Source organism: Heptranchias perlo, chromosome 37, assembly GCF_035084215.1.
Source record: "Heptranchias perlo isolate sHepPer1 chromosome 37, sHepPer1.hap1, whole genome shotgun sequence".
Lineage (NCBI taxonomy): Eukaryota > Metazoa > Chordata > Chondrichthyes > Hexanchiformes > Hexanchidae > Heptranchias > Heptranchias perlo.
In genome coordinates, this window is record NC_090361.1 from 1,693,377 (window position 1) to 1,815,272 (window position 121,896).

Below are 121,896 nucleotides of genomic sequence, written 5' to 3' on the forward strand. Positions count from 1 at the left end.
CCTCAGGGTAAACCAATGTTGCAGTGGGGTCCTGAAGCAAGTGTGGGGCCCCATATTTGCTTCAGGCATGGGTAAAGGACGCCTTTTGTTTATCCTTACCCAATATGGTGGGCGGTGCACTTCCTGCCTGCCATTTTGGGGCTTTAGGAGGTCGCATAGCACGTGAAAAATGGGCGCTACATAACTCAATTTTTAGGCCACTGTATGTTATATACCAGTACCTGGAACACACTGTGCATTGGCAGTGTAATTACCCACCCACCCATCAGAGGGAGCTCGAACCACATCTTAACTCCTAGCTGTGCTGCTGCCTGAAACAGACAACCAGGAATCTACAACATAACTGATTTCAAATAACAATCTCGGATATAGGTGAGGAAGGGACTGTTGTGCCATTGTGCCTGTGTAAACATTATTCTCTTATTGACTGAAGCTATAAACATAAACAATTTTTAGGGACAAGAATAGGCCATGAGGCCCAACAAACACATTCTTTGTTCATAGATGAACCCCTCCTACCCACCTTCTCACCATATTCCTCAACTCCATATACCCAGAAAGCATGTAACTGCATCTTGAACCCACTTATATCATCCAATCCAATGTTCTTCCCTGGTAACTTAGTCAGTAAATCAATTACCATTTGACTGAATAACCTCAGCTATGGTCTGAAGCTGGAATCCCATTGCCAGAACCTAATCCTGGGCACAAGGTAGGTACAATAGGCTCAGATGTACACTTAACGAGGGAGTGGGCACTCACCATGTATCCTCAAAATTTACTGCTGTTAAATTTTGCGCTGTTTGAGGAATAAGTCACAAAATAGACTTGAGAAGACAATACTATTAGGAATTACTGTAGGAGAGACAGAGAGTAGTAACAGCACCACTAATGGGTATTACTGTAGGAGTGTTGAAGAGTAACAACAGCTAAACGCTTGAGGCCAGGTGAAGGGGAAATCACAGCCGAGCCTTATCTTGTCCTAACCTGACATTCACAAACATGAACTTTCCAACACGGGTCAATTACTAGTGCAGGCACAGGAATCTGGCAGATTTTTCCCCTCCTGAACATAAGGACATCAAGAAACACAACTACCTTCCCACTGGCTAAGATCAGCTCCACAGAAAGGACCAGGGGTTGACGTGATGGGATTTTAATAGAAATGTTGAAGCAAAACGGAAGTTCAGTGTAACTCCTGAGGCAGCATTATTTATTATTTATTTCTGGCAACTTCTCTGCTTTGCAAAGTTTTTCATGGGTCATAAGAGTGGATTAGTGTTCAACACAGACCTTGAGGGAACATTGGTACAATGCCACTGTCAGCATGGGACATTCCATCGAAATTGAATCCATGTGATCTGTAGCAAATAGGTCAGCATTTTTATTCTTGTGCAAAGCAACATTCAGAAAATGTATTACCACCAACAAGATATAAAAATATTATAAATACAGTGTTGTGTTAGTGCGCAAATGAGAGAGCCTGTTTTATATTAGTTAATTCCATAGTGCCTTCTGTCTCTGTTCAGAAATGTTTTAAAAGTTAAAATTGTGTTCATCATAAATCAAGAAGCAGAAACTCAGGAAGGTTCAAAAAAAAAGTTGCCATGGTTCTTCCCCCCCCCCCGCCTCCACCCCAACCATATTTTTTTTATTCGTTCATGGGATGTGGGCGTCGCTGGCGAGGCCGGCGTTTATTGCCCATCCCTAATTGCCCTTGAGAAGGTGGTGGTGAGCCGCCTTCTTGAACCGCTGCAGTCCGTGTGGTGACGGTTCTCCCACTGTGCTGTTAGGAAGGGAGTTCCAGGATTTTGACCCAGCGACGATGAAGGAACGGCGATATATTTCCAAGTTGGGATGGTGTGTGACTTGGAGGGGAACGTGCAGGTGGTGTTGTTCCCATGTACCTGCTGCCCTTGTCCTTCTAGGTGGTAGAGGTCGCGGGTTTGGGAGGTGCTGTCGAAGAAGCCTTGGCGAGTTACTGCAGTGCATCCTGTGGATGGTACACACTGCAGCCACTGTGCGCCGATGGTGAAGGGAGTGAATGTTTAGGGTGTGGATGGGGTGCCAATCAAGCGGGCTGCTTTATCTTGGATGGTGTCGAGCTTCTTGAGTGTTGTTGGAGCTGCACTCATCCAGGCAAGTGGAGAGTATTCCATCACACTCTTGACCTGTGCCTTGTAGATGGTGGAAAGGCTTTGGGGAGTCAGGAGGTGAGTCACTTGTTGCAGGATACCCAGCCTCTGACCTGCTCTCATAGCCACAGTATTTATATGGCTGGTCCAGTTAAGTTTCTGGTCAATGGTGACCCCCAGGATGTTGATGGTGGGGGATTCGGCGATGGTAATGCCGTTGAATGTCAAGGGGAGATGGTTAGACTCTCTCTTGTTGGAGATGGTCATTGCCTGGCACTTGTCTTGTGCGAATGATACTTGCCATTTATCAGTCTTGGATGTTGTTGAGGACTTGCTGCATGCGGGCACAGTCTGCTTCATTATTTGAGGGGTTGCGAATGGAACTGAACACTGTGCAATCATCAGCGAACATCCCCACTTCTTACCTTATGACGGAGGGATGGTCATTGATGAAGCAGCTGAAGATGGTTGGGCCTGGGACACTGCCCTGAGGAACTCCTGCACCAATGTCCTCTGTGATGGACATGATTCCTCTGCCAGGAAGGTGGATGGGCAGCCTACACCCATATCTCTACCAACGTCTTTTTGATACCAACCAGCAGTAGGTGCAATGGGAATGTCCGTGGTCCTCTGCCAACTGACTGTATTTCCTGCCCCCTAGGTTGACCTTTGCACAACATTCCTGAACTTGAGATGTTAAGTGGGAAATTAGATGTACCATTCAATGAAGGAATGTGGCAGTACATCTGGTTACAGTAGAGTAGTATTCTTTCATTAAAATAGAATTAATTTAAAATTGATGAGAAAGAAACATACTGTAAGCACCTTGGGCTGTTTGCTATGTTAAAGCTGTTGTATGACTAAATTATGTGCTCGCAGGGAAATTCCAGCTGAATTTGAAGAACAGTATTTCACATGTTAATTTCAACAAGACTGCAATGTTGCAATATAGTGAATGGTGTAAGTCAGGATTGGTATTTGACTAATTTATAGCGCGTTCTCAGATCCTGATTACTCAGATTAAACACAAGGTCCTTTCACAATCTGTAATATTTCAATGTGGAATTTCCCATCTGAGAATTAAATGACTTGCACCACATTAGTACAGAAACCAGCTGTGCTTGATTGGCTAAATCCTGTAAAGTCATTCAGTGGTCAAGGAAAATAGGATTATTCATTTACCAGGAATTCATTGTTTTTCCTTCCAAGTGCACTGGTGGCTGATGCGCGAGCAACAACGTAATGTGCAGCACTCTGTGTGAGTGAGTGAGTTACTGGTGAGATTACAGCTTGGTTAGTGGAAATTCCCGCACTGTCAGTGCTTTCCTTCTTTGCTAAAAATAAACTTTCATCTAACTCTAAATCTGTCTGTATTCTCAGTATAGTAGGGGAATTCTATTACTCAGATTGTACTGTACCCCTGCAAATCGCAGGCCCGCTTTACTTTCACTTCTGTTAGCTGCTAATAGTCAGAGCTGTGTGCCTTTGACCTGCTCCTGGCCCTAGAACATTTTTTTTGCTAATTTTCTCCACTTCCCTCCTCCTCTCTTGAAGATGCCAACTCTCATTGGGGGTATCTTTTCATAGGTGCCAACTGTTCCCCCGGTGACCATGTGTGAGTCTAGACAGTGAGCATCAGCAGGTTGTGGGAACACCGCAGCCAAACCTGTTTCTGTTCTCACCTGGTGACCTAATGCTCACTAGATAGTGATCAGGAGTGGGCACACTGGCTGATTTTCCTCTCTCTATCCCAAGGGTGCTTCTACTGCTACCCCTGCTGAGGGGTACAAATTGGGGATCAAATCTAGGATCATTACAATTTAAATCAGTCCAAACATTATGAGGCCAGTCACACAATTCCTGTCAAACTGCAAAAGTCACTGGATGGGTTTGATGTGCTTCACTGGCTATCCAGTTGAAAGCTTTATGGTGTCTTCTGGGGGACGGTGGGGAATAAAGTGTGTGATGTCATTGCAAAGTCAAATAAATGACCTTGTAGGGTCCTCTGTATTCCTGGAATGGATGCATTCTCCAGATATTGAAAGAGCTAGCACAGCTGACCGTCATTCATCAAACTGCTAAAAACATTTGAGTAATAGTGAAGAACTGTGAGGTCTGTTCTGAAAATTGTGTCCAGTGAATGGGGTGGCTGGCTGGCCATATTTAAAGCATGCCACCATCTACCAGTCCCATTATTCGGACTTTTAATCTGGACACAGAGTCTCAGCACTAGACCAATGTCTTCTAATGCATCAAGTGAACCTCAGTCACTGGAAATAAAAATTGGGATAGATGTAAAATGGGCTGCCGACTTGCTATCACGCGTTTTCACTGGAGAGGTCAAGATCTAGTCCAGTGAATCCCAATAAAAGCAGAGAGTATTTCTCCCGTGGTCTAGTGAGTAAAGGCACTAATTGATGTAGCACTGAGCCATACAATTCCAGGTTGATCCCTGGACTGTATTGAGTTAACTGATTTCGGCTATGGGCAATACAACTAGCTTCATCGCTGCAATCAATGTTGCCCCTCCTGATCATTAAGCAGGACTCCTAATGGAAAATGCCATGTCGTCAAAATAAGGGTCGGCTGCAATGTCCTAATTCTCAAACATGCTTCTGAACTCACGGTCAAATCTTACACATGAATATGGCCAGTTGAGGAAAATACCAGAAGGCACCCGGTGCCTGTATCCGAGCAAGAGTCAGTGCCTTCAGGCAAGGAAGCAAGAAAAATTAGGGGGAGGACTGAGGAAACATAAATATTAGAGCAGCATTCACTGATGGACAGCTAATGTTGGCTTAGTTGAATGTGCCTGAGGAAGACACTTCCTCTGCTGTCTCTGTGAGGCACCTAATTTCATACGTCCTGGAACCTATTAGATATGCTTGAAGTCATCAGCAACAACTTAGCTGAAGTTTTCCGTATTCATTCTTGTGGCAAACATGGTCCCTAAAGGTAGCCTCCCATTGTTGGAGATAATCTCTTTCGTTCCTTGCTAAGAATCCTAGATGTTATGCTTTGATCATATAATCATAGAATAATACGGTACAGAAACAGGCTATTTGGGCAATCAAGTTTGATGTTAGACAACAGACACAGTTCCTGTTGCCACTGGGGCATTTAATAGACTGCTGAATCTTGAGGAAACTGCAAACATTTGTGTTGAAAGATGATACCGGCAACAAACAATTTGGCGTAGGACCAGAAGAACAGCGAACAATGGGGAGCAATTGAAATGTCAGATGAGAGATGTCCTTGTACAGTGCAGGAAGGGAAAGCAGGAAAGCCAGAGCCACATGTAGGATGTCATGACTTGACAAAATGTGAAATCAATTTAAAGGATCCTCTGTGCTTTTTCTCACCATCAACCCAAGATTATGCCTGCTGAACGTGGCAGATGCTGGAAGAGAAGCACTGACTCAGTAAGATGGAAGAGGGAGGTCGAAACACATGAATGCTGCACTTTGTACCAAAACCCATGGCCCTGAAATTCTGGAAATGCTGGGAGCAGGACCTCTGGCAGCTCATGGCCATTGATGTATACCCTGTCCCAAATGGCAGGGACAAGATCATTTCCATAATCGGGATGGGCTGCATCAGAGGTGCCTGCCCTGTTGTGTCAGTTGAAAATCAGAGGTTCACTCCAAATTGTGCCCCTTCCTACTGCGGGTGATCTGCCCATTCTGTGCCCTTCTTAGTCTCTGCAATTTTGGGCCCTACATATTCTTAAACAGTTTCAAAAGTGAGATCTTCAGAAAAAGCTGTTTTAAAACAGTTCAGAAATACCTTGATTTAAAACTACTGGTGTGAATTTTGGGGATTGTCGCTGGAGACTCCAGCCTGGACCTCCCTTCACCTGTCCTTAAACTTAGCTTAAACTGAATAATGTGAATTTTTCATATTTAACATCCATCCTTCTTACTTTCTCTTTCATTGGTTATCAGGAGTTGCATCATGTCAGTTTCTCTTGCTATTGTGAGGTGCCCCAATAAGCACGGATCCCATTCCCAGCACAGGTTGGCAGATTCAGTTGCAGCTGCCACCCCTCCCTTTTAAACCTGTGCCCCTGAAGGGACACAGAAGCCTAGAAACTCTGTTCACCATTTTGATGCGCCGGAAATCATGGGGTCAGCTCATTATAGTATTCACTGGCATGCTGGCTGTGTAAATTCAGCATGTTACGCCATAACTATGTAGAGGGGTTGGGGAACATGGGGAGGGGGGAGTCAGACCTAAGATGGGCCCTGACAGGTCATAGCAACAACAAAACTAAACTGCAGTGTGACGTCACTGGTGAGGCAGGGAGGTGGTTGCTGGTGAGGATCTCTTCTGTTTTCTTCTTTCTTAGGACTGTGGGCTCAGTAACTTATAGAATAAAACTAAATGTTTTTCAAAAAAACTAAATTTAATTTAATAAATTAAACAAGGCCATTAATTAGTTCAAACTAAAAATTATTTGATTGGCATTGTAGTGATCAATTAAATAAACAAAATAGTTATGACAGGGCAGGAGATGTGTTGCAGCTGCAATATGTGGGAGCTGCTGGACAGTTTTGTCCAGGGCGACTACATCTGCGGTAAGTGTCTGCAGCTCGAGGAACTCCGGCTCCAAGTTGAGGGGCTGGAGTCCGAGCTGCAGACATTGCGAGACATCAGGGAGGGAGAAAGTTACCTGGACACTTTGATCCAGGAGGCAGTCGTCCCCATTAGACTAAATACTGTAGAATTGGCCCGTGGTCAGGGACAGGAGGGAGTGACTGCGAGTGAGGCAGGTACGGGGAACCAGGAGGGAGCATTGCAGGAGCCTCAGCCTCTGCACTTGTCCAATCGATACGAGGCTCTTGCAGCCCTTGTGAACGAGTGCAGGGACTGCAGGGAGGATGAGCAAACTGGCCACGGCACCGTGGTTCAGGGGGCCATTCAAGTGGGGGGAGTAAAAAGGAATGTGGTTGTAGTAGGCGACAGTATAGTTAAAGGGATAGATACTGTTCTCTGCAGCCAAGAGCGAGAGTCTCAAAGGCTGTGATGCCCACCGGTGCCAGGGTTAAGGACATCTAGGAACATAGGAACAGGAGTAGGCCATTCAGCCCCTCGTGCCTGCTCCGCCATTTGATAAGATCATGGCTGATCTGTGATCTAACTCCATATACCCACCTTTGGCCCATATCTCTTAATACCTTTGGTTGCCAAAAAGCTATCTATCTCAGATTTAAATTTAGCAATTGAGCTAGTATCAATTGCCGTTTGCGGAAGAGAGTTCCAAACTTCTACCACCCTTTGTGTGTAGAAATGTTTTCTAATCTCGCTCCTGAAAGGTCTGGCTCTAATTTTTAGACTGTGCCCCCTACTCCTAAAATCCCCAACCAGCGGAAATAGTTTCTCTCTATCCACCCTTTCTGTTCCCCTTAATATCTTATAAACTTCGATCAGATCACCCCTTAACCTTCGAAACTCTAGAGAATACAACCCCAATTTGTGTAATCTCTCCTCGTAACTTAACCCTTGAAGTCCTGGTATCATTCTAGTAAACCTACGCTGCACTCCCTCCAAAGCCAATATGTCCTTCCGAAGGTGCGGTGCCCAGAACTGCTCACAGTACTCCAGGTGCGGTCTAACCAGGGTTTTGTATAGCTGCAGCATAACTTCTGCCCCCTTGTACTCTAGTCCTCTAGATATAAAGGCCAACATTCCATTAGCCTTCTTGATTATTTTCTGCACCTGTTCATGACACTTCAATGATCGATGTACCTGAACCCCTAAGTCCCTCTGGACATCAACTGTTTTTAACTTTTTACAATTTAGAAAGTACCCTGTTCTATCCTTTTTTGATCCAAAGTGGATGACCTCACATTTGTCTACATTGAATTCCATTTGCCATAGTTTTGCCCATTCACCTAATCTATCAATATCGCTTTGTAATTTTATGTTTTCATCTACACTGCTTACAATGCAACCAATCTTTGTGTCATCGGCAAACTTAGATATGAGACTTTCTATGCCTTCATCTAAGTCGTTAATAAATATTGTGAATAATTGAGGCCCCAAGACAGATCCCTGCAGGACTCCACTGGTCACATCCTGCCAATGTGAGTACCTACCCATTATCCCTACTCTCTGTCGCCTTTTGCTCAGCCAACTTCCTAACCAAGTCCGTACTTTTCCCTCGATTCCTTGGGCTTCTATCTTAGCTAACAGTCTTTTATGTGGGACCTTATCAAATGCCTTCTGGAAGTCCATATAAATAACATCCATTGACATTCCCCTGACCACTACTTTAGTCACCTCTTCAAAAAATTCAATCAGGTTTGTCAGGCACGACCTACCTTTCACAAATCCATGCTGGCTCTCTCTGATTAACTGAAAATTCTCGAGGTGTTCAGTCACCCTATCCTTAATTACAGACGCCAGCATTTTCCCCACAACAGACGTTCGGCTAACTGGTCTATAATTCCCCGGTTTCCCTCTCTCTCCTTTCTTAAAAAGGGCTGAAGAGAAACTTGGAGTGGGAGGAGGAGGATCCAGTTGTCGTGGTCCATGTGGGTACCAATGACATAGGTAGGACTAAGAAAGAGGTTCTGCTGAGAGAGTTTGAGCAGCTAGGGACTAAATTAAAAAGCAGAACCACAAAGGTGATAATCTCCGGATTATTACCTGAGCCACGAGCAAATTGGCACAGGGTAAATCAGATCAGAGAGATGAATGCGTGGCTCAAAGATTGGTGTGGGAGAAGTGGGTTTCGATTCATGGGGCACTGGCACCAGTACTGGGGAAAGAGGGAGCTGTTCCGTTGGGACGGGCTTCACCTGAACCGTGCTGGGACCAGTGTTCTGGCAAACCGAGTAACTAGGGCGGTAGAAAAGGCTTTAAACTAAATAGGGTGGGGGGGCGGAGGGCTCAGGTGGGGCGAAGTTTAGATTATAAAGAGAAAAGACAAGGAAGTAGTACAGGAAAGTGATGGGGGTAATGATAAACAGAGTGTGTCAGGAAGGGACAGAGCGTACAAACATAAGAGTGCACTAGCAAATGGGGCCGGGGTAGGAAAGAATGGTAAAAAGACAAAATTGAAGGTTCTTTATCTGAATGCGCGCAGCATTCGTAATAAGATAGATGAATTGACGGCACAAATAGAAACAAATGGGTATGATCTCGTGGCCATTACAGAGACGTGGTTGCAAGGTGACCAAGGTTGGGAGCTAAATATTCAGGGTTATTTAACATTTCGGAAGGATAGGAAAAAAGGTAAAGGTGGTGGGGTAGCTCTCTTAATAAAGGATGAAATTGGTTTAATAGTGAGAAATGATCTTGGCTCAGAAGATCAAGATGTCGAATCAATTTGGGTGGAGATAAGAAATAGCAAGGGAAAGAAATCACTGGTGGGAGTAGTATATAGTCCCCCTAACAGTAGCTACACTGTAGAGCAAAATATAAATCAGGGAATAAGGGGGGCTTGTAAAAAAGGTAATGCAATAATCATGGGTGATTTTAACTTTCATATAGATTGGATAAATCAAATTGGCAAAAATAGCCCTGAGGAGGAGTTCATAGAGTGTATTAGGGACTGTTTCTTAGACCAATACATCGGGGAACCAACCAGGGAACAGGCCATTTTGGATCTGGTAATGGGTAACGAAACAGGATTAATTAATGATCTCAAAGTAAAAAGGATCCCTTGGGAAGCAGTGATCATAACATGATAGAATTTCACATCCAGTTTGAGAGTGAGGATCTTGGGTCTGAAACTACTGTATTAAACGTAAATATGGGCAATTATAAAGGAATGAGGGCGGAATTGGCTAAAGTGGACTGGGTAAACTGATTAGATGGTATGATGGTGGATAAGCAGTGGCAAACATTTAAAAAGATATTTTATGACTCGCAACAAAAATATATCCCTGTTAGAAAGAAAGACTCCACAAAAAGGGTGAACCAACCATGGCTAACTAAGGAAGTCAAGGATGTTATCAGGTTAAAAGAAAAAGGATACAACATGGCAAAGATTACTGGTAAGCCCGAAGATTGGGAAAACTTTAAAAACCAGCAAAGGATGACTAAAAGAATAATAAAGAGGGAGAAAATAAATTATGAGAATAAACTAGCAAGAAATATAAAAACTGACAGTAAAAGCTTCTACAAGTATATAAAAAGAAAGAGGGTAGCTAAAGTAAACATTGGTCCCTTAGAGGATGAGACTGGGGAAATAATAATGGAAAACAAGGAAATGGCAGAGGAATTGAACAGATATTTTGTATCTATCTTCACAGTAGAATACACTAATAACATACCAATAATAGTAGAAAATCAAGGGGCAAAGGGGAGGGAGGAACTAAAAACAATCACTATCACTAGAGAAAAAGTACCAGGTAAACTAATGAAGGCTGACAAGTCCCCTGGACCTGATGGCTTGCATCTGAGGGTCTTAAAGGAAGTGGCTACAGAGATAGTGGATGCATTGGTTATAATCTTCCAGAATTCACTAGATTCTGGAAAGGTCCCAGCGGATTGGAAAACCACAAACGTAACACCCCTATTCAAGAAGGGAGTGAGACAGAAAGCAGGTAACTATAGACCAGTTAGCCTAACATCTGTCATTGGGAAAATGCTAGAATCCATTATTAAGGAAGTAGTAGCAGGACATTTGGAGACTCATAATACAATCAAGGAGAGTCAACATGGTTTTATGAAGGGGAAATAGTGTCTGACAAATTTATTAGAGTTCTTTGAGGAAGTAACGGGCAGGTGGATAAAGGGGAACCAATGGATGCAGTATATTTGGAGTTCCAAAAGGCATTCGATAAGGTGCCACATAAAAGATTACTGCACAAGATAAGATGTTGGGGGTAATATAGTGGCATGGATAGAGGATTGGCTAACTAACAGAAAACAAAGAGTCGGGATAAAAGGGTCATTTTCAAAATGGCAATCTGTAACTAGTGGGGTGCCGCAGGGCTCAGTGCTGGGGCCTCAACTATTTACAATATATATCAATGACTTGGATGAAGGAACAGAGTGTCTTGTGGCCAAATTTGCTGATGATACAAAGATAGGTGGAAAAGCAAGTTGCGATGAGGACACAAAGTGTCTGCAAAGGGATATTGACAGGTTAAGTGAATGGGCAAAAATTTGACAGATGGAATATAATGTGGGAAAATGTGAAGTCATCCACTTTGGGAGGAAAATTAAAAAAGCAAAATATTATTTGAATGGAGTAATACTACAAAATGCTGCGGTACAGAGGGATCTGGGTGTCCTCGTACATGAAACACAAAAAGTCAACACACAGGTGCAGCAGGTAATCTGGAAGGCAAACGGAATATTGGCCTTTATTTCTAGGGCAATAGAGTATAAAAGCAGAGAAGTCATGCCACAACTGTACAGGGTGCTGGTGAGACCACACCTGGAGTACTGCGTACAGTTCTGGTGCCCTTATTTAAGGAAGGACATACTTGCATTGGAGGCAGTTCAGAAAAGGTTCACTAGGTTGATTCCGGGTACTGAAGGGTTGTCTTATGAGGAAAGATTGAACAGGTTGGGTTTATACTCATTGGAGTTTAGAAGAATGAGAGGAGACCTTATTGAAACACACAAGATTCTGAGGGGACTCGATAGGGTAGATGCTGAGAGGATGTTACCCCTCATGGGGGAATCTAAAACTAGGGGGAAAAGTCTCAGAATAAGGGGTCACCCATTTAAGACGGAAATGAGGAGGAATTTCTTCTCCCAGAGGGTGGTGAATCTTTGGAATTCTTTACCCCAAAAAGCTGTGGAGGCTGAGTCATTGAATACATTCAGGGCTGAGTTAGACAAATTTTTGATCAGCGAGGGAGTCAAGGGATATGGGGAAAGGGCAGGAAAGTGGAGTTGAGGTAAAAATCAGATCAGCCATGATCTCATTGAATGGCGGAGCAGGCTCGAGGGGCCGAATGGCCTACTCCTGCTCCGAGCTGAGAGGAGCCGAGCCGAGCGGAGGGAGCGTCCGATAAAAGGCGGGATTTCAGAGCGCTGAGAACAGCTGAGAGGAGCCGAGCCGAGCGGAGGGAGCGTCCGATAAAAGGCGGGATTTCAGAGCGCTGAGAACAGCTGAGAGGAGCCGAGCCGAGCGGAGGGAGCGTCCGATAAAAGGCGGGATTTCAGAGCGCTGAGAACAGCTGAGAGGAGCCGAGCGGAGCGGAGGGAGCGTCCGATAAAAGGCGGGATTTCAGAGCGCTGAGAACAGCTGAGAGGAGCCGAGCCGAGCGGAGGGAGCGTCCGATAAAAGGCGGGATTTCAGAGCGCTGAGAACAGCTGAGAGGAGCCGAGTGGAGCGGAGGGAACGTCCGATAAAAGGCGGGATTTCAGAGCGCTGAGTGCAGCTGAGAGGAGCCGAGCCGAGCGGAGCTGCTGCCGAGTTCGAAGTGACGTCAGGAATCAGATCGGGACGCGACACAGGGGAGGCACCTGATTGGTGAGTAGGTTCAGGTGAGTATTTCTACTTATCGACAGTAACTGAAGTAAAAGGAAAGGGAAGGTCTGCAGGTCTTATAGGAAGTAGCGTTTATTTTTTAGTGAATCAAGGTCCCTAGTGTAGTTAACATTCTCTAAATTGAGAACAATTTAAAGGAGTAAACTCCTTAAAGGGAGTGGTAAGTAGTTTTTCTTTCCTTTTTTTTCTCTTGACATTGTAGTTGTTGTTGAGCTAACTTAAGGGTTAAGTCATGGCAGGAGATCCCAGGGCCGTGTCATGTTCCTCTTGTGGGATGTGGGAATTCAGGGCTCCTTCCTGTATCCCTGATTCCTTCACCTGCGGGAAGTGTGTCCAGCTGCAGCTATTGTTTGACCGCTTGACGGCTCTGGAGCTGCGGATGGACTCACTTTGGAGCATCCGCGATGCTGAGAAAGTCGTGGATAGCACGGTCAGTGAGTTGGTCACACCACAGATAAAAATTACTGAGGGAGATAGTGAATGGGTGACCAACAGACAGAGGAAGAGTAGGAAGGCAGTGCAGGGGTCCCCTGCGGTCATCTCCCTCCAAAACAGGTATACCGTTTTGGATACTGTTGGGGGAGATGGCTCACCAGGGGAAGGTGGCAGTGGCCAGGTTCATGGCACCGTGGCTGGCTCTGCTGCACAGGAGGGCAGGAAAAAGAGTGGCAGAGCTATAGTGATAGGGGACTCGATTGTAAGGGGAATAGACAGGCGTTTCTGCGGACGCAACCGAGACTCCAGGATGGTATGTTGCCTCCCTGGTGCAAGGGTCAAGGATGTCTCGGAGCGGCTGCAGGACATTCTGGAGGGGGAGGGTGAACAGCCAGTTGTCGTGGTGCATATAGGTACCAACGATATAGGTAAAAAACAGGATGAGGTCCTACAAGGTGAATTTAGGGAGTTAGGAGTTAAACTAAAGAGTAGGACCTCAAAGGTAGTAATCTCAGGATTGCTACCAGTGCCACGGGCAAGTCAGAGTAGGAATGACAGGATAGCTAAGATGAATACGTGGCTTGAGAGATGGTGCAAGAGGGAGGGATTCAAATTCCTGGGCCATTGGAACCGGTTCTGGGGGAGGTGGGACCAGTACAAATTGGACGGTCTGCATCTGGGCAGGACTGGAACCAATGTCCTAGGGGGAGTGTTTGCCAGTGCTGTTGGGGAGGGTTTAAACTAATGTGGCAAGGGGATGGGAACCGATGCAGGAAGTCAGTGGGAAATAAAATGGTGACAGAAACAAAAGGCAGTAAGGGAGAGTGTACAGAACATGACCGGACAGATGGTCTGAGAAAGCAGGGCAAAGACCAAGGGAAGTCTAGATTAAACTGCATTTATTTCAATGCAAGAAGTCTGATGGGCAAGGCAGATGAACTCAGGGCATGGATGGGTACATGGGACTGGGATGTTATAGCTATTACTGAAACATGGATAAGGGAGGGGCAGGACTGGCAGCTCAATGTTCCAGGGTACAGATGCTATAGGAAAGATAGAGCAGGAGGTAAGAGAGGAGGGGGAGTTGCGTTCTTGATTAGGGAGAACATCACGGCAGTAGTGAGAGGGGATATATCCGAGGGTTCGCCCACTGAGTCTATATGGGTAGAACTGAAAAATAAGAAGGGAGAGATCACTTTGATAGGATTGTACTACAGACCCCCAAATAGTCAACGGGAAATTGAGGAGCAAATATGTAAGGAGATTACAGACAGCTGCAAGAAAAATAGGGTGGTAATAGTAGGGGACTTTAACTTTCCCAACATTGACTGGGACAGCCATAGCATTAGGGGCTTGGATGGAGAGAAATTTGTTGAGTGTATTCAGGAGGAATTTCTCATTCAGTATGTGGATGGCCCGACTAGAGAGGGGGCAAAACTTGACCTCCTCTTGGGAAATAAGGAAGGGCAGGTGACAGAAGTGTTAGTGAGGGATCACTTTGGGACAAGTGATCATAATTCCATTAGTTTTAAGATAGCAATGGAGAATGATAGGTCTGGCCCAAAAGTTAAAATTCTAAATTGGGGAAAGGCCAATTTTGATGGTATTAGACAGGAACTTTCAGAAGTTGATTGGGAGAGTCTGTTGGCAGGCAAAGGGACGTCTGGTAAGTGGGAGGCTTTCAAAAGTGTGTTAACCAGGGTTCAGGGTAAGCACATTCCTTATAAAGTGAAGGGCAAGGCTGGTAGAAGTAGGGAACCTTGGATGACTCGGGAGATTGAGGCACTAGTCAAAAAGAAGAAGGAGGCATATGACATGCATAGGCAGCTGGGATCAAGTGGATCCCTTGAAGAGTATAGAGATTGCCGGAGTAGAGTTAAGAGAGAAATCAGGAGGGCAAAAAGGGGATATGAGATTGCTTTGGCAGATCAGGCAAAGGTGAATCCAAAGAGCTTCTACAAATACATAAAGGGCAAAAGGGTAACCAGGGAGAGAGTAGGGCCTCTTAAGGATCAACAAGGTCATCTATGTGCGGAACCACAAGAGATGGGTGAGATCCTGAATGAATATTTCACATCGGTATTTACGGTTGAGAAAAGCATGGATGTTAGGGAACTTGGGGAAATAAATAGTGATGTCTTGAGGAGTGTACATATTACAGAGAGGGAGGTGCTGGAAATCTTAACGCGCATCAAGGTAGATAAATCTCAGGGACCTGATGAAATGTATCCCAGGACGTTATGGGAGGTTAGGGAGGAAATTGCGGGTCCCCTAGCAGAGATATTTGAATCATCCACCGCTACAGGTGAGGTGCCTGAAGACTGGAGGGTAGCAAATGTTGTGCCTTTGTTTAAGAAGGGCAGCAGGGAAAAGCCTGGGAACTACAGACCAGTGAGCCTGACATCTGTAGTGGGTAAGTTGTTAGAGGGTATTCTGAGGGACAGGATCTACAGGCATTTGGAGAGGCAGGGACTAATTAGGAACAGTCAGCATGGTTTTGTGAGAGGAAAATCATGTCTCACGAATTTGATTGAGTTTTTTGAAGGGGTAACCAAGAAGATAGATGAGGGCTGTGCAGTAGACGTGGTCTACATGGACTTCAGCAAAGCATTTGACAAGGTACCACATGGTAGGTTGTTACATAAGGTTAAATCTCATGGGATCCAAGGTGAGGTAGCCAATTGGATACAAAATTGGATTGACGACAGAAGACAGAGGGTGGTTGTCGAGGGTTGTTTTTCAAACTGGATGCCTGTGTCCAGCGGTGTGCCTCAGGGATCGGTGCTGGGTCCGCTGTTATTTGTTATTTATATTAATGATTTGGATGAGAATTTAGGAGGCATGGTTAGTAAGTTTGCAGATGACACCAAGATTGGTGGCATTGTGGACAGTGAAGAAGGTTATCTGGGATTGCAACGGGATCTTGATCAATTGGGCCAGTGGGCCGATGAATGGCAGATGGAGTTTAATTTAGATAAATGTGAGGTGATGCATTTTGGTAGATCGAATCGGGCCAGGACCTACTCCGTTAATGGTAGGGCGTTGGGGAGAGTTATAGAACAAAGAGATCTAGGAGTACAGATTCATAGCTCCTTGAAAGTGGAGTCACAGGTGGATGGGGTGGTGAAGAAGGCATTCGGCATGCTTGGTTTCATTGGTCAGAACATTGAATGCAGGAGTTGGGATGTCTTGTTGAAGTTGTACAGGGCATTGGTGAGGCCACACTTGGAGTACTGTGTACAGTTCTGGTCACCCTATTATAGAAAGGATATTATTAAACTAGAAAGAGTGCAGAAAAGATTTACGAGGATGCTACCGGGACTTGATGGTTTGACTTATAGGGAGAGGTTAGACAGACTGGGACTTTTTTCCCTGGAGAGTAGGGGGTTTTGGGGTGATCTTATAGAAGTCTATAAAATAATGAGGGGCATAGATAAGGTCGATAGTCAAAATCTTTTCCCAAAGGTAGGGGAGTCTATAACGAGGGGGCATAGATTTAAGGTGAGAGGGGAGAGATACAAAAGGGTCCAGAGGGGCAATTTTTTCACTCAAAGGGTGGTGAGTGTCTGGAACGAGCTGCCAGAGGCAGTAGTAGAGGCGGGTACAATTTTGTCTTTTAAAAAGCATTTGGACAGTTACATGGGTAAGATGGGTATCGAGGGATATGGGCCAAGTGCAGGCAATTGGGACTAGCTTAGTGGTATAAACTGGGCGACATGGACATGTTGGGCCGAAGGGCCTGTTTCCATGTTGTAACTTCTATGATTCTATGATTCTATGATTCTATCTCTTATGGTCTTATGGTCTTATGGCACCATTGGGAAGAGGGGGTGGTGGATGTAAAATTAGCTGCTGCTTAAAGGGCCTAAGGCAACACTGGAGGAAAGAATTGATCTTGACAGCAAAAATGGCAGAGAAGCCTAAAAGAAGCATCTCCAACTTGAAGGAGGCAGATTTGGTTGTTCTGTTGGTGGAAATTCAAACCAGGAGAGATTGACTCATAGGGGTCGGGGGTAGGGGACCTGTGAAGTGAATCATTAGAACTTGTGGAGGGAGACTGCACTGGCAGTCAGTGCCACCTCTTTAATCTCTGGGACTCCTCAGCAGTGTAGGAAGAAGTTTAACAACCTCACCAGCACAGCCAAGGTAAGCTTCCTGTTCATTATGATCTTTCCCTGTAGTTCATTCATTGCCCTCAATGTTCTCTACATTGGCGGGAAATTTGGCTCGGACAGTCGTGCAAAGCGAATCAGCATCCTGCTTTTCACTCCTTCTGATTTTCCTTTTCATTGAAGTCAAAGGGCGGTGGGAGCAGGTTCAATAAAAACTTTCAAATGGGAATTGGATAAGTACTTGAAAAGAAAAAACTTGCAGAGCTGTGGGAAAAGAGCGGGGGAGGTGGAACTAATTGGATAGCTCTTTCAAAGAGCCAACACAGGCACAATGGGCTGAATGGCCTCCTTCTGTGCTGTACGATTCTATGATTCTATGGAAGTGTACAAATTTTCTCACTTCAAACCTGTTCATTATTTCAAATAAAAGATGCTTGTTTAGACAATGTGTTGATCAACCCAGATTATTTTTTAGTATCTGTCACAGGTTATCAAGACAGAAGCAATCTTTAATAAACCCAGTCTGCTCTTAGATCACCACTGAGCTAATGGCTTCGCTAATCTTTTGGTCTACACATTTAGCGGAATATGTAAATTTTGAATGCCAGGAAATCATTGTTAGTAGTTTAGGAAATGAAGCTCGCACAAAATTCCACACACTAGTCCTGACCCTATTAGTCTTTTTAGTGAAGACTGTAACTGCTAACAGAGATAAATGAATGCCAACATCCTCTTGTGGGCTTCTTTATTGTGTCCACATGTGTCACTCAATCAACTCGATCTTTAACACTCCCTCCAATGACCTTTATTTTTCTGAGCAAATCCTAATTATTACCAGACAGGAAATCTGCAACCTTTAACGACTTAATCTATAAAAGTCCAATGATTACAGAGTGAATGTGTTCACTTTTTAAAAAAATTCTCCTCTCTCCTGAAGCCCCTTACTCCTTACTATTTCATGGGCCTAAATTTTTACTTGGATCCGGGAAGACGGCTCCTGAAAGAGTTAGAATTCCTGACAGGAAACCTGGAAGTACGGAATTTCCGGACATCCTTATGATTTTAACGTAAGGGCGTCTTTTTTTTGTAGGTTTCCCGCCCGACAGCCAGCCTGATTGACAGGTGGGCCTCAGTTGGACGGGAGAAGAAGAAGGAAGTCGATAAGAGAAGGTAAGTCTTAGATGGGGGATCCAGGTCGGTCATGGGGGGGGGTTGGGGTCGGGGTTCATCAGGGGGTGGGGGTCATGATTCGTTGGGAGTCATCGGGAGTCGGGGGTCGGGTCTCATCGGGATCAGGAGTTATTGGGGGTCATCGGGAGGGTTGGGGTTGGGAGTCATTGGGGGTCGGGAGTCACGGGTGTCATTGGGGTTCAGGAGTCATCGGTGTCATCGAAGTCATCGGGGGATTGGGGTCAGGAGTCATCGGGAGTCATGGGGGGGGGGGTCAGAGACCGTGGTGGGGTCGTAGTTCGTAGAGGGGCCGTAGATCGTGGGGTGGTCGTAGATCATGGGGGTTCATAAATCGTGGAGGGGTTGTAGATCGTGGGGGGGGGGGGTCAGAGATCGTGGGGGGGTGGGGGTCGCTGCAGGTAAGTTTGTTGAGCCTGGGGGAAGCACCCCTGCTCCTCCAGACCCACAAGCTGTGCTATAAAGGCACTGCTGTTTCGGGCCTTCTCGCCTCCTCTCACATGCTGTGAAGTAGAATGCCCGGAAATCCCAGCCCCCAGGAGTTAAAAACAAAAAAGCTGTAAAAATGGAGGCCCGCAGCCTCCTTGAAAGCTTTCAGTGACCAACCCGCCTCCTAAGAGCGGATTAGTCGCTTGCCCCTCGTCCCGCCTCTGTTAAAACCGGAAATGGGCGAGTTGGGGGATGGATTTCGATTTTTAAAAGTTTTACTGCCACTCTGCCCCCAACCCACCCGTTTTTCCAAGATAAAATTTAGGCCATGATGTCAGTTGATTCCAATACCATGTCTAAGTGGCTATTCTTCATGTGGGAGCCTTGACAGTGTGTATCGGCAGGCTCTTCAATTGCAGAAAGCGTCACGGCCAAACCCAATCCTGTCTTCATTTGACATCCATACACAAACATTTCCAGCAGGGGCCATTGACTAGTGATGAAGAGTGGAATACCTGGCTGATATTCCCCTCCAGACCAGGAGCACAGTAGCCTTGTAGCACCCCTACTGCTGAGAACAACCAACTTGGGCAAAACAAGGACTGAACCTCAAATCTACCACTCACTGGATTAACTCTGAACCACCGAGGAGCTTCTTCCACTAGAACCGCCACAGGTTTTCTGCTGTGTGTGCACCCTATAGACCGTACATAGAATTACACAGAAATTACATCATGGAAACAGGCCGTTCAGCCCGACTACTGTTTATCCTCCACATGAGCAGTATCCCAATCCCATGTGCCTGTCTTGTCCCTATTGTTAATTGTATCCATGTGATTTATCTCATTTGTGTTAATTCAGTTGTATTCAGGTGGTGAGTATCAATAGCGAACTCTCTTGTATCCGTTTATAAGAGAGCTGATCTAGGGTACGGTGCGAGTGTAAATGTGGAGCTCTGTGAATAGAGGCTTGGAAGCAACTGAAGACCAGGCTCTAGAATTCTATCCTTCACCACCAGGCCATCCAATTTATAACTTTATCCTTTTATCCCCTTTTCCTTCAATCACCTATCTAACCTGTTCTTAAACGATGACAATGGTCCTTGCTTCAATCACTAACTTTGGTAGTGCAATCCATGGACTCACAGCAGTGTTCATTCTAATCCTGTCTTTACGCTAGTGCTGTGTTCCTGTCCTTCTCAAGTTTTCCTCACCTGTTCATAGTTCCAACTTCTTTTTCCCATTTTTCTAAAAAGTGTTTTTTATAAAAAGCATAATTTATAGGCAAGCCTCTCTCCTTCTTTAATTTCACCTATTAGTCAGCCAAAGGTCAGATCTTTCAGGGTTTCTCTGGCTGGGAGAGCTTACCTGAAGTGGCTCCAAGCAGCTCAAAAAGTTGACAGTTTTTAAGGGGATTTCTATGAGCATAGAAGGGTGGAATGATTTGCATAAAAAGTATTCCCCCTGTACATACCTCCCCCTTCGAATCTGACATTAATAGCACTGTTTCCAATTATTTTAATGTATCATGCATCACAGAGCACACACACAATAAGAAAATGAGGAATCAACCAATAAAGGAGCAGCATATTTGCCTGATCCCACTGGAATGAAAGTATTCGACACATTACCACCTTGGAGCACTCATTCTATCGTTCTTTAAAAACATCTCAATATGGCAACTAGTTGCTCCAAACACAAATTATACTCTCGGTCAATTTCCATGTCTCTGAACTTATAACAGACCACGATTTCCCTGTTAACTGCAGTTCTGTCTCCCCTCTCCCCTCGCCCCCCCCATTCACCCACCCACCAAGGCACATGTGGTTATGGCCATAGTCAGCTGTCTAACAAGATACACCTATTTAGGGCGGTAATTTCCTCGGAGCTGGTCCAGCTCCGTTGCCATAGCTTTGCCGGAAATTCCCGGCCTATATGATCCTTCCTTTTAATTCCTTTACAGGTTACTCTACTTAAATAGGGAATCTTTAAATCAGTAACTTTAATTAGTTGATCTTTAAAGAGCTGCAGCTCAAATTGTCTCTTTCCAGATGTGTTTAAAAGCATTGGACTCTGGTGAGGTGGAAATTGGACCCTGTTTTGCCTGGTATTCAGGCATAAAATGGAGAGAAAAATGGCCAATCTGGCAAGGTTATTCACTGCATACCAAGGACACTTGAAATACGTTCAACCCCATATTGGGTTGGGGGATATGCAGGCGTCCCTGGCGAGTGCCAAAGAACAGGTGTTAGTCTCCTTGCATAAGTTACTGAGGTTTCCTAATGCCTGTTTCAGGGCCCCTCTCCTAAATTGCTCAGTGCTGAGTGGAGTAGGCACTGAGCATGCTCCGTGTGGGCTTTGGTGTGGCCTAACCAGAGGCCGCCAACAAAAAGTTACGATTCTTTATATACTTATTTGCACGAGGAGCCGAGGGGACCACTTCTCTCCCGCGTGGCTCCACTACTGCGGGCCCCTGCCATGCTAGCCCCCCTCCCAGTCTCCCCCCCCCCAACCCCGAGGACTTACTTGAGGCTGCTGCCAGCCCAAATTAGAGGCCAGTACACCGGTGAGCTGCCTCTGGAGGTGCGACAGGAGCCTGGAGCTCACCAGAAATATGCTGATGAGGCCCGAGGTCCAATTTCGGGCTAGCCTCAGGCCTCAGGCTTCTGGTGCATGGCCATTTCAGGTCTGAAAACAAACCTTAATTAATTTCTAGGCCTGTGTTTGAACAGATGCACGTTAGCCTGTATTCAGACATTCCTGCTTCTTTAAAATTCAAAAACTTAATTAAATACATATTGAAACCAAACACTGAAATGGTCTTTAAATTCTCCCTCCATCCCCACAGAATGTAATTCTTTTTGTGATTTGAATTCTTGTTTGTCACAACACTACTCTGTAGCCTTTCACTGCCAAAAGAAACAGTCTGTTGCACGATTAGCAAACTACATTCATCATCCTTAATAGGAGGGCCTGGGATTTGTCAAGATATAACTATTACTTCAAACATGATTTGCATGTAATAAGTTGTTAAAACATGCCAAGGGCATGTAGTCATTTCTCGTAAGCTATCCCCCAATGAACAATAAATACCTTACGAGTACAAACATGCTAACTCATAATTCTAAAAAGTACAGGAACAGAAAAGACTACAGTCTATTTCCCCAAAACTAATACATCTAAATTACCCATTCCCTCAAATATCCAATTCTCCTTTAAATGTTCCCACATTCTCTGCCCCCACTGCCTCCCTGGGCACTCCATTCTGCATATTCACCACCCTCTGTGTAAATCTAAACTGTCTATGCGCTTTCTCTCTTCTAAGCTTCAGCTCATGTCTCCTATTTCCAGAGTTTATAACAACCTCACATATATTATTGGGAGTCACTTAGCAAAAATGTTTCTGGCCTTTGGGGGTCCAGGCCCTATCTCATTCCTGGTTCCTCAGATGGGTCTCACACACCATTCAACAGGCCATTCGCTTGGTTCCACTTGGCTTATCAGCCCACCATTCCTCCTCCAGGCTCGGTCTGAAGAAACACCCCTCCGCTGGCCACATGCCCTTTTAGATGTCAGCCGTGACTCAGTGGGTAGCACTCTCTCACCTCTGAGTCAGAGGGTTGTGGGCTCAAGTCCCATTCCAGAGACTCAAGCACAAAATCCAGGCTGACACTCCAGTGCAGTACTGCGAGAGTGCTGCACTGTCGGAGGTGCCGTCTTTTGAATGAGATGTTAAACTAAAGCCCTATCTGCTCTCTCAGGTGGATGTAAAGGATCTCACAGCACTATTGGAAGAAGAGCAGGGGAGTTCTCCCCGTGTCCTGGCCAATATTTATCCCTCAACCAACATCACTAAAAAAAAAACAGATTATCTGGTTATTATCACATTGCTTTGGGACTAGGCCCAGCAGCATTCAACTCTCCTCCACGTTTACCAAACTAGAGTGCGGATCCTCATACACACGGAGCACAGGCTAATAAAAGGAAATGTGGGAGAGGAAACAATTACTTTGTTTTCATTCCCACCAATATTTTTCATCTGGGTGTTTATTCTGTAATTAATAAGGGCTTTTTGTGTGCTGGTGGGTGTTAAGTTTTGAATGGGGGGTTTCCCAAACAAAAGGGGATCCCCTTGGTAACAGAGTTCTATTGAAATGTTATTGTTTCATGATGAAATGCAGTTGTATTCACAATTATTTACATGAAAAAAGATTAAAACATTCAGTTCGGAAATGGGTCAGGGCAAACTGGGAACCATTAACAGTTATAGAGTTTTGGTACCTGAGTATGTTTAAATGCGGGAATTGGGAATGTAAATTATCTGTGAATAATAAAATCACTTTATTAATGGATCTCCTGCAGTGCTACTTGTGGACTGAGCACAAAGCTCGTTATCTGAATGGTGGGGTCAGGACTGGGGCTGTTTGTGGTCGAGGGAGTAGGCTTGATCTGAGGCTTGGAGTGAGGGTGGGTCCTGGGCTCAAGTATGGGGTATGGGGAAAAGTAGGGGGACAGGGGGAATGGTGTGATGATGAGGCAGAGCTATGTGACTAGCAGGGCAGGTGAAAATTGAGGCTGTAGGTGGGGACGGGGCTCAGGATCAGGCTCCAGTTTGATTGGGGGTTCAGGATTGGGGAGTGCTGGGTTGGAAGTATTAACTGTATGTAAATATTGCAAGTTTGGGAGGAAGTTGATAATGAGGCTGTGGATCTGTCATGGTTGGGCTCGGGAGAGGTGGGTTCAGTGGAGGGTATGGGCCGAGGCTCAGGATGAGGATGGGACTTGTGCGGGTATGAAGGTGGGGTATTGCATGCGGTGGGCAGGAGGATGGGGGAGGGAGGCCTAGTTTGAGACTGTAGGGTGATTTGAGGGTATGGGGATTCAGATGCTGATGTGGTAGAGTCAGAGGCATGGTGTAAGGGGGTGTTTTGATGGTGTTTTTTTCTGATTGTGGGCCAGTGTGTTAGTCAGGGGCATTGCAGGGTGCTGAGGTAGAGTGGGAATGAAACTCCTAAATGGGAGCAGGGACATGCTTAGATTGGGACCATAAGATCAGCTAATTTGCTTAGCACTGGAGTACCCGCATCCACTTAGAACTCCTGGTTGTGGTCTGCAGCAGGCAGGGGAGGCCTGAGGCAAAGGCTGAGCTAGTGACATTGCTCCTGAAAACTGTGTAGTGCCAGACTCTGGACATTGGATGCTAATAAATGCACTTTCAGCAGTAATTTTATTTTAAAATTTCACTGACCTGAACAATAAGCATTTAAGTCAATTGTTTCTGTCTGAAATCTTTTTGTTGCTGGTTAATTCTTGCTTTGGAAGATGGGGCATGTAATAGCAACTGAAATTGTGTTTTTGTAGCCATCCTGTCCATTCCCATTCATTGGACAGTTGTATATAGTGGGAGTTGTGTATAGGAGCCCTGGCAGCAGCTTTGAAGTGCTAGATTGTATAAATGCAGAGATTAGACAAGCGTGTAAGAAAGGCATAGTGGTCTTAATGGGGGACTTTAACCTTCACATAGATTGGGAAAAGCAGACTAGCAACTGTCAGAAAGGTAGTGAATTTCTGGATTGTGTCCGGGATAGTTTTCTACAGCAGTATGTCCTAGAGGCAACAAGGGGGCAAGCCATACTAAATTTAGTAATGAGTAATGAACCAGATTTAGTTAACGGCTTAACTGTGCGTGAACATCTATCCAATAGTGATCATAACATGATCGAGTTCAATGTAGTGTTTGAAAGGGAAAAAAGTGAATCAGCTGCTAAGATTCTAGACTTGGGCAAGGCCGACTTCAATGGGATGAGACAGAGACTGTCCACAGTAAACTGGGCAAATCTGTTAATGGGTAAATCGACTGATGATCAGTGGGAAATGTTTAAAAAAACATTTAACGTGATACAGAATCGGTTTATACGCCTGAGGGGCAAGAACTCTACTTGCCAAAAAAAACAGCCATGGACAACTAAAGAGGTAAGGCACAGTATGAGAAATAAGGAAAGGGCATACAAAAAGGCAAAAAATGGCACAGAGCCTGGCGAATGGGAAAGATACAAAGATCAACAAAGGGTCACAAAACAGATAGTAAGAGCGACAAAAAGAGAGTATGAAAAGAAACTCACAAGGGATATCAAAACCAATACAAAGAACTTTTATAGTTATATTAGGAAAAAGAGGGTGGTCAGGAGCAGTGTTGGCCCCTTAAAAACTGAAAGTGGGGATATTGTCGTTGACAATGGGGAAATGGCGGACATATTGAACAATTACTTTGCGTCAGCATTTACAGTCAAAAAAGAGGATAGCATGCCGGATATCCCAAGAAAACTAATATTGAATCAGGGACAGGGACTCGATAAAATTAACATAAGTAAAGCAACAGTAATGAAGAAAATAATAACACTAAAGAGTGACAAATCCCCAGGACCAGATGGTTTCCATCCCAGGGTTTTAAAGGAAGTAGGTGAGCACATTGCAGATGCCCTAACTATAATCTTTCAAAGTTCTCTAGATTCAGGAACTGTCCCTCTAGATTGGAAAATTGCACATATCACTCCGCTTTTTAAGAAAGGAGAGAGAGGGAAACCGGGGAATTATAGACCAGTTAGCCGAACGTCTGTTGTGGGGAAAATGCTGGAGTCTATAATTAAGGATCGGGTGACTGAACACCTCGAGAATTTTCAGTTAATCAAAGAGAGCCAGCATGGATTTGTGAAAGGTAGGTCGTGCCTGACAAACCTGATTGAATTTTTTGAAGAGGTGACTAAAGTAGTGGTCAGGGGAATGTCAATGGATGTTATTGATATGGACTTCCAGAAGGCATTTGATAAGGTCCCACATAAGAGACTGTTAGCTAAGATAGAAGCCCATGGAATCGAAGGAAAAGTACGGACTTGGTTAGGAAGTTGGCTGAGCAAAAGGCGACAGAGAGTAGGGATAATGGGTAGGTACTCACATTGGCAGGATGTGACCAGTGGAGTCCCGCAGGGATCTGTCTTGGGGCCTCAATTATTCACAATATTTATTAATGACTTAGATGAAGGCATAGAAAGTCTCATATCAAAGTTTGCCGATGACACAAAGATTGGTGGCATTGTGAGCAGTGTAGATGAAAACATAAAATTACAAAGGGATATTGATAGATTAGGTCATGATGTGGAGATGCCGGTGATGGACTGGGGTTGACAATTGTAAACAATTTTACAACACCAAGTTATAGTCCAGCAATTTTATTTTAAATAAAATCTCCGAAATCTCCGAAAGCTTGTGAATTTAAAATAAAATTGCTGGACTATAACTTGGTGTTGTAAAATTGTTTACGATAGATTAGGTGAATGGGCAAAATTGTGGCAAATGGAATTCAATGTGGACAAATGTGAGGTCATCCACTTTGGATCAAAAAGGATAGAACAGGGTACTTTCTAAGTTGTAAAAAGTTAAAACCAGTGGATGTCCAAAGGGACTTTGGGGTACGGGTACATAGATCATTGAAGTGTCATGAACAGGTGCAGAAAATAATCAAGAAGGCAAATGGAATGTTGGCCTTTATATCTGGAGGACTAGAGTACAAGGGGGCAGAAGTTATGCTGCAGCTATACAAAACCCTGGTTAGACAGCACCTGGAGTACTGTGAGCAGTTCTGGGCACCGCACCTTCGGAAGGACATATTGGCCTTGGAGGGAGTGCAGCGTAGGTTTACTAGAATGATACCAGGACTTCAAGGGTTAAGTTATGAGGAGAGATTACACAAATTGGGGTTGTATTCTCTAGAGTTTCGAAGGTTAAGAATCATAGAATCATAGAAGTTTACAACATGGAAACAGGCCCTTCGGCCCAACATGTCCATGTCGCCCAGTTTATACCACTAAGCTAGTCCCAATTGCCTGCACTTGGCCCATATCCCTCTATACCCCTCTTACCCATGTAACTGTCCAAATGCTTCTTAAAAGACAAAATTGTACCCGCCTCTACTACTGCCTCTGGCAGCTTGTTCCAGACACTCACCACCCTTTGAGTGAAAAAATTGCCCCTCTGGACCCTTTTGTATCTCTCCCCTCTCACCTTAAATCTATGCCCACTCGTTATAGACTCCCCTACCTTTGGGAAAAGATTTTGACTATCTACCTTATCTATGCCCCTCATTATTTTATAGACTTCTATAAGATCACCCCGAAACCTCCTACTCTCCAGGGAAAAAAGTCTCAGTCTATCCAACCTCTCCCTATAAGTCAAACCATCAAGTCCCGGTAGCATCCCAGTAAATCTTTTCTGCACTCTTTCTAGTTTAATAATATCCTTTCCATAATAGGGTGACCAGAACTGTACACAGTATTCCAAGTGTGGCCTTACTAATGTCTGGTACAACTTCAACAAGACATCCCAACTCCTGTATTCAATGTTCTGACCAATGAAACCAAGCATGCTGAATGCCTTCTTCACCACCCTATCCACCTGTGACTCCACTTTCAAGGAGCTATGAACCTGTACTCCTTGATCTCTTTGTTCTATAACTCTCCCCAATGCCCTATCATTAACAGAGTAGGTCCTGGCCCGATTCGATCTACCAAAATGCATCACCTCACATTTATCTAAATTAAACTCCATCTGCCATTCATCGGCCCACTGGCCCAATTTATCAAGATCCCGTTGCAATCCTAGATAACCTTCTTCACTGTCCACAATGCCACCAATCTTGGTGTCATCTGCAAACTTACTAACCATGCCTCCTAAATTCTCATCCAAATCATTAATATAAATAACAAATAACAGCGGACCCAGCACCGATCCCTGAGGCACACCGCTGGTCACAGGCCTCCAGTTTGAAAAACAACCCTCTACAACCACCCTCTGTCTTCTGTCGTCAATCCAATTTTGTATCAAATTGGCTACCTCACCTTGGATCCCGTGAGATTTAAGCTTATGTAACAACCTACCATGCGGTACCTTGTCAAAGACTTTGCTGAAGTCCATGTAGACCACGTCTACTGCACAGCCCTCATCTATCTTCTTGGTTACCCCTTCAAAAAACTCAATCAAATTTGTGAGACATGATTTTCCTCTCACAAAACCATGCTGACTGTTCCTAATCAGTCCCCGCCTCTCCAAATGCCTGCAGATCCTGTCCCTCAGAATACCCTCTAACAACTTACCCACTACAGATGTCAGGCTCACCGGTCTGTAGTTCCCAGGCTTTTCCCTGCCGCCCTTCTTAAACAAAGGCACAACATTTGCTACCCTCCAATCTTCAGGCACCTCACCTGTTAAGGGGTGATCTGATCAAAGTTTATAAGATATTAAGGGGAAACGGATAGGGTGGATAGAGAGAAACTATTTCCGTTAGTTGGGGATTTTAGGAGTAGGGGGCACAGTCTAAAAATTAGAGCCAGACCTTTCAGGAGCGAGATTAGAAAACATTTCTACACACAAAGGGTGGTAGAAGTTTGGAACTCTCTTCTGCAAACGGCAATTGATACTAGCTCAATTGCTCAATTTAAATCTGAGATAGATAGCTTTTTGGCAACCAAAGGTATTAAGGGATATGGGCCAAAGGCAGTTCGATCACAGATCAGCCAAGATCTTATCAAATGGTGGAGCAGGCACGAGGGGCTGAATGGCCGACTCCTGTTCCTATGTTCATTGGACCTTTGTCAAATCTCCCAGCTCATTTATCCACAGCCCTCTTAACAAGATTGGTCTGACCAATCAGAAAGCTCAGACTTGAAACTGCATTTTGACACCACAATCACAAGAGACAAAAAAATTAGATAGATAGATCGATACAGATCGATAGATAGAGATAGATAGATAGATAGATAGAGATAGATAGATAGATAGATATAGATAGATAGATATAGATAGATAGATAGATAGATCGATACAGATCGATAGATAGAGATAGATAGATAGATAGATAGAGATAGATAGATAGATAGATAGATAGATATAGATAGATAGATCGATAGATAGATATAGATAGATAGATCGATAGATATAGATAGATAGATATAGATAGATAGATCGATAGATATAGATAGATAGATCGATAGATCGATAGACAGATCGATAGATAGATCGATAGACAGATAGACCGATAGATAGATCGATAGACAGATAGATCGATAGATAAGATGGATTAGATACGACAGACCAAAACAGCAATACGATTGTATTTATCTTTTGACAGCGTACAAGAAAAATCCACGGGAAAATGTTTAAAGATACACATTTAAGAATGTTTTATTAAAAGTCCAATCAGGAGTTGGAGGCTGGAAACTGCAGTTATGGTTCAGAAGTTGGAAGTGATTCGCTCTGCGGTGAAGGAGGTATCTGGAGGCCAACCGGAAAAAACATTCAAAAATGAGGGGTCCTTGTTTAAATCATCTTGGCTAATTGCTACATTCAACTGATTACACAATTGTTAAATTTCATACCCCTCCCTTAATCCTGTTTACCAATATGACATTTTGCCTTTGTTGATGTGGTTGAGGAAACAATTACCCTTGTTCAAAGACAAAGAAATGTTGTATTCCTGGTCCGCTGGTCTTTCACTTATCCGAGTACATTTGGTGGTTATGTGCAAACTACAAAGGGGATATTGACATGTGTCGACATCCTGCTTTTCAGCTGCTGTCCAAGTGGAAGAGGGTAGTTGACCAGGATCCAGGGCACATAAGGCACTGTCTGATACGATATTTAACAAACATTTTTGAAGGACATTTTGAAAACAACTCATTTTTGCCATGCTAGGAACCTTGATGTTTTCTATTCATTGATTCTGAAGGTCTGTCTCCAGAAACAACAGTTTGACCTTATGCTCAGCTTCATTTAGCAGTTCTCAACCATTATCCAAATGTCACGCGATTAACTGCATTGAGTAAATACAGTCAACAGACACACAACGTTTCTGTTCTGAAATATCAAAAGGTTGCAAAACCTTTTTGAGTTGTGAAAACTAGTCAAGTTTATGTTACTGTCGAATGTGTCCTGAAGTATGGAATCTGCTATTTCCCACTCACTAGAACCACAGCTTACATTCCCTCACCACACTGCAGGCACAGCTCTGATTCCAGACAGTCATTACATGCATTTGGAAAGCATGTGCACAGTAAATGTGAGGAGTGGTCACTGTATTATTGTAGGATGATGAAATAGTTATAGCAAAAGAAACAGAAGCAAACAAAATTCCAACAGTTTATAACATCCAGTCTCGATGGAGTCTATAGATGATGAACAGAGAGAAATTCACATCAATTAAGAAGAAAGTGTAAACAATTTTACAACACCAAGTTATAGTCCAACAAATTTATTTTAAATTCCACAAGCTTTCGGAGGCTTCCTCCTTCCTCAGGTGAACGGTGTGGAAATGGTGTGTGAATGGTGTGGAAATGGTGTGTGAATGGTGTGTGAATGGTGTGGAAATGGTGTGTGAATGGTGTGGAAATGGTGTGTGAATGGTGTGTGAATGGTGTGTGAATGGTGTGGAAATGGTGTGTGAATGGTGTGGAAATGGTGTGTGAATGGTGTGTGAATGGTGTGGAAATGGTGTGTGAATGGTGTGGAAATGGTGTGTGAATGGTGTGGAAATGGTTCCACACCATTCAGCTGAGGAAGGAGGAAGCCTCCGAAAGCTTGTGGAATTTAAAATAAATTTGTTGGACTATAACTTGGTGTTGTAAAATTGTTTACAATTGTCAACCCCAGTCCATCACCGGCATCTCCACATCATGAAGAAAGTGTACAGAACCATAGAAGCCAATTTGTGCACAGCAAGGTCCCACTAATAGAAGTGCAACTCAACATCTGAAAAACTGGTATCTTCCGGCCATCCCAGAAGAAGACAGTGGAACCAAGAGACAGAATCTGGGGGGGTAGATTCCAGACGGAATGGGGTTCCAGGTAAGAAGCACAGGTAAGAGGTGTCAGCCGTGGCTCAGTGGGTAGCCCTCTTGCCTCTGAGTTAGAAGGTTATGGGTTCGAGCCCTGCTTCAGAGACCTGAGCACGTAATCTAGGCTAACACTCCCAGTGCAGTGTTGAGGGAGCACTGTACTGTCAGAGGTGTCATCTTTCAGACGAGATGGTAAACTGAGGCCCCGCCTGACCTCTCAGGTGGAAGTGAAAGATTCCATGGCACAATTTCGAAGAAGAGCAGGGGAGTTTTTCCCTGGTGTCCTGGCCAATATTTATCCCTCAACCAATATCACAAGCAGATTATCTGGTTATTATCACATTTCTCTTTGTGGGATCTTGCTGTGCACAAATTGACTGTCATGTTTCCTACATTATAACAGTGACTACACTTCAAAAGTACCTCATTGGCTGTAAAATGCTTTAGGGTGTCCTGAAGTCATGAGTGGAACTATATAAATGCAAGTCTTTTTTTCTTTTACTCTGCAAACAAGATAAGATTATCTCTGAGATACATTCTTCACTGATAGTGAGGGGGAACTGGCTCCTCGGGACCTGCACAAAGCATCAACTGAGAGAAGAAGACCACACCAAATGAAAGCTCTGTTTCCTGAAAGACTGTCATGATCATAAGTAACAAAGCATGAGATAACTGCCTAGTGTATTTCAAACAGAACATTTATTTTAATTACAGAAAAACAAGGGGCGATTTTAACCCTACCTGCCCGTCCAAAACCGGGAGGGTGTGCAGTTAAAATCGGCCAGTAGACTTACACGCCAACATCCTGCACCATTCCCATCATCTTCTATTTTTACCTGCTCTTTTAAGCAGGCAGAGGGGATGCCTGCCTGAAGCTGGCGGGGTCCTTCTTTAAATTATGGTTTTTCCGCCAGAAAAAGACTGTGGGAAGAGGAGCCGGGGCCAGAGAAGTCCCAAACAGGTACATTTTTAAAACTTTTAAAAATCTTTCCTTGTGGGGCCAGGTGGAGAAGGAGTGCTCTTCTGAGCCCCGCAGCGAAAGTTTAGGCTTCCCGTGTGCTGGCCTCCCCTCCTTCCTAAATCCCCTCGCTGTGTCTTACCTCGTTGCCGAGTGACTGCTCCTTCGGTGCCACCCACTGGCCTCCAGCCGCCAGAAATTCCACTCCCGCCCGCCAGTTGCTCCTTCCCGTCCGTTTTAAGCAGGCAACTGACCAACGGTACGCAGATGAGGCCCAGGAGTTAAAATCGCCCAGGCCTCATGCTGCTGAGGTCCAGGGGGCTTGGCGCTCGCCTCACCCCCTGCCCTTCTGAATCCCGCTCCCAGTTAAAATTGGGATTTATTTGCATCCAAATTGTACACTTGCTACTCTTTTTTAGCACCATGCTTCTCCCTCGTGCCTAATCTCCTATCCTAGTGCTCCGTCTAAGGGCTCTCTTATAGTGCAAGAGATGGTTGCCTGCTCAGGCTGTACAAAAGGGTCGTGCGACTGAGGTGGCCCTGATGAACGGCAACAGGGTCCTGAGAAGGAGCCGCTGGAGGCTGCATCTGTGGAGGTTGCATCTGCTCCTGGGCAGCCTGGTCTCACCTCTCTAATGCAGACCACCATATGTTTTCTATCATACAATCAGAATTAACAAAAGCTTGCACGGGTGCGGGTACACTGGAATTTACGGTAATTCACAGTAATGGCCTTTTGATGGACAATAGAAAATAGCAGAAGTGATAGGTACAATCTAGGAACAACCTCAGCATGTTTAAATGTTAACAGGAAAGAGAAACAGGACAAAACATGGTTCTATGAAATAAATGCAGAACACTTATTTCAGCTCTCAGAATGATCTCAAACCCAGTCCATAATAAAGAAGGGTCTGAATACCAAACTGCAATGGATTTGAAGTCAGCAAGTTGAAACTGCCACTCATTGGCACAATTTTGGCATTCTTTCTCAGGAGGCCACTAAAAACAGGGAGTACTGTTAATGGCATTGAGTCCCATTCACAACCGTAGCACAAAAAGGCAGAGCAACTGGCATGAATTTGGTATTTGGTGGTATTATGGACATGAACCTCCATATAGTTCAGTTCTTTTCATTTCTGTTCGGTTCAGTTACTGGTCATTCATCTAATTGCTGCCTGTGGGATTTTTTTTATTCGTTCATGGGATGTGGGCGTCGCTGGCGAGGCCGGCATTTATTGCCCATCCCGAATTGCCTTTGAGAAGGTGGTGGTGAGCCGCCTTCTTGAACCGCTGCAGTCTATGTGGTGACGGTTCTCCCACAGTGCTGTTAGGAAGGGAGTTCCAGGATTTTGACCCAGCGACGACGAAGGAACGGCGATATATTTCCAAGTCGGGATGGTGAGAGACTTGGAGGGGAACGTGCAGGTGGTGTTGTTCCCATGTACCTGCTGCTCTTGTCCTTCTAGGTGGTAGAGGTCGCGGGTTTGGGAGGTGCTGTCGAAGAAGCCTTGGCGAGTTGCTGCAGTGCATCCTGTGGATGGTACACACCGCAGCCACTGTGCGCCGGTGGTGAAGGGAGTGAATGTTTAGGGTGGTGGATGGGGTGCCAATCAAGCGGGCTGCTTTGTCCTGGATGGTGTCGAGCTTCTTGAGTGTTGTTGGAGCTGCACTCATCCAGGCAAGAGGAGAGTATTCCATCACACTCCTGACTTGTGCCTTGTAGATGGTGGAAAGGCTTTGGGGAGTCAGGAGGTGAGTCACTCGCTGCAGAATACCCAGTCTATGACCTGCTCTTGTAGCCACAGTATTTATATGGCTGGTCCAGTTAGGTTTCTGGTCAATGGTGACCCACAGGATGGTGGGGGATTCGGTGATGGTAATGCCATTGAATGTCAAGGGGAGGTGGTTAGACTCTCTCTTGTTGGAGATGGTCATTGCCTGGCACTCGTCTGGCACGAATGTTACTTGCCACATAGCCCAAGCCTGGATGTTGCCCAGGTCTTGCTGCATGCAGGCTCGGACTGCTTCATTATTTGAGGGGTTGCGAATGGAACTGAACACTGTGCAATCATCAGCGAACATCCCCATTTCTGACCTTATGATGGAGGGAAGGTCATTGATGAAGCAGCTGAAGATGGTTGGGCCTAAGACACTGCCCAGAGGATCTCCTGCAGCAATGCCCTGGGGCTGAGATGATTGGCCTCCAACAACCACTACCATCTTCCTTTGTGCTAGGTATGACTCCAGCCACTGGAGAGTTTTCCCCCTGATTCCCATTGACTTAAATTTTACTGGGGCTCCTTGGTGCCACACTCGGTCAAATGCTGCCTTGATGTCAAGGGCAGTCACTCTCACCTCACCTCTGGAATTCAGCTCTTTTGTCCATGTTTGGACCAAGGCTGTAATGAGGTCTGGAGCCGAGTGGTCCTGGCGGAATCCAAACTGAGCATCAGTGAGCAGGTTATTGGTGAGTAAGTGCCGCTTGATAGCACTGTCGACGACATCTTCCATCACTTTGCTGATGATTGAGATTAGACTGATGGGGCGGTAATTGGCCGGATTAGATTTGTCCTGCATTTTGTGGACAGGACATACCTGGGCAATTTTCCACATTGTCGGGTAGATGCCAGTGTTGTAGCTGTACTGGAACAGTTTGGCTAGAGGCGCAGCTAGTTCTGGAGCACAAGTCTTCAGCACTACAGCCGGGATGTTGTCAGGGCCCATTGCCTTTGCTGTATCCAGTGCACTCAGCCGTTTCTTGATATCACGTGGGGTGAATCGAATTGGCTGAAGACTAGCTTCTGTGATGGTGGGGATATCGGGAGGAGGCCGAGATGGATCATCCACTCGGCACTTCTGGCTGAAGATGGTTGCAAACGCTTAAGCCTTGTCTTTTGCAATCACATGCTGGACTCCGCCATCATTGAGGATGGGGATGTTTGCAGAGCCTCCTCCTCCCGTTAGTTGTTTAATTGTCCAGCACCATTCGTGACTGGATGTGGCAGGACTGCAGAGCTTTGATCTGATCCGTTGGTTGTGGAATCGCTTAGCTCTGTCTATTGCATGTTTGCTTCTGTTGTTTAGCATGCATGTAGTCCTGAGTTGTAGCTTCACCAGGTTGGCACCTCATTTTTATGTACGCCTGGTGCTACTCCTGGCATGCTCTTCTACACTCCTCATTGAACCAGGGTTGATCCCCTGGCTTGTTGGTAATGATAGAGTGAGGAATATGCCGGGCCATGAGGTCACAGATTGTGCTGGAATACAATTCTGCTGCTGCTGATGGCCCACAGCGCCTCATGGATGCCCAGTTTTGAGCTGCTGGATCTGTTCTGAATCTATCCCATTTAGCACGGTGGTAGTGCCACACAACACATTGGATGGTGTCCTCAGTGCGAAGACGGGACTTCGTCTCCACAAGGACTGTGCGGTGGTCACTCCTGCCAATAATGTCATGGACAGATGCATTTGTGGCAGGTAGATTGTTGAGGACGAGGTCAAGTAAGTTTTTCCCTCATGTTGGTTCACTCACCACCTGCCGCAGGCCCAGTCTGGCAGCTATGTCCTTCAGGACTCGGCCAGCATCGGTCAGTAGTGGTGCTACCGAGCCACCCTTGGTGATGGACATTGAAGTCCCCACCCAGAGTATATTCTGTGCCCTTGCTATCCTCAGTGCTTCTCAACATGGAGGAGGACGGTGGTTCATCAGCTGAGAGGAGGGCAGTAGGTGGTAATCAGCAGGAGGTTTCCTTGCCCATGTTTGACCTGATGCCATGAGGTCCAGAGTCAATTTTGAGGACTCCCAGGGCCACCCCCTCCTGACTGTATATCACTGTACCGCAACCTCTAGTTGGTCTATCCTGCCGGTGGGACAGGACATACCCAGGGATGGTGATGGAAGAGTCTGGGACGTTGGCTGAAAGGTATGATTCTGTGAGCATGGCTATGTCAGGCTGTTGCTTGACTGGTCTGCGGGACAGCTCTCCCAATTTTAATTTTGGCACAAGTCCCCGGATGTTAGTGAGGAGGACTTTGCCGGGTCGACTAGGCTTGGTTTGCCTTTGTCGTGTCCGGTGCCTAGTGGTCCGTCTGGTTTTATTCTTATTATGAATTTTTTTAGCGAGATTTTACAACTGAGTGGCTTGCTCGGCCATTTCAGAGAATCAACCGCATTGCTGTGGGTCTGGAGTCACATGTAGGCCAGACCGGGTAAGGACGGCAGGTTTCCTTCCCTGAAGGACATTAGTGAACCAGATGGGTTTTTACAACAATCTGGTAGTTTCATGGCCACCATTACTGATACTAGTATTTTAATTCCAGATTTTATTTAATTAATTGAATTTAAATTCCCCAGCTGCCGTGGTAGTGATTTGAACTCATGACTCTGGATTATTAGTCTCAGCCTCTGGATTACTCGTCCAGTAACATAACCACTATGCTACCGTACCCGTCTCGCTGCGTGCAAATTGTGTGCAGATCCGTACGGATCTTGCTGTGTGCAAATTGGCTTCCACATTTGCCTACAAAATAACAGTGACTACACGTCAAAAAATAATTAATTGGCTATGAAGTGCTTTGGAAAGTCATGAGTATGTGAAATGCACTGTATAAATGCTGTTTTTTTTAATACTGCGCTGTGCAATTTTATGGAATTTAGGTGGACTGTGTAAGGAACTCCTGGTGCCTGGTTCTGGAGTGCTTCTCTGAAGTTTGGAGTATGAGCACATTGTCTATGCAACATAACAGGATAGGCACTCTGCAATAAATATGACACATACCACTCAACACTCTGGCTCCGGATGCAAATGGAAATGTGTTTCTATCCTCAGCATCAGATTGTAGTCCAATCTATATTTCTCTGACTGTTATGTGAAACAACAAAATTTCCTGTGAAGCTGTTACGGGTCCTTTCGTAAAATAAATATTAGCAAAACAGCTCTGCAGTATCCAGGAAAATGATTTCTTGTTTATCTTATAGTAAAAATTTTATTTAGGACAAATCCAATCTGGCCAATTACTACCCCATCAGTCTACTCTCAATCATTAGCAAAGTGATGGAAGGTGTCGTCGACAGTGTTATCAAGCGGCACTTACTCACCAATAACCTGCTCACTGATGCTCAGTTTGGGTTCCGTCAGGACCACTCAGCTCCAGACCTCATTACAGCCTTGGTCCAAACATGGACAAAAGAGCTGAATTCCAGAGGTGAGGTGAGAGTGACTGCCCTTGACATCATTTGACCAAGTGTGGCATCAAGGAGCCCTAGTAAAATTTAAGTCAATGGAAATCAAGGGGAAAACTAGGTATGGAGTCATACCTAGCATAAAGGAAGATGGTAGTGGGAGAACCTTCAGCACATGAACTGCAGCGGTTCAAGAAGGTGGCACACCACCACCTTTTCAAGGGCAATTAGGGATGGGCAATAAATGCTGGCCTTGCCAGTGACGCCCACATCCCATGAATGTTAAAAAAAAATTAGCAAATTACATTCTTTTTATTGCTGAACTGAACTCTGGTGACGATAGCTGTTTTTATATCTTGATTGAAGAGCTGAGTCCCTGATTGCAGGACAACGCGTCCATGCTAATAGTACTCCCACACTGTCAGTGGTATGCTGACTTCACCAGTTCAGCAATTTCAATATCCACCCTGTGCGTTTTCTTTGTGTTTAGGGAGTGTGTTGGCAGAAAACGAGTGAGGAATGAAGGGTGAAGCAACTGTTAAAGGGCTGCTGTTCAGCTTTCACGGAGCCTGACTGTTCTGTCACACTGCTGTGAACGTGATGTCTACAGCATGTGGGAGATCTGCCCCCTTCAATGAGGAGGGGCTGGATGTGTTGCTGGAAGGGGAGCTGCAGCGGAGGAAGGTGGCCATTTTTAGGGCTGATGGAACTCTGCCACCCAAGCTAATATGCAGCAAGAATAGCAAGAGGTAGTCATCCAATATCAACAGGTGGTCATCCGATATCTGATGGCAAGAGATGGTCATCGGATTGCAAGAGATGGTCACCCGATGGCAAGAGATGGTCATCTGATGGCAAGAGATGGTCATCTGATGGCAAGAGATGGTCACCCGATGGCAAGAGATGGTCTTCCGATGGCAAGAGATGGTCATCTGATGGTAAGAGATGGTCATCTGATGGTAAGAGATGGTCACCCGATGGCAAGAGATGGTCATCTGATGGCAAGAGATGGTCACCCAATGGCAAGAGATGGTCATCTGATTGCAAGAGATGGTCACCCGATGGCAAGAGATGGTCACCCGATGGCAAGAGATGGTCACCCGATGGCAAGAGATGGTCATCTGATGGTAAGAGATGGTCATCTGATGGTAAGAGATGGTCACCCGATGGCAAGAGATGGTCATCTGATGGTAAGAGATGGTCATCGGATGGCAAGAGATGGTCACCCGATGGCAAGAGATGGTCATCTGATGGTAAGAGATGGTCATCGGATGGCAAGAGATGGTCACCCGATGGCAAGAGATGGTCATCTGATGGCAAGAGATGGTCATCGGATGGCAAGAGATGGTCACCCGATGGCAAGAGATGGTCATCTGATGGCAAGAGATGGTCACCCGATGGCAAGAGATGGTCATCTGATGGTAAGAGATGGTCACCCGATGGCAAGAGATGGTCATCTGATGGCAAGAGATGGTCACCCGATGGCAAGAGATGGTCACCCGATGGCAAGAGATGGTCATCTGATGGCAAGAGGTGGTCACCCGATGGCAAAAGATGGTCATCTGAGGGAATGTAGTCTTTCATGTCCATAGCTCTTAGGACCAAATGCAAAAGAAGTACTCTGGACTGAGGAAGAGTGCCAAGGTATAGGTGACTAAAATGTGCCCATTTAAAGGAAAACAATGCCTGTATTATGCATTCATCAAACACTGAGCCTACAACATGGTGCCACATCAACAATGCAGTCTGGAAAGAATTGGTTCCATCTCTCATATATACCACATATCTCTTAAATACCATGTCTGAAAAGATACAATTTCAACTTATGGCTCCCAAATGGGAAGGCTTCCTCTAAATCACAGAACTGTTGCAAGTTTTGCCCAAGTCACGAAGGATCCTTTTGCATGCTCCATACTCCATGTCCATTCATTAAGGCATTACTTCCCAAACTGGGGAGTGCGCGATAGAGTTATTGGCGAGCATGAGGAGGATGGCCTGAGTTGGAACATTAGCCCAGAAATTGCTCATAAATTAACGGAGAGCTGAACAGTGCTCACTGTTATCTCAGGAAAAATGGAAGAGCAAGTTCCAGGGAGCGCACATGCGCAGTCAAACGCGGAAATCTGGTTATTGCTCTACATCACTCACTGATTCTCCGAAAGCTTTGTGGTAAAGAGATCTCGCCAGCTGGAATGAATGGACCAGTGCAAACTTGCTCTCCTGCCCAGCTGGAACAAACTAATCTTACCAGAAAAAAGGTACGCTGAGTTATATCAGGTCTAAACTAACTTTTAATGGTGTGGTAAGTATTAATGACTGTGAAACAACCTCTCTGGCACCAAAAATTAACTTTTAAAAATGTGGAATCTCATTCCTCCCGATATTAATTGTTGCTGGAAAAATTTTTTTAAAATTAATTTTTATTTTTTTACTTTTTCTTTCTGTCTCTTTTATCTCTGTCTTTTAATCTTACCCTCTCTTTATTTCGCTTTCTCTAACTGATTTTACGTAGAATTCACTGTTGCAGCTTTCACTTTCTGGTTCTGACTTGTCAAGGTTGCTTCAAGCTGATTGGTTGAGGGGGAAGCAAGCTCCTTTCCCCGCTCTCACAACTCATAGTAAAATGTCCCGAGGCGCTTCACAGGAGCGATTATCAAACAAAATCTGACACCGAGCCACATGAGGAGATATTAGGATAGGTGACCAAAAGCTTGGTCAAAGAGGTAAGTTTTAAGGAGCGTCTTAAAGAAGGAGAGAGGGGTAGAGAGGTGGAGAGGTTTAGTGTTTACAAACACTTTAAATTATATCATCTGATAAAAGCAAAGTGCGAAATCCACTTGCTGTGCTCCCTTCACCGATCATCACACCACAAGGGATCAATCAGTGAAATATGTACTCACAGCAAATGGTAATGCAAGAGAATTTAGAGCAGGGAAATACATTTAATGCAGGTGATAGTGTAACGTGAAACCAAATATTTTATTAATTTTAGACCAATATGGGCTCAATAATACTTTCTTATGTGAATATAAAATGGGGTAAAAGATGCAAACACTCTGGCAGTGCTTTTCATTTCAGGTACAATGAAATACTCTAAAAGCTTGATTTTATTCAGTGTGGAATAGTCAGTTTCGCCCAAGGTCTCATTTTTGTGCAATTCAGTTATAAACTTGTTGAAGCCTGGAAAGACACCCAGAGGGATTGGAAGGTGTTTGAAGTAAACTGATTTGTGGTTGAAACTCTCCAAAATCAAACCGAGATTCCACAAATTGTCCACTAGCAGCAAACAGGCTCATTGTACTTACTGTCGACAAGGCAACTTCATCCCACCACTAGACTGCAGACTTTGGACTCTCATAACACCTCCTCATTGGCCTCTGTCTATGACCAGGACATGTCTCTCCTAATCTCTGCCGTCCCTATGTAACCTGAATTCCATTTGCATGCACAATTTGGCTGCCATTCAGGACCATTACCACCAAGCCAGGGGATCAACCCTGGTTCAATGAAGAGTGTAGAAGAGCATGCCAGGAGCAGCACCGGGCGTACCGAAAAATGAGGTGCCAACCTAGTGAAGCTACAACTCAGGACTACATGCACGCTAAACAGTGGAAGCAACATGCTATAGACAGAGCTAAGCGATTCCACAACCAACGGATCAGATCAATGCTCTGCAGTCCTGCCACATCCAGTCGTGAATGGTGGTGGACAATTAAACAACTAACGGGAGGAGGAGGCTCTGTAAACATCCCCATCCTCAATGAGGGCGGAGTCCAGCACGCGAGTGCAAAAGACAAGGCTGAAGCGTTTGCAACCATCTTCAGCCAGAAGTGCCGAGTGGATGATCCATCTCAGCCTCCTCCCGATATCCCCACCATCACAGAAGCCAGTCTTCAGCCAATTCGATTCACTCCATGTGATATCAAGAAATGGCTGAGTGCACTGGATACAGCAAAGGCTATGGGCTCCGACAAGATCCCGGCTGTAGTGCTGAAGACTTGTGCTCCAGAACTAGCTGCTCATCTAGCCAAGCTGTTCCAGTACAGCTACAACACTGGCATCTACCCGACAATGTGGAAAATTGCTCAGGTATGTCCCGTCCACAAAAAGCAGGACAAATCTAATCCGGCCAAGTACTGCCCCATCAGTCTACTCTCAATCATCAGCAAAGTGATGGAAGGTGTCATCGACAGTGCTATCAAGTGGCACTTACTCACCAATAACCAGCTCACCGATGCTCAGTTTGGGTTCCGCCAGGACCACTCGGCTCCAGACCTCATTACAGCCTTGGTCCAAACATGGACAAAAGAGCTGAATTCCAGAAGTGAGGTGAGAGGGACTGCCCTTGATATCAAGGCAGCATTTCACCGAGTGTGGCACCAAGGAGCCCTAGTAAAATTGAAGTCATTGGGAATCAGGGGAAAACTCTCCAGTGGCTGGAGTCATACCTAGCACAAAGGAAGATGGTAGTGGTTGTTGGAGGCCAATCATCTTAGCCCAAGGGCATTGCTGCAGGAGTTCGTCTGGGCAGTGTCCTAGGCCCAACCATCTTCAGCTGCTTCATCAATGACCTTCCCTCCATCATAAGGTCAGAAATGGGGATGTTCGCTGATGATTGCACAGTGTTCAGTTCCATTCGCAACCCCTCAAATAATAAAGCAGTCCGAGCCCGCATGCAGCAAGACCTGGACAACATCCAGACTTGGGCTCATAAGTAACAAGTAACATTCGTGCCAGACAAGTGCCAGGCAATGACCATCTCCAACAAGAGAGAGTCTAACCACCTCCCCTTGACACTCAACGGCATTACCATCGCCGAATTCCCCACCATCAACATCCTGGGGGTCACCATTGACCAGAAACTTAACTGGACCAGCCATATAAATACTGTGGCTACAAGAGCAGGTCAGAGGCTGGGTATTCTGTGGCGAGTGACTCACCTCCTGACCCCCCAAAGCCTTTCCACCATCTACAAGGCACAAGTCAGGAGTGTGATGGAATACTCTCCACTTGCCTGGATGAGTGCAGCTCCAACAACACTCAAGAAGCTCAACACCATCCAGGACAAAGCAGCCTGCTTGATTGGCACCCCATCCATCACCCAAAACATTCACTCCCTTCACCACCGGCGCACAGTGGCTGTGGTGTGTACCATCCACGGGATGCACTGCAGCAACTTGCCAAGGCTTCTTCGATAGCAGCTCCCAAACCCGCGACCTCTACCACCTAGAAGGACAAGAGCAGCAGGCACATGGGAACAACACCACCTGCACGTTCCCCTCCAAGTCACACACCATCCCGACTTCGAAAGATATCGCCGTTCCTTCATCGTCGCTGGGTCAAAATCCTGGAACTCCCTTCCTGACAGCACTGTGGGAGAACCTTCACCACACGGACTGCAGCAGTTCAAGAAGGCGGCTCACCACCATCTTCGAGGGCAATTAGAGATGGGCAATAAATGCCGGCCTTGCCAGTGACGCCCACATCCCATGAACGAATAAAAAAAAATCTGAGCCCAATACTTCTATCTCTTTTTTTCTCTCGGGTCCTTCTCTCCTGTTTCCTCCACTTTCTGTCACCCAATCATGCTACCTTCCATTTTTTCCCTCTCAGGTCCTTTCCCCCCATCCCCCAATCTCCACCCAACAAACAAGGTAGGAGACAGTATTAAGCTAAAAGAAAAGGCTTACACAAATGCAAATAATAAAATATCCTCAGGGATAAAGGAAAATACTTAACAAATATGATTATTCTGTATTTTAACTGAGGAATTCTGATGTAAAGAAGAGTTTATGAACATCTACAGAGGCACTGAATTTTATCACCTTGCCTAAATTTGGCTTACAAGTAATTTTATTGAATTGCACGGATCTTTTAAATGAACACAAGTGTGAGACATTTTGAATTGGGAATGTTTTAAAAGAGTATCAAGAAAAATAATCCCTTTACTTTTAAATCAAAAGGAGTTAGCTAGAATGACAGAGAATGTAGGTCTTTTAAAATTCTGGATGAGGTCTGTTTAGCTCATTCTGTCCAGGAAGGAAACACATCCATCCATCACAGCCTCTAACTGGCAGCTGAGTGACTCCATTGCCCCACACAGCAATCTTGCTCACTAATGTGACGAAATTCTTCCTCACCTCACTGCTGAATTCTTTCCCCACATTGAACCCATACCCCTGGAGCCATTGTAATGGTTTACCTTGACGTTGTGAAACTATGAAATTCACTTCCAGGGTTAGTGGTTGAGGCAAAAACCATGTCAACATTCAAGATTAGATTGGGTGGGTGGATGAAGGAAGAAGGGATAAAGGGAAATGGGAACACGGTGGGTGAATGTGATTCGAAGTATTTGCTCCTGTGGAAGATCAAAGTGGACAGGGACAGGGATTACTGTAATTGGGCAGAATGGCCTGTTTCCTTGTAACTTCTATATATTTTCTTTTTCTACACCATTTAATACCTTAGACACTTCTATAAGGTACCCTCATTACCAAAGAAATATAAATGTTGGAGTTTGTGGAATTAGGGCAAAGAAGGAACGCTTGAGAACTTCAGACAGGATTGTTCGCAGTAGAATCATAGAATCATAGAAGTTTACAACATGGAAACAGGCCCTTCGGCCCAACATGTCCATGTCGCCCAGTTTACACCACTAAGCTAGTCCCAATTGCCTGCGCTTGGCCCATATCCCTCTATACCCATCTTACCCATGTAACTGTCCAAATGCTTTTTAAAAGACAAAATTGTACCCGCCTCTACTACTGCCTCTGGCAGCTCGTTCCAGACACTCACCACCCTTTGAGTGAAAAATTTGCCCCTCTGGATACTTTTGTATCTCTCCCCTCTCACCTTAAATCTATGTCCCCTTGTTATAGACTCCCCTACCTTTGGGAAAAGATTTTGACTACCTACCTTATCTATGCCCCTCATTATTTTACAGACTACCAGGAGGAAAAGCATCCAGCAGAGGAGACAGAGGGGCATTCTGGGAGAAGTCGGCTCAGTCACCCATCTCTTGTGGTTCCTTAAGAGGCCCTACTCTCTCCCTAGTTACTCTTTTGCCCTTTATGTATTTGTAGAAGCTCTTTGGATTCTCCTTTGCCTTATCTGCCAAAGCAATCTCATGTCCCCTTTTTGCCCTCCTGATTTCTCTCTTAACTCTACTCTGGCAATCTCTATACTCTTCAAGGGATCCACTTGATCCCAGCTGTCTATGCATGTCATATGCCTCCTTCTTCTTTCTGACTAGGGCCTCAATCTCCCGAGTCATCCAAGGTTCCCTACTTCTACCAGCCTTGCCCTTCACTTTATAAGGAATGTGCTTACCCTGAACCCTGGTTAACACACTTTTGAAAGCCTCCCACTTACCAGACGTCCCTTTGCCTGCCAACAGACTCTCCCAATCAACTTCTGAAAGTTCCTGTCTAATACCATCAAAATTGGCCTTTCCCCAATTTAGAATTTTAACTTTTGGGCCAGACCTATCATTCTCCATTGCTATCTTAAAACTAATGGAATTATGATCACTGGTCCCAAAGTGATCCCTCACTAACACTTCTGTCACCTGCCCTTCCTTATTTCCCAAGAGGAGGTCAAGTTTTGCCCCCTCTCTAGTCGGGCCATCCACATACTGAATGAGAAATTCCTCCTGAATACACTCAACAAATTTCTCTCCATCCAAGCCCCTAATGCTATGGCTATCCCAGTCAATGTTGGGAAAGTTAAAGTCCCCTACTATTACCACCCTATTTTTCTTGCAGCTGTCTGTAATCTCCTTACATATTTGCTCCTCAATTTCCCGTTGACTATTTGGGGGTCTGTAGTACAATCCTATCAAAGTGATCTCTCCCTTCTTATTTTTCAGTTCTACCCATATAGACTCAGTGGGCGAACCCTCGGATATATCCCCTCTCACTACTGCCATGATGTTCTCCCTAATCAAGAACGCAACTCCCCCTCCTCTCTTACCTCCTGCTCTATCTTTCCTATAGCATCTGTACCCTGGAACATTGAGCTTCCAGTCCTGCCCCTCCCTTAGCCATGTTTCAGTAATAGCTATAACATCCCAGTCCCATGTACCCATCCATGCCCTGAGTTCATCTGCCTTGCCCATCAGACTTCTTGCATTGAAATAAATGCAGTTTAATCTAGACTTCCCTTGGTCTTTGCCCTGCTTTCTCAGACCATCTGTCCGGTCATGTTTTGTACACTCTCCCTTACTGCCTTTTGTTTCTGTCACCACTTTACTTCCCACTGACTTCCTGCATTGGTTCCCATCCCCCTGCCACATTAGTTTAAACCCTCCCCCTAGGACATTGGTTCCAGTCCTGCCCAGATGCAGACCGTCCAATTTGTACTGGTCCCACCTCCCCCAGAACCGGTTCCAATGGCCCAGGAATTTGAATCCCTCCCTCTTGCACCATCTCTCAAGCCACGTATTCATCCTAGCTATCCTGTCATTCCTACTCTGACTAGCCCGTGGCACTGGTAGCAATCCTGAGATTACTACCTTTGAGGTCCTACTTTTTAGTTTAACTCCTAACTCCCTAAATTCAGCTTGTAGGACCTCATCCCGTTTTTTACCTATAACTGCTCCTCAACACCAGTTCTTCTGCTACCCACTGTTCAGTGGAGGTGACCCCTTAACCTCCTACTCTCCAGGGAAAAATGTCCCAGTCTATCTAACCTCTCCCTATAAGTCAAACCATCAAGTCCCGTTAGCATCCTAGTAAATCTTTTCTGCACTCTTTCTAGTTTAATAATATCCTTTCTATAATAGGGTGACCAGAACTGTACACAGTATTCCAAGTGTGGCCTAACTAATGTCTTGTACAACTTCAACAAGACATCCCAACTCCTGTATTCAATGTTCTGGCCAATGAAACCAAGCATGCTGAATGCCTTCTTCACCACCCTATCCACCTGTGACTCCACTTTCAAAGAGCTATGAACCTGTACTCCTAGATCTCTTTGTTCTATAACTCTCCCCAACACCCTACCATTAACAGAGTAGGTCCTGGCCAGATTCGATCTACCAAAATGCATCGCCTCACATTTATCTAAATTAAACTCCATCTGCCATTCATCGGCCCACTGGCCCAATTTATCAAGATCCCGTTGCAATCCTAGATAACCTTCTTCACTGTCCACAATGCCACCAATCTTGGTGTCATCTGCAAACTTACTAACCATGCCTCCTAAATTCTCATCCAAATCATTAATATAAAAAACAAATAACAGCGGACCCAGCACCGATCCCTGAGGCATACCGCTGGTCACAGGCCTCCAGTTTGAAAAACAACCCTCTACAACCACCCTCTATCTTCTGTCGTCAATCCAATTTTGTATCCAATTGGCTACCTCACCTTGGATCCCGTGAGATCTAACCTTATGTAACAACCTGCCATGCGGTACCTTGTCAAAGACTTTGCTAAAGTCCATGTAGACCACGTCTACTGCACAGCCCTCATCTATCTTCTTGGTTACCCCTTCAAAAAACTCAATCAAATTCGTGAGACATGATTTTCCTCTCACAAAACCATGCTGACTGTTCCTAATTAGTCCCTGCCTCTCCAAATGCCTGTAGATCCTGTCTCTCAGAATACCCTCTAACAACTTACCCACTACAGATGTCAGGCTCACCGGTCTGTAGTTCCCAGGCTTTTCCCTGCCGCCCTTCTTAAACAAAGGCACAACATTTGCTACCCTCCAATCTTCAGGCACCTCACCTGTAGCTGTCGATGATTCAAATATCTCTGCTAGGGGACCCGCAATTTCCTCCCTAACCTCCCATAACATCCTGGGATACATTTCATCAGGTCCCGGAGATTTATCTACCTTGATGCGCGTTAAGACTTCCAGCACCTCCCTCTCTGTAATATGTACACTCCTCAAGACATCACTATTTATTTCCCCAAGTTCCCTAACATCCATGCCTTTCTCAACCGTAAATACCGATGAGAAATATTCATTTAGGATCTCACCCATCTCTTGTGGTTCCGCACATAGATGACCTTGTTGATCCTTAAGAGGCCCTACTCTCTCCCTAGTTACTCTTTTGCCCTTTATGTAGTTGTAGAAGTTCTTTGTTCACAGCCCTGTAGGGCAATGTATGAAGTGTAAGATTGAAACATACAGACTGAGTGCATTGGGCTAGTTAAATTGCCCGCAGTCAGTTCGCTATTAACATGATTTTCTGCAGAATGAGTTTACTATCTTTCAGCTAGTTAGAAATAAATTAAAAATGTTGCATTCACATATGTAGCGCCCTGTATCTAAACTTGCCATAACTCTATCTTTTACTTGTTTTAAAGTTATGGCCAAAGCGGAAATGACTCAAAAAGATTACTGGCAGAACAGCGCCGTGTTCCATCTGCCAGTAAGGACAATGTAATCTGTCCCGGGACCTTTACAAATAGACGTATTTCATAGACCCTCCATTTAACGGATACTATTTAATCAGGTTTAAGCCAAGAGTGAAGACCTTTTAGGATTAGAAATCTGGACAAGCAATTTCTCTCAAGATTTTGTGCCTTTGAACTCTTAATTATGGATTTCAGACTCACTCCACGGTTTGGTTATATTTGCTTTTTCACCTTGTTTTTCACTGTAACAGGTAATTGCACGTTTATGTAGCGTTGATAAAGTATTCAATCTGTGGTTAAACGTTTGTGTGTGTTGCTATTGGGTTTGTTCCCATTTATACTGTACACCTGGTATCAGTTTAGTAGTTCCAGCACTGGTTGGCAGAGGTGACCTGGCATCCCTGGCAGTGTTTACTGGCGTGGGTTAACCGCAGCTGCACCTCCTGAAGCTCACTTAAACAACATTTTAAAAAAATCGAAACTTTGATTGTGTCTCTAATACCACCCGCTCTCCAACGATTGAAGATATCCGAGTGTCTCCTCAACTCTTCCCAATGATTAAAAATGTAACCCTAAGCTCTCCCTCGGTGTGGCATTCAATACTTTACCCCATCCTGCTCTAGACCTCGGGTGTTTTTTGTGAACAGCAATGTTCCTTTGGTTCGGGTCACGGGGAGCTGTATCGGTCTGGGTTTAAGTTGCTGTGTTTGCGGGCTGCAGAATGATATATATTTCCTATTTTCGCATCAGTGGCTCTGCCGCAGGGATGGGCAAGCCGGTTTTGGCAGTGTCAATGGTACATTAACTGTTTCATTGAGCACGTCGGTAGGATCAATCAAATGATTAACTTGGGAGATAATTAAAATGTAATCAATTTTAAATTTATTATTAAATAAACCAAACAAAATGGCAAAAGAACCAGAGGGGAGATGAAGAGAAATATTTTTACACAGTGAGTTGTGATGATCTGGAATGCGCTGCCTGAAAGGGCGGTGGAAGCAGATTCAATAATAACTTTCAAAAGGGAATTGGATAAATACTTGAAGGGGAAAAATAGGATAGCTCTTTCAGAAAGCCTGCACAGGCAGGTTGGGCTGAATGGCCGCCTCCTGTGCTGTATCATTCTATGATCTTTCATATGTTCCAATAACAGATGAACACAGTACCTTCTGACACTGTTCACCTCTTTGAAACCATTAAACAAAAGCAGTGACCTTTAAAGTATTTTATGCACAAATAATTTTTCTCTTCATTCATTTGTTGAATTGAGTACTTTTGTTTCAATAACATCAGATGTTGATTTTATGTTTACTGCCATTTCTTCAGAGACACTGAACAAAAGTGTTTCATCAATAGTGCTGTTGTTATTTTAAATATCTCAAGGGAGAATTTGTGCATCAATTTTTCTATTCCACAGTGAAAGGTACAGCTGAGGAATTTATTGTAAATGCTCCCAGTGCTAGCCTATAGATGTAAATCTCAATGTTAGCTATTTTATAATCTTCCAATTATATAATTGATCTCTTCAGATGCTATAATATTGTGTAATACACTGTTCTGGGTAAAATATATTTATCAGTCTACATTTGAATCTTAATTCATTATAAATTTATTTAGTAGCCCCCATTATAGCTGATATGATAATGTTCTGAATTACAGAAGAAGGAGGTTTTAAAAAAAAATCACTTAAGATTGTTATTATGGATGCTGATTTCCAGAGGCAATTTAAACTAAGAAAGTAACAAATAAAATTAATTCCAGCAAGAAATGGAAAGTGTGTTTTTAAATGGGAGTACACTCTAATATTGTGCCAGTCATAATTCTGCTTGGCTAAAAGCACTTTAGTCTAATGTGGCCCATTCACTAGTTGTGATACACTGCTCCCTGCTCTGAAAGGTTAGATGCCCCTGATCTAGGTTGACATTCCAGTACTGTACTGAAGGAGGGCTGCATTGTCTAAGAAGTTGTCATTTGGATGAGATGTTAAACTGAAGCACTGCCTGTGGGTCTGTAATGGGATGTTGTTTCTGGTCATCCTTTTATTAGACAATTTCAAATAATAGGAAATAACAAATTGGGAGCTTACTTGTTTCCTATGAAGTAACAGAGAGAATGAGAAATTGATGTAATTCCAAAACAGCATTGTGATAAATGAGAACTTTTGCATTGTGGCAAATGGAAGCTGAACTAGTTTTAAAAAACAGCAGTCTTGACCCTTGCCTGCAGCCAACACCGTTAACTAAGTAGAAACTGAATAAATGAAGCCCAGTTATTTTGGCTCCAACTGCTGCCTGTACCGGCAGACTCCAATTGCTGCATGTGCAGCAATGTAGCACATTGTCCAGCAGAACCCCTCCTGCTTCTCAGGCCTCTGCAACCAACTCACCTTCGCTCACAGTAGTTTGACCTCTGCCCTTGCTGGGGTGGACGAGATGCCTAATAAAGAGTGAGTAACTCATTTAAAAAAGGAGTGGGTAGAAATTGGATTGGAGATTACAGGGGTTGAGACTGAGTTGATTAAATATTACAATACATGTGCGGTTGGTTGAGGGGGTAGAGAGAGTGTTGGTGGATGGAATAGGGCAGGGTTACATGGTGGAGAAGAATTAACATTCTTGAATGTTGTTTCATCACCTTTGAGGAACAGGAAGTATTTATAAAAGAAAGAAAAGGCTTGCATTTACATACCGCCTTAACACATTGCAGAGCATGCCAAAGCTGGTCACATACAATTGGTTATTTTGAAGTGCAGTATCAGTTGTAATGCAGGCATTTGCAGCAGCTATTTTTTGCATAGCAAGATCTCACAAGCAAAAATGAGACCAATTAATTTGTTTTTGGTGGTGTTGGTTGAATGAGAACTGTTGGCCAGAACAAAGGGAGAAACCTCCTCTTTTTCAACTAAGGTCAAAGAACCTTTAACATCTGCCTGAAGCACAATAAAAGAATGATGCCTGATTAATGTCTCATCCAAAGGGCAGCACCTCCAACAGTACAGAACTCCCTCAGTACTGCATTGGATGGTCAGCTTGGATTATGTGCTCAAGCTGCAGGATTGGGACTTCACTCAACTTTCTGCAGAAATTTCACTCAGGAGATTAAGTGGATCATGCGGAGTCACATCTCCAACAGCAAAATGACACCTAGAACCTGCTGTGCTGCATGGATCAACAGATCTGGAAATTGCTGACCTGCATGGGCCAACAGATCTAGAACCTGCTGTGCTGCATGGATCAGCAGATCTGGAAATTGCTGACCTGCATGGGCCAACAGATCTAGAACCTGCTGTGCTGCATGGATCAGCAGATCTGGAAATTGCTGACCTGCATGGGCCAACAGATCTAAAAACTGCTGTGCTGCATGGATCAGCAGATCTGGAAATTGCTGACCAGCATGGGCCAACAGATCTAGAACCTGCTGTGCTGCATGGATCAACAGATCTGGAAATTGCTGACCTGCATGGGCCAACAGATCTAGAACCTGCTGTGCTACATGGATCAACAGATCTGGAAATTGCTGACCTGCATGGGCCAACAGATCTAGAACCTGCTGTGCTGCATGAATCAGCAGATCTGGAAATTGCTGACCTGCATGGGCCAACAGATCTAAAAACTGCTGTGCTGCATGGATCAGCAGATCTGGAAATTGCTGACCTGCATGGGCCAACAGATCTAGAACCTGCTGTGCTGCATGGATCAACAGATCTGGAAATTGCTGACCTGCATGGGCCAACAGATCTAGAACCTACTGTGCTGCATGGATCAACATGTTTGGAAATTGCTGACCTGCATGGGCCAACAGATCTAGAACTTGTTGTGCTGCATGGATCAACATGTTTGGAAACTGCTGACCTGCATGGGCCAACAGATCTAGAACCTGCTGTGTTGCATGGATCAACATGTTTGGAAACTGCTGTACTACATGGATCTAAGCTGACGCTTCAGTGAAGTACTGAGGGAGTGTTGCATAGTTGAAGGTGATGTCTTTCAGCTGAGACATTAAACTGAGGCCCGTCTGTCTGTTCAGGTGGATGTAAAAGATCCTGAGGTACTGTTCAAAGCAGAACAGGGGAGTTCCAGTGTCCCAGCCAACAGTTATCCCTCAGCCAACACCACTGAAATAGAATAACTGGTCATTTGTCTCATTACTGTTTGTGAGACCTTGATGTGTAAAAATTGGCTGCCACATTTGCTCATAACAGTGACTCCACTTCAAAAGTAATTAATTAGCTTTGGGATGTCCTGAGGACATGAAGGGGGCAATTTTCCTTTCGTTACTGCCCCAGTTGCACTCAAAAATTGTGTGATACCAGACAGAAAATAAAACAGCTGTTCATCCCAAATACTTACTGTTGTTTTTGCGGCTGGTCATATTTTCTGGGAGATACTAATATTAGCAACCAGAGATCCTGTCTGGAATAGGTGAGACTATCATGAGTCCATTGAAACAGGGATACAATGGCACCATTATAACGCCAAAGCTATTTTCCACCCTTTTCATGTGACTATCACCACTTGTTCCTCTCAAAATGAGAAAATTGAAGTGGGAATTGACCTGAGTAACTCTCATAAACCTCCAAGCACCCAGCTTAAGCTCACCTGAGAGAAGGTCAGATGACTGTGTCTCTGTCACAACTTGGCATGTGGCTCAGAGGGTAGGGAACACTAAAGAGTGAAGAAAACAATTAAAATGGGTGGAATATTACTAGTGGCAAGTAACATTCGCGCCAGATAAGGGCCAGGCAATGACCATCTCCAACAAGAGAGAGTCTAACCACCTCCCCTTGACATTCAACGGCATTACCATCGCCGAATCCCCCACCATCAACATCCTGGGGGTCACCATTGACCAGAAACGTAACTGGACCAGCCATATAAATACTGTGGCTACGAGAGCAGGTCAGAGGCTGGGTATTCTGCGGCGAGTGACTCACCTCCTGACTCCCCAAAGCCTTTCCACCATCTACAAGGCACAAGTCAGGAGTGTGATGGAATACTCTCCACTTGCCTGGATGAGTGCAGCTCCAACAACACTCAAGAAGCTCGACACCATCCAAGATAAAGCAGCCCGCTTGATTGGCACCCCATCCACCACCCTAAACATTCACTCCCTTCACCACCGGCGCACTGTGGCTGCAGTGTGTACCATCCACAGGATGCACTGCAGCAACTCGCCAAGGCTTCTTCGACAGCACCTCCCAAACCCGCGACCTCTACCACCTAGAAGGACAAGAGCAGCAGGCGCATGGGAATAACACGACCTTCACGTTCCCCTCCAAGTCACACACCATCCCGACTTCGAAATATATCGCCGTTCCTTCATTGTCGCTGGGTCAAAATCCTGGAACTCCCTTCCTAACAGCACTGTGGGAGAACTGTCACCACACGGACTGCAGCGGTTCAAGAAGGCGGCTCACCACCACCTTCTCAAGGGCAATTAGGGATGGGCAATAAATGCTGGCCTTGCCAGCGACGCCCACATCCCGTGAACGAATAAAAAAAAAAGGTGTTCATTTGCTATTGGTTGAGTTGGTTCTACAGCTTTCCGGCAGTGTCATTTGGAAATCCTGAACAATGTTTTATAAGCCAGCGGGCAGTGCAGGCATATATACACTAGGTCACTGATGCCCTGTACAGCAGAACAGCCACTGGAATCATAGCCAGGCAGCAGAAAGAAAGGGCCACACAGTTGTATGGGGTTCCTGGCTTCCCCAAGGTACATTGATGGCATTCACGCTGCATTGAAGGTGCCCACAAGCACTATCTCACCTATGTGAACAGGACGGGATTCCACTGTATGAATGTGCACATAGTGTGTGACTCCCCTCAGATGATGACCTGACTTCTATTACCCCAAACACAAGGAGAAGAGTGGCACAATGAGGCTCACGTGGCTACCAGACTGATGAGTGAGAGGACCATTGAGGTGCTGAAGGCCCGCTTTCAATGCCTGGGTGACTTGGTGCCACCCACACCCAGCAGTCCGTTTGTCCTGCCTTCAATGCCCCCAATGAAGGCTTTCCCTCTGGCTTGGTGCCATGCCCTCCTGCCCTCTGGGCACAGTGGACACTTGAGTATTCATAATTCTGTCCAAGTGTAATAAAAAAATCTTGGTCAGACGTGCAATGAAGGAATTTGAGGGGGAAATGAAACAGCCAAGCAATGTTCTTGTCCAGTTCTGATGAAAGGTCATCAACGTGAAATGTTAACTCTGTTTCTCTCTCCACAGATGCTGCCTGACCTGCTGAGTGTTTCCAGCATTTTCTGTTTTTTATTTCAGTTTTCCAGCATCTGCAGTATTTTGCTTTTTTTTAAATGTTCTTGTCTCACCTGCTTGACCCCAAGTGTCCTCCTGAAAAACGCAGGTTGAACAGTGGAGTTAAAAGGCTTGGGGATTTACTCTGAACTGGTCATCATCTTAATGCATTCCATACCCCTGCTTTTACTGTGATTTGTTTTCTTGGCAGAAATTATGGCTGGAGATGAGATATGGATCCACACAAACCCCTTAGCTGTGGCATTTGGAGACTCTTTGGTGGTGAACTGCAGTACAACATGTGCAGCAAAAGCAATAATAATGGAGGGAATAAAAAGTACTCATTCAAAATATGGTGATCAATGGAAAACAATTTCTTCCTCAAGTATCCAATCATGGTCTATCGTAGTGTCATGTTTCGTAAGATGTTCATCAGAGGATGGTAACACGAAGAAAAAGATGGTGGCTGTATTCAGTAAGTAAAAAATCTTGTATTAATAAGGTATAAAAGGAAAATAGAAATGATAGGTAAACTGTTTAAGGATGTGCAGAAAGTTGCTGGCTTAGGGCAGTTCAGTGCTGGTGTGTTGATAATCTGCTGCAGTGTAGTAGGAAATTGGATTACACTCAGTTGCCACAAAGCGAGGCCCTGATCTCAGCATCAGGTTTTGGAATGTTATCAAATAAAGGAGATTGGAGAAATCAGAAGAGAGGTAAACCTGGTATAAGACATAAGGGGGTTAAATCCTTCACACTATGGTGCAGAAGTTGGTACACTGGGGCACCTTGTAACTGCCTTGCCTTAAAATCCTTCAAGTTAAGGAAGGTTCCCTGTCGCAGTCCATTTCAACAATTTAGCTTTATAATTATTCACATTAAAAAGTTGCAGGAAATCATTTCTTCTGATGTTGCATTGCAGCAAATCCAGTGCAAAGGTGCACTCAATCACAGAATGTAAGACATGAGTTCTTCCTGAGGTTCTCACATAATTAGGCTCTCAGGAGAGGGGGAGCAACCCTCAAATCTCCTAGTACCCATCTTAAGCACTTCAACGGTCCAAGAGTAGATCAGATAACTATGTCCCTGTCGCAACTTGGCATATGGCTCAGAAGGTATCAGATACTAAAGGGTAAAGAAAATATCTAAAATGGGTTTAATATTACTAGGTATCAAGTTGCTGGAGGAGGTTACAGAGATAGGGAGGGGTGAGGCCATGGAGGGATTCGAAAACAAGGATGAGAATTTTAAAATCAAGACGTTGCCAGACCGGGAGCCAATGTAGGTCAGCGAGCACAGAGGTGATTGGTGATTTTCAAACTAAGTTTCACCACCACTTGGCACACTGCTGTACAATAGCTTGCTGGGAGTTTGCTACTATCTTTCAATAGTGATAGATTTTAAAAATGTTTAAATAGTCTTAAATATAAAGTTTCAATTTGCAGCTGGGACTAATCCAGGTCAAATTAGAGCTAATCCACAATGGGTTGGCTGTTTGAGTCAACACAGAGCTGTGGCTATTTAGGGACTAGATTCTCTGCAAAATGAAGATCAGTGTTGTAAGCTGTTACAGTAATCTGCAGTGGGAAATATCTCACCTTAGTGTTGCTGATGACAGTAATGATTTCGGTTTCCCAATCGGTGAGCGAGGTCTTACGACCGTGCAGATTGAAGTCTCCAAATCAAACCAGTGTGCTGAACCTTAATGAGGGACAATGAACTATAAGGCACATTTGTGGTTGGAACAGACTTCTTGTTTGTTGCACATATACCATTGTGTGACAGTGAATATTTTGATATTCCAGGGGGAAAACTCTCCAGTGGCTGGAGTCATACCTAGCACAAAGGAAGATGATAGTGGTTGTTGGAGGCCAATCATCTCAGCCCCAGGACATTGCTGCAGGAGTTCCTCAGGGCAGTGTCCTAGGCCCAACCATCTTCAGCTGCTTCATCAATGACCTTCCCTCCATCATAAGGTCAGAAATGGGGATGCACAGTGTTCAGTTCCATTCGCAACCCCTCAGATAATGAAGCAGTCCGTGCCCACATGCAGCAAGACCTGGACAACATCCAGGCTTGGGCTCATAAGTGGCAAGTAACATTCACGCCAGACAAGTGCCAGGCAATGACCATCTCCAACAAGAGAGAGTCTAACCACCTCCCCTTGACATTCAACGGCATTACCATCGCTGAATCCCCCACCATCAACATCCTGGGGGTCACCATTGACCAGAAATGTAACTGGACCAGCCATATCAATACTGTGGCTACAAGACCAGGTCAGAGGCTGGGTATTCTGTGGTGAGTGACTCACCTCCTGTCTCCCCAAAGCCTTTCCGCCATCTACAAGGCACAAGGCAGGAGTGTGATGGAATACTCTCCACTTGCCTGGATGAGTGCATCTCCAACAACACTCAAGAAGCTTGACACCATCCAGGACAAAGCAGCCCGCTTGATTGGCACCCCATCCACCACCCTAAACATTCACTACCTTCACCACCAGCACACTGTGGCTGCAGTGTGTACCATCCACAGGATGCACTGCAGCAACTCGCCAAGGCTTCTTCGACAGAACCTCCCAAACCCGCGACCTCTACCACCTAGAAGGGCAAGAGCAGCAGGTACATGGGAGCAACACCACCTGCACGTTCCCCTCCAAGTCACACACCATCCCGACTTGGAAATATATCGCCGTTCCTTCATTGTCACTGGGTCAAAATCCTGGAACTCCCTTCCTAACAGCACTGTGGGAGAACCTTCACCACACGGACTGCAGCGGTTCAAGAAGGCGGCTCACCACCACCTTCTCAAGGGCAATTAGGGATGGGCAATAAACGCCAGCCTCGCCAGCGACGCCCACATCCCACAAACGAATATAAATATTTGCAAGGGAAGGAAGTCGGTAGTACTCAGGCGCATTATTTCAGTGAATTCTGATAACTGTGATTCTCCTTTAACAGATCGAGAGTTAAAGATTACTTCACCCCCTGAAGCGCTGGAGGTTAACAAAACCTATAGTCTGGAGTGTATTGGTCCGAGGGTCTATCCAAACAATAAACTCATACTCACATGGCTGAGAGGAAGTGAGATTGTTCAGAGAGTTTCCACAGGAGAAACAGGTTCCCCGGATGAAGATAAAAGATTGTGGAATGTTTTCAATTTCACTGCAAGTGGGTCAGATGATGGACAGGAGTACACCTGCTTGGCAGAAGTGGACTTGGGCTCCAACACTACAAAACCAATAACAAACTCCTCTGTGACTCTGCAAACTTACTGTAAGTTCCACTCGAGCAATAAAGTGTGTTTAAAGATCGGAACAGAAAATACTGGAAACATACAGCAAATCAGTCAGCGTCAATCAGCTGTTAATCAGTCTGGGGGTAGGGCGGGAGACTGCAGCATGTTATTTAAATGAGGCCCTGCCGTTAAGACCTCTCGACGACCCTGGCCTTGCTGGGTTTTACACGCACTACCGTGCAGCCCCGCACCCTCCCTGCCTCCCCATTAATATCGGGACCAGGATCTCTGTAAAAAATTCATGCTCAATCAGGAGTGAGTCAGCTACGAGGCAGTCACAATAGCACATATTCTTTCCGAAACTTTTGTTGCCCTCATAAAAGTTTTGATAGTCAATGCAGAGTACAGTCCTAAAAGAATTGACGAATGATAAATTAACTAATGATAAATTGCCTGGATTGAGGAAGACAGAGTGAGAGACAATCCTGGACACTGAAACATTTGTTGTGTCACTCGATTTATTAATATTTAAGTACCATTTCTCATCATTTATCAGATGTTTGGATGGTCAAAGGTGCTTGTATATTCCAAAGTAGATTAGTATCTTTTTTAATAATCAGATTTCCTCTTGCAGGAGCAGTTTGTAAATCTCAGCTGGATTGTTTATGGCAGGGAGAAAAAAATGTGGGGGATTGAGTCCCTTCCTGTTGTAGTCCCGGTCATCGGCCCACACAGCTGTCTATCTGGCTAGGAGGGTGACAACCACACTCAACTTTTATGTCACAGGCTCAATTTAGGCAGCCAAGAGGGATCTCTGTAATTTTTGTCAGGAATGCATCACCTTTAGCATAACAGTAAGGCAACAGCAAGATAGAACGATCCAGTTTTACAGGATGGCTGACTTTCCCAATGTCCAGTGTGCAATAGATGGCACAAATGTTGCTGTTTGAACTCGTACTAAAAATACCTCAACTTCCTCAAAAGAAAAAGGGCTTCCTGAACATTGTGGGTGACAATGTGCAAAGGATCCTCCATGTCAACACATGTAGGATATGGAGCTAAGGCAGGTGAATGCAGTTGAAGTACAGATCAGCCGAATTGAATGGCGGAGCAGGTTTGAGGGGCTGAATGGCCTCCTTCTGTACCTATGTTCTCACAGAATATGCTGGAAGTTATCACAATTGCATTTTCATACTTCAAAATTTGGACCTCCCTCACTTCTTCAGAGAAAAAAATCAAGTCGAACTAACAGCTTGTGGTTGACAAAGGCTCCCCCTGCTCCCATGGATAATACCCCACTAAGGGCAGTTGAACAGCAACAACGCTACAACAAGACACTTATCTCCACAAGAGTGGCCATCGAGAAGACAGGTCAGGAGGGGCTCTGCAGTTTGCTTCCGCTCATGTGTCACACATAGTTGTAGTTTGGTGTGCTCTGTTCAACTCTGCCATACAAAAAGGCCTGAATTTGGACAATGCAGGGGAGGTAGCCCTAAAAATTACAAAATTTCACAATATACAATTGCCTTTTGTGTGTTTGAAATATATCTAACAATGGTATCAAAGTCTCTGAACACATCTCTTATACACTTTGTTCCAATTGTGCACCACTCCTGCACTCCCCATCCCAACAAACCTTCTTGCAATAGTTTCAACCCAAGTCACTATAAATAACCCTAAGGCAGCTATATTTAATTACATCATAGTCAATGCACTTCAAAGTAATTTATTGTATGTAGGGGCTTTGAGATATTTATTAAAGATATAATCTTGTGCAATCTAAATCATAGATTCTTACAGCACAGAAGGAGGCCACTCGGCCCATCGTGCCTGTGCCGGCTCTTTAAAAGAGCTATCCAATTAGTCCCACTCCCCTGCTCTTTCCTCATAGCCCTGCAAATGTTTCCACTTCAAGTCTTTTTTGGGAAAAAATATGAATTGCTCCAATATAGAAGGAGCATAATGACAGTCTGTTGGTGTTTTGTATTGATGATATCACTATGCAGCTCTACAGTTTGGCAGGATGCCCCGAACGGGAAGCCCTAATTTCAGGTGGCCCATTACGGTGCAGCAATTTCTCATAGGAAAGAAGGAAACTTTGATAGTGAGTCAGCTCTGACTGTTTTTGCACATCTTCAGTAACGGTGGCAAAGGTCTGGGCACAGAATCGCTTCTGCTAAAGCCGAGCACACGGCACAAAACAACTTCAGTTAGAAGGAGATATAATTGCTCTTTAACAACATCAAATAAAAGTCATTTCTCACTTACATTTACTTATTTTAAAAGTATTTTCTTTTCTTTTACAGATAAACCGAGAAACACAATTCTATTAGCAAATAACGAAACCATTTCAGAGTCCCCCATACATTTCAGTAATGGTGATAATATCATATTAATCTGTGACTCTCAAGGAAACCCACAGCCTACACTGAAATGGGACTACCCAAAGAAATGCAGCAATATTGTGATTAATCCTCCTGGTGTCCTCCATATTTCCGACACCACAACAGAAAATAATGGAATTTATAAATGTACAGCTTCCAATGAACTTGGAGCGGATGAGAAAAAAGTGGACATCAGGGTCAAAGGTCAGTGTGAAATCATGATGATTGTTGCTTAAAACATTTAACTTCAGCCTCTACTTAAAAAGAAATAACTGCAGCCCTAGTTTCTGTTCTGATTACTTTTTTTCTCCCTGCTTTAAGGGACTCTGTAACACCTCAGCTGAAAGATCAGACATAACTTGCTCCCATGCCTCTTTCTGTTCCACTCTGACCACCAACGCATTCAAAGGTGGTTCACCTCCCCTTCATCTAAGAGAGCATTTTGCCTCCACTCCACATTTTCACCCAGATGGCCATGCCAAGATTGGAAACTAGTGCTCTGCGCTAGTATGCCAAGGCACTGCAGGAATTCACTTGGCTACCCTCAGTATCCTCCAGTTTAAGGAATATTCCCAGTATTGGTCCATTCACTAATTTAGTTTCACAATTATCAACACTTGGGTGATAAAAAAGGAGAGGGGGTATCATTATTGGTTAAAGAATCAATTGCAGTTGTGAGAAGGGATGATATGCTAAATGGATCATCAATCGAGGCCTTATGGGTTGAGGTAAGAAATAAAAAAGGGGCAGTCACACTACTAGGAGTGTACTATAGACCCCCGAATAGAGAAAGGGAGATAGAAGAACAAAGATGTAGGCAAATTTCTAAGTGCAAAAATAAGAAGGCAATAATAGTAGGGGTCTTCAACTACCCTAACATCAACTGGGATTCAAACAGTGTGAGGGGCACAGAGGGCGCAAAATTTTTGATCGTTGTCCAGGAAAACTTTTTTAGCCAGTATGTGACAAGCTCAACAAGAGGGGATGCAACTCTAGATTTAGTCCTGGGAAATGAGGATGGGCAAGTGGGTGAAGTGACAGTGGGTGACCATATTGGGGATAGTGACCACAATTCAGTTTGTTTTAGCATTATTATGGAAAAGGACAGAGTTAAATCAGGAGTAAACATTTTAAATTGGGGGAAGGCAAATTTTACAGAACTAAGAGGTGGTTTGGCAGAAGTGGACTGGACACAACTACTTGAGGAGAAATCAGTGGCAAGCCAGTGGGAGGCACTAAAAAGTAAAATTCTACGGGTCCAATGCAGACACGTCCCCTCAAAGAAAAAGGGTGGCACTGCCAAATTTCAAGCCCCCTGGTTGTCTAGAGGTATATGGGGCAAGATAAAGCCAAAAAAGAAAGCTTATGACTGTCACAGAAAACTAAATACTGCGGAAAGCCTAGAGGAGTATAGAAAGTACAGGGATGACGTAAAAAAGGAAATAAGGAAAGCAAAGAGAGGGCATGAAAAAATATTAGCTAGTAAGATTAAAGAAAACCCAAAGATGTTTTATCAGTACATTAAGAACAAGAGGATAGCTAAGGAAAAGGTGGGACCTATCAGGGATGATAAGGGTAACTTGTGTGTAGAAGCAGAGGATGTGGGGAGGGTTTTCAATGAATATTTTGTCTCCGTATTCACAAAGGAAAGGGATGATCCAGATGTAGTAGTTAAAGGAGAGGTGTGAAATATTGGATAAGGTAAACATAACGAGAGAGGAAGTACTAGAGGGACTGGAATCCTTGAAAGTTGATAAGTCGCCAGGGCCGGATGGATTGTTTCCTAGGCTATTGAAGGAAGCCAGGGAGGAAATAGCGGATGCTCTGAGGATCATTTTCCAATCCTCACTAGATACAGGGGAGGTACCGGAGGACTGGAAGACTGCAAACGTGGTACCATTGTTTAAAAAGGGTACGAGCGAAAGGCCGAACAATTATAGGCCGGTCAGTCTTACCTCGGTGGTGGGCAAACTATTAGAATCAATACTGAGAGATAGAATAAACTGTCACTTGGAAAGGCATGGTTTAATCAGGGATAGTCAGCATGGATTTGTTCAGGGAAGGTCATGCCTTACAAATCTGATTGAATTCTTTGAGGAAGTGACAAGGAGGATTGATGAGGGTGGTGCAGTGGATGTTATCTACATGGATTTTAGTAAGGCATTTGACAAGGTCCCACATGGCAGACTGGTCAGAAAGGTAAAAGCCCATGGGATACAGGGAAATGTGGCGAATTGGATCCAAAATTGACTCAGTAACAGGAAACAAAGGGTAAAAGTCGATGGATGTCTTTGCGAATGGAAATCCGTTTCCAGTGGTGTGCCACAGGGCTCAGTGTTGGGTCCCTTGCTGTTTGTGGTATATATTAATGATTTGGACTTGAATGTAGGGGGCAGGATTGGCAAATTTTCAGACGACACAAAAATTGGCCGTGTCGTTGATAGTGAAGAGGATAGCTGTAGACTCCAAGAAGATATCAATGGGTTGGTGGAGTGGGCGGAAAAGTGGCAAATGGAGTTCAACCCGGAGAAGTGTGAGGTAATGCACTTAGGGAGGGCAAACAGTAAAAGGGAATACGCAGTAAACGGGAATATATTGAGAGGGGTCATGGAAGTGAGAGACCTTGGAGTGCATGTGCACAGGTCCCTGAAGGTGGCAGTACAGGTAGATAAGGTTGTGAAGAAGGCATACGGAATGCTCTGAGTTATTAGCCGAGGTATAGAATACAAAAGCGGGGACATAATGATGGAACTGTATAAAACACTGATAAGGCCACAGCTGGAGTATTGTGCGCAGTTCTGGTCACCACTTTACAGGAAGGACGTAATTGATCTGGAGAGAGTGCAGAGAAGATTTACAAGAATGTTGCCAGGGCTTGAAAATTGCAGCTACGAGGAGAGATTGGATAGGCTGGGGTTGTTTTCCTTGGAGCAGAGGAGGCTGAGGGGAGACTTGGTTCAGGTCTACAAAATTATGAGGGGCCCAGATAGAGTAGACAGGAAGTACCTGTTTCCCCTAGCGGAGAGTTCAAGAACGAGAGGACATAGATTTAAGCTGATTGGCGGAAGGATTAGAGGGGACATGAGGAAAACTTTTTTACCCAGAGGGTGGTGGGTGTATGGAATTCACTGCCCGAATTGGTGGTAGAGGCAGGGACCCTCAACTCTTTTAAAAAGTACCTGGACATGCACCTAAAGTGATGTAAGCTGCAGGGCTACGGACCGGGTGCTGGAAGGTGGGATTAGAATGGGCACCTGGTTGTTCTTCGAGCCGGCACGGACACGATGGGCCGAATGGCCCCCTTCTGTGCTGTATCTTTTCTAAGGTTCTACTAGAAATTTACAGTAAATCTTTTTGTTTAGCTGTTAATTAACTACAAATGATCATTACTGATGCAGCTAATCAAAGGGTCCGAGGACTCAGGTTATCTCTACAATTACCATAATCTTAAGGACCAGCTTAATAGGAGAAAGAACATTGGATAGTGAATGAAGCTGCACCAGTGTTATTTGTACCCCAGTGACGGTATTCAGAATGGCAAAGGTGTGGAAACACAATGGCTCAGAATCCTGGAGCACTGAATAATGGGAGAATGCAGGATCTATCGTCCCACAACAGCTTCCATTTATGTAGTGTCAAAGCTGTACCTCACAGGAGAACAGTTGGAGGAGGTCAACTGTGTTGAACACCACAGAGTGGTTGATGCGGACAAAGATTGAAAACACACCATGGTCATAGTCACAGAGGCCTATGACCAAGGCAGTCTCAGTGCTGGGAGCAGGGTGGAAATATGACGGAAGATATTTAAGCAGGGAGTTGTGGGAGAGGTAGGCATGGAGCTGGAGGAAATGACAATTGTAAGGACCTTAGGGAGGAAAGGGAAGTTGAAGAGGGAGTGGTAGTTGGAAAAGACAAGCGGGGCAAGGATGAGGTTTTTGAGGAAGGGAATGGTGGAGCTTTTGAATGGGAAAGAAACAGTGTCTGATCAAAGGGCGTCCTTTATGACATCTGAAGTCACAGGGACGAATAAAGGTGGTTGTGTGATCAGAAGTTGGTTGGAAAGGGAGTTGAGGAAGGTGGAGGTGGTCTCATGGAAGAGATGAGCTTGGCAAAGGCAAGGGGAGAATCTGCAGAGTGACTCAGGGCCAGGGCTAGAATCAAACCAGATTTCGTGGTGAATAACAAGGCCACTCACTCACATGCCAGGTGTGCTCAATTTGAGGCCTTCAGACTTTAGGTGAAGTTGGGACTGTAAAAGAGAAGAGCAGAGATCTGAGACGGTGAGTAACTTGATGGGGACAATGACATCGAAGGCAGAGTAAGTGAAGCAATTCCAGCACAACGACTGCAATCAATTCCCAATCTAATCTGAACTGAACGATTGGTGCTGTGTAGAGGTTGCAGGATCTACCAATGGGGGAAGGGGAAGAGAGAGAAGGCGAATGTTACCTCACACCTCTCAGCAGTCAGCCAAAGCAGAGGTATGGGAACAGGTTGTATACCCCCCCTACTGGCTTCAGACCAGGCAGACATAGCGACAAATCATATGAAGAATGGCATGTACAGAAGGATTGAAGTTCGTTGCTTGCTTACCTCCCCTCAATCATGGATTGGTGTGTGTTGCAGAGGGAACATAGTTGGTGGCATTGTGACTGAAAACAGTAGAGGAAGTAAATAAGAAATGCATCTGTATGATCTAACTTTGGAAATTGACTCTTTAAGAGCTTTACAATAAATGGTCCGGGAAAGAGGCAGTGAAAATGTTGTACAGGAATCCGTTAAATATATGCTTATTCCACTCTTGAAGAAGACCATATAATTCACAAGCAATAAGTTACAAAGTGATTTACACAGTCTTTTGCAAGAGTGGAATAAATATCTCATTCAACAATTCCCATAAGCACAATTCCCATTTATACAGTACGCAAGCTCCTGTTACATGTTATTTTTGCTAATTTTTAAACAGCACACCCGTTTAGTCACAGAATGTTGGTCTGGTGATCTCTTTTTTGCGTGGTGTGGAGTTCTGAAGTAACACACAGTTGCCAATGGCAACGTGATGATCACAGACAGACATCTGGGGCGAGAGTCCTTGACTGTTCCATTCTGTGGTGGAAGGTTCAGTGACAGTTATTAAACATTAGTTGCTATGGTTGTGAAATGCTCTCTTCTAAGTGTCAGTACAACTGCCAGTCACTTTCAAAAATGTAGTTCTGCTTGGACTGTTCTTTGACATACATGAAACAACATATGTATCTGACATATGTGAGATTACAATTGCTTATCAAATTGTGTTATTGCTAAAATAGATTATACAAATACAGTTTTACAAATCATTTATTCAACTTCCATTTTTTTCCACAGATAAAACAGCTATCAAAGCTGCAGTGAGTGTGTCAGTGGTGGCTGCATTTGTCCTTACAACAGGAGTCATTATTTATTACTTGAAACAAAATGCCCAGAAAACAGGAGAATATAAACTACGAAATGCAAAGCCCAACAACAATCCACAGATCCCCAATGAAGACCAAAATCAGTAAACTATCTCTCTAAAGGAATCAACACTATAACCTGCAAGAGACAATAATACAAAACAGGTTTCATCAATTCAAAAACAATATTTGCCAACTATTCTGGAAAAAATAATGGAGATGAATTTCTGCAATGGTTCTCCGCCTGTCTGCCACGGGGTTTCAGCAGACGAGCGGGAGAACCACTGCGTAAATTCACCCCTAACGTCGATTACTCTGTTAAAACGCTGCTCACAGCATTCTTTATTCCAACTTCCTGTTATTCCACACATGGACCTGCTTTTTGGGACATGTTTAGAATTACTTTTCATTTAATTTTGAAAAACCACTGTAGCTCCAATACTTGATTGCTTGAAACCCATGAAGGTCAGTGAAGCCTCACTTTGATTCCCACCAATAAACTGGAGATGCGATTTGAGACTGTAAAATAATCATTTATGTAGTGGCTGATGAATAGCATGCTTTTATAATGTGAAGAAGTATATTTTTAGTTTTATACATATATACATTTTAGGGATAAGTTTTGAGCTCTTATATGTTACTATTTTCTGAGCACATGCTATCTGGCATGTTTAATATAAATAATTGCAGCAGAAATATATAAATCTTACTTCTTGTAATAATATTCAGAGATATTTGTGTAATCTTGGCTTGCTTGTATGAACAGGATTGTACATAGTGAACAGGGAAAGGTATCCTTTGTAAATACTTTGGAATATGTAATCAGCTATTTAAAAAATAAAATCAGTGATTGTAAAAATGCTGTTTGTTCATGGTAAAGTAAGTTGCAATACAGTACAGAATGTGGTTGATTCTTAATTGCCCTCTGAAATGGCCTAGCAAGCCACTCAGTTGTAAAATCTCGCGAAAAAAAGTCATAATAAGAATAAAACCGGACGGACCACCTGGCATCGGACCACTAGGCACCGGACACGACAAAGGCAAAACACCAAGCCCAGTCGACCCTGCAAAGTCCTCCTCACGAACATCTGGGTACTTGTGCCAAAATTGGGAGAGCTGTCCCACAGACTAGTCAAGCAACAGCCTGACATAGCCATACTCACAGAATCATACCTTTCAGCCAATGTCCCAGACTCTTCCATCACCATCCCTGGGTATGTCCTGTCCCACCGGCAGGACAGACCCACCAGAGGTGGCGGTACAGTGATATACAGTCAGGAGGGAGTGGCCCTGGGAGTCCTCAACATTGACTCCGGACCCCATGAAATCTCATGGCATCAGGTCAAACATGGGCAAGGAAACCTCCTGCTGATTACCACCAAGCGTCCTCCATCAGCTGATGAATCACCGTCCTCCTTCATGTTGAGCACCACTTGGAGGAAGCACTGAGGGTAGCAAGGGCACAGAATGTGCTCTGGGTGGGGGACTTCAATGTCCATCATCAAGAGTGGCTCGGTAGCACCACTACTGACCGAGCTGGCCGAGTCCTGAAGGACATAGCTGCCAGACTGGGCCTGCGGCAGGTGGTGAGCAAACCAACACGAGGGAAAAACTTACTTGACCTCGTCCTCACCAATCTACCTGTCGCAGATGCATCTGTCCATGACAGTATTGGTAGGAGTGACCACCGCACAGTCCCCATGGAGATGAAGTCCCGTATTCGCACCGAGGACACCATCCAACGTGTTGTGTGGCACTACCACCGTGCTAAATGGGATAGATTCAGGACAGATCTAGCAGCTCAAAACTGGGAAACCATGAGGCGCTGTGGGCCATCAACAGCAGCAGAATTGTACTCCAGCACAATCTGTAACCTCATGGTCTGGCATATTCCTCACTCTACCATTATCAACCAGCCAGGGGATCAACCCTGGTTCAATGAGGAGTGTACAAGAGCAAGCCAGGAGCAGCACCAGGCGTACATAAAAATGAGGTGCCAACCGGATGAAGCTACAACTCAGGACTACATGCATGCTGAACAGCGGAAGCAACATGCTATAGACAGAGCTAAGCGATTCCACAACCAACGGATCAGATCAATGCTCTGCAGTCCTGCCACATCCAGTCGTGAATGGTGGTGGACAAATAAACAACTAACGGGAGGAGGAGTCTCTGTAAACATCCCCATCCTCAATGATGGCGGAGTCCAGCACGTGAGTGCAAAAGACAAGGCTGAAGCGTATGCAACCATCTTCAGCCAGAAGTGCCGAGTGGATCATCCATCTCAGCCTCCTCCCGATATCCCCACCATCACGGAAGCCAGTCTTCAGCCAATTCATTTCACTCCACGTGATATCAAGAAACGGCTGAGTGCACTGGATACAGCAAAGGCTATGGGCCCCGACAACATCCCAGCTGTAGTGCTGAAGACTTGTGCTCCAGAACTAGCCGCAACTCTAGCCAAACTGTTCTAGTACAACTACAACACTGGCATCTACCCGACAATGTGGAAAATTGCCCAGGTATGTCCTGTCCACAAAAAGCAGGACAAATACAATCCGGCCAATTACCGCCCCATCAGTCTACTCTCAATCATCAACAAAGTGATGGAAGGTGTCGTCGACAGTGCTATCAAGTGGCACTTACTCATCAATAACCTGCTCACTGATGCTCAGTTTGGGATCCACCAGGACCACTCGGCTCTAGACCGCATTACAGCCTTGGTCCAAACATGGACAAAAGAGCTGAATTCCAGAGGTGAGATGAGAGTGACTGCCCTTGACATCAAGGCAGCATTTGACCGAGTGTGGCACCAAGAAGCCTTAGTAAAATTTAAGTCAATGGGAATCAGGGGGAAAACTCTCCAGTGGCTGGAGTCATACTTAGCACAAAGGAAGATGGTAGTGGTTATTGGAGGCCAATCATCTCAGCCCCAGGGCATTGCTGCAGGAGTTCCTCAGGGCAGTATCCTGGGCCCAAACATCTTCAGCTGCTTCATCAATGACCTTCCCTCCATCATAAGGTCAGAAATGGGAATGTTCGCTGATGACTGCACAGTGTTCATTTCCATTCGCAACTCCTCAAATAATGAAGCAGTCCGAGCCTGCAGGCAGCAAGACCTGGACAACATCCAGGCTTGGGCTGATAAGTGGCAAGTAACATCACGCCAGACAAGTGCCAGGCAATGACCATCTCCAACAAAAGAGAGTCTAACCACCTCCCCTTGACATTCAACGGCGGTACCATCGCCGAATCCCCCACCATCAACATCCTGGGGGTCACCATTGACCAGAAACCTAACTGGACCAGCCATATAAATACTGTGGCTACAAGAGCAGGTCAGAGGCTGGGTATTCTGCAGCGAGTGACTCACCTCCTGACTCCCCAAAGCCTTTCCACCATCTACAAAGCACAAGTCAGGAGTGTGATGGAATACTCTCCACTTGCCTTTATGAGTGCAACTCCAACAACACTCAAGAAGCTTGACACCATCCAGGATAAAGCAGCCTGCTTGATTGGCACCCCATCCACACCCTAAACATTCACTCCCTTCACCACCGGCGCACTGTGGCTGCAGTGTGTACCATCCACAGGATGCACTGCAGCAACTCGCCAAGGCTTCTTCGACAGTACCTCCCAAACCCGCGACCTCTACCACTTAGAAGGACGAGAGCAGCAGGTACATGGGAACAACACCACCTGCACGTTCCCCTCCAAGTCACACACCATCCCGACTTGGAAATATATCGCTGTTCCTTCATCGTCACTGGGTCAAAATCCTGGAACTCCCTTCTATCAGCACTGTGGGAGAACCTTCACTACACGGACTGCAGTGGTTCAAGAAGGTGGCTCACCACCACCTTCTCAAGGGCAATTAGTGAGGGGCAATAAATGCCGGCCTCGCCAGCGACGTCCACATCTCATGAACGAATGAAAAAAGGCTGTCCATCAGTCCTCTGGCACTATCCCCTTTTCTAATGAATTTTTATAAATGTGATTCCTATATTTAAAAAGGGAGATAGAACAAGTCCAGGGAACTAGAGACCAATTAGCTTAACGATGGTGGTAGGAAAGATAATGGAATCCTTACTCAAAGATGTAATCGAAAAACATCTAAAAATAATAAAGAATAGTCAACACCGATTTCAAAAGGGAAGGCCATGATTGATCAACCTTAATTAATTCTTTGAAGAAGTAACAGAAAGGGTAGACAAGAGTAATGTAGTAGATGTAATATATTTGGATTTTCAAAAGGCCTTCGATAAGGTACCGCATTGTAGACTCATGACTAAGGTCAGACCATGTGGAGTCAGAAGACAATGGATAGCAAGCTGGCTACAAAACAGAAAACAGAGAGTAGGGGTTAAAGATAGCTACTCAGATTGGCAAAAGATGGGAAGTGGTGTTCCACAAGCATCGGTGCCGGGACCACTGTTGTTAATGATTTGGACTCGGGAATCGGAAGTACAATTTCAAAATTTGAGGACGATACCAAATTAGGGGATGTAGTTAATACTGAGGAGGACTGTGACAAAATATAGGATGACATTAATAAACTTGCAGAATGAGCATGAAATTGGCAAATTAATTTCAATATAGACAAGTGTGAGGTGGTGCATTTTGGTAGGAAGAAGAAGGGGCCACACATGTCTTGGAAAATAAGAGTCTAAATTGGGTAGAGGAGCAGAGGGATCTGGGGGTACAGAGACACAAATCACTAAAAGTAACGATGCAGGTTAATAATGCCATAAAAAAGCAAACAAAGCACTGGGGTTCATTTCTGGTGGGATATAATTGAAAAGCAGGGAACTTGTGTTAAACTTGTATAGGACCTAGGTTAGATCACACTTGGAGTACTGTAAACAGTTCTGGTCTCAATAAATAAAAAGGATATAGAGGCACTGGAGAAGGTGCAAAAATGATTTACTAGGATGATACCAGAACTGAGAGGTTATACCTATCAGGAAAGACTGAACAGGCTGGGGCTCTTTTCTCAAGAAAAGAGAAGATTGAGAGGTGACCTGATAGAGGTCTTTAAGATAATGAAAGGGTTCGATAGGGTAGACGTAGAGAAGATGTCTCCACTTGTGGGGGAGACCAGAACTCGGGGCCATAAATATAAGATAGTCACTAATAAATCCAATAGGGAATTCAGGAGAAACTTCTTTACCCAGAGAGTGGTAAGTATGTGGAACTTGGCGTAGTTGAGGTGAATAGCATAGATGCATTTAAGGGGAAGCTAGATAAACACATGAGGGAGAAAGGAATAGAAGGATATGTTGATGGGGTGAGATGAAGAACGGTGGGAAGAGTCTCCTGTGGAGCATGAACTGGTAAAGACCTGTTGGGCCAAATGGCCTGTTTTTTCTATGATTCTATGATTCTGTGCTGTACGTTTTATATAATTCTATGTAATATATGTAATAGTGCCTCTGCTATCTCTTCCCAAACTTTTAATATGCGCGGATGCAATCCATCAGGACCTCTAACCTCTAACCCTAAGCCTCATCAACCCTTACTCCTAAAATTATAGAATCATAGAATGGTTACAGCACAGAAGGAGGCCATTCGGCCCATCGAGACTGTGCCAGCTCTTTGTAAGAGCAATCCAGTTAGTCCCATTCCCCCGCTAATATCTCCTTATCTGGCTCGGCTTCAAATCAGAACGTCACAACCTAACCTCTAACCCTAAACCCCACTAACCCTAACCAAAATCCCTAACCTAAGCACCCTAACCCGAGTCAGGTGTGTGATGTAGGATGGCTGCAGTGTCAATAGTCGCTCCGATCTTGGGCAAGTTGGTGCAGGAGCAGTAAATTCCCAATTTATTTCCCCATCAGACAGCACTGGAGGTTTGCACTGCTGGAGTACCCGAGCCTCGGGAGAACAACAACAACAACTTGCATTTATATAGCGCCTTTAATGTAGGAAAACTTCCCAAGGCACTTCACAGGAGCGATGATCAAACAAAATTTGACACCGACAGGTGACCAAAAGCTTGGTCAAAAAGGTAGGTTTTAAGGAGTGTCTAAAGGAGGAGAGAGAGATAGAGAGGTGGAGGGGTTTAGGGAGGGAAGTCCAGAGCTTAAGGCCTAGGCAGCTGAAGGCACAACCGCCAATGGTGGTGCGATTAAAATCGAGGATGCGCAAGAGGCAAGAATTGGAGGAGCGCAGAGATCTCGGAGGGTTGTAGGGCTGGAGGAGGTTACAGGGGTGCTGGCCAAGATCAGGCAGGTGAGTGAGGTTTGGAGCTTTACTGCAGGGGATGATACAGTTCTGAGAACTCTGCTTCATCCCGTGGTAAGTGAATAGCTCCAATCAATGTATGGGCAGTTAGTCCAGTCCTGGGAATGGAGTATTGTGGGAGAGGGTTGCTGAACTGTGTATAACGTTATAAAGGAAATAGTGACAGTGTATCCTATGTTACAGGGAAGGATGTACTGTAGTAAACAAAGTGAACAGCCTATTATGGTCATGTACAACACGGTGATTCTAGCCTGTTGGTGAAGGACATGTTTAATTGTTTAATATTATGTGAATACAAACTGGAGATGTGTAGATTTTTGAAAAGCTGCAAAATGCAGACTGAGTGGTGAAATTTCGCACACTGTCATTCGGCTGTTATTTCCCGGAAAGGGTGTGTGGATCACACATTCATTGACCCGAGAAACGGCTGTGGAACCGAAGCTCTCAGTCAGTCCATAAATAAATAGATTTAATCAAAAACTCGAAAGTTTGTGAAACTTTTAGGATCATTGGAAATCCGGAGCACATGTTCTGTTGAAGCTCGATCATTATGGATTTTAGACTGATTTCACCGGTTGAATATTTTTGCCTTTTCACATTAACTTTCATTGTAACAGGTGGGTAAAGTGCTTTTAAATATAAGTAATATATTTATTTACATACAATCAGATAGTATTTAGATGGTATTAACATCTGAGCAGTTAAAATGATATCCGTTGCTGTTAGTTTTATTCTGTGATCGACCGTTGCTGGTTTCCTGTCATATTTGGATGGTTTCGGTTTGACAATAGGAATAAAAAATTGACGTTTTCTATTTCTACCTAAATAATGGTGAGGTCGATAGAATTTTATTTTAAAAAGAGGCGCGTAGTCAGAGATTTGTTTCATTCACGAATGTACCTTGAATCAGGACTAACAGTTGGTGGCTTGAGAACGTTATTCCCTATTTATTTTGTCTTGTGATAAATGTAGGAAATACTTCAGTCAGTTTCACGGTTACTAGTCTCTTCCACCGTGTTTCTTGTGCTCGGAGAGGGAAGAGGAGTTTCTGGACTGTATTGCTGCATTGGGGGAGATTTTCAACTTGCTGCTTGGATGACAAACTGCCATTGCAGATTGGCCACCCTTGCAAAAGCTGCCCGATTTCCATTTCCGTTCAAATCGGCCTTTCCTCCATGACTCTAACCTCTCTAAATAATAAACCACAACTAAAGTGCACATTCTGTTCTGCTGCAACAATGTATAAAATACACACAACCCACCATTCTTTTTCCTGAGGCTCTGCTTCCCTGGGTGGCTAAACCTGCATTTCTTTCACCTGTTATGGGCCAAGTGCAGGCAATTGGGACTAGCTTAGTGGTATAAACTGGGCGACATGGACATGTTGGGCCGAAGGGCCTGTTTCCATGTTGTAACTTCTATGATTCTATGATTCTAGTGGTTTTAGGTGGAACCCGAGGGCCAGTGTGGAGAGAGGTCGGTGGCTGCTCATATTCTGCTGGCTGCATCTCTGGAGCTTGATTCTAGGCAGCCTGGTGCCCTCTGAGGGGAAGGCTGAAGGCCTGGCAAAAACTGTTGTCCTGAGAGGACTTATCAAAGGGCTCTTGGAGTCCAGATACATTGGGGGTGTGGGGGGAATTTCCTCTTCCCTGTGCCTGAGGAGCTGGCATTCTCAAGACGAATGCAAGTGGAAAAAGGGGCAGAGGCTTTTTATATCAAGTCTGCTCCCATTGGCCTGAGATTTCCTGGATTTCTCTACTGGACACAACTGGGCCTGTGGCTGCAGTAGGCATGGACCCAGTATACCTATTGTAATGAAGCAGAAGAGGGCATGCTGAGCCTCTGGATTCTTTCTCTGATTCCTGCGACTGTTGGGTGCCCAAGCTTTGGGGTGCTTGAACAAAGTTGAGGCAATGGCCTACCACTGGAGATAGAGTTCGGAGTTCTGTGAGGGTCCCAGGGGCAGGTGGAAGATAATTCAGGCAGCTTTGTATTTCAATTTTTTACCGTTTCCTCCTCTACTCCAGGACAACTTAAAGCACTTCTTACATTGAGTTACATTGAAACTACAGCACAAAAACAGGCCATTCGGCCCTACTGGTCGATGCCAGCGTTAATGCTGCACACGAGCCTCCACACTCCCTACTTCATCTAACCCTACCCCTACCCTTATATTCCTTTCTCCATCATGTGTTTATCTAGCTTCCCCTTAAATGCATCTGTGCTATTTGCCTCAACTACTCCTTGTGGTAGTGAGTTCCAGATTTTCACCACTTTTTGGGTAAAGAAGTTTCTCCTGAATTCCCTCTTGGATTAATTAGTGACTATCTTATATTTCTGACCTCTAGTTTTGAATTACCACAATAGTGGAAATATTCTGTACATCTACCCGAACAAACTCTTTCCTATCTTAAAGACCAATATCAGGTCACCCTTCAGCTTTCTCTTTTCGAGAGAAAAGAGTCCCAGCCTGTTCAGCCTTTCCTGATAAGGATATCCTCTCAGTTCAGGTATCATCCTTGTGAATCTTTTTTGCACCTTCTCCAATGCCTCTATATCCTTTCTATAATATGGAGACCAGAACTGTGCACAATACTCCAAATGTAGTCTAACCAAAGTTCTATACAAGTTTAACATAACTTCTTTGCTTTTCAATTCTATCCCTCCAGCAATGAGCCCGACTGCTTGATTTGCCTGTTTTATGGCCTTATTAACCTGCGTTGCTACTTTTAGTAATTTGTGTATCTGTACCCCAAGATCCCTTTGCTTCTCTATCTTGTGTACAAATGTAAGGAATCTGACAACACCAGGTTATAGTCCAACTGTTTTATTTGAAAATCACAAGATTTCGGAGGCTTTCTCCTTCGTCAGGTGAGTGTCGAGGCTCATTGAAAATTACCGCATATATAGTCAGAACAATGCCTGGTGATTACAGACAATCTTTCCAACTGCCATTAGCTTGTGATTTTCAAATAAAACAGTTGGACTGTAACCTGGTGTTGTAAGATTCCTTACATTTGTACACCCCAGTCCATCACTGGCATCTCCACATCATGGCTATCTTGTGGTGACTTATTATCCAAGCAGTGTGTGGCCTCCTTATTCTTCCTACCAAAATGCACCACCTCACACTTAATTATATTGCAATTCATTTGCCAGTCACAACCTACTCTGCATTTTGACACATTGTTCCTCTGTATTAATTACACTCCACCCCCAATTTGGTGTCATCCGCAAATTTTGAATTTGTACTTCTGATTCCCGAATCCAATTCGTTATTGTAAATTGTGAAGAACAGTGGTCCCTGCACCGTCCCTGTGGAACACCACTTACCACCTTTTGACAGTCTGAGTAGCTACCCATAACCCCCACTCTCTTTTCTCTTTTATAGCAAACTTAGGAACAGAGGAACATAGGAACATAGGAACAGGAGGAGGCCATTCAGCCCCTCAAGCCCACTCCACCATTTGATAAGATCATGGCTGATCTGTGATCTAACTCCATATACCTGCCTTTGGCCCATATCCCTTAATACCTTTGGTTGCCAAAAAGCTATCTATCTCAGATTTAAAATTAGCAATTGAGCTAGTATCAATTGCCGTTTGCGGAAGAGAGTTCCAAACTTCTACCACCCTTTGTGTGTAGAAATGTTTTCTAATCTCACTCCTGAAAGGTCTGGCTCTAATTTTTAGACTGTGCCCCCTACTCCTAAAATCCCCAACCAGCGGAAATAGTTTCTCTCTATCCACCCTATCTGTTCCCCTTAATATCTTATAAACTTCGATCAGATCACCCCTTAACCTTCGAAACTCCAGAGAATTCAACCCCAATTTGTGCAATCTCTCCTTGTAACTTAACCCTTGAAGTCCGGGTATCATTCTAGTAAACCTACGCTGCACTCCCTCCAAGGCCAATATGTCCTTCCGAAGGTGCGGTGCCCAGAACTGCTCACAGTACTCCAGGTGCAGTCTAACCAGGGTTTTGTATAGCTGCAGCATAACTTCTGCCCCCTTGTACTCTAGTCCTCTAGATATAAAGGCCAGCATTCCATTTGCCTTCTTGATCATTTTCTGCACCTGTTCATGACGCTTCAATGATCTATGTACCCGTACCCCAAAGTCCCTTTGGACAACCACTGTTTTTAACTTTTTACCATTTTGAAAGTACCCTGTTCTGTCCTTTTTTGGTCTAAAGTGAATGACCTCACATTTGCCTACATTGAATTCCATTTGCCACAGTTTTGCCCATTCACTTAATCTGTCAATATCCCTTTGTAATTTTATGTTTTCATCTACACTGCTTACAATGCCACCAATCTTTGTGTCATCGGCAAACTTAGATATGAGACTTTCTATGCCTTCATCTAAGTCGTTAATAAATATTGTGAATAATTGAGGCCCCAAGACAGATCCCTGCGGGGCTCCACTAGTCACATCCTGCCAATGTGAGTACCTTCCCATTATCCCTACTCTCTGTCGCCTTTCGCTCAGCTAACTTCCTGACCAAGTCCGTACTTTTCCCTCGATTCCATGGACTTCTATCTTAGCTAACAGTCTTTTATGTGGGACTTTATCAAATGCCTTCTGAAGTCCATATAAATAACATCCATTGACATTCCCCTGTCCACTACTTTTGTCACCTCTTCAAAAAATTCAATCAGGTTTGTCAGGCACAACCTACCTTTCACAAATCCATGCTGGCTCTCTCTGATTAACTGAAAATTCTCGAGGTGTTCAGTCACCCTATCCTTAATTATAGACGACAGCATTTTCCCCACAACAGATGTGAGGCTAACTGGTCTATAATTCCCTGGTTTCCCTCTCTCTCCTTTCTTAAAAAGCAGAGTGATATGTGCAATTTTCCAATCTAGAGGGATGGTTCCTGAATCTAGAGAACTGCTACCTAATGCTCTGACGTTAGCCATGAGTCTATAATGTGGTACCATATAGAAGGCCCTTTGAAAATCTACTTCTTGCTGCTACTTTCCAAAGCTGATAGGCCTGCAGATGCACTGGGATTTCCTGTCAGAGGGCAGGCCTCTGCCTGGAGCTACTCTGGGTTATTTCAAATCGTCCAAGGGGGCTAGAGGCAGCTGTCCCCTCTCATACACATCGCATCTGAGGAGCAGTGCACTTGTTCGATGCTCAGTGAGTGGCCATAGAACAACATTTCCCCTGTTACGCCAAATGGCTTATTCCATTAGTTTGGGATGTCACCTCCTCAAAAAAAAAGTTCAGCACAGGTGGTCAGGTAAGATCTACCCCTTTTAAAACACATTGGTTGTCATTATTAGGTTTATTTTGATTGAAAATATTTGATATGTGTGAACAAGAGAGGCCAATAATTGTGATGAGAAACATTTACATTTTTCTGGATGTTGTATGGAAATAGGCTGATATTTACTATTGTTGCAGTAACAGCAGGGGGTGTGTGAGGTCAACTAACTGCACAGAAAAGGTATTCTGCTTTAAACAGAGGCTTGTTTATTGGGCTAGTTAGAAAGTGCACTATTATTTTGGGGACTCACTCTGGGCGATTCATTCTGGATTCCATATCCCTGTATTTACTGTGATTTGTTTTGTTGGCAGCAAACGTGGCTGGATTTGAGGTTTGGATCAACACAAACCCCCCAGCTGTGGAATTTGGAGACTCTTTGGAGGTGAACTGCAGTACAACATGTGGAAACCCATCAATGACTGTGGAATATAAACCAGGGATACATCCTAACAGAACGAGTGATCGTGACTGGATCACAGACATTTTCCCGAGTGTCCAGAATTGGGATTTGGTAGTGCCATGCAGTATAATCTGTTTATCAGATAATAATAAGCTGATGGAGGGGAAAAAGGTGGTCACCGTATACAGTAAGTGAAAACTCTTGTTCGAAGATATTTGGTTGCAGTGCGGTGAAAGGCTGTAAGTGAAAACAGTTTAGGTTGTGAAAAATTTCCCCTGGTTTACAACAAACAGTGTATTAGGTGAGGCAAAGAACTGCACTGGTAGGAAGTGGGTTTACACTCAGTACCCAGACGGTAAGTTCACAATCTTAGCCAGGTTAAGAGAGTGGCATTGAGTGGAGGCATTTGTGCAGAAATAGGGAAAGGAAAATTGTAGTGTAGGTGAACTCAGTTTCAGATGAAGAGCCAGTGATATGAACTCACATCCTGCTATTTCATAGCGCAAGGTGTTGGTACACCAATGCATTGCATTGTGGGTTAGCTTTAGAATCTTGTGGGTTAAGGAATGTTCCCTGGCTCGTCCATTTCAACAACTCAGCTTCACAATAATCAACATTAAAAACATAGAACATAGAATCATAGAAAATTTACGGCACAGAAGGAGGCCATTCGGCCCATCGTGACTGCGCCGGCTGAGAAACGAGCCACCCAGCCTAATCCCACTTTCCCGCATTTGGTCCGTAGCCCTGCAGGTCACGGCTCTTCAGGTGCACATCCAGGTATTTTTTAAATGAGTTGAGGGTTTCTGCCTCTACCACCCTCTCAGGCAGTGAGTTCCAGACCCCCACCACCCTCTGGGTGAAAAGATTTTTCCTCATTTCTGCTTTAATCCTTCTACCAATCACTTTAAATCTATGCCCCCTGGTTATTGACCCCTCCGTTAAGGGAAATAGGTCCTTCCTATCCACTCTAGGCCCCTCATAATTTTGCACATATCAATCAAATCACCCCTCAGTCTCCTCTGTTCCAAGGAAAACAACCCCAGCCTATCCAATCTGTCATCATAGCTAAAATTCTCCAGTACTGGCAACATCCTCGTAAATCTCCTCTGCACCCTCTCTAGTGCAATTACATCCTTCCTGTAATGTGGTGACCAGAACTGTACACAGTACTCAAGCTGTGGCCTAACTAGTGTTTTATACAGTTCCAGCATAACATTCCTGCTTTTGTATTCTATGCCTCGGCTAATAAAGGAAAGCATTCCATATGCCTTCTTAACCATCTTATCTATCTGTCCTGCTATCTTCAGGGATCTGTGGACATGCACTCCAAGGTCCCTCACTTCCTCTACACCTCTCAGTATCCTCCCATTTATTGTGTATTCCCTTGCCTTGTTTGCCCTCCCCAAATGCATTACCTCACACTTCTCCGGATTGAACTCCATTTCCCACTTTTCTGCCCACCTGACCAGTCCATTGATATCTTCCTACAGTCTACAGCTTTCCTCCTCACTATCAACCACACGGCCTTTCTTTGTGTCATCCGCAAATTTCTTAATCATGCCCCCTACGTTTAAGTCCAAATCGTTAATGTATACCACAAAAAGCAAAGGACCTAGTACCGAGCCCTGCGGGACCCGACTGGAAACAGCCTTCCAGTTGCAAAAACACCCGTCGACCATTACCCTTTGCTTCCTGCCACTGAGCCATTTTTGGATTCATTTTGCCACATTCCCTTGGATCCCATAGGCCTTTACTTTTTTGACCAATCTGCCATGTGGGACCTTGTCAAAAGCCTTGCTAAAATCCATGTCGACTACGTCATTTGCGCTACCCTCATCGATCCTCCTTGTCACCTCCTCGAAAAATTCAATCAAGTTAGTCAGACACGACCTCCCCTTAACAAATCCATGCTGACTGTACTTGATTACTCCGTGCCTTTCCAAGTGACAGTTTATCCTGTCCCTCAGAATTGATTCCAATAATTTGCCCACCACCGAGGTTAGGCTGACTGGCCTGTAATTACTCGGTCTATCCTTCACTCCCTTTTTAAACAACAGCATAACGTTAGCAGTCCTCCAATCCTCCGGCACTACGCCTGTATCCAGTGAAGTTTGGAAAATGATTGTTAAAGCCTCCGCTATTTCCTCCCTGGTTTCTTTTAATAGCCTGAGATACATTTCATCCGGCCCTGGTGATTTATCCATTTTAAATGATACTAATCCCCTTAATACTTCCTCTCTCACATCGCTTGATGCATTGCAAAAAACTTTAGTTTTCTGGTCCATTCTATCTTGGACCATATGACAAGGCCAAAGGAACAGGAACATTCAATTATATCCTGACTGATCTGTATCTTAACTCCATTTACCCGCTTTGGTTCCATAATCCTTAATACCCTTGCCTAATAAAAAGCTATCAATCTCAGTTTTGGAAATTTCCAATTGACCCCCAGCCTCAACAGCTTTTTGGGGGAGAGAGTTCCAGATTTTCACTCCTCTTTTGTGTGAAGACGTGTTTCCTGACATCACCCCTGAACGGCCTAGCACTAAATTTAAGGTTATACCCCCTGGTTCTGGACTCCCCACCAGAGGAAATAATTTCTCTCCATCTACCCTATCATATCCTTTATTCATCTTGAACACCTCAATTAGATCAACCCTTAATCCGTATGTTGGGGGCAAGAGAGAGTGGAACTGGTGGTGTTCAGACGCACGTTATTTCAGTGAATTCTGATAACTGTGATTCTCCTTTAACAGATCGAGAGTTAAAGATTACTTCACCCCCTAAAGTGCTGGAGGTTAACAAAACCTATAGTCTGGAGTGTATTGGTCCGAGGGTCTATCCAAACAATAAACTCATACTCACATGGCTGAGAGGGAGTGAGATTGTTCAGAGAGTTTCCACAGGAGTAAAAGGTTTCCCGGATGACGATAAAAGATTGAAGAATGTTTTCAATTTCACTGCAAGTGCGTCAGATGATGGACAGGAGTACATCTGCTTGGCAGAAGTGGACTTGGGCTCCAACACTACAAAACCAATAACAAACTCCTCTGTGGCTCTGCAAACTTACTGTAAGTTCCACTCGAGCAATAATTGCTGATATCTTTTTGAGAATGGGCTAACTATCTACAATTTGTAGAAAATAAACAATGAGAAGTAAGATGGAGAGAATCTTGTCATTGGCTGCTGTTTAATCCACATCACCAAATCTGTTGGTGTTAATGGATAAAATTTGTTCATCTTGGACCCAGTTGCAAATATGCAGTTTTCTCACTTCTCCAAAGCGTAAATGCAAATTAAACTGCACATTTTTTAGCCAGCCAGGGAGTGCACAAAACTTGGTTTGAAGGGGTCAACAAAGATTTTGCAAGACCTCTTGTACCAACTAGAGAGTCTTATTAACTTGACTCCAAAATGTCATCCAAGACCCCAGCCTGATTCCTGCTGTCAAGAAGAGTTCTGCAGCGTAGAAAGAGGAAGGCTGAAGGAGAGCCGCATGGAGCTACATAAATATTAACTGGTATAGATAAGTCAAACCCAGAATATTACTCTAGAGTAAGAAGATAATAGAAAGCATCCTTTTACTCAGAATAATCTTTCAGGCAAGGCGAGGATAATAGGGATGTTCAAAAAATAGTTGGTGCTGGGCTAGGAGAGATAAGCCATTAGAGGAATGAGCTTTATGGGCCAAATGGCATTTCCCCATCCTTGATTGCTCTGATGCAACAATCCAATTGATGCAAAGTATGTTTATGTCCAGGATGGCTCACTTGCTGATTTTATTATCACCGCTCGGCTGCTTTTGCCAGATGGCAGGCGGATGCTTCCCAACAGTGACAGGGATCTCCGAAGGAAACTCACCTGCCTGCTCTTGCACTCCTCGTGGTGGTCAGTAGAGGTGGTGGTCAAGGAGCAGATCAGCCGTTCTCTCGATGCAGTTCGAGGGAGGAAAGAAATAACTTGAAAAATTTACACCCATAATCACCCACACTGAAGTCCAAGCCTCAACTGGGATGTTGTAGGCAGATGCAAGTAAAGATCACACCGAGTGAAGGTAAATCAGTGAGTGCATCAACCTCTACCCCACTCCTAATGGCTGGCACAAACGTAGCAGTTAGATACTCGGGCTGCCAGCCTGCCATCACTGCTGGATGTTGTGTGTAGCAAAGGGCAATCTCAAGAGTAGGAAGAATTAATTTTAAAAATGAAGTATGTGACCTCCTGATTATGGCTCCAGTTGCCTCACAGCGGGCAGGTATGACAGATTTCTGGGAGTCGAGTATAGCTCTAGTATATTGGGCATCTACCAGTACTGGTCAATTTTCCGCTCTGTCCATTAGTAACTGAAACACAGCATAGCAAATCAAAATAAAGTGAGGTTTTCTTGTGTGTTGCAGCTTTTACGGATCCTCCTAGAATCCTTAATAAAGACCCGATAGAAGTGAAGCAAGAGGTCACGTTAACATGTGAGGTCCCAAACGTCAATCCTGCTGAGAAGATGAGAATAAGGTGGTCTCAGGATGGTGAAGAACTGAAGACAATTGCATTAAGGTCAAATTCCAATACTGTCTGGGCAACAACACGATGGACACCACAAGAGTCTGGTCTGATGGAAGTTGTCTGTACAGCAGATTTTGAGGAGTATCCATCAATTCCACCAAGAAACGACAGCTTTTTCATTATGGTGTACGGTAAGGATTCTGGATGTTTTGGGCATTCTGATCAGGCAGCATTCTGATAGTTAAAATTGTAGCATGTCAGATTTACATTACTTTAAAAAATAAAATCCCCCCTGTTGAGTGACAAATTAGGAAATTTATGGAAACAGACACTCAGTATCCCCTGATCATAAGGGATTGTTACGGACACTCGGTATTCCCTGATCATAAGGGAGTGTTACTGACACTCGGTATTCCCTAACCATAACGGAGTGTTACTGACACTCGGTATTCCCTGATCATAAGGGAGTGTTTCTGACACTCGGTATTCCCTGATCATAAGGGATTCTTACGGACACTCGGTATTCCCTGATCATAAGGGATTGTTACTGACACTCGGTATTCTCTGATCATAAGGGAGTGTTACTGACACTCAGTATTCCCTGATCATAAGGGAGTGTTACTGACACTCGGTATTCCCTGATCATAAGGGAGTGTTACTGACACTCGGTATTCCCTGATCATAAGGGAGTGTTACTGACACTCGGTATTCCCTGATCATAAGGGAGTGTTACTGACACTCGGTATTCCCTGATCATAAGGGAGTGTTACTGACACTCGGTATTCTCTGATCATAAGGGAGTGTTACTGACACTCGGTATTCCCTGATCATAAGGGATTGTTACGGACACTCGGTATTCCCTGATCATAAGGGATTGTTACTGACACTCGGCATTCCCTGATCAAGAGGGATTGTTACTGACACTCGGTATTCCCTGATCATCAGGGAGTGTTACTGACACTCGGTATTCCCTGATCATTAGGGAGTGTTACTGACACTCGGTATTCCCTGATCATAAGGAATTGTTACTGACACTCGGTATTCCCTGATCATAAGGGATTGTTACTGAAACTCGGTATTCCCGGATCATAAGGGAGTGTTACTGACACTCGGTATTCCCTGATCATAAGGAATTGTTACTGACACTCGGTATTCCCTGATCATAAGGGATTGTTACTGACACTCGGTATTCCCTGATCATAAGGAATTGTTACTGACACTCGGTATTCCCTGATCATAAGGGATTGTTACTGACACTCGGCATTCCCTGATCAAGAGGGATTGTTACTGACACTCGGTATTCCCTGATCATCAGGGAGTGTTACTGACACTCGGTATTCCCTGATCATCAGGGAGTGTTACTGACACTCGGTATTCCCTGATCATTAGGGAGTGTTACTGACACTCGGTATTCCCTGATCATAAGGAATTGTTACTGACACTCGGTATTCCCTGATCATAAGGGATTGTTACTGACACTCGGCATTCCCTGATCATTAGGGAGTGTTACTGACACGTGGTATTCCCTGATCATTAGGGAGTGTTACTGACACTCGGTATTCCCTGATCATAAGGAATTGTTACTGACACTCGGTATTCCCTGATCATAAGGAATTGTTACTGACACTCGGTATTCCCTGATCATAAGGGATTGTTACTGACACTCGGCATTCCCTGATCATTAGGGAGTGTTACTGACACGTGGTATTCCCTGATCATTAGGGAGTGTTACTGACACTCGGTATTCCCGGATCATTAGGGAGTGTTACTGACACGTGGTATTCCCTGATCATTAGGGAGTGTTACTGACACTCGGTATTCCCTGATCATTAGGGAGTGTTACTGACACTCGGTATTCCCTGATCATTAGGGAGTGTTACTGACACTCGGTATTCCCTGATCATAAGGGAGTGTTACTGACACTCGGTATTCTCTGATCATAAGGGAGTGTTACTGACACTCGGTATTCCCTGATCATAAGGGAGTGTTACTGACACTCGGTATTCCCTGATCATAAGGGAGTGTTACTGACACTCGGTATTCCCTGATCATAAGGGAGTGTTACTGACACTCGGTATTCCCTGATCATAAGGGAGTGTTACTGACACTCGGTATTCCCTGATCATAAGGGAGTGTTACTGAAACTCGGTATTCCCTGATCATAAGGGATTGTTACTGACACTCGGTATTCCCTGATCATAAGGGATTGTTACTGACACTCGGTATTCCCTGATCATAAGGGATTGTTACTGACACTCGGTATTCCCTGATCATAAGGGAATGTTACTGACACTCGGTATTCCCTGATCATAAGGGAATGTTACTGACACTCGGTATTCCCTGATCATTAGGGAGTGTTTCTGACACTCGGTATTCCCTGATCATAAGGGATTGTTACTGACACTCGGTATTCCCTGATCATAAGGGAGTGTTTCTGACACTCAGTATTCCCTGATCATAAGGGATTGTTGAATCAATTGACTGTAAACACAGTAAAATTTCTGATCTTGACAAAGAATATCCATGTTACAAGAGAAAAGAGTTGTATAGTGGTGAGGATTGAATACAGTTGTTGAGGATAGACTATGATCTCAGATTTTTTACTCCTATTCTAACTAGATCAGGTATCAGTGAATGAAAGTGATGATCGTTCCCTCCCCATCCGTCCGCAGTGGAGTCACTGGATGTGTTTTTGTCGCAGAGGCACATCACGTGAATCAAACTGATAAAGCAGCTGCTGACACACAACCAATCATGTCTGAAGAATGAATTTTCTTGATAATCAGTTAGCAGTATATGAATTGGCCGATGCATGCTCTGAGATAAAAACAGAATGTCGAATCAGGTGAATGTAATTGGAAACAAAAAATATCTTCAGACATAAAGAAAGAAGGAATTTCCATGCACCCTCAGCAGATCACAAAGTGCTTCACAGCCAAGGGTTTATTTCTGAAGTGTAGTTACCATTGTTTCGTAGGCAGACGTCCTCTGAAGTGACCTGGCAAACCACTTGTTGTAAACCAACCAGGCCAACTAGGATGGGTAATAAAAGTGACTTTGCCAGTGTTTTTTGCCTAAATCCCGAGAACAATTTTTAAAAATGCACACAGAAAGGTTCCACAAAGAGCAATGAGCTGAAGGACCATTTCATTTGTTTGGGTGGTTTTGGTTCAGTGATGAATGCTGACTAGGATACTGGGAATACAGGGAGAACTTTGAAAAATGTCAGGGGCCATGTATATCCACCTGATACAATTCAGTGATGTGGATGGTGAGAAATAAGCACTGAGCATAGTTGCCTTTGCCTTGTTATTATAGTCACGCTGAGGGGCTGCAGGACAAGCTTTGGGAATGTTTCTAACAACGTTTTTCTATTATTTTTATAGTTTTCTCTGCCCCTGAAATCCAAGTACCGACCATCCTTGAAGGAAAGGCGGTTAATATTACCTGCAGTGTGTTTAATGTCTCAGGGGAACTTCAACTCAGACTGAAGAACAGAAACAACGTATTAGTGAGTAAATCAAGCAGCACGGAGCTTACTATCTACCATACTGTGGATGCACAAGCAAAGCTGGATGGACAGCAGTACACCTGCGAGGCTGTACTTAAACTTCAAGCTCAGTCAAAGACAAGCCCTATTGTTAAACAACAGAATGCCACCCTCCATGTCCAATGTAAGTAGCATCACTATGGTTACAAAAGGTTAGTGAGGGTGTTTATTTCAAATGGAGACCAATGAATAACCAACTCTCTTCTACCAACTCTCCTCTTACTCTTAAACAAACTGAATTGGTCTCCTCACACTTGGCCTGCTTTCCAGTGGCTCTTTCCATCACTGAGGACAATCAGATGCAGAAGCTACTGGACGGGGCAGTGTGGGGAGCCACAGGTTCCTTACTCAGTGTGTGTTTCCCCCAAACAAAGCACTGCATTCCAGGCTGAACTTAGGGATGGTCAGTCCCACAAACCTCTCGCCGCTCCCTGCCTCCCGGCTGTGAGTTCCGTGCTGCAGCGTGGTGAGCTTAAGTCTCCAGTGCTTCTCCACTTTTCTTCTGCACTCCCATCGACCAAGCCCTTAACCCACTTTACCCACCTGCAATGACACCCTCCTGCCGTTGCATCTTAGATCTATTCAAAAGTCAAATTAGATAGTATCTTGAAGAGAAATACATCGGTTACAACTGGATGATGGGCTAGATGGACCTCCAGTGTTTTCCAGTCTTGAGACTTTCTCTGTTTCAATGTTTCTCTATTTTACCATCACATTATCGTATCAGGCGAAATAGGATCATTACTTCCCAGAGTACTTCCCCACGAGTGTTGGACAAATACATCACTCTTTCTGCAGTACTCATGAGCTACTCGTTAGCTACTCATCCTTCACCTTTGCTCTATGTACAATCATCTCCACTGAAAATACTTTCCTGGCATTCCCCATCCTCCCATTAAATAGGTCTCCTTATGATGTGTATTAATCCCTTACAGTACAGCAGCCCAGGGTGGCTCAGCTTCCAATTTTCCCTCTTATCCATGTGGAAATGAGTGGTCTTCACTTTGCATCTCTCTCAATGGTCTGGTCAGGACATGGTCCTTGCGATGTGGGGGACTGAGGGCACGGTCTCACATGATTGCACTCTGTGGCACAGCACACTGAGGCACTAATGGACGGCTTAGGGGAGTCCTCGGTCTCAAGTGCTCAAACCTCATGAGAGTTGGGGATATAAAATATCTAAGGGGGTGCACAATTTCTTTTGTGTGGGGATCTGGAGGCAACTTTGGGGGAATGGGTTCAGGGCATGGGAGTTTAAAAAAGCTGCTTTCTGAATGCAGTGAGAGAATTTTTAATATCGACCTTTACTGTGCATTGCCACCCAGTGGATCTGTAATGGAGCTGCTTGCTTACACACAGCTGACTTCAAAGACAGAAATAGAGTTCCACTGCTGGGTTTGGCACTAACTTTACATGGCAGGTCTTTCCATGTTGTAAATGCCAATCGTAGTGCCACCGATAGCGTGACTGGTACTGCAGGTAACTGTTGACGGTTCCTATGGGTTTTCCCATTGCCAGAGCCTGACAGGAGTTTACAATGTAATTTGCAAAGGATTGTTGCGACTCACATAGTGATTTTAATATATAATAAATATATTGATATGTCGTTTGTAGTGTTCATTGGATTGTTTATTTAAAAAAACAACTGTATCAGATTTATTTAAACAGGTTTGTTAAAATAGCATAGAAAATTCATGCACATTGCATTAACGGATTAATTACTAATATTGCACTGTAAGATTTCAACAATAGGTCCATCTAACTAGAGAGCTGGAAACCTCATTTTAGAAGCCTGTAAATTAACCCTTTCACTCTTCTCCATTCTCATAGAGTGGTGTTGGGTCAGCTATTCAGAAACCCACTACAGAGTGAATAAGAAATAACATAGGGATTTGTCAAAAGCAGCATTCAGAAATTTGCTTTATATTTGCTGCAGAGTGCAGGGAGATTTACTCTGCATCTGTCCTGTGCTATATTTGACCTGGGAGTGCTTGATGGTGACACTGTGTTTTAAAATAGAAGCATGTTTTATTCTGAGCACTGACATCTGGAGAGCACCAGAAAGAAAGATTTGAAGAATACTTGAGTTTTGTGTTGTTCAAATTCATGTTTCAATATTTTATTCTAATAAATTTTATAGATCCTCCAACAGAAGCACAGGTCCGTAAAACAGCTGACGACTGGATCGAAGGGAAATCACAGACCTTATCATGTAATGCAGCAGGGAACCCAGCTCCCCAAGTGTCCTGGATCAAAGATGGACAAATATACTTCAGAGAGAAACTCCACATCCCATCAGTCCAACTGAGGGATGGTGGTCAGTACATGTGTAGGGTCACCAATGAGTATGGATCCAAAAACTCCTCTCTGAATGCAGTCATTATGTGTGAGTAACCATTCCAGGAAGTTTACTTTTTGAACAAATTCCTTTATTCTGAGGGGTGTGAACAGTGTGCCTGTGTGATATCCTTAAGAAATCAGATCCAGTGAGTGACTGTTGTGTTCAGTTTATATTTACACAAAGACACTGCATTTCATCCAGGCTACATAAAATGACAGGCGACTGGGAGCAAATTCCGGGGAGTAACATTCTCTGAGCTTCAATCCAACTGTTGGGAAGACAGTTGTTCTGAACTGACTGTTGGAAGATGGATGAGAGTGCAATATGTGGCTAAGTTTGGGCATCCAGCTAATCAAAGCTCTGCTGTGGTTCTGTGTTTCAGTGGTCCCGTGGGTGTGCCTGCCTATTTTCATTGTTTTTTCTCTTTCCAGATAAACCACAAAACACAAGCATATCAGTAAACAACAAAACTGTGTCAGGGTCTCCAATACACGTCAGTAAAGGAGATGAGGTTACTATAACCTGCAACTCCAATGGAAACCCCCCGGCTACATTTCAGTGGGAAGCCCCCAGTAAGGGCAGCAACGATGAGACCGGCCCTCCTGGAGTCCTCCGTATTTCTCATGCAACGTCAGAACATCATGGAATTTATAAATGTAGAGCTACCAATAAATACGGAACTGATGAGAAGGAAGTGGACATCAGGGTCAAAGGTCAGTTTGTAATCTTGGTCACAACTCATTTAAAAGGATAAATAATTAACCCTTTGAGGACTGAAGCAGCATTTTTGTTATTTCAAAATAAATCCTGAATATTATGTTGGTTCAGTTAATTCTGTGATTTATTTAATTTTTTGTCCTCATGTTTTGGGCTGAAAAATGAAAGATGAACAAGAAATTTAATAGAATTAGACTCAAAGTGGAGGGACAAACAAACTGAGAGGAAGTAGCAGTGAAATGAACCAGAACCTGCTTAAAAGAAAAATAGGAAATTGTTACATGGCGGATGACCTTTATATCGGAGAATGGAAAGAAGCTCGAAATATATTAACGATTTTAGAGGGACAAGGAGTGTGTGAGTAGGTAATCAGGAATGGGCCATGGTGTGGGGAGAATGAAATGAGGTGAAGAACACAACTGGAAAAGCAGAGGGATTGGCTGAATGTAGCACACTAGAGATTCAATGAAAATTATGCTTGCAAATAAGCTACGGAATAAAATGTATTGGCCTTGGAATAAGTGAATGATTTGTATTTTTATTAATGTTTTCACAGATGAAACATGGATATTTATAATTCTGGTGATCGTAGGAATCATTGTGGTCATATCGATAGTGGTAGCAATTATCTGTTACAGGAATTACACGGCCCATAAAAAAGGAATGTACGAAGTACGCAACAATTCACTGATCGCCAACGGACTTGAACTTCAGGAAAATATCCCTTTAAATATTAATCAATAACCCCATGGGATAACAACAATTACAAAAAATATTTAGCCAAGAAAAAGAATTGTTGATTGTTCAAGAAGAAATCCCCAACTACTACTGTTTGATTGTCCTTATTAAGGGAAACAACTGATTACTGTTGTAAAGTGCTACTCGCAGCACTCATTATCCTAACTGTAAGGTCTTCAGATTTATTTTGAAAGATGCTCTAGATTTTTGGGAAAGTTTTATGAATCATTTGTATTTAAAAGTTGTTTTGATTTTTCCAAACACTGGAAAATCATCTGAACTTTAGCATCTTTGAAGTGTTATCACCGATAGCAACAGTTACATGGAACATAGGAACAGGAGGAGGCCATTCAGCCCCCACATTGAGCCTGTCCCACATTCAGTTAGATCATGACTGATCTATATCTCAACTCCATTTACCCGCCTTAGCTCCATATTCCTTGATATCCTTACCAAACAAAAATCTATCGATTTCAGCTTTGAAAATTTTCAGTTGACCCCCAGCATCCACATCCTTTTGGGGGAGAGAGTTCCAGATTTCCACTACCCTTTGTGTGAAAAAGTTACGGGAACTTTCTTTCCAACTAAATGAAATGAAAACTAGAGGGATAATTCTATGCTCTCAGCAGGGAGCCACGTTCACAGTGAGCACGGATCAGAGAGAGGGCTACAATACTATAGCCCAGTTCTTTGACACATGCTCCCTATGAGCCAGCCTCCGTGCTGCGATTGCAGAATTATCCCCTTTAAGTGAAATTTGTTTTTAACTAAAATAACGTGTTTTTTTTGTGGCTGATGAATAAGGTACCTTAGTGGTCTAGCTGCTGTTTTATAATGCATTAGTTGATGTCTTGTAGCATTGAGCACAGGGAGTCAAGACCAAGTGTGTTTAGGTGAAGTGGCATTAGATGGCGTGGCATAATTGGATCACGGTGCACAGATGTAATTCAGTCCCCATTTTAAAGTCAAACCCTCTGAAGTTATTTTTGTATTTCCATTGTAAATTCCTGGGGTATATATTGATGTGTGTGCACCCATTTCTCAGGTGTAAAACAGGTACAAAGCATACCAATTTATTAAGTAGGCAAAGTACTTCATTGGCTGTGACGCACTTTGGGACATCCTGAGGTTGTGAAAGGCGTGATAGAAATGCAAGTTCTTTTCTTTTCTTTTTTTAAAAAGTGTTGATAAGAGAAGCGAGGTTTCTGAACAGAAGGTATGTGCTAAATGCAAGATGATTTAATAATAAATACAAATTAACCGAGTAATAATCTCAACTTTATAACTTTTTTTTCCAAAGCTCTTTACTGGTGCTAGTTCTTCAGCAGGAGCTATCCCCCATTCCCATTTCCCTGCCCTGTAGCGGGAGTGCCCGCTGTATCTGTTCCATTCAATCTGCCTAATTTGTCACCTCAAGCCCCATGGGTCAAGTGACAGAAAAATGTCTGTCATTAGAGTTCTGAATAAAATGACAGAAGAGGTTTTTTTGTTCCCCTGGCAACCTGTTAAGTGACTTGAGCCAAATGAAGATTCACACGTTTCGTGCTGTCATTGCACTGTATATTTTTCTACCTCAAGAGCTGGAGAAATATTTAGCATGATGTGCAGAAATAATCTGCCAGTGGGGAAATGTGCTTGTATCCTTAATTGATTTTATGTTCTCTAATATTTTCAAGTTTCTGTAGAATGTCCTTGGGGGAGGGTTCAAAATGTATGTACACGCCCTTCACTGAAATTAAAAACAGCTTCTGCCTAAATGACCAGCGGTGTGCCTCAGGGATCGGTGCTGGGTCCGCTGTTATTTGTTATTTATATTAATGATTTGGATGAGAATTTAGGAGGCATGGTTAGTAAGTTTGCAGATGACACCAAGATTGGTGGCATTGTGGACAGTGAAGAAGGTTATCTAGGATTGCAACGGGATCTTGATAAATTGGGCCAGTGGGCCGATGAATGGCAGATGGAGTTTAATTTAGATAAATGTGAGGTGATGCATTTTGGTAGATCGAATCGGGCCAGGACCTACTCCGTTAATGGTAGGGCGTTGGGGAGAGTTATAGAACAAAGAGATCTAGGAGTACAGGTTCATAGCTCCTTGAAAGTGGAGTCACAGGTGGATAGGGTGGTGAAGAAGGCATTCGGCATGCTTGGTTTCATTGGTCAGAACATTGAATACAGGAGTTGGGATGTCTTGTTGAAGTTGTACAAGACATTAGTACGGCCACACTTGGAATACTGTGTACAGTTCTGGTCACCCTATTATAGAAAGGATATTATTAAACTAGAAAGAGTGCAGAAAAGATTTACTAGGATGCTACTAGGACTTGATGGTTTGACTTATAGGGAGAGGTTGGATAGACTGAGACTTTTTTCCCTGGAGAGTAGGAGGTTTAGGGGTGATCTTATAGAAGTCTATAAAATAATGAGGGGCATAGATAAGGTAGATAGTCAAAATCTTTTCCCAAAGGTAGGGGAGTCTATAACGAGGGGGCATAGATTTAAGGTGAGAGGGGAGAGATACAAAAGGGTCCAGAGGGGCAATTTTTTCACTCAAAAGGTGGTGAGTGTCTGGAACGAGCTGCCAGAGGCAGTAGTAGAGGCGGGTACAATTTTGTCTTTTAAAAAGCATTTGGACAGTTACATGGGTGAGATGGGTATAGAGGGATATGGGCCAAGTGCAGGCAACTGGGACTAGCTTAGTGGTATAAACTGGGCGACATGGACATGTTGGGCCGAAGGGCCTGTTTCCATGTTGTAAACTTCTATGATTCTATGATTCTAAGTGCCACTTAATGTGATGGCATAGTTCTAAAATCTTGCCAATATTGGTATAGATAAACCAGGATTGTAAATAGTGACAAAAAGTGCTGTTTTTTACCCCTTGGTGTGACATTTTTGTACAAGTGAACAGTTTTTTTTTGTTTTTTCTCTTTTTAAAGGTTCTCAGATTTTGCTAAAATACTGTATTTTAACAGTGAATAAAGATCAATTGGAAATGTTGGAAGAAGTAACTTTTCAAAGTTTTACTTTCAAAAGTAATGTTAACATTGCTTCAAATATAAATGTAATGTTTTTAAACTAAGTATTATTTCTGTTTTTCTCTGGACACTGTCTTCCTGGCTCAGAGTTAAAATTTATGGCCCTGTAATCTGATCACCTCATGGAACAGACTGAATGAACAAGGTGTGATTCTGCAATCAAATCAGAAAAGTTTTTTCTATACACAGACCAGGCAAGAGAGAGATTGCTCCCTCTGGTCAGTCAGAAGCAGCGAGAGATGCCAGGGTGAGGCAAGAATATGTTCAGTCTATGACGGAGAAAGTTATGTACAGTTAGCTTAGGGGCAGCCAGCTTGAAAGCAAATTTTCATCTAGAATGGCAGAGTTGTGTTTTATTTGGTTTCATTGCATGTGGAACCCTCTGTGAAAACTGAATTCTGTTCATTCAAATATAGCATGTAAAATAAATCAGTTTATTGTTTTGTATTCATACCTTGTTGCACTAGACTGCTTTTTGGTCTGTCTTCCGTAAAGACAGGACAATTCAACAACAACAATAACAACTTGCATTTATATAGCACCTTTAACGTAGTGAAACGTCCCCGGGCGCTTCACAGGAACGATTATCAAACAAAATTTGACACCAAGTCACGTAAAGAGATATTAGAACAAGTGACCAAAAGCTTGGTCAAAGAGGGAGATTTTAAGGAGTCTCTTAAAAGGAGGAGAGAGAGATAGGGAGGCGGAAAGGTTTAGGGAGGGAATTCCAGAGCTTAGGGTCTAGGTAGCTGAAGGCATGGCCGCCAATGGTGGAGCGATTAAAATCAGGGATGCACATGAGGCAAGAATTGGAGGAGCGCAGAGATCTCGGAGGGTTGTAGGGCTGGAGGAGGTTACAGAGATAGGGAGGGGCGAGGCCATGGAGGGATTTGAAAACAAGGATGAGAATTTTAAAATCGAGGTGTTCTGGGAACGGGAGCCAATGTAGGTCAGCGAGCACAGGGTGATGGGAAAATGGGACTTAGTGCGAGTTAGGATACGGGCAGCAGAGTTTTGGATGAGCTTGAGTTTATGGAGGGTGGAAGATGGGAGACCAGCCAGGAAACCAATGGAATAGTCCAGTCTGGAGGTAACAAAGGCACGGATGAGGGTTTCAGCAGCAGATGAGCTGAGGCAGGGACGGAGACGGGCGATGTTATGGAGGTGGAAGTGGGCGGTCTTGGTGATGGAGCGGATATGTGATCGGAAGCTCATCTCAGGGTCAAATCGGAGGCCAAGGTCGCAAACGGTCTGGTTCAGTTTCAGAGAGTGGCCGGGGAGAGGGATGGAGTCGGTGGCTGGGGAATGGAGTTCATATGTGATATTGCAGTAGCCGGCATATGCAGTAAGGGTTCTATTTTGACCCAAGCTCATGTTATTGCCTAGCAAGATATTGAGGAGTTAAAGTGATCATGGCCCAGTGCTGTCGCGCTCCAGCAGGGTGTGAAGAATAAAGACTATCACGGTGGATAATCTTTCTTTTCTGGTAATGGCACAATGGCACCAGTGACTTCTAATCGCCCTTTAGCATCACCAGCAAGAATGCAGTGTTGCAGCTTAGATTGCATTTTGAAATAAATTTGTATGAATTTAAATTTACAAAATATGTAAAATGTAATGGGCATGAAAATTACCTGATTTTCAGAATCGGTGTAAGTTTAATGTTCCAGACATATTCCATTCTCACCGCTAGAGAATGGAATTATAGTGTCTTCAAAGAAATCTTAGTTGAAGCCAAAATGCGATCTTACTTTCACAGGTGCCTGTTTTTTTGGAGAGCTCTGGCAATAGCCTCCTTGTCAATAAACCACACAGGCAGTTTCCATTAGAACAGAGGAGATTACACGGTGATTTGATAGAGGTGTTTAAAATTATGAAGAGGTGGGACAGAGTAGATAGAAGCAGACTGTTCCCAGGGTTTGAGGGATCTCGAACCAGGGGACATGGATACAAAATTAAATGTAACAAATTTATGACTTGGAGCAGCAACAACAACAACAACTTGCATTTATATAGCGCCCCTAACGTAGTAAAACGTCCCAAGGCGCTTCACAGGAGTGATGATCAAACAAAATTTGATACCGGGCCACATAAGGAGATATTATGACAGATGTCCAAAAGCTTGGTCATAGAGGTAGGTTTTAAGGAGCGTCTTAAAGGAGGAGAGAGAGGTAGAGAGGCGGAGAGGTTTCGGGAGGGAATCCCAGAGCTTACAGTCTAGGCAGCTGAAGGCACGGCCGCCAATGGGGGAGTAATGAAAACCGGGGATGCGCAAGAGGCTGGAATTGGAGGAGCACAGAGATCACGGAGGGTTGTAGGTCTGGAGGAGGTTACAGAGATAGGGAGGGGCGAGGCCATGGAGGGATTTGAAAACAAGGATGAGAATTTTAAAATCGAGGTGTTCTGAGACCGAGAGCCAATGTAGGTCAGTGAGCACAGGGGTGATGGGCAAACGGCACTTGTTGTGAGTTAGGATAAGGGGAGCAGAGTTTCAGAGGAGCTCAAATTTATGGAGGGTGGATGATGGGAGGCCCGCCGGGAGAGTATTGGAATAGTCAAGTCTCGAGGTAACAAAGGCATGGATGAGGGTTTCAGCAGCAGATAAGCTGAGGCAGGGGCGGAGACGGGCAATGTTACAGAGGTGAAAGTAGGCAGTCTTGGTGATGGAGCAGATGTGTGGTCGCAAGCTCTTCTCTGGGTCATATAGGATCCCAAGGTTGTGAACAGTCTGGTTCAGCCTAAGACAGTGGCCAGGATATCGATGGCTAGGGAACGGAGTTTGCAGCGAGGACCAAAGACAATGACTTTGGTTGTCCCAATATTTAGTTGGAAGAAATTTTTGCTCATCCAGTACTGGATGTTGGACAAGCAGTGTGACAAATGAGAGACAGTGGAGGGGTTGAGAGAGGTGGTGGTGAGGTAGAGCTGGGTGTGGTCAGCGTACATGTGGAATCTGACGTGTTTTCTGATGATATCGCCGAGGGGCAGCATGTAGATGAGAAATAGGAGGGGGCCCAGGATAGATCCTGGGGGACTCCAGAGGTAACAGAACAGGAGAAACATTTTTACACAGAAGGTTGTGAGGTTGTGGAATGATTGAAACAAAGTCAGTGAAAGGGATAAAGGGATATGGGAACAGGATATCAGGACTACTGCTCGAGTGGAGGATAAACACCAGTGCAGACTGGGTGGGCCAAACCGTCCGTTTCTGTGTTACGTTTTCTATGTAATTTTCTGCTTTGTCAGCACACTGTGTAAGATGGTAAAGTAAGGCTGTAGTTCAGTTTACAAGATCAAATAATAAATATGGATAAATAAGACAGGCATATTTTAGCTCATTCATCAAGGTAAAAAAATAAAGTTCCCTTCCCCATCACTGCAGCTTGAATTAATCTAGGAGTTTTGTTCCTACTATCTAGATAACCATTCCAAATTCTGATTGCACCAGAAATTTATCCTATTCACTTGTGTTGAAATAGTGCTCCATATCTTGCTAAGATAAGGAACTCCAGTTCTTCAGTATTTCTTTGTAATTTTCACCTTTGTTCGGTTGGTAGCACTTTCATTTCTGAGTTAGAAGGTTGTGAGTTCAAGCCTCAGTCCAGGGCTTGAGCCCATAGTCCAGGACACTTCGATGCAGTATTGAAGAAGTGCTACATTGCTGGAGGTGCTGTTCGCATAGTTGAGATGTTTATCACTATTCAAAAATGAGCTGCGACCTCTCTAGCTGACATTACTCCCTCAACTGTGAGCATCAAAAGCAGATTAACTGATCAATCATCTCAATAGCTGTTTTTGGGAGCTTCCTGCTGCATTTCTCCACATAGCAACACTTATAACATAAACATCCCAGAACCAATGGACAACAGTAAAGCTCTAGCCCTACAACATCCAGTTGACAATAGTGATGAACAATCAAGCAACTAACAGGAGGTGGCTCAATGAGATCCGCATCTTCAACTACGGCGGAGCCCAGCATGTGAGTAAGAGACAGAGCTGAAGTGTTTGCAAGTATCTTCATCCAAGTGTACCAAGTGGATGATCCCACTCAACTTCCTCCTGAGGTCCCCACCATCATAGATGCCATTGTCCAGCCAATTTGGTTCACTCCATGCGATATTAAGGATCAGCTGAATGCATCAGACACTGATGCTATGGACCATGGCTGCACGTGGCTGTGGTGTTTAATGCCAGAACTAGCTGCTCCAGCAGCCAAGCTATTCCAGTGCAGCTATGACATTAGCATCTATCCAACAATGTAGAAAATTGCCCAAGTATGTCCTATCCACAAAAAGCAGGGCAAATCTAACCTGGCCATTTACTGCCCTGTTAGCCGCCTCCCAATTGTCAGCAAAGTGATGGAAGGAGTCAACAGTGCAATCAAGTAACACATACTCACCAATAACCTTGCTGATGCCCAGTTTGGGCTTCATCAATACCACTCAGCTCCAGATCTTGTCACAGCCTTAATCCAGACATGGATACAAGAATTGAATGCCAGAGGACAGGCGAGAGTAACTACGCTTGACATCAGGGCAGTATTCGACTGATTATTGCACTGAACAGCTCTGGCAAAACTGAGGTTAATGTGCATCAAGGGAAATATCTTCCAGCGGCTGAATTTATATCTGACACAAATGGAGAGTGTTGTGGTTGTTGAAGGCCAATCATTGCAGCCCCAGGACCCCATCTTCACCTGCTTTATCAATAATGTTACCTCCACCATAAGGTCAAGAGTGGAGCTGTTCACTGACAATTCAACAGTTTTCAGCTCTATTGGCAACTCGTCCAATAATGAAGCAGCCCATGCCAGCCTACAGCAGGACCTGAACAACGTCCGGGCAAGTGGTGACAAGTGCCTGGTTGCATTCGGTGCCTGACCACATTGGTGCCAATCCAAGAGGACAATTCCTGAATCAAAAGAGTTTTGGAGAATCATGACTCGAGCATTGACAATTTCCTCACCTACTTCTTTTAATACCCTGGGGTGGAAACCATCAGGTCCTGGAGATTTTTCTATCTTTAGTCTCATTATTTGCTCCATTACCATTTCTTTACCTATATTAAATCTAGTAAGCTCCTCCCCCTGATTTATTTTTAGTTTTCTTCATATCACTGGTACTTTATCCTCATCCTCTACCGTGAAAACAAAATATTTAGCAAGTCTGCTATTTCGTGATTTACAGGACTGTTCCTACTGCCTCGAGATCGACTGCTCCCTCCAGTGTTATCGCCAATGTAACTACAGTATAACCACTTATAGCCGTTTATAAAAAAAAACCGGGTTTTAACAATCCCAATGGCAAGACCCGTTTTTTTCAATGAAAATCAGCCCTATTACACTTAAGCACTATCGACCTGGATACAACGATGGAATTCAAGCTGAGGTTCATTGAGAGATAACCTATTATGGTGCGAATCCCGCATGACTTACACATTTGTTGTCTGATAAGGCAGCAGGCATGAGGGGGTAACTGCAATGAGTAAACTGGCAGGAGGCAACTCCAGCCATTTATTTTTCTGGGTTGAATCCTCAGGACAAAAACCAGAGTGAATCTGAGGCTGATGATCAATACAAATAGAACCCTCACATCGAATTACACCCTTTACTTCTTAGCATTCGTCGTTTAACAATAAAATTGTTGGACTATAACTTGGTGTTGTAAGATTGTTTACGTTTAACACGTACGCAGACAGACATGTAAGTTTTATATATATTCTGAATGTGTTTGTTTTCATTGTTTGTTTATTTTAATCGGAGTTTTATCATCTGTGCTGTGCTCCCTGAAAATATAAAGAGATTCATGAAGTTTCCTACATTCGCTTTGAGTAGCCTGACAATTGTATCAAATGTTAAAGTGAGATGGGGGGATTTTCACTTCTGGAATTCTCCACACTCAGTTCCCAAACAGCTTCCGGGGGGACTCAGGTCACTGGCATTAACGTTGAGCCCAGTGGTTTTATATTAAGCGCAGATTCCAACCTCACAACAGTGAACTCTCTGCTCAAGTCCCCAAACCCGGAATCATGGGCTTCAAGCTCACTTCACCCGATCGATATATTTACTTCTTCACTTTGACTGTCAGTATAACAAGTGGGTAAAATAATTATATATATATATATATATATATAGATAGTATTTACAGAGTAAATTCGTACAGTATTTGCATTGTGTACCGAAAGATATTTATATCTGAAGGTTTATCTTGCGGGGTTTTTTTGTAATTGGCTATTGAGTTTCCTGCCATTTTATTAGTTATTAATTAACATTAGAAAATAGAATAGTGGGCTTGTTTCTGATTTGTCCTTAAAGCGAAGAAAGAGGATTTATTTCACTTCAGGATTAAATCTTATCTTTAAATGCTGCTCCGATTCACGCCACCTATTTTGCCTTGTAATAAATGAGTCCCGTTAACTAATCATTCTCTCTGGTATTTATTGTGGTAAGATAAGTTCTACTGTATCTAATATATTATTCCCCAATAACCTAACCAGGGAGTGGCCAGGGAGTGAGAGCTAGGGGCAGGGACACCCACCTCCCATTCTGCTCACTTTATTCCCATCGAGAAATTGTAATGCTTCGCTCCGCTTTTCTCAATCAGTTGAAACTTTTACCGTAGGCAGTTATTGTTATATTGCAGAAGAGCGACAGCTTTGACGCTGTCGGGTTGGGACGTGCACCAACGGAGGGTGCCCCATTTGGGACTGAAGGTCACCCTCCAGTAAAAGCAAACTGTATGGAGGGAGGTTGCCGGCGATGTCATCCCGGTTCCTAATTCCTGATTGTAAATGAAGAAGTCATTTTCTGGTGTCAGGAGGATCACCTCATTTTTATGCACAAAATTGGCCCTTCAATATTTAGCACTCCAGCAGAAACCATTGGTAACGAAGGAGTAAGTGGGCGAACCCTTGGGTTTCAGTGACTGCGGGAGAGTCAGATGGAGCGTTGTTACAAAGGCTAAGGCCATAAATAACAGTCTAAAATGTGCAAGAGTTCAGTGCCTGAAATTTGCATGGGGATTCTCCAGCAGGAGGTTGGCAGAACACCCAGAGATGGCCATTCACAACATTTCTCTCTGGTTTCCGGTGGAAGCTTGGAAGAACCCCGTGGAAATTCAGGGCCCAGAACTTTAAAGTTACGAGAAAAGTTTCAGGGAGGATGAAGTAGGAGATGGATGTATGAACTATTTTTCATTGTTCACATATAATTTGGCTGTAATTCCTCTTTCGTTTTATTATAAATGAATTAATTACACTTATTTCAGAAAAATTACGGAGAATCCAAAAAGTAGCATATATATTTTGATTAAAAATATTTAATATCTGTAAACGAGAGAAAGGGCAATAACAGTGAAATATTAAGCTTTGAGAAAGCTTTATATTTTAATGGATGATGTCACTCCCAACATTACAATGTAACTTCCAGCAGAGGGAGAGTACGAGGAAATAAACTGCACACAATATATTCTGCTTTAAAAAGAGACTTGTTTTATTTGAAACTGTACTGTTACCCCAGGGAGTTACTCTGAACATGTCCTTCATTGAATGGATTTCATATTCCTGTATTTATTGTGATTTGTTTTGTTGGCAGCAAACGTGACTGGATCTGAGGTTTGGATCGACACACACCCCTCAGCTGTGGAATTTGGCGACTCTTTGGAGGTGAACTGCAGTACAACATGTGCAGACTCTAAGCCATTAATAATGGTGGAGTATAAGTCAGGGATACATCCTAAAAGAAATATAGGTGGTAAATGGATGGCTGACTTTTTCCAAAGTGTTGAGTCGTGGGATATCTCCGTGCCGTGCTCTGTGATATGTCAAGCAGAGGGCAGTGCACTGAATGAGAACAAAAAGGTGGTCACTGTATACAGTAAGTGAAAAATCTTACTCTATTCAGAGAATTGTTAGTTATAGAGACTACTGGCGACACTGCAGAATGTCTGTTTTAAAGCAGCCAGCTGTGTATTGGTGGGATAATAGAGTCATAGAGTCATAGAAGTTTACAACATGGAAACAGGCCCTTCGGCCCAACATGTCCATGTCGCCCAGTTTATACCACTAAGCTAGTCCCAATTGCCTGCACTTGGCCCATATCCCTCTATACCCATCTTACCCATGTAACTATCCAAATGCGTTTTAAAAGACAAAATTGTACCCGCCTCTACTACTGCCTCTGGCAGCTCGTTCCAGACACTCACCACCCTTTGAGTGAAAAAATTGCCCCTCTGGACCTTTTTGTATCTCTCCCCTCTCACCTTAAATCTATGTCCCCTCGTTATAGACTCCCCTACCTTTGGGGAAAGATTTTGACTATCTACCTTATCTATGCCCCTCATTATTTTATAGACTTCTATAAGATCACCCCGAAACCTCCTACTCTCCAGGGAAAAAAGTCTCAGTCTATCCAACCTCTCCCTATAAGTCAAACCATCAAGTCCTAGTAGCATCCTAGTAAATCTTTTCTGCACTCTTTCTAGTTTAATAATATCCTTTCTATAATAGGGTGACCAGAACTGTACACAGTATTCCAGGTGTGGCCTTACTAATGTCTTGTACAACTTCAACAAGACATCCCAACTCCTGTATTCAATGTTCTGACCAATGAAACCAAGCATGCTGAATGCCTTCTTCACCACCCTATCCACCTGTGACTCCACTTTCAAGGAGCTATGAACCTGTACTCCTAGATCTCTTTGTTCTATAACTCTCCCCAACGCCCTACCATTAACGGAGTAGGTCCTGGCCCGATTCGATCTACCAAAATGCATCACCTCACATTTATCTAAATTAAACTCCATCTGCCATTCATCGGCCCACTGGCCCAATTTATCAAGATCCCGTTGCAATCCTAGATAACCTTCTTCACTGTCCACAATGCCACCAATCTTGGTGTCATCTGCAAACTTACTAACCATGCCTCTTAAATTCTCATCCAAATCATTAATATAAATAACAAACAACAGCGGACCCAGCACCGATCCCTGAGGCACACCGCTGGTCACAGGCCTCCAGTTTGAAAAACAACCTTCTACAACCACCCTCTGTCTTCTGTCGTCAAGCCAATTTTGTATCCAATTGGCTACCTCACCTTGGATCCCGTGAGATTTAACCTTATGTAACAACCTGCCATGCGGTACCTTGACAAACGCTTTGCTAAAGTCCATGTAGACCACGTCTACTGCACAGCCCTCATCTATCTTCTTGGTTACCCCTTCGAAAAACTCAATCAAATTCGTAAGACATGATTTTCCTCTCACAAAACCATGCTGACTGTTCCTAATCAGTCCCTGCCTCTCCAAATGCCTGCAGATCCTGTCTCTCAGAATACCCTCTAACAACTTACCCACTACAGATGTCAGGCTCACCGGTCTGTCGTTCCCAGGCTTTTCCCTGCCGCCCTTCTTAAACAAAGGCACAACATTTGCTACCCTCCAATCTTCAGGCACCTCACCTGTAGCGGTGGATGATTCAAAAATCTTTGCTAGGGGACCCGCAATTTCCTCCTTAACCTCCCATAACGTCCTGGGATACATTTCATCAGGTCCCGGAGATTTATCTACCTTGATGCGCGTTAAGACGTCCAGCACCTCCCTCTCTGTAATATGTACACTCCTCAAGACATCACTATTTATTTCCCCAAGTTCCCTAACATCCATGCCTTTCTCAACCGTAAATACCGATGTGAAATATTCATTCAGGATCTCACCCATCTCTTGTGGTTCTGCACATAGATGACCTTGTTGATCCTTAAGAGGCCCTACTCTCTCCCGAGTTACTCTTTTGCCCTTTATGTATTTGTAGAAGCTCTTTGGATTCTCCTTTGCCTTATCTGCCAAAGCAATCTCATGTCCCCTTTTTGCCCTCCTGATTTCTCTCTTAACTCTACTCCGGCTATCTCTATACTCTTCAAGGGATCCACTTGATCCCAGCTGTCTATGAATGTCATATGCCTCCTTCTTCTTTCTGACTCGGGCCTCAATCTCCCGAGTCATCCAAGGTTCCCTACTTCTACCAGCCTTGCCCTTCACTTTATAAGGAATGTGCTTACCCTGAACCCTGGTTAACACACTTTTGAAAGCCTCCCACTTACTAGACGTCCCTTTGCCTGCCAACAGACTCTCCCAATCAACTTCTGAAAGTTCCTGTCTAATACCATCAAAATTGGCCTTTCCCCAATTTAGAATTTTAACTTTTGGGCCAGACCTATCATTCTCCATTGCTATCTTAAAACTAATGGAATTATGATCACTGGTCCCAAAGTGATCCCTCACTAACACTTCTGTCACCTGCCTTTCCTTATTTCCCAAGAGGAGGTCAAGTTTTGCCCCCTCTCTAGTCGGGCCATCCACATACTGAATGAGAAATTCCTCCTGAATACACTCAACAAATTTCTCTCCATCCAAGCCCCTAATGCTATGGCTGTCCCAGTCAATGTTGGGAAAGTTAAAGTCCCCTACTATTACCACCCTATTTTTCTTGCAGCTGTCTGTAATCTCCTTACATATTTGCTCCTCAATTTCCCGTTGACTATTTGGGGGTCTGTAGTACAATCCTATCAATGTTATCTCTCCCTTCTTATTTTTCAGTTCTACCCATATAGACTCAGTGGGCGAACCCTCGGATATATCCCCTCTCACTACTGCCGTGATGTTCTCCCGAATCAAGAACGCAACTCCCCCTCCTCTCTTACCTCCAGCTCTATCCTATAGCATCTGTACCCTGGAACATTGAGCTGCCAGTCCTGCCCCTCCCTTAGCCATGTTTCAGTAATAGCTATAACATCCCAGTCCCATGTACCCATCCATGCCCTGAGTTCATCTGCCTTGCCCATCAGACTTCTTGCATTGAAATAAATGCAATTTAATCTAGACTTCCCTTGGTCTTTGCCCTGCTTTCTCAGACCATCTGTCCGGTCATGTTCTGTACACTCTCCCTTACTGCCTTTTGTTTCTGTCACCACTTTACTTCCCACTGACTTCCTGCATCGGTTCCCATCCCCCTGCCACATTAGTTTAAACCCTCCCCAACAGCACTAGCTAACACTCCCCCGAGGACTTTGGTTCCAGTCCTGCCCAGATGCAGACCGTCCAATTTGTACTGGTCCCACCTCCCCTAGAACCGGTTCCAATGGCCCAGGAATTTGAATCCCTCCCTCTTGCACCATTTCTCAAGCCACGTATTCATCCTAGCTATCCTGTCATTCCTACTCTGACCAGCCCGTGGCACTGGTAGCAATCCTGAGATTACTACCTTTGAGGTCCTACTTTTTAGTTTAACTCCTAACTCCCTAAATTCAGCTTGTAGGTCCTCATCCTGTTTTTTACCTATATCGTTGGTACCTATATGCACCACGACAACTGGCTGTTCACCCTCCCCCTCCAGAATGTCCTGCAGCCGCTCCGAGACATCCCTGACCCTTGCACCAGGGAGGCAACATACCATCCTGGAGTCTCGGTTGCGTCCGCAGAAACGCCTGTCTATTCCCCTTACAATCGAGTCCCCTATCACTATAGCTCTGCCACTCTTTTTCCTGCCCTCCTGTGCAGCAGAGCCAGCCACGGTGCCATGAACCTGGCTGCTGCCACCTTCCCCTGGTGAGCCATCTCCCCCAACAGCATCCAAAACGGTATACCTGTTTGAGAGGGGGATGGCCACAGGGGACCCCTGCACTACCTGCCTGCACCTCTTACTCTGCCTGGTGGTCACCCATTCACTTCCTGCCTGTACTCCCTTTACCTGCCGTGTGACCAACTCGCTAAACGTGCTATCCACGAGTTTCTCTGCATTGCGGATGCTCCACAGTGAATCCACCCGCAGCTCCAGCTCCGAGATACGGTCGGTCAGTAGCTGCAGGTGGACACACTTCCTGCAAACATGGTCAGCAGGGACACTGGTAGTGTCCATGACTTCCCACATCTTGCAGGAGGGGCATATCACGGGTGCGAGGTCTGCTGCCATGACTTGCCTTAGCTTAGTTACCCCTTTCAAATTACGTTGAAATTAGAAAATGTTAACTATACTAGGGACCTAGGTTCACCAAAAAAAAACACTACCTGCTATTAAACCTGCAGACCTTCCCTTTCTTATTACTTTACTTACAGTAAAATGGTAGAAATACTCACCTGAACCTACTCACCAATCAGCTCCGGTCTCACCAATCACCAACCCGCTTCACCTGTGACGTCACTCTTTGATTTTTATCGGAACGCGGTGGTTCCACTCCCGCTCTCGCTGTGCGCTGTTTTTAACCTCGCTCCGCTCTCACTGTTTCCCGCCGCTCCGGTGAACTCCCGCTCTCGCTGTGCGCTGTTTTTATCCTCGCTCCGCTCTCACTGTTTCCCGCCGCTCCGGTGAACTCCCGCTCTCGCTGTGCGCTGTTTTTAACCTCGCTCCGCTCTCACTGTTTCCAGCCGCTCCGGTGAACTCCTGCTCTCTCTGTGCGCTGTTTTTATCCTCGCTCCGCTCTCACTGTTTCCCGCCGCTCCGGTGAACTCCCGCTCTCTCTGTGCGCTGTTTTTAACCTCGCTCCGCTCTCACTGTTTCCAGCCGCTCCGGTGAACTCCCGCTCTCTCTGTGCGCTGTTTTTATCCTCGCTCCGCTCTCACTGTTTCCCGCCGCTCCGGTGAACTCCCGCTCTCTCTGTGCGCTGTTTTTAACCTCGCTCCGCTCTCACTGTTTCCAGCCGCTCCGGTGAACTCCCGCTCTCTCTGTGCGCTGTTTTTATCCTCGCTCCGCTCTCACTGTTTCCCGCCGCTCCGGTGAACTCCCGCTCTCTCTGTGCGCTGTTTTTATCCTCGCTCCACTCTCACTGTTTCCCGCCGCTCCGGTGAACTCCCGCTCTCTCTGTGCGCTGTTTTTAACCTCGCTCCGCTCTCGCTGTTTCCCGCCGCTCCGGTGAACTCCCGCTCTTGCTGTGCACTGTTTTTATCCTCGCTCCGCTCTCACTGTTTCCAGCCGCTCCGGTGAACTCCCGCTCTTGCTGTGCACTGTTTTTATCCTCGCTCCGCTCTCACTGTTTCCAGCCGCTCCGGTGAACTCCCGCTCTCGCTGTGCGCTGTTTTTAACCTCGCTCCGCTCTCACTGTTTCCCGCCACTCCGGACTGTGGTACCAAAGTCCTGATCGCAGCAAAGTCCTGATCGCAGCAAAGTCCTGATCACAGCTAACCTAATGGAGAGGCTTAGAATGGAGGCAAGGAAATTCTCCAGGAGGAAGAAGCAAATCAGAAGGGAAGTAAACCAGTTCTAAGGAGGAGAATCGGGGCATGAACTGGTGTTGGTAGATCAATGCACCGCACCACTTGGCTGGGCTTAGAATGATGAGTTCAAGCATGCTTCTTACCTTAGTCTATTTCAACATTGCAACTATTGACATTAGAAGCTTAGAGAAAATGTTGCATTGCAGGAAATGTAGGTCCGCTAGTGCATTGAATCACAGTGTAGGACATTCTGGCAATATTGGCCAGCTTTTCATAATTATAAGGTAAATTTGAAGGGTAAGCCTCTCAGACACCTCCCAGCAGACAGGTTTGGAGTGCCACAAGCCTAGGAGCAGGTCTGTCAAGACATGATGTGTGACACAGGGCAGGGATCAAGCTTGTCCTTCTTCAGCTGCTGAATAGGATTCTGTTATAAGCATATTTACATTTGGTTTTATTGTGTGCAGTTATGATTTCTATCCACAAAAGGGATCTGAGTGAGCCTGAAATGATGGAGGAATTTCATTGATTGATCAATGGCTTTTAAGCTGGTTCTTTGGGTTACTATAGCACGCTTATTTGATGCTTTGAAGACCTGAAGAGTAATTAGAAGTGAACAGGCTGGATTTCATTCTCAGGAGGAATGTGTCGGGCAGGTTTTGGCTTTATACAAGATTATGGAACATTGTAAGGCCTGGGGAAACTCGTTTACATCGCTTTCAACAATTTCTTAAGGCTTTTGATCTAGTGTTTCATTCGGCCCTCTTAAAGAAGATGAAAACTATGGATGCACACAAGCAAATCTTAATAATTTATCTGGCATATGTACTCCAGCTCCAAGATCTGTGTATGGGCAGGTGAGAGACTCGCTGATCTAATCTTGCTGTTACAATTTATGGGTTCTGCACTAGATACTCTCTCAGGGTCAGGGTCACCAGTCACTCCTGTAAGCAGATCTTGCATCCACTATGATCTAGAGTGTCCCTTTCCTTTCCAATATCTAGTTAAATGATGGCATGATCTGGAACCATAACATAGACACCTTGTGTGTGCTGTATACAATGACATTGCACACGCTGCCACATGTTCTCCCATCTTTATGGACTGAAAAGCATTCTAGTGAAATGAAGCTGAATGTGAACAAACTGGATTATTTTACATGGAATATGTGAATGAACAGAATACAGCTTTCACAGCGAGATTTACTCCTCCTAGCATCAGAATATTAAAATATGCAATTCTACCACTACTATACGCCAGACTCACTTTCAGGCTAGCTGTCCCTAAGCTAAATGGGCCAAACTCCTCTGTTACTGGCTGTGTTCGAATCTAGGCCTGGAGCACCTTAGTCTACCTGACTGACGAGAGAGAGAGAGAGAGAGAGAGGGAGAAACTAAAGCAATTCTCTGATCCATCTCTGAATTGTTTGTCAAGAATTGGCCCATTGTGCTGCCAATCAAAGTTACTACTTTGCATGAAATGCTTCCCCCATGATGCGGGAGCTAGCAGCACCTGCATTTCTTCTTCAGCCAAGCCTCCTGCAAGGCACACTGAATGAAAACCATTCTATTATAATGGCGAGAAATACCTAGGACCAAATCACATCAAACTTCATTGTCTCAAAGCTAATGCAAAAGTAAACAATCTGATGTCTGGTATTCCCACCCAGGAACTATCCTAATCAGCATTCTAAATGGACTGTGTATCTCTGGGAGGGCATTTCCTTAGTTGGTAGACTGCCCTGGACACACTACTCACTATGTAGAACCATTGGGTGCTCCCAGGTGGAGTTTTGGCTCTGAAAAGCTTGAGAGGATCTCAAAGTACTGATTGGAAAATACAAATAGTATTGTCCCAATTATTGACTTATATCTGTACCTAGAGGTCCTGCTGGATGTCAACTTCAGTCTAGACAAAGTCATTTAGGACTGCACTGACAAGGAGTGTAGGGCACTTTGGACTTTCCTGTCTCTTTTCAGTCATTGCAAAGTCCTAATACAAGTTAAGCTTGTGCTGTAGAAGATGTGTTCACACCATTCTCTTTAATGGTTTAAGACTTTTAAGCAAGCAGTGCAAGGGCTTCCTCCAGTCATGTTCAAGATCCAAGGCCAAACTGTGTAGTGTATTTCTGGAAAACAGTGGAAGTGCTTGTAGGGAGAGAGGGCTCTACCCATCACCAACCTATCGTAGGTACCTTAGAGGGGGAGTAACCTCATTGCACACCAATCTTTTTGCCAAAGCTCTTTACACGAGGGTCTGGCTTAAGACATTTGTAGTAAGTAAGTCAGGTACATGCTGTTGGACTTGTGTGTCTAGGACATCAAGATGGCTGGTATGCCACAAGCTGCCCTACATAAGTCCTTTTACATTACTGGAGGTAAATATCAATTGTACAGCCAAATCAAAGCTTTAAGACTCTGGATGGCAGCTCCTGGAAGGAGTTATCTGGAGTCAGGGTATGGGAACACATGAATACATATCCAAGGTTCAGTGCCCAGCACAACTGAGTTGCACAGAGCCAAACAGATTGTGCTGAAATTCTACTCCTACAACTAATGGAACCATTGTTCAATGTGGTATGATGTATGATGTAGACCCATGCCAAAGTTAGGAAGATGGGGCAATGCACTCACACATTTTATGGTGAGTTGTGCTCCTCACTTGCTGTCTGCCTAGCGAGGCCTAAAGCCGTATATGTGAGTCATCTAAGGACCAGCTGGTAACTGTCCTCCTTGGGGGGGAAGTTAGTACGGTTGAAGTAGTTCTGAGACGACAGGTCTTGTGATGGAAGTTTGGAACCAGGTCGATGCTCTGTGGCAGTAAAATGATAGTTAGATCAGCCAGCTCCACACTACTCCACACACTGTTCATGTTTGACCAGCCAGGCTGGCTCACTAATGAAACCTGGAGAGGTAGACTTGTCACTGGTGGCAAGCATTTTTCCCACTCCACTCCAGATAACCCTGCAAGTCAATTCCCTAACAGATAGAGTGACCCTGGTTGGACAAGGAATGGGAAGCTTATCAGTTCTCTGTGCTGGTAGGCTGTGTGGTGTTAGCTGATTACATTCCAGCAATACCCCTGTGTACACTTCAGGGTCCCAAAGCCTTGACTCTGCCAACCTGTGCCTCGGCTCTCTGACTTAGTTAAGCGTATGTCTGTCTAAAGGGAGAGAGTGTGCCTCTTATCAGGCAAACAGAAACTCTACCATGAGCATTTGTCACTAGCTAGGCTTGGAGACTTTTTAACTTATTGATGGGTTTCCTTGTGTGTAACATACCTGATTGACTTGAAAAAAAAAGTGCGAAAAATAACTGAAAATAGGTGCAATCTAACATTGTCGAGTTGTTTTTGAGTTTGTGGGCTGAGGTTAAAGGCAGTAACATATTTTGGAAACCCCAGTGTGAGAACTATTGGTCTTTTCAAATTAAATTCACCACCTACTTAGTATTCTGTTAGATGACGACAGACTGTGAATTTGCTGTTAATTTTCAGTTAGGCCCTTTTTTAAATGTTTAAACAACACAATATTTAAGCTGCAGTTTGCAAGTTGCATCAATTCAATTCAGAAATTGGAACAAATCTAGCGTGGTTGGTTCATTTTAACTCGAGTTGTGTCCAGTTGGGGATCAGAGTCTATGTATGTACCGATTGTTTCACTAATACACTTTACAAATAAAATCTTGCCTCAAGTCATATCTTCACATAGTTATTGTTATCAATTAATGATTTAATTGTTTCTGATCTTGGTACAATGCAGAATGAAGAGAAATCAATGTACTGATCCCTAATGGGGGAGATTGAACCTCAAGGTGTATTTGTGATTGGGGTAAACCCTTGTTGTTGTACACATACACCACTCATGTACCTGAGTGAATATGTGAGGGGATGGGACAGGTAGTACTCAGGCACATTATTTCAGTGAATTCTGATAACTGTGATTCTCCTTTAACAGATCGAGAGTTAAAGATTACTTCACCCCCTGAAGTGCTGAAGGTTAACAAAACCTATAGTCTGGAGTGTATTGGTCCGAGGGTCTATCCAAAGAATAAACTCATACTCACATGGCTGAGAGGGAGTGAGATTGTTCAGAGAGTTTCCACAGGAGAAAAAGGTTTCCCGGATGAAGATAAAAGATTGAGGAATGTTTTCAATTTCACTGCAAGTGCGTCAGATGATGGACAGGAGTACACCTGCTTGGCAGAAGTGGACTTGGGCTCTAACACTACAAAACCAATAACAAACTCCTCTGTGACTCTACAAACTTACTGTAAGTTCCACTCAGGCTCTATTTTTTCTCTCTCCAAGAATAATCAGTTAAATACCCATATTTTTAGAAAGTAATGAATGAAAAACAAGATAATGGTGCTGTGCTAATATGCTCCTGATTTATTTTTGTGCCCTGGGAAGGTGTCAGGCAAAGCCCAGTGCTTCTCTACAGGGAGGGAAATCTGAGGGACAGTCACCTTGGCTTCTCTTGTCCTAGTGGTCAGCAGAAGTAGAAGTCAAGGAGCAGGTTAGGTCTTCTCTAAGATGCAGTTGGTCCATAGCCTGATTGAAAAAAATAACTTGAAAAAGAATGTTTTAGCTGCAGGTGGGAGAGAGGGGATGAAAATGAGGGACAAAACGTCTATATCTGAATATTGATGTGGAATGGTATCATAGAGGCATACCTACATTTAGGATACCTACATTTACGCATACCTACATTTCCCCAGATAGTGAAGTCCCAGTCTTCAGGAGACCAGGAGCTTCTCAGAGGCGTGGGGGGAGGGGAAATTAGTGAGTGAATGAGCTTGAATCACGTCTAGTGCAAGAATTGCATTGTTAGGTATCCATGTTGCCCGCCTGCTATCACAACTAGGTATTGGTTCTGGTATAGAATAACCTGAAGAGTAGGAAGAATTAATTAAAAAATAAAGTATGTGACCTCCTGATTATGGCTCCAGTTGCCTCACAGCGGGCAGGTATGACAGATTCCTGGGAGATGAGTATAGCTCTAGTATATTGGGCATCTACCAGTACTGGTCAATTTTCCGCTCTGTCCATTAGTAACTGAAACACAGCATAGCAAATCAAAATAAAGTGAGGTTTTCTTGTGTGTTGCAGCTTTTACGGATCCTCCTAGAATCCTTAATAAAGACCCGATAGAAGTGAAGCAAGAGGTCACGTTAATATGTGAGGTCCCAAACGTCGATCCTGCTGAGAAGATGAGAATAAGGTGGTCTCAGGATGGTGAAGAACTGAAGACAATTGCATTAAGGTCAAATTCCAATACTGTCCGGGCAACAACACGATGGACACCACAAGAGTCTGGTCTGATGGAAGTTGTCTGTACAGCAGATTTTGAGGAGTATCCATCAATTCCACCAAGAAACGATAGCTTTTTCATTATGGTGTACGGTAAGGATTCTGGATGTTTTGGGCATTATGATCAGGCAGCATTCTGATAGTTAAAATTGTAGCATGTCAGATTTACATTACTTTAAAAATGTGATCAGAGATGGCCTCGTCAATAACTGAGACTATGGGAGTAAAGAGGCCATGGAAGCTGGAAAGGTCAAGGGGGCAGCCATAAATATGGGTAGGGAAGATTATATGGAGGAAGAGATTAGGGGAGGACAGTGAATTCAGAGGAGAGCGGGCAATGGGAGCTGAGATGGTTTAAGTCTCTGGGTTGCTTTTAGTGGTTACCATTCCACTGGGCCCTGAATCTGTGTCCCCATTGAGCAGGCTGGTCTAATTGTATCTATTCTCTCCCCTATTGCTACCAGAATGGCTAACGGGTCCTACGCTGTTTCATGGGTGGACGTCTGTTGCCGATTTCAATGAAGCTGCCACATGCTCCATTGATGTCTGCAAAAAAGAAAAAGTGCAGCATGCCTACACCTCCATGACCTCCTCCTCGTGAAGTGTTTCAGACTGGGAATGCTCCCTTCAGTGGCTTGCCTCTTTCAGCCATTGAGCACCAATTTCTCCGGCAACAAATTGAGTCAATTAGGTGAAGGCTAGCAGTTGAGCATAGGACAGCTGAAGTAAGAGATGTGATGGTATCACTCTGTTAAAGTGGAGGAAGGGGTTTTAAGGTCTGACATGCAAGCAATTGTTAAGGAGATGGGTACCTATAATGTAAGATCCTAAATCAGTGCTCCTGTTAACAAGAGTGCATTTTGAAGGGTTAGTTGTGCAGCTTTTAATTTTAGAGGGTGAAGAGTGTGCTGGTTTCCAGGCTGCCCAAGGAAGAAATCATAGAATCATAGGTTACAGCACGGAAGGAGGCCATTCGGCCCATCGAATCCACGACTGCTGTATGCACGAGCAATCCAGCTAGTCTCACTCCCCCGCCCTATCCCCGTAGCCATGTACATTTTTTCGTTTCAAGTACTTATCCAGTTCTCTTTGGAAGGCCATGATTTTTTTTATTCATTCATGGGATGTGGGTGTCACTGGCAAGGCCAGCATTTATTGCCCAATCCTAATTGCCCTAGAGAAGGTGGTGGTGAGCCGCCGCCTTGAACCGCTGCAGTCCTTGTGAAGGTATCTGCCTCCACCACCCCCTGAGGCAGTGCGTTCCCGATCCCAACCATTCGCTATGTAAAAAGTTTTCCCTCATGTCACCTTTGGTTCTTTTGCCAATCACCTTAAATCTGTGCCCTCTGGTTCTTGACCCTTCCGCCAATGGGAACAGTTTCTCTCTATCTGCTCTGTCTAGACCTTCATGATTTTGAATACCTCGATCAAATCTCCTCGCAACCGTCTCTGTTCCAAGGAGAACAATCCCAGCTTCTCCAGTCTATCCATGTAATTTAAGTCCCTCATCCCTGGAATCATTCTCGTAAATCTCCTCTGCACCCTGTCTAAGGCCTTCACATTCTTCCTAAAGTGCAGTGCCCAGAATGGACACAATACTCCAGTTGTGGCCAAACCAGTGTTTTATAAAGGTTCATCATGACTTCCATACTTTTGTACTCTATGCCTCTATAAAGCCCAGGACCCTGTATGCTTTTTTAACCACTTTCTCAACCTGCCCTGCCACCTTCATTGATTTGTGCACATATACCCACAGATCTCTCTGTTCCTGTACCCCTTTTAGAATTGAGCCCTCTAGTTTATATTGCCTCTCCTCATTTTTCCTGCCGAAATGCATCACCTTACATTTTTCTGCGTTAAACTTCATCTGCCACGTGTCCGCCCATGCCACCAGCCTGTCTATATCCTCTTGAAGTCTATCACTATCCTCCTCACTGTTTACTACCCTTCCAAGTTTTGTGTCATCTGCAAATTTTGAAATTGTGCCCTGTACTCTCAAGTCCAAGTCATTAATATATATCAAGGAAAGTGGTCCCCAGTGGACCCCTGGGGAGCACCACTGCACACCTCCCTCCAATCCAAAAAACGACCGTTCACCACTACTGTTTCCTGTCATTTAGCCAGTTCTGTATCCATGTTGCTATTGCCCCCTTTATTCCATGGGCTGCAATCTTGATAGCAAGCCTACCGTGTGGCACTTTATCAAATGCTTTTTGAAAATCCATATATACCGCATTGCCCTCATCTACCCTCTCTGTTACCTCATCAAAAAATTCTCAAGTTGGTTAAACGCGATTTGCCTTTAACAAATCCGTGTTGGCTTTCCTTAATCGATCCACACTCGGCCAAGTGATTGTTAATTCTGTCCCGGATTATTGTTTCCAAAAGTTTCCCTTATATACTATAATATACTTGCGTATATTACCTTGCCTGCCCTATTCAGGTCATTGAACTTCTTGTGGCACTGGTCTGCAGTCCTAGGGGTGAGAGAGTTGGCACTCAGTGCCAGTGCCACATCCCACTATAAGAGAAATATCATTTTGAAGTTTCCTGCCACAGACACCCAGCAGTTTATCTTTCCTCGCCTCTATTTCATTGAGAAAGGTTTGCAGGCCCACGTAATTGAAGTTGTGGTCACTTTTTTATGCCATGCCATTCTCCTTTCTTTAGCTATCTCTACCAGCTGCTCCTGTGGTAGACATTCTCGAAAAGTGGCTCAATAAACTAATGAGCCGTCCAGTACAGCAAACTGGGTGAGCCAAACGCTTTCCTCGTTTTCCTGCTGCTCCCACAGCCTGCTGCAGCAATCTTCAGCCAGGAATGGCATTTTTACGGCTGCACTCTAATTTCCAAACACCCCAGCACATTGCTCCCATTTTCCATGGAGGGTGCAACTCATGTCTCCAATGATCTGGAGAGCTCATGGGTCAGTTCATTTTGCAAATCCATTGGAAAAGTGATCGGCATAAATCCTATGGAAAATGAGAGCAATGTTCAGGGGTGGCTTTAGCAGAAGTGCATTTCACTGACACCCAGGTGCTGAGAGAGAGTATGATAGGTAAAGTGGTGAGTGAAGCTGTATGACTGGTAGAGGATGTATATTGGCACCAGAACGGTGACTTACCTTGTCCGCCCTTGTAAGATCATTGAACTTTTTCCCGCACTGTGTGGCAGTTCTTGGGTGGTTCAGATTGCTCTGACTGCCTCTTGCACCTCCCTCCAAGCAGCCTGCACCACTGTCCTGTGGAGCCTTCTGCTCTGTGCCCATCAGATGGTCTCTTCAGGCCCTCACCCCTGCCAACAGCACCTCATGGACATATTAGAAAATCTGGGAACCTTTCCAGCTGCCAATACCCCAGAGGCTGCTGCTCCTTCTGCTGTCTTGCTGAGAAGTGATGTTGCCCTTTAGATGGCTGCAGCCTATTTAGCTGCACGAGAACTGTATTTCCCTCCTCCTCCCTTCACATTGGTTCACATTGGCAAGTGTTAAGACCACTTCACCACTAACCCACCAAGGGAGGAAAATCCAGGCCTCAGCATTCCGTGACCATAAGGGGGTGTTATTGACACTCAGTATTCCACAACCATGATCAGACTCCTCCTATGAACTACTGATTTTTTCCCTGTACTCTCTGTCTACTTCTCTGTACATCTCTCTGTATACACACATGGGAAGAGCACACAAACAGTATGGAAACAGCTAAATATTAAGATGTTTAGATCTGAGGTGTATGTTCAGAAAAATTACTTACAAAATTCATCCTGAGCACAGGAACTCAATTCTGAGTTTGTGGATAAGTTCCATAATTTAATTTTAGTGAACTTTGTTTGAAAGTCCATAATTCAAGCCATTTTTTCTTCTCGTTCCCAAGGCAAGAGTGGACAACAAACCTTCAGAGGCTCACTCTACCAGCATTCACTATAAAGTGTTTGAGAGTGGTCTGACAGGACTCTCCCGTTTTACTCAAGACTGATAGGACAGGACAAAAATTTGCTATTTACATGAAGGGAAAACAGAACACTTCAAAGTTAAATGTGCTGCAGCTTTTTGGATCCCCTCAACCTTAAAACTGCTACTGGCCTGTGTCGGTGAGGAGTGCTTTTAGAGGTTGGGCCCTTTCTGATTGTAGAGTCAACAGCTGAGATCAGTGCGATGGAGACTGACAATAGAATCTCTGGAGGGGAGTGCACATTGCTTTCAGCACTCACCTCACTGCCCAGGGGCCCATTGTTGGTAATCGGGAACTGTTTCTGGACATTGTTCTCATTTCATATGTTGCTTGGGTCATGGGCGGGCACTTTGGAAATTTGATATCCAGAATAATTTTGCTTGCCTCTGCACCCTCTAATGGGCAGTAAGATCCTTCCTATGACTTCATACAAAGCAGTAATACACTCTCCATTCATTTGCACTCTTCCTTCCCTAAAGCGATCCAATACTTTGGATTCTTGCCTCTACCCTCTAAAGGGTACTAATATCGTTCATTTGATCCAATCACCAGACCTGCACATAATAGTCTAGGTGGAGTCTGACCAAAGACTTATACAGCAACAATATCACATCTATTAATTTATACTCCATCCTTCTGCTATTGCAAACTTAAAAACCTTACTTGCCTTTATTATTACATTACTGCTCTGGATAGAAATGGTATTGCATTTTCAATATCTGTTCACATAACAAAATCACTTACCAGACATCCATGTAAGTTTGTTCTCTACTTACCCGTATGCAGTAGAGTCGCTGAATGCATTGGTATAGCAGAGGCATGGGTCAAAGTTATAAGGCAGATAGTGATGTACAATGTGAGCGAGCACATTTGAAGGATGAATTTTTATGATAATTAGTTATCAGTAAATAAATTATTCAATACATGTTATGAAATAAAAACAAAATGTAGAATTTGGTGTAAATGATTGGACACAAAACAAATCATCATCCACCTGATACAATTCAGTGATGTGGATGGTGAGAAATAAGCACTGAGCATAGTTGCCTTTGCCTTGTTATTATAGTCACGCTGAGGGGCTGCAGGACAAGCTTTGGGAATGTTTCTAACAACGTTTTTCTATTATTTTTATAGTTTTCTCTGCCCCTGAAATCCAAGTACCGACCACCCTCGAAGGAAAGGCGGTTAATATTACCTGCAGTGTGTTTAATGTCTCAGGGGAACTTCAACTCAGACTGAAGAACAGAAACAACGTATTAGTGAGTAAATCAAGCAGCACGGAGCTTACTATCTACCATACTGTGGATGCACAAGCAAAGCTGGATGGACAGCAGTACACCTGCGAGGCTGTACTTAAACTTCAAGCTCAGTCAAAGACAAGCCCTATTGTTAAACAACAGAATGCCACCCTCCATGTCCAATGTAAGTAGCATCACTATGGTTACAAAAGGTTAGTGAGGGTGTTTATTTCAAATGGAGACCAATGAATAACCAACTCTCTTCTACCAACTCTCCTCTTACTCTTAAACAAACTGAATTGGTCTCCTCACACTTGGCCTGCTTTCCAGTGGCTCTTTCCGTCACTGAGGACAATCAGATGCAGAAGCTACTGGACGGGGCAGTGTGGGGACACCGTCCATTAGTGCCTCAGTGTGCTGTGCCACAGAGTGCAATCATGTGAGACCGTGCCCTCAGTCCCCCACATCGCAAGGACCATGTCCTGACCAGACCATTGAGAGAGATGCTAAGTGAAGACCAGACATTTCCACATGGATAAGAGGGAAAATTGGAAGCTGAGCCACCCTGGGCTGCTGTACTGTAAGGGATTAATACACATCATAAGGAGACCTATTTAATGGGAGGATGGGGAATGCCAGGAAAGTATTTTCAGTGGAGATGATTGTACATAGAGCAAAGGTGAAGGATGAGTAGCTAATGAGTAGCTCATGAGTACTGCAGAAAGAGTGATGTATTTGTCCAACACTCGTGGGGAAGTACTCTGGGAAGTAATGATCCTATTTCGCCTGATACGATAATGTGATGGTAAAATAGAGAAACATTGAAACAGAGAAAGTCTCAAGACTGGAAAACACTGGAGGTCCATCTAGCCCATCATCCAGTTGTAACCGATGATGTATTTCTCTTCAAGATACTATCTAATTTGACTTTTGAATAGATCTAAGATGCACCGGCAGGAGGGTGTCATTGCAGGTGGGTAAAGTGGGTTAAGGGCTTGGTCGATGGGAGTGCAGAAGAAAAGTGGAGAAGCACTGGAGACTTAAGCTCACCACGCTGCAGCACGGAACTCACAGCCGGGAGGCAGGGAGCGGCGAGAGGTTTGTGGGACTGACCATCCCTAAGTTCAGCCTGGAATGCAGTGCTTTGTTTGGGGGAAACACACACTGAGTAAGGAACCTGTGGCTTAGGGGAGTCCTCGGTCTCAAGTGCTCAAACCTCATGAGAGTTGGGGATATAAAATATCTAAGGGGGTGCACAATTTCTTTTGTGTGGGGATCTGGAGGCAACTTTGGGGGAATGGGTTCAGGGCATGGGAGTTTAAAAAAGCTGCTTTCTGAATGCAGTGAGAGAATTTTTAATATCGACCTTTACTGTGCATTGCCACCCAGTGGATCTGTAATGGAGCTGCTTGCTTACACACAGCTGACTTCAAAGACAGAAATAGAGTTCCACTGCTGGGTTTGGCACTAACTTTACATGGCAGGTCTTTCCATGTTGTAAATGCCAATCGTAGTGCCACCTATAGCGTGACTGGTACTGCAGGTAACTGTTGACGGTTCCTATGGGTTTTCCCATTGCCAGAGCCTGACAGGAGTTTACAATGTAATTTGCAAAGGATTGTTGCGACTCACATAGTGATTTTAATATATAATAAATATATTGATATGTCGTTTGTAGTGTTCATTGGATTGTTTGTTTAAAAAAACAACTATCTGTTTTATTTAAACAGGTTTGTTAAAATAGCATAGAAAATTCATGCACATTGCATTAACGGATTAATTACTAATATTGCACTGTAAGATTTCAACAATAGGTCCATCTAACTAGAGAGCTGGAAACCTCATTTTAGAGGCCTGTAAATTAACCCTTTCACTCCAGAGTGGCGCTGGGTCAGCTCTTCAGAAACCCACTATAGAGTGAATAAGAAATCACAGAGAATAAAAGGGAATCCAAAAGTCTTCTACAGGCTTGTAAACAGTAAACGGGAAGTAAGAGGAGGGGTGGGGCCGATTAGGGCCCATAAAGGAGATCTGCTCATGGAGGCAGAGGGCATGGCTGAGGTACTAAATGATTACTTTGCATCTGTCTTTACCAAGGAAAAAGATGCTGCCAGAGTCTCAGTAAAGGAAGATATAGTTGAGATACTGGATGGGCTAAAAATTGATAAAGAAGAGGTACTAGGAAGACTGGCTGTACTTAAAGTAGATAAGTCACCCGGTCCGGATGGGATGCATCCTAGGTTGCTGAAGGAAGTAAGGGTGGAAATTGCGAGGTACTGGCCATAATCTTCCAAACATCCTTAGATACGGGGGTGATGCCAGAGGACTGGAGAATTGCAAATGTTACACCCTTGTTCAAAAACAGGTGTAAGGATAAACCCAGCAACTACAGGCCAGTCAGTTTATCCTCAGTGGTGGGGAAACTTTTAGAAATGATAATCCGGGACAGAATTAACAGTCACTTGGACGAGTGTGGATTGATTAGGGAAAGCCAGCACGGATTTGTTAAAGGCAAATCGCATTTAACTAATGTGATAGAGTTTTTTGATGCGGTAACAGAGAGGATAGATGAGGGCAATGCAGTTGATGTGATGTATATGGACTTTCAAAAGACATTTGATCAAGTACCGCACGGTAGGCTTATCAGGATTGCGGCCCATGGAATAAAGGGAGCAGTAGCATCATGGATGCAGAATTGGCTAAGGGACAGGAAACAGAGTAGTGGTGAACTACTATTGTGGTTTTTCGGACTGGAGGGAGGTGTTCCCCAGGGGTCAGTGCTGGGACCCCTGCTTTTCTTGATATATATTAATGACTTGGACTTAGGTGTACAGGGCACAATATTAATTTGCAGACGACACAAAACTTGGAAGGGTAGTAAACAGTGAGGAGGCTAGTGATAGACTTCAAGAGGATAAAGACAGGCTGGTGACATGGGCGGACACGTGGCAGATGAAATTTAACACAGAAAAATGTGAAGTAATACATTTCAGTAGGAAGAATGAGGAGAGGCAATATAAACTAGAGGGCACAACTCTAAGAGGGGTACAGGAACAGAGAGATCTGGGGGTATATGTGCACAAATCGTTAAAGGTGGCAGGGCAGGTTGAGAAAGCTGTTAAGAAAACATTGGGGATCCTGGGCTTTATAAATAGAGGCATAGAGTACAAAAGCAAGGAAGTCATGATGAACCTTTATAAAACACTGATACGACCACAACTGGAATATTGTGTCCAGTTCTGGGCACTGCACTTCAGGAAGGATGTGAAGGCCTTCGAGAGGGTGCAGAAGAGATTCACTGGAATTATTCTTTAGTTACGTGGATAGACTGGAGAAGCTGGGATTGTTCTCCTTGGAACAGAGACTGTTGCGAGGAGATTTGATAGAGGTATTCAAAATCATGAAGGGTCTAGACAGAGTAGATAGAGAAAAATTGTTCCCATTGGCGGAAGGGCGAAGAACCAGAGGACGGTGGTGGAGGCAGATTCAATAATGGCCTTCAAAAGGGAATTGGATAAGTACATGAAAGGAAAGAATTTGCAGGACTATGGGGAAAGGGCGGGAAAATGGGACTAGCTGGATTGCTTTTGTATAGAGCTGGCGCGGACTCGATGGGCCGAATGGCCTCCTTCCGTGCTGTAACCTTTCTATGATTCCTTGATTCTATATAGAGATTTGTCAAAAGCAGCATTCAGAAATTTGCTTTATATTTGCTGCAGAGTGCAGGGAGATTTACTCTGCATCTGTCCTGTGCTATATTTGACCTGGGAGTGCTTGATGGTGACACTGTGTTTTAAAATAGAAGCATGTTTTATTCTGAGCACTGACATCTGGAGAGCACCAGAAAGAAAGATTTGAAGAATACTTGACTTTTGTGTTCAAATTCATGTTTCAATTTTTTATTCTAATAAATTTTATAGATCCTCCAACAGAAGCACAGGTCCGTAAAACAGCTGACGACTGGATCGAAGGGAAGTCACAGACCTTATCATGTAATGCAGCAGGGAACCCAGCTCCCCAAGTGTCCTGGATCAAAGATGGACAAATATACTTCAGAGAGAAACTCCACATCCCATCAGTCCAACTGAGGGATGGTGGTCAGTACGTGTGTAGGGTCACCAATGAGTATGGATCCAAAAACTCCTCTCTGAATGCAGTCATTATGTGTGAGTAACCATTCCAGGAAGTTTACTTTTTGAACAAATTCCTTTATTCTGAGGGGTGTGAACAGTGTGCCTGTGTGATATCCTTAAGAAATCAGATCCAGTGAGTGACTGTTGTGTTCAGTTTATATTTACACAAAGACACTGCATTTCATCCAGGCTACATAAAATGCCAGGCGACTGGGAGCAAATTCCGGGGAGTAACATTCTCTGAGCTTCAATCCAACTGTTGGGAAGACAGTTGTTCTGAACTGACTGTTGGAAGATGGATGAGAGTGCAATATGTGGCTAAGTTTGGGCATCCAGCTAATCAAAGCTCTGCTGTGGTTCTGTGTTTCAGTGGTCCCGTGGGTGTGCCTGCCTATTTTCATTGTTTTTTTCTCTTTCCAGATAAACCACAAAACACAAGCATATCAGTAAACAACAAAACCGTGTCGGGGTCTCCAATACACGTCAGTAAAGGAGATGAGGTTACTATAACCTGCAACTCCAATGGAAACCCCCCGGCTACATTACAGTGGGAAGCCCCCAGTAAGGGCAGCAACGATGAGACTGGCCCTCCTGGAGTCCTCCGTATTTCTCATGCAACGTCAGAACATCATGGAATTTATAAATGTAGAGCTACCAATAAATACGGAACTGACGAGAAGGAAGTGGACATCAGGGTCAAAGGTCAGTTTGTAATCTTGGTCACAACTCATTTAAAAGAATAATTAACCCTTTGAGGACTGAAGTAACATTTCTATTTCAAAATAAATGCTGAGTATTATGTTGGTTTGGTTAATTCTGTGATTTATTTATTTTGTCCCCATGTTTTGTTCTCTGCTCCCTTCTTTAAGACTCCTTTTCCATTCCACACTTGCTGGCGATGGGACAGGCAGACAATCTCCTGCCTGCCCTCTAACAATGCTGCTTTGTAGCTAGTCTTTGGGACATTTGTCCGAGTGGCCCAGAGTGACACTCCCTTCCAATTGTTTCTCTTTGTGTGGGGAAGCACCTTACTGCTGCTCTGTGTTTGCCCAGACTGCCCGGGCAATAACTCCGCAGGAGGGAGTTGCAGCTGTGAATCCACACGCTGCCAGTCCATGGCGCAGGGCGTTGGCAGGTCAGTGAGCTGCATCACACAGCTGGGCTTCAATTCCAATAGTGAGAGGGGCAACTTCAGTGAAAAACTAAAACCGAAGATGCTGCAAACCCAGCAGGTCAGTCAGAATCTGTGGTGAGGACGGATGGTACATGTTTTGGGCTGAGAAATGAAAGGTGAACAAGGAGTTTGATAGAATTAGAAGCAAAGTGGAGGGACAAACAAACTGAGAGGAAGTATTGGTGAAATGACCTGGAACCTGCTTAAAAGAAAAGTAGGAAATTGTTAGGTGAGGGATGACCTTTATATCGGAGAATGGAAAGAAGCTTTAAATGAATTAAAGGTATTGGAATGATAGAGTGTGTGAGTGGGTAAAATGGGAATAGTTGAAAACATGGAACACCTGCAGATCAGGGCTGAGATTGAAACAGAAAATGCTGGCAAAATACATGTGCCAACTCCGAAAAGAGAAAAAGGAGGCTAATACCTGAGGCACATACCCACCTCCCTCAGCGTATGTTCTAACAGAGGGTCTCCACCTCTGATATAAACCCTCCTCCCCTCCATCCGGACATTGACAGATCCACCCCATGCCGGTAAACGAGATGGAAGCTGTCACTAAAGTCCATGTTCCATAGAGAGAAGTTGATCTGCGTCACCTTCCTTGCGGTGGTTTAAATGGGAAAAGGCAGCGACCTGGGAACAGGCTGCCTGTCCTCCATGATAATCAGGAATGGGCCGTAGTGTGGGAAGAATGAAAGCAGGTGAAGAATACAATTTGACAAGCGGGAAATGGCTGAATATAGCACACTAGAGATTCCATTGGTTATAACACATGGATTTTGGAAATGATCAGGAATTTTGTAATAAATATATTGCAGTGGGAATGTCAATAATTTGTGTAACTTTTTTTCTGAATGTTTTCATAGGTGAAACATGGACATTGTATCTGGTGATCGCAGGAATCATATTAACATTGATCATATCGGCAATAGCAGCCTTTGTCTGGTACAGCAAATCCAGTGCCCATAAAAAAGGAATATATAAAGTACACAATGCAAAACCCAACAACAATCCACAGATCCCCTATGGATTGGAACCCTATGAGGAAACTCTCCCTTTAAGGAAACTCATTCCATAACCTGGTGGAATAGCGACAATTACAAACAGGTTCAACCAGTAAACATGATATTACATGTCAAAAGCAAAATACTGCGGATGCTGGGAATCTGAAATAAAAACAGAAAATGGTGGAATTACTCAACAAGTGACGCAGCGTCAGTGGAGAAAGAAACAGAGTTAACGTTTCAGGTCGAAGACCTTTCGTCAGACGTCTGACGAAAGGTAATTGACCTGAAACATTAACTCTGTTTCTTTCTCCACCGATGCTGCCTGACTTGCTGAGTATTTTCAGCATTTTCTGTTTTTATATTATATATGATATTACATGTGCTGATTTGGGAGAGAAATCCCAATGATCCTGTTATCCTGTTGTTAACATTGTTATTAAGGGAAGCCGCTGATTACAGTGTTAAAGACTACTCACAACAAGCAACATACTAACTGTAAGGACAGCTCATTGCTGAGGATAGTCTGTATTTTTGGGCGGTTTTGGAATCACTGTGTTTAAAAGTTTATTTTGATTTCCACAAACACTGGATAGTGACCTGAACTCTGGTATCTAGAAAGGT

General features: G+C 44.2%; 3 protein-coding genes across 5 annotated transcripts; all 3 read left to right on the forward strand.

Moving 5' to 3' along the window:
- The first annotated feature begins 47,147 nt into the window (after positions 1 to 47,147).
- LOC137304360 (intercellular adhesion molecule 2-like) lies at positions 47,148 to 65,310 on the forward strand. Its single transcript, XM_067972919.1, has 5 exons — positions 47,148 to 47,397; positions 53,613 to 53,876; positions 56,359 to 56,673; positions 58,942 to 59,223; positions 64,384 to 65,310. The coding sequence occupies exons 1-5, from the start codon at positions 47,331 to 47,333 to the stop codon at positions 64,557 to 64,559; spliced, it is 1,104 nt and encodes a 367-aa protein (XP_067829020.1). The 5' UTR covers positions 47,148 to 47,330; the 3' UTR covers positions 64,560 to 65,310.
- Positions 65,311 to 70,952: 5,642 nt separating this feature from the next.
- LOC137304358 (intercellular adhesion molecule 1-like) lies at positions 70,953 to 91,714 on the forward strand. The gene is made up of 8 exons (XM_067972918.1): positions 70,953 to 71,314; positions 76,286 to 76,561; positions 79,134 to 79,448; positions 80,775 to 81,068; positions 84,264 to 84,551; positions 86,568 to 86,813; positions 87,200 to 87,481; positions 88,042 to 91,714. Exons 1-8 carry the CDS (start codon positions 71,248 to 71,250, stop codon positions 88,227 to 88,229), a joined length of 1,956 nt encoding a protein of 651 aa, XP_067829019.1. The 5' UTR covers positions 70,953 to 71,247; the 3' UTR covers positions 88,230 to 91,714.
- A 4,936-nt stretch (positions 91,715 to 96,650) lies between these two features.
- On the forward strand, positions 96,651 to 121,499 carry LOC137304361 (intercellular adhesion molecule 1-like). 3 transcript variants are annotated; one of them, XM_067972921.1, is made up of 8 exons: positions 96,651 to 96,962; positions 98,853 to 99,134; positions 108,416 to 108,730; positions 109,570 to 109,863; positions 114,855 to 115,142; positions 118,879 to 119,124; positions 119,512 to 119,793; positions 121,135 to 121,499. In XM_067972921.1, exons 2-8 carry the CDS (start codon positions 98,966 to 98,968, stop codon positions 121,344 to 121,346), a joined length of 1,806 nt encoding a protein of 601 aa, XP_067829022.1. In that variant the 5' UTR covers positions 96,651 to 96,962; positions 98,853 to 98,965; the 3' UTR covers positions 121,347 to 121,499. The 3 variants fall into 3 exon arrangements, with proteins under 3 accessions (XP_067829022.1, XP_067829021.1, XP_067829024.1); XM_067972920.1 differs by lacking the exon at positions 96,651 to 96,962 and adding an exon at positions 97,230 to 97,355; XM_067972923.1 differs by lacking the exons at positions 96,651 to 96,962; positions 98,853 to 99,134 and adding an exon at positions 105,232 to 105,317.
- The last annotated feature ends 397 nt before the right edge of the window (positions 121,500 to 121,896 follow it).

Excerpts from the sequence above, each read along its gene's own strand:
- LOC137304360 (XM_067972919.1), top strand. The coding sequence starts at position 47,331 with ATGGATTTCAGACTCACTCCACGGTTTGGTTATATTTGCTTTTTCACC. Across the intron at positions 56,674-58,941 it reads TGTGACTCTGCAAACTTACT|ATAAACCGAGAAACACAATT; the intron begins GTAAGTTCCACT and ends TTTCTTTTACAG. Across the intron at positions 59,224-64,383 it reads AGTGGACATCAGGGTCAAAG|ATAAAACAGCTATCAAAGCT; the intron begins GTCAGTGTGAAA and ends TTTTTTCCACAG.
- LOC137304361 (XM_067972920.1), top strand. The coding sequence starts at position 97,289 with ATGGGCTTCAAGCTCACTTCACCCGATCGATATATTTACTTCTTCACT. Across the intron at positions 115,143-118,878 it reads TGCCACCCTCCATGTCCAAT|ATCCTCCAACAGAAGCACAG; the intron begins GTAAGTAGCATC and ends TAAATTTTATAG. Across the intron at positions 119,125-119,511 it reads TCTGAATGCAGTCATTATGT|ATAAACCACAAAACACAAGC; the intron begins GTGAGTAACCAT and ends TTCTCTTTCCAG.
- LOC137304358 (XM_067972918.1), top strand. The coding sequence starts at position 71,248 with ATGGATTTTAGACTGATTTCACCGGTTGAATATTTTTGCCTTTTCACA. Across the intron at positions 76,562-79,133 it reads AAAGGTGGTCACCGTATACA|ATCGAGAGTTAAAGATTACT; the intron begins GTAAGTGAAAAC and ends CTCCTTTAACAG. Across the intron at positions 84,552-86,567 it reads TGCCACCCTCCATGTCCAAT|ATCCTCCAACAGAAGCACAG; the intron begins GTAAGTAGCATC and ends TAAATTTTATAG.